The 126,543-nt window shown below is 39.5% G+C and overlaps 2 protein-coding genes across 9 annotated transcripts; one reads left to right on the forward strand and one right to left on the reverse strand.

The window, feature by feature from the left end:
• The first annotated feature begins 15,722 nt into the window (after positions 1 to 15,722).
• On the forward strand, positions 15,723 to 95,491 carry CNTRL (centriolin). Of its 7 annotated transcripts, none has more exons than XM_070250380.1 (44): positions 15,912 to 16,058; positions 25,366 to 25,613; positions 27,208 to 27,338; positions 29,888 to 30,018; positions 31,679 to 31,820; positions 33,704 to 33,890; positions 36,825 to 37,018; positions 40,842 to 40,898; positions 42,796 to 42,915; positions 43,822 to 44,050; positions 45,715 to 45,824; positions 48,348 to 48,542; positions 53,224 to 53,377; positions 54,384 to 54,604; positions 57,611 to 57,787; positions 60,032 to 60,166; positions 63,377 to 63,522; positions 64,590 to 64,797; positions 65,299 to 65,478; positions 67,357 to 67,536; positions 68,220 to 68,336; positions 68,618 to 68,762; positions 69,249 to 69,397; positions 71,093 to 71,282; positions 72,601 to 72,914; positions 74,422 to 74,627; positions 75,255 to 75,447; positions 77,907 to 78,037; positions 78,174 to 78,314; positions 78,417 to 78,543; positions 79,307 to 79,471; positions 80,226 to 80,385; positions 81,533 to 81,648; positions 81,732 to 81,949; positions 84,056 to 84,213; positions 85,300 to 85,373; positions 86,556 to 86,744; positions 87,164 to 87,389; positions 88,692 to 88,897; positions 89,887 to 90,027; positions 91,700 to 91,972; positions 92,147 to 92,209; positions 93,414 to 93,620; positions 95,156 to 95,486. In XM_070250380.1, the coding sequence occupies exons 2-44, from the start codon at positions 25,397 to 25,399 to the stop codon at positions 95,177 to 95,179; spliced, it is 7,047 nt and encodes a 2,348-aa protein (XP_070106481.1). In that variant the 5' UTR covers positions 15,912 to 16,058; positions 25,366 to 25,396; the 3' UTR covers positions 95,180 to 95,486. The 7 variants fall into 7 exon arrangements, with proteins under 7 accessions (XP_023484378.1, XP_070106481.1, XP_070106482.1 ...); XM_070250381.1 differs by having other exon boundaries at positions 72,607 to 72,914; XM_023628610.2 differs by lacking the exon at positions 40,842 to 40,898 and having other exon boundaries at positions 15,723 to 16,058; positions 72,607 to 72,914.
• A 1,742-nt stretch (positions 95,492 to 97,233) lies between these two features.
• RAB14 (RAB14, member RAS oncogene family) lies at positions 97,234 to 121,371 on the reverse strand. Of its 2 annotated transcripts, none has more exons than XM_023628785.2 (8): positions 120,925 to 121,371; positions 112,048 to 112,106; positions 110,862 to 110,915; positions 109,334 to 109,511; positions 104,643 to 104,709; positions 101,156 to 101,243; positions 100,539 to 100,569; positions 97,234 to 99,549 (listed from the first exon to the last, which is right to left on the reverse strand). In XM_023628785.2, exons 2-8 carry the CDS (start codon positions 112,097 to 112,099, stop codon positions 99,372 to 99,374), a joined length of 648 nt encoding a protein of 215 aa, XP_023484553.1. In that variant the 5' UTR covers positions 112,100 to 112,106; positions 120,925 to 121,371; the 3' UTR covers positions 97,234 to 99,371. The 2 variants fall into 2 exon arrangements, with proteins under 2 accessions (XP_023484553.1, XP_070107505.1); XM_070251404.1 differs by lacking the exon at positions 120,925 to 121,371 and adding an exon at positions 118,642 to 120,695.
• Between the last annotated feature and the right edge of the window lie 5,172 nt (positions 121,372 to 126,543).

Below are 126,543 nucleotides of genomic sequence, written 5' to 3' on the forward strand. Positions count from 1 at the left end.
GAATCTGTGTGTCTCAAGGTATAATTAAGTACTTGAGTGTGTAGAAGGGTGAGAGCTTCATAGGCACGACTGCTTTCCTTACACAGGCATCTTCTGATCAGATGTCCAAGAAGCAGTTCTGACGGTCTAAAGTACTGGCAGGGACCTTGACCTGTTGCTAAAATTATGCGGTGATCTCCATCTTATCTCAACTAATTAGCATCATCACTATCACCATCATCTTCAGTGGCCATTCATAAAGTGCTGCTGCCTTCAGTCCACCCCCATCAGCTCCACCTTCCTTCCTGCCCCTGAGATAACTTGTAAGAGGGAATTTACTGAAACAAAACTGAAATCATTTTTAAATGGAAACATGAGGAGGCAGATGTTGCTAGGTAGATTTTGCAGTTTAGCTCACAACTTTCAATGTTACTAGGAAATTGAAATATTCTTTGTAAAAGGAGATGATATTGAGAATTAAAAATGAGTTTTTCCAAGCTAAAATTCAGTCTCTGTATTAACTTGAACTTCTATAATACGTCACTTCGTTTTTTTTTAAACTCTTCTTTAAAAACTTCATTTTTTCCCCAAAAGATAAGCCACTTGACCCAATACCATTAATTGATTCATCCCACTTTCCCCCAGGGATTAAAATTCCCTCTTTATTATACCTGACTGATCTGAATTGTAAACAGATTTACCTGTCTGAATGAAGAGAAATCCATTGTCATAGCATAGTGGAATTTTTGCTGCTTTTGAAAAATGAGCAGATACAACTTCTAAATACACATGTGAAACTGCATTTTGTCCTCCAGATAAATCTTTTGGTTGTATCTGTTAAAAAAAAAAAAAAAGAGTTAATGGAGGAATATCATATATTAATCTTAAGATAATAAAAGCATTTGTCTTTTAGGTATCTATGAAAATGATTTGAATAGTTGTTTATATGCAAGAAACATGAACATTTTGTAAAATAAAACTAAACATATTTTTCTCCAGAAACAACTCTGTATTTTGGTTTCTTATCAAATTTAGTTTGAAACAGTTACTTTAAAAAAATTGATCCAGATTTAATGTCTATTAAAAATGACAATCACTGAAAGAAAATCAATTTTTAATAAACAATAAAAAGTCATTAAGAAAAGATCAAAAGCTGAAAAGCTTATCAGCAAGGGAGGGGTGGGAGAATGGGGTGACCCATATGTCAGGTAGAAAGTGGACTAAGTGACTTATCACATGGTAGTGTACAGGAACAAAATCTCTCTTATATTTATATTATATTTGGACTTATACTGAAAGTTGAAACCTGAAACCTTTCTTTTGCTGATGTTTTGCATGTCTTTTGGTCATTATACAATTGGTATGTTGTCCTCTTCAAATATATTGCCTATGGTCAATATATTTTATAGTAATAATGTTGTGGACATATCTCTAATTTTCCTCGCACATTGTTCATAAATTTATTTGGAAGAAAATTTGTTTGATTCAAGTCCAAACAGAAAGTGCAAAAAGCCTATGATAAATAGATATTTCAGGAAAAAATGATTTTTTTCTAGAAAAATATATATGTATATCGTTCAGGAAAACTAATGTTCGAAATATTCTTCATTCAGTTCTCTGAAATTTTTAGATCAACAGAGTCAAACCTATATTTATGTCTCTCTATTTTTTCCTCCTAATATATAAAATTCAAATATAAAAATTAACTCTTTCTAGTATTCATCATGTAATTTTGAAATGGGAACGTGCGTTGGTTGACTTAGTTTTCAACACATTACCAAATCTTTTCACCTTAATAACCTTTATCTGCTTCATTCAAACTTTTACATTTCCTTCCATTGCCTCCAAATCAGAAGCAGATTCTCTATTTAACATTTCCCCCTTACTTACACGTGTAATCATATGGCACTTATCTCTCAACTAGTGAACTCACATAATAGTGCGATGTATCACATTTTTACCCACCTATGTAAACAGGATCAATGTACCATCTACGTATGTATTTTACAAGGAAACTTTTGGCAGATAAAAGAAACTACAAGAAGAATACATACAGTTAAGTTTGCAGAGCTTTGGAATTTATTCTCTGGAGATAAATTAACTTGGCCAAAAGAATATGTAAAATTTTTGTCAGGATAACTTTTAATAGCGATGGTCGCAGCAAATGATTCTGTGTATCCCTGAGCTTGAATTATTACATTTTCAGGGGCTCCAACATAGACTACTTGAGATGCTGATACAATATACCTGTTGAATGAGTGAAATTATAGAATCAATCTGTTAATAAAACATCATTTTTTAATGTTCTTCACTTAGGAGAATCAATTCAAATTAGCAATGTTTTTCTTATACTTAATAATATACTTTTTATTTCTTAAAATTTTATTATCTGTGATAAAGCCAGGATAGCTTCTTGGAAGCATTCTAAGACTGAAATTTCAAGGAGGTAGATGGAAGTGATTTTGATCAGTTACAGCCAAGGAAATGTTTAATAGAGTTCTCTACAGGAAGTGCAAATAGGGATCTTGCTTCGGTCTTTTGAAGAATCCATTTTTAATCAAAATACCAATTGGTAAGTTACTCTTCCCCCAGGGCAGGAATAACAGCCTGGGAAAAATACAGAGTATTAAAATACAACCCATGCGAAGCTCACAAAGTACTCATATTAAAAAACAGAGTAATGGCATTGGACGATAAAGAAAAGAGGAAATTCACTTGGAATTTTCAGAAGTAGAAAGCTAATTTCATGTGGCATTGACTGAATTCTGCTTTCTATAAAACTACAACTAAAATACACTGAAAATGGGATCTTTCACTTACGTTTGTTTCTGTCCCCAACTTCTTCCCAAGTAGAAAAAAATACAGACTATACTTAAAATGTCGATGGCTGGGCTAGCACTAAACTGTTGACACAATCTTTCTTGAAACTGCCCTCCTTTTTGTGAACTCAGCTTGAAGAATTTGGTTAAATTAGTCTTCAGGTTAATTATTAATGTTAGATAGTGGGATCACTGAGAAGGAAGCCTAAGAATTTAAATGACAACCTTTTAGTGTCCACAAGACACTTGATTTTGATGAGTAAAGCAGAAAAGACACCCAAATGGGAACCTCTAGGAAAATGTTTCAAAGGTGGACACAGACACAAAATACTTGGAGGCTGCTCTGGTCTTGCACATTTTCCGAGTATAGCAAATGCAGTTGATGCCTGACCAGATCCCCTCTACTGGGCTCAGCACACTCATCCTACAGGTGCTGTGAGTGTTGGCTGCTAAAGTTTCCTAATTGCTCCCTTCTCCAAGTAATTCAGCTCAGCCATAGGAGACAGCTTGCCCAGAAATGTCTGGGAAGTTACATCCTCTCCTGGGATTAGTCCACAGTCAATAATTTACTGATTCTAGGGGCACAACCGACTAGTTCCCTCGCCTCAAGGTGGGACAACCTTGTGGTACCATTCATGCTACAGAGCCCCTCATGGGATCAGGCTGAGGCTAGACCTCAGTTGAAACCATGTCTTTGCTTAGCTTCTCTCTTGCCCTGTCCTGCTTCCCTGACTGCTTACAGGTTTCTCTTGAGAGGAGTTTTGCAATAAAGCACTTGCATGAGAATCTCTCCGTCTCATGCTCTGCTTCTAGGGAATCACTCTAAACTTAAGGAACATGGGAGGGGACTATCATCCTGGACTCCATGTGGAATGTCTCAGACATGGAAACGGTTCTGAATCTCCCCTGGAATGGGTCTGGTTTGAATTTGGGCCCATGAGGCCTGTACTGATCTACTTTAGAACAAGTCTGAAATCCCAAGGCAGTCTCCCAAATGCTGAGGTGTTCCCAAGAACTCTTGGACCAGAAACGACCCATCAATGACCAGGACATGGCCAGGAAGCTATGAAGCTATTGCTCTCTTAGGCTTTCTCAAGTCTTCATTCAGTTGCATGCACAGACCCATCCTGAAATACAACTCTCTAGGTATAGTCAGGCTGACTGATGGTTAGGGTGATGGGTTTTGTAATTGCCTCTTCACTTGTTTGTTTTCCCCTCTAGACTACAAGTATCATGAGGACAGGTACTGGGTCTAACACATACAAAGGGGATACACCCCAAAACTTATCATAGTGCCTAAAAGACACTTAGACGCTCAACAAATTGTCAAATGAATGAATAAATGAATGCATGATCAGGTGGGCCAAGGGAGATGATGTTGCAAGATAGGTTGAGGGCAGATTATATATGGCCTTTAAGGCCATGCTAAGGAATCTAGACTTCATTTTGTATGCAGTGGGAAATGAAGGACATTTTTACCTTGCTGCTCTGACCTGAGGATATTGTCATCTCTTTATGACCTACAAGTGTTCTTTGTTCCATAAAAAGAATATAGGTAGTACATGCTATGCAAAGTATTAGTGAAAATTGTTCTCTAAGGTAAAATACAAGCAGAAATTAATGAACGTCTGAGATGGATCAAACATTCATCCACAATGGCAACTTTTAAAAATGATCTACCATAAAAGCATTAGATTTTGATAATGTTTGTTACGCAGGAGTCTCACAACTGTAAAGCTAGACATTATAATTTTGTTGGGACTAATGGAATTGTATGAGTAGTTAATGAACGTTCTCATGGAAGTGATATTACTGACATATCTTCTGAACGGGGGCCAGTAGGCTAATATTTAAACCACCGTCTGAGTTCTGAACCATATTGAGCAGGAACAACGGTAGGAAAATTGCTAAGCAACAATAGACTGAAAAGGATGACAATGTGGTGCAACCGATAGGTTGGCTTCAATTCAGTCCAGAATATTTTCAGACCAACAATGTCAGAAACACTCTCATTGCTGACAAGAGTGGTTGCAGCTGCGTTTTAATTTTTGGCCAATTGTCTCAGTAGTTGATGTCATCTAAAGGAAAAAAACATTTTATTTCAAGGTCATATTTAACATAGGGCAACTCTTTTCACACAGGCCTCAAAATTTTGGTCCTAAGAGGACACTTTGTGTTTCTTGTTTTAGACTCAGTCTCATGCATGGACTCACATCATCACCAAGAAGAAATAAACACAGTAACAAAGATTTGGAGCCAAAAATGTTTCTGGTCAAATTTCACACTATTATCAGTACTTGCGTATGCTGAATAGGCCACAAACATTTGACATTCCCTAATACTGAAAGTTTTAGAGTTCTTCCCTCTACCTGTGACAAATCAGAGGAAAAAAATGTACAAGTGGGGTTATCTCAAGGTTTCTCCACGACAGCACTGTTGACATTTTGGGCTGAATGATTGTTATGAGCAGCTGCCCTTTGCGTTGTAGGCTGCTTAGCAGCACGCCTGGCCTCCACCCACTAGATGTCAGCAAAACCTTCCCAGTTGTGAAAACAAAATGTCCCTGACATTGCCAAATGTCCCCTGGTCAGGAGCAGAGCAAAATGGCCACTGGTTGAGAACCAGGGCATTGCTGTACGGTTTAGTATTTAAAGGGAGAAAGAGGAAAGTACTTACTTGTGTTCATATCAAAGATGGAGAATTCAGCAGGCTCTCCACTTGAGTTATTTGACTATTTTAAGCTACCATTGCAAACCATAATTCTCTCAGTTTCCTTCACAAGGAGGAAAGTCATTATTTCAAATGCCACTTCTCTATTGATGACTTCCAAATTTCTCTCTCCAGCGGGGACCTCTCCCTCTGAATATTGGAATACTCCAGAGTTCAGGCTTTTTTCTATGTACAATCACTCACTAGGCAATATTATCCAATCGCATGGATTTGAATACCGTCTATATACACTGACACACCAAAATTTCATTTGCTGGACCTCTCTCCTAAACTCCAGAGTTTTATATCTAACTGCCTTACTCAAAATCTCCACTGGGGGGGCCAGCCCGGTGGCATAGGGGTTAAGTCTGAGCGCTCTGCTTTGGTGGCCCATGGTTCACCAGTTCCGCAGGCATGGACGTATGCACGGCTTATCAAGCCATACTGTGGCAGGTGTCCCACATATAAAATAGAGAAAGACAGGCACAGATCTCAGCTCAGGGCCAATCTTCTTCAGCAAAAAGAGGAGGATTGGCAGTGGATGTTAGCTCAGGGCTAACCTTCCTCAAAAAAAAAACCCAAAACAACTCTACTTGGATATCTAATTGGCATCTCAAACTTAATACATTCAAAATGGAACTTTTAAAGATCTCCTCTCCCCACAACAGATCAAACATCAAATTATCAGACATGTGAGGAAAGCCTATAACATAAAAGACAACGACCAAAATATTCAGAAAAAAAAACTTTAAAGGAAATGTAGGTTATGCACAGTGAAGAAGACTAGAAGTGTATTCCCCTCCCCCGCCAAATCTCCATTAATATACTCATAAAGGATACCACTGAAAGGAACATTCAGAGAACAAAATGGACTCTTGTATATTAAAAACATGACAGCATAAATAAAAAGCTTTAGAAGATAAAGTTGAGTAAATCTTCACAAAAGTAAAGCAAAAAGAGAAAGGGATGGTAAATAGGAGAAAAAAGGATAAGATGATTAGAGGACCAGGACAAGAGGTCCAGCAGATGAATAATGGGAGCTCCAGAAAGAGAGAACAGAGAAGAGTGGAGGAAGCTATCATCAATGAAATAATTAAGAAAATTGTCTAGAACAGAAGGACAGGAGTTGTCAGATTGCAAGAACCTTCCAAGCGCCATGCAGAAAGATGAAAATATACTGATGCCAAGGCACACCATTTGGACCTTTTGAGACACTGAGGACAAAACACAGATCCTACTAGCTTCCAGAGAGAGAGAAAGACAGAGGTGACATATAAAGGATTAGGAGGTGAAAGGATCAGGAATTAGAATGGAGAATGGTCTGGGCTTTCTAAAAGCCACATGAGAAGCAAGAAGACAATCGAGTAATATCTTCAAAGTTTTAAAGGAAAATGATTTCTAATGTAGAATTCTATATTCAACCAAACTATCCTATAGGTGTAAAAGTAGAATAAAGACATTTTCAGAAATGCAAGATTTAAAAACAATTTTTTGCCCCCTACATGCCCTATTTCAATGTGCCACCAGAGAATGTACTCTACCAAATAAGAGAATAAACCAAGTAAATAAAGATATGGGATACAGGCAAAAGGAAGTCCAATGAAAGAGGGAGGCAAAACGGTTTCTGAGTAGGATAGTGAAGGGAAAGTCCAGGATAACAGCTGTGTACAAGATGTCCAGGGAAACCCACCCACTTGGAGCAGTTAAGACTCAAGGGACACATATGCTGAGGACCATCCAGATCCATGCTGCTCTCATGTCATCTTTTTAGCTTCAGGTCAGAATGCCCAGGTGAGCCTGACCCAGATTCTTATTTGCATTCGGCTTGTTGCAATCATGTCCTGATGAAATTATTGCTCTTCATTTCCAGTCTACACTACCCCCTACCAGATGTCCCAAAATAGCAATTTCTGTATTTACTCACTACATGCCCATATACGGTGACATCCCCAGAAATGGCTGTTGTACAAGAGATAAAACCAGGTTGCAACCCAGAAACTATTCACCTATATACTCTAAGGATCCTTCATCTAATAATGGCTGTCTTGACTTTTCCTTAAGTAGCTAGGTTTGGTTTCCTACTCAATTATTCAAAACTAAACATTATATTAATTAAGGATAAACATATACATGGAAAAACTATAAAGAAAAGCACGGACATAACTAATATAAAAGTCAGAACTATTCATATAAAAGTCATTCTCCTCTGGGGAACAGAGTGGAAAATGATATACAGAAACAGATAAATAGGGGTCACACAGAGGGCTTCTATTTCTTTTCTTTTTTTTAAGATTTTATTTTTCTTTTTTCTCCCCAAAGCCCCCCAGTACATAGTTGTGTATTTTTAGTTGTCGGTCCTTTTAGTTGTGGCATGTGGGATGCTGCCTCGGCATGGCTTGATGAGCAGTGCCATGTCCGCACCCAGGATTCGATCTGGGAAACCCTGGGCCTCAGAAGCAGAGCGCATGAACTTAACCACTCAGCCACGGGGCTGGCCCCGGGCTTCTATTTCTTAACCTGAGCAGTGAATACACAAGTATTCATTACATTATTATTATTTAAGCTATACTTATATGTTTTATAAACTCTTCTGTATTTATGATAAATGTAATAATAAATAAATGCCATGCAAAAGAAGATTAAATAATGCATTTTGAGAGTGATGAGGACTTTTGACAGAACAATCAAATTTACATGGAAAGTAAATATGACATACTCTATAAATATTTACTTGCTCTCCTTTTTTTCTCAGCTTCTTTAATAAACTTAATTATATAAGGTAATAATTACAATAAAGCATTGGTGTGCTTGTAACATATACACAGGTAATAAGTATTATAATAGTAGCACAAAAAGAGAAAAGAAGAAATGAAGCTATTTCTATGAGTAACATTTCTATATCTCACTGGAATTAGGTTAGTATAAATATGAAGCAGATTCGGATAAGACAAGATGTATACAGTAAGCCATAGAGTAACCATTAAGAAAATAACTTTTAGGGGCTGGCCTGGTGGTGTAGTGGTTAAGTTTGCACACTCTGCTTCGGCAGCCCGGGGTTCTAGTTTGGATCCTGGGCACAGACCTAGCACTGCTGGTCAAGCCATGCTCAGGTGGCATCCCACATAGAACTAGAATGACGTAAAAGTAAGATACACAACTGTGTACTGGGGCTTTGGGGAGACAAAAAAAAAGAAAAAAGAAGAAGATTGCCAACAGATGTTAGCTCAAGGCCAATCTTCCTCATCAAAAAAAAAAAAAAAGCAAAAGAAAAGAAAAGAACTTTAAAAAATAGAGTGAATAAAAATGCTAACCCTAAAAAATATTCATTTAATGTAAAAAAAAAAAAAGCTGTAAAGGAGGAATAGAGAAACAAAAAATACATGAGACACACAGAAAAGAAAAAATAAAATGGCAGATATAAATTCAGATATATCAATAATAGCATTAAATGTGAATAGGTTAAATTATACAATCAAAATATAGAGACTGTCAGACTGGATAAAAAAGCAAGATCCAACTATATGCTGTCTATAGGGTGTACTCTTTTGATTCAAAGATACAAATAGGTTGAAAGTAAAAGGATGGGAAAAGATGTATCATACAAATGGCAACCATAAGAAAACTGGAGTGGCTACGCTATATCAGACAAAACAGACTTTAAAACAAAAATGCTATGGAGATAAAGAGGGATTTTAAAATGATAGAAGGGTCAATCCATCAGGAGGATATAACAATTATAAACATATAAATACCTACCAAGAGAGTCCCAAAATATGTGAAGCAAAACCTGCAGAATTTAAGCAATAGACAATTCAACAGTAATAGTTTCAATTATGGACAGAACAACTACACAGAAGATCAACAAGGAAATAGAAGATGAACATCATACACCAACTAAACTTAGTAGACATCTATAGAGCCCTCTACCCAACAGAACATGTTTTTCTCAAGTGCACATGAAACATTCTCCAGCATAGACCATCTGCTAGGTTACAAAACAAGCCTCGATAAATTCAAAGGGATTGACATAATACAGAATATGTTCTCTGATCACAATGGAGTGAAATTAGACATTAATAACAAAGGAAATTAGAGGAATTCACAAATACGTGGAAATTAAACAACACATTCTTAAATAATCAATGGTTCAAAAAAGAAATCACAAGGGAAATTAGAAATGGACTTTGAAATGAATAAAAATGAAGACACAACACACCAAAACATATGAGATGTAGCTAAAGCAATGTTTAGAGGAAATTTTGTAGTTGCAAATGCTTACATGAGAAAAGATGAGGACTGGCCTGGTGGAATGGTAGTTAAATTTGAGAGCTCCGCTTTGGCGGCCCAGGGTTTACAGGTTCAGATCCCAGGCATGGACCTACATACTGCTCATCAAGCCATGCTGTGGCAGCAACACACATATAAAATAGAGGAAGATTGGCACAGAAGTTAGCTCAGGGACAATCTTCTTCAAGCAAAAAGAGGAAGATTGGCAGCAAATATTAGCTCAGGGTCAATCTTCCTCACCAAAAAAAAAGAAAAGATGAAAGATCTCAAATCAACAACCTAACTTTCACCTTAAGAGAGTGGGAAGAGAAGAGCAAACTAAATGCAAAGCAAAGAGAAGGGAGAAAATAATAACGATCAGAGTGGAAATTAATGAAATAGAGAATAGAAAAACAATAGAGAAAATCTAACCTAAGCAAAAGCTGGTTCTTTGAAAAGATCAACAAAATTAACAAGTCTTTAGCTAAGACCTCCAAGAAAAGAGAGAAGACTCAAATTACTAAAATCATGAATGAAAGAAGAGACATTACTTCCAATATTCCAGATATGGAAAGGATTATAAGGGAATACTAGGAACAACTGTATGCCAACAGATGAAAGTGGACAGATAAAAGGGACAAGTTCCTAGAAATATACAAACTACTAAAATTGACAAAAAGATACAGACAACGGGAAAAGAACTATAACAAGTAAAGAAATTGAATTAGCAATTTTAAAACTACCCAAAAAGAAAAGCCCAGGCCCCAGTGGTTTCACTGGCGAGTTTTTATCAAACAAAGAAGAATTAACACTAATTCTTCTCAAACTCTCCCAAAATTTAGAAGAGGAGGGAAAACTTCCCAATTCATTTTATGAGGCCAGTATTACCTTGACACTAAAACCAAAGACATCATAAGAAAACTACAGAGCAATATCACTTATGAATATAGATGCAAAAATCCTCCACATTATACTAGCAAATCAAATCTAGCAGCACATAAAAAGAATTACACACCATGATGAAGTGGAATTTATCCCAGAAATGCAAGATTGGTTTAACATCCCTAAATCAATTAATGTAAAACACCATATCAATAGAATAAAGAACAAAACCACATGATTATCTCAAAAGATGCCTTAAAAGCATTTGACAAAATGCAACACACTTTCATGAGAAAAAAACAAATCCCACTCAACAAACTAGAAACAGAAGAGAACTTCAACCTGATAAACAGCATCTAGGAAACATCCACAGTTAACATCATACTTAAATGATGAAAGACTGAGTGCTTTCCTCCTAAATCAGGAAAAAAACAAGGATGCCCACTCTTGCCACTTCTATTCAACATTATACTGGAGGTTCTAACCAGGACAATTAGTGAGAAAAATAAATAAAAGTCATCAGTATTGGAAAGTAAGACACAGACGACATGCAGATGACATGATCTTATATATAGAAAATCCTAATGAATTCACTGAAAAACCATTAGCACTAAGAAACAAGTTCAGTAAGGTTGCAGGATACAGGATCAATATACAAAAATAAGTTGTATTTCTATTTTTTTTTCTGCTTTATCTCCCCAAATCCCCCGGGTACCTAGTTGTATATCTTAGTTGCAGGTCCTTCTAGTTATGGCATGTGGGATGACGCCTCAACGTGGCCTGACGAGTGGTGCCATGTCAGCGCCCAGGATCTGAACCAGCGAAACCCTGTGCTGCTGCAGCAGAGCGTGTGAATTTAACCACTTGGCCATGGGGCCGGCCCCTAAGTTGTATTTCTATACAGCAGCAATGACTAAACTGAAATGAAATTAAGAAACCAATTCCTTTTACAATAGTATTAAAGAAAATACTTAGGAAAAAACTTAACAGAAGTACAAAACTCCTACTTGGAAAATGATCAAACGTTGACAGAAATTAAAGAAAACCTAAATAAATGGAAGGATGTCCTGTGTTTATGAGTTGGAAGACTTAACATTGTTAAGATGGCAAAATACCCCAAGCTGATCTACAGATTGAACACCTAATGTGGCTCATCCAGCCCCTTCTACTGTGGCACCTAGTTCAAAGTTTTATTGCTCCAACTCTGCTCTAGCTCTACTGATGAATTTCTGGTTTTCCAAATTTGCTTTCTCAAGTATCTTTGGTCTTTGCACAAGCTACCTAGTCCCTTTGCCTTAGATGTTCTTCCCAACTTCTTAATGTGACAAACTCCTACTGGTTGTACTCAGGTCTCAGCCTACAAACCATATTTCCTGGATACTTTCCTTGATCTGCTTTGAAGAGAATAAATGCCTCTTCCTGAGTGTGCCTTTAAAACCCTATTCTTACTGACCTTTAACGCTTCCCATAAGATTCTGTCATTTCTTTTAATATTCTACTTGTCTGGACTCGCCTACAGAAATGCAGCCGTGCCTGGTAAGCAGGGCTAAATCACATTTGCCTTATTTACTTAACAAATCGAAATGAAGAACTGACATGCTGATTTTGCCAAATGATACTTCTTTAGCTTCCACCACCAACTAGATTAGTGGTTCTCAGTCTTGGCCATACATTAGAATCATCTGGTGGGAGTTTTTTAAAATCCTGAGTCATAGGCTATACCTCGGACTGATTAAATCAAGATCCCTAGGTTTGGTGGGGTGGGCAGGCATCAGTATTGTTAAGCTCCTCACATGATTAACCATGCAGCCAAGGCTAAGAACCACTGACCTAGAAGTAGATTGTCTTCTAAGGGACCACCTCCTAAGATTCTTTCAACATACCCTTTCAGGGTACCAGCTGGAACCTGAGTGTCACCCTAAGTGAAGGCCGCCTAAGGCCTAATTACTAAAGAGGTCCTCAGAAATCATTATAAGAGAGAGTAAAGAGGATTTCAAGCTCCCGCATCACGCTACATGGAGCTGGGAAGATAATTCTGATAAAAGCACATTGTCTGCCATGCTGACTTTCCTTGAGCTCAGCTTCACTGGAAGTCGTTGGAATTTAAAGCTTAAAATATTTCAAAGCTGGACATCAGCAAATCGTATTTGGAGACTGTTTTGGTCTTAAATATTCTCTGATCATGTGGGAGGTGAAGGATAGATAACAGTTTGGACTCAGGCAGTATAGTTCAGAGACAGAGGAGTTCAAGGTTTGCCCGAGTGGGTCTGGTTTGGACCTGAGCACCTGAGGCCTATCCTAGCCCTCTTTAGAGTAGGTCAGAACTCACAAAGCAGGCCCCAGATTCCTCAAGTCACGGTGTCGCCACAAACCTTGACACTGGAAACAGCCCAAGGTTAACCTGAGTAGGGTAGTTATGAATTACTGGACATTTGTCACAGTCTTACTTTTCTATATTTATTGCAGTCTTTTTGAGGGCAGAAACCGTGTGCATCTCATTTACCATGACAGTCCCACAGACCTGGCACACAATAGGGTTTTAATATATAGACAAACAAAGAGGAGAGCAAGGAGGTCAACAACAACAACAAAAACAAAAATCAAAAAACAAACCCAGAACATTGAGGAAAGATTATTAAGGGCTTTGCAAGCCAAACCCAAGGAATTTATTTGGTACTTTGCAGATAATGGCAGGTCATCCTACATTCTTTCCAAGTCATGTTATTTTTACATATCAATATTTTAGGTATCTAATGCAGAATTTGGATTTAGACATAGCACATGATTTTTTATATTTCAAATTATAAAATAAATGTCTTACTCTGTGACATTAAAAAAATAAGCATTTATTTAAAAATATATCTGTGAGCCAGTTAATTTTTAAAGTCATACTGCAAGTCATGGGAAGAAATGGCAATAATGGAAGCTGTCATCCCTGCCTGACGAGCTAGTCTGATTCTCGTCTAAAGCAAATTTGCAAAATGATTAAACTGGGCTGCAAAACATGAGGCAAGTTAAAACAAACAGAATAGTTTTGCTATCATTGGGAAACCAGGACCGAGGGATAGCTAGGTCACTCTGCCATGGCTAGTATTTGTACTGTTAATGCAACTTGGAAGAGTGACGACTTCTTCATATTAATCGGATAAAGACAAATTAGTGTGGAATGAAAGAGCTGCTCTCACTCCTTCCCTATTCTCACTCCTGCTTTGGGGAGAGGGATTCTTTCAGCATGTTAAGAGAGGCAGTTAGTATTCAAATTAGCTACAGAAACGTTTCCCCTCTGACGTCTCTAATGCTCGAGGTCTATCCAAAGCCTTTACCCGTGCTAGACACCAACAGAGAGTACTACGTCTGAACGAAAGAGGAAAACTGGGCAAGAAGGGACTGGAAAGCACCCATCAAGGTTAACTGGGTAAGGATTGAGAGACTACCCAAGGGAAAAATAAGTGTTTTGTGCCATCCTTTGGATTTTGCATATATATATATTTATTTCCTGTTTTTGGATTTTGCATATATATATATATATATTTTTTATTTCCTGTTTTTGGATTTTGCATATATTTTTGATGGCTACCAAAATAAGATTGATAATGAACTATAGCAGCGCATGGTGATTTGATAATGGATGCCACCTGAATATCATTACAGACTTTGAGGGGCACAGCAGTGAGGTTACACAAGAAATCCAATTCTCTGGTGGAAAAGAGAAAATGAAACGAGTGTCAAAACAAACAAACAATAGTAGAACTGAAATTCAACAATATCCACGTTCCAAACTAATAAATACCATCTGAAACTCCAAGTGCTTTCTTCTGTGTCCATAAATATTTGGGGAGAGGGGAGCATCATTCAAGTAAATGTGAATGTGAATGGTGCCCCCTGTTGGAAGTCACTTGAATTTCCATCTCTGCCTTTAGGAAAAATTACCAATGCCTAACGTGCCTTATAATGGGGTCCCTCTTCCAGCTTCTTCTTTTTTAGCTTCCCTACTCCAAATTTTTGCACCAGCCATACTGATCTACTCAACATCCAGCTGACTGCCAAGCTCTTTTTTCCGCCTCCTCTTGGGATTTGCACAAGTTGTTCCCTTTGCCAGCGAATTCTTCCCCCACTCACCTACTCCTTGACTAAATTCTTTCCCTCTTTCAGGCCTAGGATGAACGTCGCTTCTCCTGGAACACCTTTGCCTAACAATAAGATAACTAAAAACAGATTGAGGACTTACCATGGGGCAGGCACTGTTCTAAGTTCTTTCACATGCATTAACTTTTATAAGTAGCAGGAAAACTTTAGGAAGTGGGTATGATTATCTCATTTCCTAGATGAGGAAACTGAGGCACGGATACAGAGAATTTCTAAAATACTGTTCCAAAGATGGACCATGAGCTCTAACATGAAGGAAGGAAGGAACTGCTTGTGAGAAATGGGTAGGAACGAGGCTCTGCACGTCACAGTGAATTTAAAAACTGTGCTGGGACGGGGTCTTTGGAGCAAGCGAGCTGTTAACGGTTCGCAGAGAGGGAGCGACAATATTGGGAGATTTCTGGAGACGGTGCCGCCTCCGATGGCGACACGGTCCAGGGTACAAGCTCGGAAATGGGAAGCTGGAGTGGAGGAAAGCGTCCTTGGTGACAACGTTTATAAAAAGATGCACTGTCCTTCCCTGGCATCCAGCACAGTATCTGCTCAATTCTCTTTAAATATCTGTGGAATGAGTGAAACGCAGCACTTTCAGGCAAGCGCCACTGGAGTCTCAGATGCTGCTCGCTTTAGCTTCCCCGTCACCCGCCAGAGGAGCCTTCTCCTCCGCAACCAGCGGGAATGTTCTCGGTCCGGATCTCCGGGCCGCTGTCGCTCCCTGCACCCCGGGCGGCAGCGGAGCCCTGGCCGCGTTCGCGCAGCGCTTCCGCCACATCTGGTCGGTTTGGTCCCTGAGAAGAGAAGTCGCCTCCGAGCGCGCTGCGGGGCCTTCAAGCTCAAGGCCGGACCGCCCGCCTCGGAAGCGCGGGGGCTCGGCGACAGCGCCGCGTGGGTCCCTCAGCCGTCCTCCGGGCCCGCCCCCAGGGAGCAGGTCCGCGCCCTGGCGGGAGGCGTCAGCACCTTCGCCTCGGGAAAGCAGATAGGCTCGCCCGGGCAGCGGCGGGAAACCTCGCCTCCCGCGGCCTCCGCACCAGGGTTCCCCGCGCCTTTGCGCGCCGGCGGCGGGAAGCCCCGCCCCCAACGGCTCCAGGGGGCGTGGCCGCCGCAGGCCCCGCCCACGTCGCGCGCGCTGCCCCCCGGGCAACCGGCACAACACAACAAAATGGCCGTCGCGCCGCCGGGCGCGTAAAGGGAACGACCGGCGAATCTCTGTCCCGCGTCGCCCCGCAGGCCCGCTCTCCTCGGCTCGGCTCCTCGGCGGTGAGTGCCAGGCCCGGTCGAGGCCGTTCTCCGACAGCCGGACGGGGCAGTGGGGGCCGGCGGCGAAGGCGGGAGGGCCTGGACCGAGCGCGGGGTGGGCCGGCTTGGGATGGATTCGGGGCGGGGGTGTGTGTCTGGGAATTGGGATTGGACGGGAAGGAGGGGAGGGCCCGGAACGGGCGTGGGGAGGAGGATGAAGGAGGAGGTTTAGATGAGAAGGGAGGAGGTCAGGGGTGGGGATGCGGGGGCGCTTAGCGGTGGAGGACCAGAGTGTGGGGGAGGTGTGGGCATTGGGGTGCGGCGCCGAGAAGGATGGGGGTCCCACCACCGAGAGGACGGGGGAGGGGCTGCGGTGTGCCAGGTGGCTGTGGGGAATGACAGCGGTAAAGGATGGTTGGGTCTCCTGACGGGTGTCATGGGATCAAACGGAATATAGTACGTGGAGAAAAATGAGAGTTAGGATATTGGGATGGAGGAGGAGAGCAAAAGGAGAAAGAGCAAATACTTTGTTGTATAATGGTTCAGGGACGAGTGAATTTTGAGGTCAAAACTTGAGTTCAAGTCTTGATTCTACCGCCTTGTGTTACTTCATCGGCTCTGTGACTGTGGGCATGTTCCTTAACCTTTCTGAGCATCTGTTTTCTCATTTGTAAAAATCATTGCTAATTACTTTTGAGTGTACGCTGTGTGTCAGGTTTAGTTCTAAGTCCTTTGCGTGTATTAACTGATTTAGAACTGAAAATAACTTATGTGAGGTTACCATCCCCATTTTAAAAGTGATGAAACTGAGGATGATAGAAGTTAGGTAATTTGCCTAATGTCACACAGAAAGTGGAAAACTAGCATTTGAATTCAGGCTGTTTAGGTCTGGAATCCAAGCTCTTAATTCTTAACGATACACTGCCACTTGTAAATGAGGTTAATAATTCTGATCTTATTCACCATCTGCGAGGATTTAAATTTGGTCATTCAACAAATATTTATTGTGCACCAAACAATAGACAGAGTCCCTGCCGTCTTGTAGCTTAAACTCTAGAAGAAGAAACAAGCAATAATCAAGTTGTTTAACAATTATCATTTAATTCTAATAGTAAAATGTTATAAAGGAGACTACTTGGTTCAGAGACCGTGTATAATAGGGAGATATAATCCTGTTGTGCATCTTGAGTATAGCAACCCCGCCTTCTCAGCTCTGTGTTCTTAGAGCTTAGTGCAGTTCTTGGCACCTAAAAGTTGCTCCATAAAACTGAATGAATAAATCCTGGAAAGGAATGGGAAGCTTGGGTTTTGGAGTACCTGAGTAGAATGAAGAGAAATGTGAGAGGAGAATTCAGGATGTTATTAGGATGGAGAAGGACACAGAGGTCAGAGTGTTAGAAGGGAAAGGCAAGTAGGTAAGTAAGTGTGTTGGTATGAGGAGGAATGGGTGGAGGTTTGAGTATTTTGTTCGAGGAGGGGAATAATTAGAAGAGTATTGGAATGAATTAGGATGTCAGAATATTTGCTGGGATGAGCAGTTTGGGAAATCAGGATGAATACAGAAGTGTTGAGGCAGGGTACTGGAAAGAACTGTAGAGAGAAACAGTGTTAGGGAATTGGGACAGAATTTGTGGGAAAACTTAGCGGTCAGAATGAGGTGAGAGATAGGAAGCAGAAGTTGACAACCACAGGATAAGAGAACTGTGGAAAGAAGAGTGGCTGGAGTCTCTGGAGGGAGGAACGGCAATCAGGCATATGAAAGGACTAGAGAAGGTTAAAGAGGAGGAGTATTTAAGTGGGTTCAGGGGTATGGGATAAAGTCGAATTGTAGGGAAGATACTGAGATGTCATTAGAGGGCCAAGGACTGTAGTGGAGAGGGATATGGAGGTCAAGAAGTGGGGGTGGATATTTGCATTTTGGAGTGGGCTGGGAAGAGAGATGGAAGGTTTGGGGTTTATCCAGATCTGTGTCATTTGGAGATCAGAGAAGACGACGGAATGTTAGGAAGGGCTGGATGTAGGTGGAGGTGTGGTGTCTACTGAGCTGTAATGGACAGGGTCATTGGATCAGAGCAAATATCTGAGTCTGGGAGTGACGACCAGTGTTGCCTGGGCACGTGATTCTGATTATCACACCCTTCCAATAGTTTTCTCTTGCTCTGCAGACCACCTTCTGGGCCTTCAAAATGTGTCTCCAGCTCTAGACTTGCTTTGCTTGTTTTATTTTCTCTTTGTCCTGCCCCTTCACACACTCTAGCCCTACCTCAGCTCTGTCTTCTCTTTTCTATGGCTTGGTCTTTGTTTATGTAATTGCAAGCTACATCCTAGGGTCAAACAACATCGGCATTGCTCCATTAAAATTGTAGTTCAAGATTTACTCCCTCTGGGTGGTAGTGTCTGAGATAATGCCAGCCATTCTTAAACGCAGTAAATCTGTAGGCCCAGTTCACTGAGTTAGCTATTCCATGAGATGGTAATACATATCTGTTCAAGGACCAGGCTTTACAGGAGCTGTAGCAACCCAGGGAGGGGATCTAGGAATGCATTGTGGCTTTGCAACCATCACTTAATCTTCCCTGTTACAATTCATAAAAGGAAGGAGTTGATCTAGATTTCTGGAATCCATTCTAGTATTTTTTTTAACCCTGTAAGTGAGTAAGGCAGAGTTTTTCTAATCAGGAGAGGTAACACAGGACGTCATGATAGTCCAATGAGGCCCAAAGGGTCTTGGTCATTAGGATGTTATGAGACGAATTCAGGATGGTTCGGTATTTCAAAAATTTAGAGAGAAGCCTAAAATGCAGGATACAAAATAATTGCATTGCATGAAAACATAGGATGTGCTTTTTTGTCAACCAAGAAACTAAAAAAATATAAAGCATATCTCTGTAACATGTAGCATGCACTATTATTCTAATTTTATAATTTTCTATCATGCTATGGCATAGAGAAAGCTACATAGAAGTAGAAACTGTGCCTTGTCCCTCCCTTCTTTTATTTTTTTAATCTCTTGCCCTGTGAAAACTACATTTAATTTGGGAATAAATAAAATTTTACCTTTAAAGCACATGCCTCTTAGCTCTTATTAAGTTTGAGTGTATTATTCTTATGGAGAAAGACAATGCCAGTACAGATTAGCACAGAATCAGTAATATTGCTAGGAGACTTTTTCCCATAGCAGAATGGTGTGATATAAGACACAAAAATTGTCAGCCACACTTGTGAAATTAGGACCAAAAGCTCTGTGGCTATGGCATAAATAGTGGTTATGTGAATTAGGGGGAAGCTTCTCTGACCTATGGCTTAACATGAAAAAAATGAGTGAAAGAAAAAGTAAAAACACATGTAAGTTTGCAGTCTAAAGTGAACTAGACTATTGGAACAAGGCAGTTTGCCATATTATACTGTATAACTGTGAAAAAGTCACTTTTTAAAAACAACTGTAGTAAGTTTTTTTTCCTTTCAAGCTAGTCACCTTAAGAAGCTGGATCATAGTCAGTGATGCTATCGTTCTATTAAATTGTCTGTTTTGTGTTCAGAAATTGGTTTCATAGTATATGACATCCATTAATCAGGGTTATTTAGTGGCATTTTTTTATGATCTGTTTTGTGCAAGGCACCATGAGAGCAAATCAAACATGGTCTGGGCTCCAGAAAACTCGGTCAGCAATACGACATCGTAATGAAGATGTGGGCTTTGGAATCAGATCAGGATTCAAGTCTTGGCTTAACCAATTAGTTATGGAACTTTGAAAAAATTGTTTAACCTCTTAATCTTTGAAATGGAAGATGAAAACACCTATTTCATAGAGTTGTTGTATTTAATCCTAATGTGATGATACATGTAAGAGCTTATCACGATATTTGGCACCTGGTAAAGTTAATGATCAAATTGGGAAAATAAAAACAAACTGCAGCTGAAGTGATGGGTCTGATTTTCTTGTGAGACTTGTAAGTTAATTCTGAAAGGACCCAAAGAGGAATTCCAGAAATGTTTCAGGCAAGATCAGCATTCCTAGAATGATTATATAGTCATTGAAAGGTGACATCTGCCAAATGTTGGTTAATTGATTGAATATACTAATGGCAGCTCTCCTCTACACATACTATATATGTTCCAACCATTTAAAAAATAAGTTTCTTCATAATCCCAGCCTGTATGATAATACTCATATACCTGTAAAAGTATATTATATATGAGGATATTCACGTATCAAACTGTAATAATAACTCTTTCTAATACCAACTTAAATGGCATAAGATTTGAGCTACCCCAAATCTTTGGATTGAAGGTAACTTTTCTAAAAAATAATTTGTGTTTTGTCTTCACTTCTTAAGCAGTGAGAATTGGGGATATTATGGATATTGAGCAAAAATAGGATCATTGTTAATGCAGCCTTGCTGAAGACCTATACATCTTATAAGTTTTTTTGTCTAAAAATTTGTCAAATTTATAATTTTTGCAATGTTTTCAGACCGAATGTACTTATAAGAGCAATTGTATATCTTGAAAAACTTTTTTGCATAAACCTAACCTTGGAATTAGGACTCTTGGTGTTGAGGACTAATATTCCTCATGAAGATATCCTTTTGTTGAGGTACTAAATAGCATTTTATCAGTTCCATGTTATTTATGCATAATTCATTCAGTAAATATTAATTATCTGCTATCTGCTAGGCTCTGTTCTAGGCCTGAAATACATCAGTGAACAATGTCCCTGCCTTCATGGAACTTACATTCTACTAGGTTAATTATGTGATTTGACTTACAAATTAGTTTGAGAGGAGAACTGATTCTCATCATTACTACAGCCAGCATTATGTCTGACCCAGTCATTTAGCATTCTGGGCCTTAATTTTCTTATAAGAAAAGTAAAGGAATTTGACTAAGGTCCCTTTCATCAATAAATGCTTTAGTTCCTCTGGAATACCTAAACTGCAATAAAATTGATTTTTGTGGACAAGCAATAGCAGACATGGGAGTTTGAAGCAATCAGATGTTTTTCGAATAACGTGAAGCAGACATGAATGAATATCAGAAGCATAGTGTTTAACAAAAGAAGGCAGATATAAAAGATAGTCTATGATTTCATTCATGTAAAGTTAAAAAATTGTTTAAAAAGAAGTCAGGGTAGAGATTACCCATGTGTGGAGGTTAATGACTGGAAGGGGGCATGAGAGAGCTTCTGAGGTTTTGGTAATATTCTGTTTCTTGATCTGGATACTAGTTACACAGCTTGTGTTCACTATATAAAAATTCATGGAGCTGTATACTTACAATTTGTGTGCTTTTTCTATATGTATAATGTACTACAACAAAAACATATACACTCATCCTCATACAGAGAGAGAGTGCACACACACTGTTGAAAGTATGGTCTCTAAACAGATTGAATTCTAGATGTAAAATGTTAGAGACATTCATAACCTACTGTTGAGGGGCTGGGAATTCAAGACAAATAAGACATCATCCCTCCACTTGCGGGTGTTACATTCTGGGCAAGCCAAAAATGTATAGTAGAATGAGTTCTCTGACAGAGGAATATTCAGTGTGATAACAAGCAGGGAGGATTAATTCTACCTGAAAGAAGTGGATTTCTGGAAAGCCTTCACAAATAAAATGACATTTTAGTTGGTAGAGAGGAAGAAGAGGATGCCATTCTAAGAAGAGGGAATTTCATGAGCAGAAACTCATGATGTGTCTAGGTAATAATAAAAAGATGACTAGAGTGAGTGCAGGGTGCATGGTGGGGAGGCGTGAGAGATTAGGCCAGAAAATTGGGCCAGATTGTGGTGCGCCTTCTGTATGGTGCTGAAATGTTTAGACTTATAGGCAGTGAGAACCATCAAATTTCTCTTGTTTTTATAAAGTAAGTGAGTGAAAGATGGAGAATGGATTGAAGGCGAAGCAAAGAAAGATTGGAAGCTGGTTATGAGAGTATCATAATAGTCTAAGCAAGAGATGATAACAGTTGGATCTAAGGTGGTAGTTGTGAAGATAGATAGAGATGAATTTAGAAATAGTTCAGAACTAGAATCAATGTCTTGATGGGTGAGGGAGAGGGACAAGTGGAAAATAACTTCATTTATTCATTCAACAAATATTTATTGAGTTCTTGCTAGATGCCAGGCACTATGCTAGACTGGGAGACAGTGGTAAACAAAACGGAAGCTCTCACGGAGCTTACAGTCCAGTGGGGACACAGATGTTGAGCAAATAATAACATAAATGTATAATTGCAAACTGTGATTATTTGAGGAAAAAAGACACATTGATTGAAAGTATATAACTGAGGACTTTCCTTAGCCTGCCCTACAGAGGAGGCTTTCCTGAGGAAGCAACTGTTGTTGAGCTGATCTCTGAAGGAAGACTAAGAATTAACATGATAAAAAGACTGGGGACGCCAAATAGCCAAAACAGTCTTAAGAAAGGACAAAGCTGAAGGACTCAACACTTCCTGATTTCACAACTTACTACACAGCTACATTAATCAAAACAGCATGGTATTGATATTAAGACAAACATAGACGAATGGAATAGAGTAGAAAGCCCAGAAACAAACCCTTGCATATGTGGTCAAATAGTTTTTGACAAAGATGCCAGGACCATTCAAGGGGGAAAGGGCAGTGTTTTCAAAAATGGTGCTGGGAAAACTGGATGTCCGCATGCAAAAGAATCAAGTTAGACCCTTCCCTGACACCATATACAAAAATGAACTCAAAATGGATCAAAGACCAAAATGTAAGACCTAAAACTATAAATCTCTTAGAAGAAAACACAGGGCAAATCCTCATGACAGTGAATTTGACAGTGATTTCTTGGATATGACACCAAAGGCACAGGCAATCAAAGAAAAAATAGACAAATTGGACTTTGTGAAAATTTTTAAATGTGCATCAAAAGACAATATCAACAGAGTAAAAAGGCAGCCCACAGAATGGGTGAAAATATTTGCAAATCATATATCTGATAAGGGATTAATATCCAGAATATATATAGAGAACTCCTAAAACTCAACAACAACAACAAAACAACCTGATTTTAAAAAGGGCAACGTGGGGCCAGCCTGGTGGCGTAGTGGTTAAGTTCACACGCTCCACCTCTACTACCTAGGGTTCGCAGGTTCGGATCCTGGGCGCAGCCCTAGCACCACGTGTCAAGCCATGCTGTGGCAGCGTCTGACATAAAATAGAGGAAGATTAACACAGATGTTAGCTCAAGGCCAATCTTGCACACAAAACAAACAAAAGAGCAAAGGACTTGAGTAGACATTTCTTCAAGGAAGATATGCAAATGGCCAATAAGCACATGAAAAGATGCTCATCATCACTAATCATTAGGGAAATGCAAATGAAAACTACAATGAGATGTCACCTCACACCCATTAGGATGGCTGCTATCAAAAACTAAACATAAATGTTGGCAAGAATAGGGTGAAATTGAACCGCAATGCGCTGTTGGTGGGAATGTAAAATGGTACAGCTGCTGAGGAAAACAGTATGGTGGTTCCTCAAAAGATTGAAAATAGAATTGGCATATTATCCAGCAGTTCAGTTCTGAGTATATACTCAGAAGAGATATTTGTACACCCATGTCTGTTGTAATATTCACAGTAGCTAAAACATGGAAGCAACCCAAGCATTCATTGACGGCTGAATGAGTAAGCAAAATATGGTATACATACAATAGAATATTATACAATCTTAAGAAGGAAGTAAATTCTGACATATGCTATAATATGGATGAACCCTGGGGACATTATGCTAAGTGAAATAAGCCAGTCATGAAAAGACAAATACTGTGATGATTCCACTTATATGAGATACTTAGAGTAGTCAAAATCGTAGAGCCAGAAAGTAGAATGGTGGTTGCCAAGGGCTGGGGAGAGAGGAATGTGTAATGGGTACATTGTTTGATGGGTGTAGAATTTCAGTTTTACGAGGTGAAAGGAGTTACGGAGGTGGAAGGTGGTGGTGATTGCACAACATTATGAATGTTTTTAATACCACTGAACTGTACACTTAAAATGGTTAAGATGGTAAATTTTATGTTGTGTGTATTTTACCACAGTAGAAAAAATTGGGAAAAAAAGATTAAAAATAAAAAGACAAAAAGACTGAAGGTAAGCATTTGCGGCAGAAGGCAGTATGTGTGGAGGTCAGTGTGGCTGGAGCCCACAAAGTTGAGGGAACGAGTGACAGAAGTGAGCTAGAGAGACAGGGCCATATCATGGGGGACCTCATAGGTCCTGGTAAGTATTTTGTGCATTACAGACCGATAGATTTACTTTTTAAATAGATCACTCAGGGTTGTCTGACTGCAGTGTAGTGATGGGGAGGAAGGCAAGACAGCTTGTAGGGAGATCAGTTAGAAACTATTATAGTAGTTTGATGAGATCTTGGATTAGAGTGGAGATGAAAAGAAGTAGACTAATTGGAGAGATCTTTAGGAGGTAAAAGTGACGAAACTCGGTGATTGATTGGGTATGGGGAAAAGAGAGAGGGAGGCATCAAGAATGACTCCCAGGTTTCCAGCTTATTCTCATGAGCATTGTTCACTGGTTAGGGAATGCTGGAGGAGGAAACAGGATGGGAGGAAAATTAGGGAGGGATGGGGGAAATGATAAATTCAGTTTGAACATGTTGAGTTTAGGATGTCAATGAGATATCAAGTAGGCAGTTGAGAATAGGAGTCTGGAACTCAGAGAAAGGTTGGATTGAACATATAAATATCAGTATACAGGTGGCATTAGGAGCCATGGGTGTGCATTAGATTGTCTAAAATGAGATTCGAGAGGGACTAGAAAAGACTTGAGGAGCTCTGACATTTAAAGACTGAATAGAGGAGTGTGAGCCAGCAAAGGAGGCCAAGGAGTGGCCAGGGAGGCAGGAGGATACCAGGAGAGTGTGGTGTCCCAGAAGCCAAAGGAAGAAACTGTTTCAGGAAGGGGAGAGTGCTCATCAGTATTAAATACTGCTGGTTGCCAAGTATTTCCAGCTTCCTACATTCAAGGACCCTTTGTGGGTAGAAGGAAGCATTGTGATTAGTTCAGTCCAGTACGTTGAGAACAGAAATGACAGGTGAGACTTCTCGCTGGAGCATGTGTCAATACAAGACCCTCTGGAGGTCTGTTTTTCCTCTGGCCAGGTGATCAGCAATGTTTGAAATAGTGTCTGCTCCCATCTGTTTGGAGGAGCGTGGGTCCTAGCATCTACAGCCTCTGAGTTTATAACTTTGTAGTCTTGAAAATTCTAGAAATAGATTAATTTAATAGTTTTGGTAGCTCTAAAAAATTAACCTTGCTAAATATACTGAAAACTGTTACAGGTTTTGATGGACACCTGGCTTTATTCTTGCAATGAAGAAAGGTTCTCAGCAAAAATTTTCCAAAGCAAGGATGCCACCATCATCTCATTCTCCTAGTCCATCATCTCTTCTGTCCAATATGAGATCTAGGTCCTTGTCACCTTTAAGCGGATCTGAGATTCTCCCTTTTCATTCTGGAGGACAGTGGAGTGATCAAGACGAGATTACACATAAAAACACTATGCTTTTGGACTACCAAGACCAGAAAGGTATTGCTTTTTAATCTGAGAATTTGACCACATACTCTTATGCAAAGATGGAAAATCTTGAACTTACATTTTTGGTCCAGATGTAACATATATCCTTGTACTAACTTGACCTATTGTTTTTATTGACAGAAGTTGTGTCAGGACAGTGGAGGATGGAAGCTTCTGGGTGAGGGTGAAGATGTCAGAAAGAGTTAGGAGAAGGGAGTTTCCAGAAAAAGGAAGCTTTATTTCCTGTGGTGGGAGAGCGCCTTAAAGCTCATATGCCAAATTTACAGTCATCCTTGGTTAGGGGGAGGGCATATCTGTTCACTTCAGAGTGGAGTGCCTTCATTCAGTATAAAAATGTTATCCACCCTGGGGCTATTCCAGTTTGCTTATTGGCAAACTGCTTATCTGTGAATGGACTGATTTCCACGTAAGGGACATGTATATGTTCCACCAAGGTTTTTATTTTTTTCTTAAAAGCCTTCTGTTAGTCTGGGAACCTATTTTCAAAAATAGATTCTTTTTTTCTAAGAATCTATTGAATGTGATTAAATGTGAAAGAAAACTGATTTCTTTGTTGAGTAATGAAATCACAGCCACCAAACTATTGACCTAAATATCTGATCAGTTTTTAGTAATAAATATTGACCACATTGAGTTTAGACCTATACCCTTGCTGCCAATTGGTACATTGTTATTTCTAATTTGATTAATATTTTAGAATATTAGTCATTTTCTTTCCTAGAACAGCCCAAATTAAAGGAAAAAATCATTTTATTTTAAAACAAAATAAATGTGATATTAACTTATTATAAATAATCAGATGGACTCTTTGGCCCACAAGCTGGATCTGAACCCAGGATTAATTTTTTCTGACTCATAAAGAAAGAGCCAAGAGGCAGTTTTCTTTTTATGGCTGCTTTTGTCAAATGTAACATGACTTTAACAAGCTTTGATAGCAGTATCCAGGAAGGTCTTAGGACAAGGTGTGCTATCCATCAAGTTAGTGCTTTCTCTCTACTAAACATGTGCTGATCTTCTCTATTTAGAAGACCAACGAGTTTGAGTTTCTCACCATAAAAAAAGGATTTTTTAAGAATTTAAGTATTTCTAAACTTTAGATTAGAATTTTAAAAAACAAACAACTAAATAGTGCCAGTTTATTTTTTAAAAAACTAACATTAAAATATTGCTAAAAACTTCAGTGCTCCGTGTGGTTAAAAGTCTAAGTTTTGGAGTCATCTGCCTGGGTTCCACTGCTGGATTTGCACATAACTAGCTGGAAGATCTTGAGCAAATTATCATAATTTTTTTATATAAATTGGAATAATAATTTCAGTCTCAAAGGTGTGTTATACAAATGAAATTTTCTAAATGTAAAGCATTGGCACACAGCTAATATTTATAGAGTATAACTATTATTGTCATTATTATGAAATGCAATATAAAGTAAAATATTATTATTAAAATATTACGTATAGAACCAGCCAACTGTTTTTACATTTGCATGACTTGAAAAAAATTTTTTGTTATATAACATCAAAACAATCTATTTTTCAGAGTATTCGTGTGTTCCTTTGCTGATAATGATCTGTTTCTCTAATTTCAGAAGCTGATTCACAAGCAGGAGTTCGATATATTACAGAGGCCCTTGTTAAGAAACTTGCTAAACAGGACAATTTGGCCTTGGTAAAGTCTCTGAACCTTTCACTTTCTAAAGATGGTGGCAAGAAATTTAGGGTAGGTTACCAACATTTCTGAATACAGACATTGTTTTTAATTTTTCTGTGCTTTAAAACAAACAAAATATTAGATTTACAGAAACATCTTATCCTAATATCACCTTATTTGCAGCAAACCTTTTATTGTTTTCAGTGGAAGTTCTACATCAGAAATATGACATCTTCAAATTCATAAGCTCCTATTACTCTCTTCGTTATTGACTCTCTCTAGAGAAGGATCGGCAGATTACAGCCTGCAGGCCAAGTTGGGCCTGCTGCCTTTTTTTGTAAATAAAATTCTGTTGGAACACAGTCACAATCATTTGTATGCATATGTCTGTGGCTGCTTTTGTTTCTCCTGTAGCAGAGGTAAGTAGTTGTCACAGAGACTATACGGCCCCCAAAGCCAAAAGTATTTGCTCTCTGGCCTTTTACAATAAAAGTTTGCTGATCCCTGCTCTAGAGCGTTTACTGCTTTATTCAAAAGCTAAACAACATGAACACACTGTAATAGTCAACTTAATTTTTAATTGGAAAAAATATACACTTGGATGCCTACTACATTAATCACACAAATTAATTCCAGAAGGTTGAAGATCTTAATGAAAACAAAACAAAAATCAACCAACAAAAATGATATAAAAGTATTAGGAAAGAATATAGGAGAGTGTATTTTAAAATCTTAGAGTTGGGATGTGTATATATGGAGGTAAATGATTGGAAAGGTCTGGATGTATATACACCAGCCTCTTAACAATGCTCATCTTTTAATGGTGGGATTTTTTACGGGGGCCTGGGGACCTGATGAAGAGGGCTTTTTGTGTTTTGTTGGAAACTTGTATTAAAATATAGTTATGTCTTGTGTAATTAAAAAGGAAAAAGGAGACATGCTGGAGTTTAAAAGTTGCAAAAATGAAATATCAAATTAGTAAATCTTTGCTGTGTGATTATTATATGCGAAGCATTATGTTAGTCTGTTGGAGTAGATAAGCTTCATAAGTAGATAAGGTAAATAAGCTTCATTTTTGATCTCTGGGAACTTAGAGCTTAGATTGAAGAATGCCTAGGATTGAGAGGAGAAATAGTGAGGGGGAATCAGAGAGAGAGACAGAGCGCGCGCATGCAGGGAAGAAGCAGACCCAATGAAGAAGTCTGAAAGGGCTACTGGAACAGGAAAAGATCCAAGAGTACGATGAATGGAGGCCAAAGGAGGGAGAACTTCAGGCAGGTAGGGATGATGTACAATGTCACAGAGTTGTCAAATAGAATGAAAACTTAGAAGAAGTCATTTGGATTTGTCAGTTAAAAAGCCCTTCTTTCTATTTCTCAAACCCACCAAGTTCATTCTTTTAGAACCTTTGCATTTTTTTTCTCTGCCTGGTATTCTCTGCTCCTAGGTGTTCACACAGCTGACTTCTTGTTCTTAACTCAGTGTACTTCCCCTGTGAGGCCTTCTCTTACCAGCCAATGGCTATTAGCCGCCTTCTCCTCAGTCACTCCCTCTCATTCTTTCAATCAACAGATATTTATTTAGCACCCAATTATGTGCCAGGCTTTAGTGCAATAGCCATGAACACAGCAGACAGATCTGCCCTCTTGGTGCCTTGCATTCTGTCACATCATGTTTTCTTTATTTTCTTGTTAGTACACTTCAGTGTGTGAAATTTTATTTATTTGTTTATTGGCTTTCCCTGTAAATGAAAACAAGAACCTTGTTTTCCTTATTCACCTCTGTATTTCCTGTACCTAGAACGGCTTCTGGCACATAATCCGTGTTTGATAAATGTTTGTGAAATGGATGAATGAATCACGATCTTGGAGAGAACTATTTGAATACAGGAAAGGGCAGACAATACTTTGCCTTACCCATAGAATAAGAGTGAATAGAAGGCCGCGTGAGCAAATGTACACAGGTCTTGTGAGAACGTGGTGGCAAATGAGGGAGATAAGGTGATAGCTTTGATAGGAAAACAAGTTCAACGTGAGGTGACTGGTTTTATATAGAGGAGATTGAGCATGTTGAACATAGGCTCCTGCAGCAGGGGATTGTCTAGTTCACTGCAATATCTCTGTTTCCTGATGCCACACTTGGTATATAGTAAGTGCATAGTGAATAACTGTTAAATAATGACTTTTTAAACTTGCGGGGAAGGTCCAGGAGAGAGAAAGACATTGAAAATGCAAGAGCATGAGGAGAGGAGATGAGTCAGGTTTACGAAGAGCCTTAAGTACCGAGTTGAACTTTGAAGAAAGGAGGAGGGGAGGGAGGGAGAGATGTAGAAAAGCTGAAGTGGAGGAAAGGATAGTGGAGGAATCCTTGGTGGGTAGACTGGCGTTTCTCTGTACGTAGGAAGTGTTGTCCACTGAGGGGCAAGGAGGGTTTGGCACCTTGAAGAGAGCTGCTACTCCTGGTCAAGGAGAGCCACACCAAGGGCTCGTCCAGGAGAGCAGTAAGGGTTTATTATTCTCTGATGACTGATTAGGACAGCCCCTAATGCACATATTTACATGTTGTGCTATGTCAACGCGTCTGTTGTATAAAATATTTATTCATTTGTTTCCAATTAGTATATCGAAAATTTGGAAAAATGTGTTAAACTTGAAGTACTGAATCTCAGCTATAATGTAATAGAGAAGATTGAGAAGGTGGACAAGCTGTTAAAATTACGTGAACTCAACTTATCCTATAACAAAATTTGGTGAGTAAATACTTCTTTAGGTAGCGTTGCAGGGTCATCGTGTTTGTTAAAGAGGTAGATTAATGCTGCCACCTTACTGCAAGAATCTTTCGAAACAGCAGGCACTTTGATCCTTAGTCGTTGATAGTCTAGCCTTCACAGGCAATTACTATCTTCATGTTTTGGCATTACTAAAGTACAGAAAAATATCTCATCTGGCATCATCAAAGAAGGAGATACATCTTTTGAGTACCAAATTTTATCTTCATTCCATTTTGACAGAAATTTTTCCCACATATAGTCTATGATTCACTGCCTTATTACATTGAGAAAGTTGACATGAAGCAGAATGTTTTAACTCTGTCATTTTGGTCCTAAAGATACTTAACTTTTTTTGATTCTGTGTTTATCCTGATGTTTTTTGCTCATTGCTATAAGAAACATACTCTCAGTCTTGTTTCCACTTCATAATATATATTACTCTGAGACATAAACATGGTAAAACTGACTGTGGCTAAAACTGCACCTAGGAAACTTGTCATAGACAAAATGATACAATTATCAAATCTTGGAAATCTTTATATCTCTGTACTTTCCCTACATTAGACTTGATATATATAATGGCCAAAAAACCCCAAAACAACTAAAAGTGGCAGAAGCTCTGATATGGCAAGAATGAAATGGGAAAAAAAACTGATTAATGAATCAAATCCTTAATATAAAGTTTGTAGAAAAAATAAATGATCCTAGGGGCCAGCCCCGTGGCCAAGTGGTTAAGTTTGCGCACTCTGCTTCAGCGGCCCAGGGTTTCGCCCGTTTGGATCCTGGGCGTGGACATGGCACCACTCATCAGGCCATCTTGAGGCGGCGTCCCATATAGCACAACCAGAGGCACTCACAAATAGAATATACAACTGTGTGCTGGGGGGCTTTGGGGAGAAGAAGAAAAAAAAGATTGGCAACAGATGTTAGCGCAGGTGCCAATCTTTAAAAAATTAAATAAATGACCCTGATGAAAATAATTTCAACAAAATAAAAATAAAAAATAAAGAAGCTTGGAAATACTTGCCCAGTATAGAAAATTGACCAAGGAATTAGATTGGAATCAACTTTGGAAAGTATTTTATCAGTGAAAATTCATCAATATGTGTGATAAATCTTTTATTAATTTGAATATTCTGATTAAAATGTTTATGTTCGTAAGTATGATATCCTTTTGAGGGGATCCACTAGCTCAAAATGGCAGCCATATCCTGCTGGCATAGCTAATGTTTTGGTAATAAGGTAATAATTAAGGGCATCTTCTCATGTACAGGGCTGTAGCACATAGCACAGTGTGTGCTGTTGAGTTTTCCAGCTCTCCCCTGGCTGTCTGCTAGTACTCTTCACAGTGGTTAGTGACAATGCCATGGACAGACTCTTCTTTTCTGTGTTGTAGATCATAAAGTCTGATAGTAAGATAGGTGGGATTCACAGGTAGAGTAATGAAGAGTTTGCCAGAGCTGTTCTGGTAAATTTATTTTTAGCCATTTGTTTTTTGGTTCCCATTTATGAAAAGGCTTGGCAAATTACAACTATGAAAAGTAACCCTGCATAAAACCAAGGCTGTTTGTTCTGAAAATGCAATTGAGGGACTCTTTAATTGTACTTACTAAGTTCGATTTTACCTTTTGGTTTCCAGCAAAATTGAAGGCATAGAAAATATGTATAATCTGCAAAAGCTAAACCTTGCAGGAAATGAAATTGAACATATTCCAGTATGGTTAGGGAAGAAGTTAAAATGTTTGCGAGTCCTCAATCTGAAAGGCAACAGGATATCGTCGGTAAGTTATTCAAAGTAGCAAGAATTTTTTCAAACTTTTGGACTTATTGAAAAAAGATTAAAATATAAGTTTTTAAAAAGTGGAATTTCTTCTTTTAAGGTCCTTGATCCTTTACCAAATATCGAATTCGTGTATAACCTAGGATTCTCTGCGGTCATTAAATATAGGCAGTCCTGGTTTTGCATGGTTCCATGGTGACTGAGGGGGACCTCTTGGCATTTGCACATCTGTCATTTCATTTGAGCTCAGAACACTGTTGTTAGGAGACAGTGCAGGGATTATTTTTATAATACTATGAGTCAGGTACCATAGTCTGATTCCAAGTAAAGTCTCCAAGAGGTTAAGTCTCTTACCCAAGGTCACACAACTTGTTTTCAAATCCAGGTCACTGAATGCCTAGAACAGAGTTCTTTTTTCAAACTTATGATTTAATCTTGATTCTAGAGTTAGGTGTTGTAGGAGGTTAATCACTAGTTTGTTATAGTAAGGCAGCTATGTTATCATGGTTCATATATCTGATAATGTATATTTTTCTCTGGAGTACAGTTTCTGAGTTTCATACGATTTATACAGTTAGATGTTCAAAAAGTATTGCTAAGTAAAAACATTAATGTATTTAAATATGTATTCAAATTTTAACGATCATGCCATAGTAATTTAAAGGACATCAGTCTTAGAATAGAAAATAAAAGATGTGACTTCTAGTATGGGTCTGGACTTGCCTTTTGTGACCTTGGAGAATCCCTTCATCTCTCCAAAATTCACTGTTTAAAGTGGAGAAAACAATCCCTCCCCACCTCCTTTACAGGTGCTGTGGGATTCAGATGAAATGATAGATGTGAAAATACTTTAAAAACTTTAAAACGCTAAATAACTCTAAGATTGTATTCCTTAAATCTTCACCGTGGAAGCTAATAATAATAATAAGCAGCATTTGTTTAATGCCGTGTGTTAACAGTGTCCCTGCTGTCTTATTTCATCTTCGTAGAGATCTGGTAAAGTGGCTCTCTAGCATTTCACGGTGACAGCCTGAGAGCCTCAGAGCCCCCACCATGCTGCACAGCGTCACCTTGGAGCTCTTGGGGTTTATGTGGTGATGGGAAGAGGGAGCCATGAATCTAAAATTTGCCACAAATATTCTTCCAAGTAGCAGTCCTTAGATATACTCAGCATCAGCTGATGTTAACAGGAAAATCAGTCAATAAATATTTATTATTATTTCTCATTTTGTGTGACTTTCTCATCCCAGTTCCTATTTGACATTGGCATCAGTAAGAGTGATGCATGTTCACCTGGGAGGGATTTATTTGTACTAGCTATTAGCAGTAGTGTTTCTCAGCCTTTTAAAATCTTTCTTTGGATAAATGTAAAAATCTCACTTCAAAACTGTAAGTAGCTCTGCATATCCTTATTTCTTTTAACTATCAATTATAACTGTTATCTGAAGATTTACTAAAATCTTTTTCTATAGCCATTTATATTTCAATTTGTTTAATCAGTATAATGAAAAGACAATAGGTTTAAAGTTACACAGACTTGAATTCAAATCCTGTTTCATTCACTTGTAAGCTCTGAGCTTTGGGGAAGTCACCTAACTTCTTTGAACCTCAGTTTCTTCATCTGTAAAATTAAGATGATACTTATATCATAGGTTGTTGTGAGGAGTCACTAATGAAATGCTATATGGAAAATGCTTAGTGCTGCCCTGATACACTACACTCCAATACTCCCTTTCTATTCCTCCCCTCACACCTACTTTTGGGTAATGGGTTTCATGAATAGGTTCCTTGCCATGTTAATAGCAATTTCCTTGAATATTACTTCCTTTAGATGTGTTTATGATTTTTAAATTATACCAATAATAACATTTCATATCATTTCAGCTCCAAGATGTAAGCAAGTTGAAACCACTTCAAGATTTGACTTCTCTGATCCTAGTTGAAAATCCAGTTGTGACCCTTCCTCATTACCTCCAGTTTACCATTTTTCACCTTCGATCACTGGAAAGTTTGGAAGGTCAGCCAGTAACCACTCAGGACAGACAGGAAGCTTTTGAGAGATTCAGTTTAGGTAAGGTGACATTTTTAAAAAACTAAATTTGAGTGGGAGAAGAATTTATTTTCAGAAGTTATTCAGAGAAATATATTCTATTATAAACTTTATAATGCTATTAAAATTAGCATGGAAAGTGGCACCATAAATCGGTTAATTCAACAAATATTCTTTGAGCATGTGCTCTGAGTTGGACACTGTATCTGGCACTAAGGATACAGTGGTGAGCAAGACATGGTACTGGCCTTTGTGTAGCTTATGTTTTAGTGGAGAAGACAGACAAAAAGCAAGTAAACCCAGAAAAAGTAACAGAGGAGAACCCCCATTTTGGTAAAGTGGTATAAAGGAATGTCTCTCTGAGGAAGTGACATTTAAGCTGAAGGCAGAGGCAAGAGAGGATTAGCCATGTGAACAAAGGCATCAGGGGGAGGGAGCAACTTGTACTTCGAAGTTGGAAAGACCCTGGTGAGAAGGAACTGAAAGAAAAACAGTATGACTAGAGGGTAACTCAAGAAGAAGTTTGGAGAGATGGGGAGGGGCAAGATGGCACAGGGCCTTGGGGTTTGGCTTTTATTCCAGGTGCAGTGGAAAGCCCTTGGCAATTTTTAAGCAAGAGTAGGACGTGATCCGGTTTATCTGTTGAGAAGATTATTTTTGATGCAGGATGGAGAATGATTTGGAACAGGGCAAAGTGGAGATAAAGGGACATGTTAGGAGGCTATTGCAGTAATCTAGGCTAGAATTGTTGGTGGCCTGTATCTGGGTGGTGGATGTAGAATAGACAGATCAGTTTTGGAGGAGAATCAGCAGCACTTTCTCATGGATAATGCCCAGGCTTCTGGCTTGTGTAAGTAGTTGGATGGTGATAGTGTTTATAAAATGAGAGAACTCAGAATGCTGAGTTTGAATGTTTGTGAGAAAACCAAGAAGAGAGTCAGAAATGTGAGTCTAGAGTTCAAAGAGACCTGTACTAGAAATATAAATTTTGGAGTCATCAGCATAAAAATGGTATTTAATTCTACCAGAATCGATTAGCTCACTTGGGCAGGCATTGGGATGAGCTAGAAGGGGAACTAGCCAAGGAAACTGAGAAAGAGGGGCCAGCAAGATAGGAGAACACCAGGAAATAATGGGTTGCAAAAACCCAGAGATGATTTCAAGAGAGGAAGTGGTCAGCTATGTTGAATGTTGCTGAGACATGAAGTAGTAAGATGAGCACAGAGAGGTGCTTTACATTGGCAGTATTTGATGATGATCTTGACAAGAGTGGCTAAGGAGTCGTTGACACAAATGCTGGATTACAGATTGAATAGTGAATAAGAGGGAGACATTTGGATGAAGATTTGAAATTTCCTCCCACAATTTCTCTCCCCTAGTACCTAATAAATGAGTTTAAAAAAAAGTTTAAAAGTGAAAAAAAAAAATTCACCAATAGCTTTCAGACCAGGAAATGGGCAGAAGAGATTGCAGTAAACCTCAGAGCTAGTAATTAAAGAAACAGGATATTGAAGAACTAAGTGGAGAGACAAATCATGGCTCAATTCTTTTGGTACTTGAGAAGACAAGTAGATGAGATCAAAGAAAGAGAGGAAAGATTGTCTCTTGATAAGAGGGGTGGGACACTTTCTCCAACAGAAGGGAGAGAAGATATGTGCAGCTGTGGGTAATTTTGTTGCTTTGGTGGTAGGAAAATGAAGAAGTTCCCACTGGTGTTTTTTCAATTAAATATGAAGTCATCAGCTGAGAAAAAATAGGAGTATGGGAGGTTTAAAGAGAAAGAGGAAGGTATGAAATAGCCATTTTTAAAGGCTTAGGAAATGAGCCTGTATGTTCAACCATTTGGAATTGATGTTGGTACATTTTGACTTATAAAAATGCAATTTCATGTGGTTTGATCCAATACTTGAGAAATATGGTGAATTTTTATTAGTTTGGGATCCACCTACCTCAACATTTGTTACCCTGAAGTTTATGTTTTGGAATCCGTAAAAATATAAATAATGCAAAGAAAAGTCATCATATAAATATACTATTGGGAGAAATGTTTAAACTGCTTATGATTCATTCATGACTTTGAATATTAATTAGGAGCCTTTAAATATGCTGAGCTCTTGGGATCCATTGGTGAGCCAGATAGAGGCAGTTTCTGCTTTCGCTAAAGTAGATAAGGCAACAGCCAAGCTATTTGATCATATTTTACAACTCTGTGTGTGATGAGGGCCACAGCAGAGGTGCAGGGTGGCGTGAGAGCATCCCCGAGAAGCATCTAACCTGGGGAAAGGGTAGAGTCAGGGCAGGCTTCTCAAAACGTTTTTTAAGACTAAGACCTGGAGGATGCAAAATAGGCCAGTGGGAGATGGAGGAAGACAGTTCCAGGCAGATGGTGTGACCAAAAGCCTGCAGATGAGAAGAGGCATCACAGATCTGAAGAAGTGGAATCATTGCAGAAAGGCTGCAGTGGGGTGTGCTTGAAAAAGGCTGGAGAGGGAGTTTGGGACCAAATCACGAAGAGCTATGTCAGTTCTTCATGTAAGCTTTTTGGATCCTATCCTAAGCATAATAGGAAGCCTTGAAAGGATTTTTAAGATAACACAGTATTTTGCAAATACGCTTGCAGCATTGTTTGAAGTGTAATTACTAATATCAAATAAAATATTGCATGTCTTTGTAGGAGACCTGGGAAAAACCTCATTTATCACACACTAATTGAACACTTGGAAGTGTTATCTTTTAAAATTGTTATCCAACAGATAATGCCTTCTTTACCTCTTACTATAAATCACTTTCTAGCTCAAGGTAGTCTTTTTTTCCAAACCTATAGTGAATAATTTTAAAAGTGGAATTGTATTTATACAATTCTAAGACTTCTTTTGCTCTTATTTGAGAAATATTCTTAGCTTTCTTCAAGTAGAAGATACAATGATCAATACACTATTAAATTTGTATCGGCAGAAGAGGTAGAAAGACTGGAAAGAGACCTGGAAAAGAAGATGATGGAAACTGAAGAGCTTAGGAGCAAACAAACCAGATTCCTCGAGGAAATTAAAAATCAAGATAGATTGAACAAATCCTTAAAAGAGGAGGCCATGTTACAAAAACAGAGCTGTGAGCAGCTAGAGAGTAACCTAAACACGAAAAATGAATTGGTAAGTCCGTATTTTACATTGCTTTGACTATATTCTCTTGAAATAGAGAATTCTTTGTCCTTGGGTCTAAGAATGCAACTTCCTAACCATAGAATGGAGAAGATGTGGTTTAACAGAAACATGTGCAATAGGTTTTACAAGTTGCAGTTGACTGTGCACTGTATGGTGTGGCTGCCCAAAAGTCGAGTGCTGCCTTGGGCTGCATTATGTGACGTAGAGGATCCAGAACAAAGGAGGAAGGTGAAGCTCCGTGCTATGAGGAGCTGGTCAGACTGCCCCTACATGTGTGTATTTTTTTAACAACAACATTGTTTTTGAGATTGTACAATGGCAAAAACTTTTAGAAGGCAATTTGGCAAAATTATTCAAATTTAAATGGACATACCCTATGTCCTGTATCTTGGAAATATTCTGTGTAATATTTATATTATATTTCCATTATTTATTATTCTATAATAGTTGTAATATATAATATTTCAAATAGTATATTCTGTAGAAATGGTAGCAAGAATGCATGAGGATATTACATATGTGTGCATACATATACATATATATAAGTACACATACATACATATGTATACAAGGACATTCACTACAATATTGTTTACATTAGTGACATATTGAGAATAACTAAGATGTCCCTCAGTGGATATCCATGTGGTAGAATAATCATGTTACTCTTAAAATGAGTTAGAGCTGTATGTGCTGATGTGGAAGGATATCTAACACATATTGCTATGTGGAAAAAAGCAAGCCGTTAAATAGGATATCAAATATGACCCTATATAGAAGGATAATATATAATAGTATAAGCATGTGTAGGGGAAGATGGTAGAATATATACCAAACTCTTAACAGTAGTTGTTTCTGAGGAGTAGAATTATAAAGCACTTTCAAGTTGCCATTTATGCGTATCCATAATGTTTAAATTTTATATAATTTGGGTTTATGGTTGAAATAGGTAGAAAAGATGTTTTAAAAGAGAAGGGTTTAGACAGACTAGATGGCATGTGATCAGAAGGTGCCTAACTCAGAGGCTCCAAAGGTCTTGAGACCATATCCTATGAGGAATGTCCAAAACAACCGGAGTGTCCAGGCTGGAGAAGAGGAGACCCAGTGAGCTGTGACGTCTGCCTTCAGATAGGCAAAGGACCATTTCATGGAAGAGGAGCTAGAGTTATTGACTAAGGTCCCATGAGATAAAATTAAGAAATGGTAAATAGTTTTATAGGAAAGCAGTTTTTCATTTAGTAATAAAGAAGAAATTTCTAATAGCTGTCCTGAGATAAAATGTGATAATTCTGGAATGTGTTTGCTTTCACGAGAACAGACATATACTCAGGGTTTGACATTAGACATTAGGCAGGGAGATGGACTAAATGACGTAAAAGGCCTTTTCAACCCAGAGAATCTGATTTCGTAAAATTATTACACTGTTTTCCCTAAAGGAAAAAATAGCTATTGGTACCTTCCTCTTTTTTTTCCTTTTAACACTTCTTTTTCTGATCAATGCATAACTTAAATAATTATATTTCTCATATAACTAAGAATCCTAGATACAGTTATCTTTTTTTTTTTGCATCCCTCTTTCAAGATTAGCATTCTGGCTTAATTACTTAATTTGTTGACAAACATTCTGCTTAAGCACTTACCTTTTTAGCAAGAAAGAAACTTCCCTCCTCTGTGTAGAAAGGAAAATTGGTACTTGAAATCTGAATACTTAACTACCTTCTTCTTGAGCTCTTCTTTGCCTGAGAAAAAAGGTAATTTATACTAAGTGGACATGATGAAAGACAGGGCTCTTCCCCAGCTCTATTAGTCAAATATTCAGAGCATTTGTGGGTTCCTTTGTATTTGAAGTTAGTTTTCAGGTATGTCAGCTGTATTCTGAAGGCGTACTATTTAGCAGTGAGCTCTGTGCCATCACTTACTATTTGTATTTTAAATACAAAAATAAAAAACAGTATTTACTATGCTATCACTTGACATTTGTGAACATTTAATAAATTGTCTTGAGTTATTGATCTTTTTTGTAATATAGAATCCATCTTTTATTACTAAGATAAAAGAACTTTATAATTTCTATATGCTGATTCCCTGGTGCATGTTAGTTAACCCATTGAAAACCTTGGAAAAATGTGTGTTTTATGATTTTGCACTATCCCCAAGTCATGGATTATTATAGTTGCCTAGTTTTCTCTTTTATTTATAATATTTTTGATATATTTGAGCTTTGAATAAATGTTTTGTAAATTGTCAGTAGTTTTTGCTGGGCTTTTTTTCTGTAACTGTTTTTGGTTAGAAGACAGATTGTGCTTTTCTTTGGTTCATTATGTTATTTTTATCATCAACTGTTTGAAAATATATTTATCTACAAAGTTAATGTATGTTTATTTTAACAAATTCAGACAACATAAATTTATACAGTAGAAAATGATCTCACTCTTCCCCTCCCCCATTCCCTGGATGTTAATACATATCCTTTTTGTTTTCTATGCTTATACAATATATATGTAATTACATAGTGTATACATACATATATACTATGTAATTACATATATATATACCTTTGAATATTTTTGTGATTATAAAAAAGAATTTTGCTACATATTTTTTAAAATTCTGCATCTTATTTTTACAAAAGTGTATCACAGACAGCTCTCCAAGTTAAAAAAAAATACGCATGCACACACTTGCGCACACACATATATACACACACATAAATCTTCCTTATCTTTTTCAAAGTCTACTTTGTGTTCCATTATATGGATCCTTCATAATTTATTTAGCCTACTGTTATTGCTGACTATTTAGGTTGCTTGCACTTTTTCGTTATTAAAAATAATACTGCAGAGAAAATCTTTGTGTGTCTATATATCTTATGCATTTATACTAGTAATTTCTTAGTATAAATCACTGCAAGTGGAATTACTGTGTAATTTGCATTTTAAATTAATGCACCCTTCCAAAAGCTTGTTAACTGCTTTACAATTCTACAGCAGTGAGTACAAGAGCCCAATTCTCCACTTCATTTTATTATTTTGAACTTGTGAATAGGATAGAAAAAAACATGGAATCTCATTGCTTTAATTTCACATTTCTTTAGTTGTTGGAGAGTTGAGTATTACATATGTATATATTAGCTATTTTGTATTTCCTCTTTAAATTTCTTCTTTTAATTCATATTGTTTTACCTGTTCTTTTATTATTCTAAAGGAGTATTCTATGTTTAAAAAAGGAATTCTGGGTTTTGTTCTCAGAGCGTACATTTGAAAAACATTTTCCATTATCTTATGCAGAGTGTATGGTGATAATATCATCTACAGTTGTATATGTTTTCCAGTTTCCTAAAGTAATTCTTCATATAGTAGGTAGATTAACCTATAAAAGAAATGTAGTAACATTGATGGCCATTTAAACTGTAGTTGTCCCCCTCTCTTCTACCAACAAATATTGACTTTACCTTTAATATTAATGTAACTCTTTGTCTTTTTGCAAGTTATTTAACTCCTCTTCTTCAGTTTCCTCATTTTTAAAATAAGAATGATTTACCTGTCCTGACAGCCTCACATAGTTGTGAGGACTTAATGAGGTAATGAATGTAAAAATAATTTGAAATGAATCAAGCTAAGTAGTGGAAGGTGGTAAGTTTGTAACTCATGGTTAGAATGATGATAAAATGTGTCCACGTAAGAATAATGCAGGTGCTAGTAGTAGTGTCTTCCTAAGGTAAGTTGTCAGCAGAGAGCCGCTCACATTGTTACAGCCTCGCTCTCTACAGTTCTCCAGGTGATGGTGTCTGTTTGCTTCTTTCCCCTTTTAGCCTTTGTCTTGGTTTCTTGCAGACCGTTTTCTGCCGATTCTTTATTCTTCCTTAAAGGTAGTTCCTTCAGGGCCGAATGGCACACTGTGTGTTTCATGGTTTGCATGATAACTTGTATTAATATGCTTATGTACATTTTAAGTTTTGAAACTGGCTTGCCTTCTCGAGAAATGTGCTTGTGTGTTTATGTACAATTTTTTTAATGGATGTGTACATAGGAGAGTGAATTTGAATGTGGGGGAGAGAATTTGTATCATTTTTCCTATTGGTAAATATGTTAACTGCAGTCAGCTCTTGATTATCCACAGCTTATACCGTAGCTGGCCTACTTTCCAGGTCCGCTGACTCCTAATTTGCTCCTTTATATATTTCCGCAATGAACATTTATTGATTGCTTACTATATGCTAAGCCTAGTGCTATAAAAGACACAAAGTGACTTTAAGATGCACAGAGTATTTATGATTATTTGCGCAGAGACCAGTCCGTGCATTCTCCATGATTCCAGTCACATTTGCCTTTGTTTGGCCCTACTGCCAATGATCTTTGGGGAGAGAAGCCCAGGATCAGTTGATATTGTTGGTGTGAGTTGCATTCTTGAGAATCGGGGACTTTTTAAGAGCACTCAGTGACTGCGTCAATATGAGTACTATGTGGATGCCCTGCAGCAGGACATTGAAGGCAGCACAGTACAGTAGACAGAGTTGGATTTGAATGCAAGAGACTTGGTATTGAACTCTGTCTCTTCTACTGCCAGCTGTGCAGTTGGGCAAGTTATTTAACCTCTCTGTGCAGCTTTTATCATCTCTTAGGGTAGTTCTGAAGATTCGCTGAGACTGCACATGTAAGGTGCTTAGCCCACTGTCTGGCATACAGTGAGCACTTGATCAAGATTACCTGTTATCCAGGTTAGCATTGCTTCCACTTTGGCGGATAATCAGGAGGTGACTGTAAGCTAAATCATGCACGACTTTGATTTCCTGGGCCTTGTAAAATGTTCATGTTAGTTTATGTTTTGTTCTCTTCAGTTTGCATTTTTATATTAATGAAGTTTTTCTGCATGTTTTTTGTCTGGTATCTACTATCAGACGCTGGCCAAAAAAAAGCCTAAAATCACTTTGTAGACCTTTGAAATGAACTCAGAGGATTGGTTTAGTAGAGATGGGGCTGCTACTGGTAGTTAATTTTAGCCTCTGCCACTAATCTAATATGTAACTTTTGACAAGTCAATTTACCAATCTAGGATTCAATTTCTTTATTTATACATTCAGAGACTTAGATTGGATGATTTCTTCTAGCTCCAAAAAGAAGTTGTAATTATAGTAGAAATACTTTATTAAAAATTTAAGGTTACTTATTTAGATCTGATTGAGCTTATTCACATCCCTTATCCTCTATTACAAAGAATAATGTTCTGAACACTTAAAACTGGGAAGGCATTAGCCACAATACTACAGCAACAACAGTACAGCAATTAACACCAACTTCTTAATTCCATCCTTCTCATTCTTCCTTCTGATTCCTTTGTAATTAATGTAAAATATCATTCTTATCCACAATTTGAAGCTATCATTAAAATCGCAGAGTAAGTTAAATAAATTAGTGCTAATTATTGGGAAATCAGGAAGCAGGTACTTAGTGTACTACTTACTTAAAAATAATTGATACAGAGTTATTTTCACTTTTGGATAAGCAAATTTAACTGGTTTTTAACATCTTTATTCATTATATCCTGAAATAGCATATAAACTTCAAAGGTCTTTTATGTGATCCCTTTGATAATTTCGTATTTCATTCTTTATAATACTTTAGAATTAAGGTAAAATGCTCTGAGTGTTGTGCTATTTGCTTTGGGGTTTAAAACAATCTACTTATTCGTTATGAGTAGAATTTGCCATTGTACTTTTATACTAACTTACTGATGCTATGTTGTTTCATATCAAATTGGGCTAATAGTTAAAACAGAAGACCATGGAACTAACACGAGCGTGTCAGAAACAGTATGAGCTGGAACAGGAATTGGCCTTTTATAAAATTGATGCTAAATTTGAGCCACTAAATTATTATCCATCAGAGGTGAGTTATTTTAATTTTTTAGTAATCCAAAGTTAAAGCCACCATAGAGTGGGGCAGGGGAGCCTGGACGATGGAGACATTCAAGGGATGTTGTCAATAACCACTCCACTTTCTTATTATGAGGGCATCAGCAGAGTAAATGTACTTTGGTTAAATCTGCAAATTATTTCTCTCAGTAAGTTAGAGCAGTGTCAAAAGAGGTTACAAGCCCCAGCAGGTTTTTGCCCACAGCCCTATCCATAATCTGAAGCAGCCTCCTAAGCCTCAGTTACCTTACTCAAGAGTGTGGTTGATCAGCTCCTTTAAATCTGAACTCCCAGAAAAAGTGTGCTGTCTGCTTTGGTGACCATGGAATAGTCATTTCCCTACGTTGTTTGTTCAGTAGTCAGTGGCTTCAGTATTAGTCACCCATTTACAAATGCCACTACAACAGAGGAATCGCTTAACTTCTAAGATCCAGTGATTCCAACCAATACCATATATTATTTAGTAAAAATTCAATTATTAATATTTATTAGACTGAGATTTTGCTTCTATATTGTCCAAGAAACCAAGATAAAACACCTAGATTTCTGACTTGAGAGATTAAGCAGTGCTAAAAATCACATAACTGTAGGCGGTTCGTTAATCAGCCAATCCAGTCAATCCAAACTCACTCGTCAAGGGTAGGAGGAGGAATCCTTTGAGATCATTTTTTATTCTAGTTCATTTTTGGTATAATAAGAATAAGATAAAAGAATGATATATATTAGAAAAAAAGAATGATATATATTTTTCAACTTCTAGGCCTGTAGGATTAACATGTAGGCAATTCTGTGATATGTTCTTCACTAATAAAGTGAATAATGTCACTTGTCTGCTGTGAAGTTGCTTATTAAACCATAAATCTGTTTATTTTGCCTTTAGTATGTTGAAATTGATAAAGCCCCAGATGAAAGCCCTTACATTGGCAAATCCAGATACAAGAGAAATATGTTCACCACAGAGAGTTACATTCTCGATAATGCCCAGCCAATAGAGATCAAGAAGATGGAGCCAGGCGAAGGGGAACAACTCAGAAGCGAACATGTGACCCTGAGAGCCCACACACCACTGGACATGCAACTGGAAGACAAAGAGAGAAAAATAAGTGCAGGTTAAAAAAAGTTACTTTAAATTCTTTAAAAATATAAAAAGATTCACTATATAGGCAAATTTTGTTTTATAATTCTTTTAATTAAACATGATGAAGGTATTTATTGTTGTTTACATGAAAAATCCAAACCAAAAGTAGTGATTCATTGAGCAGATTATTTTTTAATGATTCCTGTTACGGTTGAGAATGGGGTTTTTGACAGTAATTTGGTGGCACCTTGTCCAGGGGATCCAAGAATGCATAAATCTCGTCCTTCCAACAGGTCCTTCTCACCACTGGAGCTATACATTCAAAGGTATAATTAGTAATAAATGAAGCAAGTAAAGTACCATTTTTTGATTACTATGCATGTAGCCCAAACCTGAAGCAGTGCTTTGAATAAAGTGGATCAGTACACTCTCCTTAGGCTTGGACCTAAGGTGGCCTCTGACTCTTTCCAGCCTCTTTCATACTCCATGTCATCAACCTTCTTCCCTACCCCAAAAAACATCTAATTCAAGGGATCTTACCACCTCCTGGCAAGTCACAAAGAGGAAGAAGTCAATCCAAGAGGGCACTTAAGAGACCCTGTCAGGGACCATTCCCATGGCCACGAGGTTAAGTTTGCGTGCTCCACTTTGGCCGCCCAGGGTTTTGCTGGTTCGGATCCTGGGTGTGGACATGGCATCATTGATCAAGCCATGCTGAGGTGGTGTCCCACATAGCACAACCAGAAGGACCTACAACCAGAATATACAACTGTATACTGGCGGGCTTTGGGGAGAAGAAGAAGAAGAAAAAAAGAGAGGATTGGCAACAGATGTTAGCTCAGGTGCCAAAAAAAAAAAAAAAAGACCCTGTCAGTGACAAACTTTGAATCCACTTACCCACTCGGCTGCATTGATATGGAAGAAGGAAAAAGCACAGCTGAGTTCATGCATCCCGCTAGTAATCATGGCCCCATGGTGGGGCTCTCACCAATCAGATTAGCAGCTTATCTTCCCTTGGTTGGTAGCTAAATGGAAAACATATGGAAGACCAGTGGAGGTTGACTTGGAGAGGGGAGAAAAGAGACTCAGTGGTCCGTGTCTACATATACTGTATCCAAAGTTCTGGAGGGAAAAGCAAAAATGAATCAGATATATGTGTAGACTAGCTTCAGGGGCTCACGTTTTCTAGGAGGCAGGGAGGGAGGGAGGGACAGAGAGAAATTGAAAATTTGAGGGAGAAAGTAGTTGATCTGAGATTACCTCCAGCTGGGAGAGACTGTTCAGTAGTGAACTTCTTGATATTGAGTTCTCTCATAAAGCATTTATCTCTAGCACAGGTTTTTTTAAATAGCTTGAACTTAATTATAATTGGTAAGTGCATATTTACCAATAAAATCATTCTCTCAAGAGAGTCTCTTAGTATTAGGAATATCAAGGAAAGCCCATTTTATGTTAAGAATTTTACAAATTAAAGGGTCAATTATAGTTGTATAGCAAATCATGAAACGATTCTAGAGATTAAGAGAGAGGAAAATCATCATAAGAAATTACCTTTTTTTTTTCATCGCTGTGATCTATAATGACAGAATTTAATTGGGGAGGAGGAGGTTTTGCAAAGAAAGAAAATCTGGTAGAAATTTGAGAATTCAAGATTTTTCTTGTGTCTGTGTGTGTCCATGGTTTTTAAACTTGCAGCACAAACTCGACTGTCAAAACTGCATGATGAAATAGAAAAGGCAGAACAACAAATTGTAAGAGCTACTGAAGAATTTAAACAACTGGAAGAAGCTATACAACTTAAAAAAGTATGTAAAAGCAAAGCAGCAGTGCTAAGAGGAAGTGCAAACAATGGCATGTTTTCTTCTTTCATAACCATGTACAACAATTTGAAAATCAGTGCTGCCTCATTGTGGAGTAACGCATTTCAGAGTCAAATATCATTCTAGCATTTTCCAGTTATGTTTTCCTTCCACTCATTATGACATCCTGTTAGCATTTTATAAAGTTTGTAGAAATAAATTACTTACAATTTACGTAAAGAAACATATTCAGTCTACTCTATTATGAAAGTATATACTTTACCCAGGGAAGTTACTTTCTGATCTCTCTCGTCTAATTAAATTAAGCATTCCCCACTTTTAAGATCCTAGGACCTAGATTAAGAGCCAGAAGACATCTCTACTATACCATGAACATTATCAAACACAAGCAGCAAAAATGTAAATGATATAAATATAAAATACACTGCACAAAAAGATGGAAATGATAGACTCTCAGTAATTACCAATGTGTATCATGAAGAAGTAAGCAGTTTAAACCCATGGTATAATTGCAGAGGGAGAAAATTCAGAAAAGGAAGTATTTTGACATTTTAGTTTTTAGATATGTAAAAGGTTTAGTTATCTGCAACTTATAAAAATCGTTGTTTCAAAATTATGATGTAACTGCATTCATCACATAAGAATGTGACTTCCAAATTATAGATTCTTTTAAAAGACGCACTGTATCATTACTTTCAAATTATATAGTAACTAGAAATTGATTCAGGTTTATTGGAAGCTTGCCATATATGGCACTCGCTGACTGGGCTGGGCCCTGAGTAATGAACAAAACAGGTCTGTGTCCCCCACCTCGTGGACAGGCTTGTAAAGGAAACAGATGATAAACAAGTAAAAAAAGTAAAAAAATATATGGTTAAACATGTGTTGTTTAAAAAGATAGAAAAATAGAAAATGAGTAGAGAAAATAAAAAGGATATAATTTAGATTGTGGGGACCCACAGGAACCACTCTGAGGAGGTGACAATTAGTCTGAGACCCAAAGGATGAGAAGGATCCAGTGAGGCAGAGTTAGGTGAAAAAGTATTCCAGGCAGAGGCGACGGTGTGTGCAAGGGACGTCAGACAAAAGATTGCTCTGCAGAGTGAGGAGAGCGTAGTGAAAGATGAGGTTAAAGATCATGCCAGCTATCACAGGCCATTTGAAGGAGTTTGAATTTTATTCTGAACATAATAGGAAAACTTTGAAGGACTTTAGGTAGTAGAGTGGCTGATCCTGGTTGTATTTTTATAAGGTCATTCTAGCTACTACATGAAAGTGAAATGGGGTGAGGGAGATGCAAAGAATGGCAGTGCCTGCATCTGTTAGGCTATTGTTCAGTACAGACAAGAGATGACCGTGGTTTGGACTAGGAAGCTGGTGGTGAACATGGAGAGAAAGCAGACTGATTCCAGGTAAAATCTGGCAGTAGAACAGATAGGATGTAAAGATGAATTGAAAATGGGAGATGAGGTGGAGGGAGCTATCCAGAATGGTTTTAACAATTAAGAATGTTTTATAATAGTACTGGCCAAAGCATTGTGTACATAGATTGATAGATGTAAGTAATGTACGTAATTTTTAAATAAGTAGATGCTTACAAAGTGTGCTTGGAAAAAAATAGTTTTAAATGAGTAAGTATAAGCCTAAATTTTTTCATTACACTACTAATTTTCTTGACATGCCAATAACAAGGGTAAGTGGTATATAAAGTCAGCTACCATTAACACAGTCATGTACTGTATAATGATGTTTCAGTCGATGGACCGCATACATGATGGTGAGCCTATAAAATTAGTACAGCCTACGTGTGTAGTAAACTATACCACCTGGGTTTGTGTAACTACACTCTATGATGTTCGCACAACCACTAAATCACCTGACGATGCAAATCTCAGGGTGTATCTGGTCATTAAGCAATGCATGACTGTATTATGGTTATTATTATTACTATTAATTTACATGTTGCTTGTATTAGAATGACAACTTTATTTCTACCTTCTATTATTAGTTTTCATAAACTTTTATAAGATTTTCTACATGTAATAAACGTAAAAGTAGGGGCCAGCCCTGTGGCCAAGTGGTTAAGTTTGCACACACTGCTTCGGCAGCCCAGGGTTTCGCTGGTTCGGATCCTGGGTGCATGCGTAGCACTGCTCACAAGGCCATGATGAGGTGGCGTCCCACATGCCACAACTAGAAGGACCCGCAATTAAAATATACAACTATGTACTGGGAGGATTTGAGGAAGAAAAAAGCAAGAAAAAAAAAAGATTGGCAACAGTTGTTAGTTCAGGTGCCAATCTTTAAAAAACAAAACAAAACAAAATAAAAACAAAGAAGTATAAGATAAGAATGAAGTGCCTAGATAACTCCTACATTTTACTTTTATTTAAAAAACCTGATAGAGTGTAGAATACCCTTTTAAATTGTAGGGGTTGTCTTCTTTAAGTTTGTAAATCAGTGTTGCTGTCCTCTGTTAACTGTGTTTTGGGGTGTGGGGGGAATTAGATTTCAGAAGCAGAGAAAGACCTTCTTTTCAAGCAGTTGAGTAGTAAGATACAACTTCTAAATAAATTACGCCAAGAAGCTCTGGATCTAGAAATGCAGATGGAAAAGCAAAGGCAAGAAATTGCTGAAAAGCAGAAGGAGATCAAAGACCTGCAAATAGCCATAGATAGCCTGGATTCCCAAGACACAAAACATGTAAGTAAATGAAGAGATTTTGGCTTGTTCTGTGGGCACTAGAATGTCATTCTATCTAGATATTACATCTCATTATTTTTAGTTTCAGAGTCCTTTCTGAAAGTCTCTTTTATTTTGATACACAAATTTGAGTGATAGATATGTTTATGTGTGTGTGTATATAATATGTGTGTACTGTCTATATAAATATATGTGTATTATGTATGTGTGTGTATATATATACACATACATATATGTAAAATATATGTGTGTGTATGTTTAAAACAAAGCAACCTAGGGCTTGAAGGAGGCAGCTTTCAGTAGGATGATGGATGCATGGTACACTCTTTTTTTTAAGCAGAATTTCATTATATTTTGAATCAGGAGAAACCTGCTCCAAGGTGCTCTCCAAACCTTTTGTTCTTTCTCTCTGTTTGGTGAGATGGGAAAGCTAGAGGGGTTCAGAGTCCTTTTCCTACCCTCCCTTAATCCTTTATGCAAATATTCCACTAAAGCTATTTGTCATCTCATTGTTTTGTCCTTAAAAAGGAGACATTTCTCTTGAGTATGTCTCCCTAAAATGTGGCCAGAGCTGGTCAGGCGGTTGGCTGATAGAGTTAGGTTCTTGTTTCTTTCTGTTTCTATGCTGAGAAGTCTTACTAATGGCTTATCTTTTAGCCAATATTTGTAAAATAGAAATAAAAATATTTCCTGCATATTTTACTGCTTTACTTTGAATAATAAGATTATTTTTTTAAAAGAACTTTAAGATTTCTGTATTAAGAGAATTAGAATTTAACATGGTAAAGACAGTGTACTGTAATTGCTTTAAGTACTTGACAGGTTATTTAATTATCCCTGTGAACATTTTAGTAAAATGTCGTAGATACTTTTTTCAGGCCAGCTAATTTTGACACAGGGTAATCTTATCGTCACAGACATAAAGTCTTTTCTAACAAAAGCCTAAGACTTAGTATTAAAATTGAAACCAAAAGTGGTCTTGATTATTTTAAAGAATTTTTGTTACATGAAAAATGAGATTTAAAGTAATGTGTAATGTGGTCAGTAGCCACTCTTGGTGGTCTAGTGGCTAAAATTCCATGGCTGTCTCCACCAGGGCCCAGGTTTGTTTCCTGGTCAGAGAACCACACTACCCATCTGTTGTCTGTCATTTGTCATACTGGGCAGCTGCATGATGCTGTAATGCTGAAAGCTATGCCACAGATATTTCGAATACCAGCAGGGTCACCTATGGTGGTCACGTTTCAGCAGAGCTTCCAGACTAAGACAGACTAGGAAGAAGGACCTGGCTACCCTCTTCCGAAAAAATTGGCCATGAAAACCCTATGAATAGCAGCAGAGCATTATCTGATATAGCCCTGAAAGATAAGAGGATGGCGCAAAAAAGACCAGGAAGGGTTCCACCCTGCTGTATGCAGGGTCACTAGGAGTGGCAGTCGACTCAAGGCACTAACAACAAAAAATTTGGTCAGTAATGTCTGACTTTATTGCATTTATTTGTTCAAATATCTACCACTCCATGTAAGGCCCCTGTGGACAGGAACTGTCTCCCCAGGGGCCAGCTCTGTATGCATGAATACTTCCATCAAGGAAGGTAGGAAGGAACTGGCCTATAGGTACTACCCATGGCCTCTCTGCTGCCCCTTCCACTTCTGTGATCTGTGAGTCTGATTAGAACCTAGATTGTATGTTTGCTTTCAACAAACAACTGTAATATTCTTGACATACCAGGAGTCTAATAGCTCACTGGATTTCTGTAAAGAATTACACGTAGAAAGGAGTTAAAGGAGAAGTAGGAATGGCATACAAGTTTTGAAGGTAGTCGAAATCAATATGTGTTAGTAGAGATGAAACATATAAACCAGACTTAAGGTCCCTTTTTGGTATTGTTAAAACTAGTAAAGGTTAGTTCTTAAGGCTACAGTCTTAGTCTGGGCACCAAGGGACATCTCTTTTTAATTTGTTCATCTGGAGGGAGCATCTTTTCTAATGTGCACAAGGTCGTCTTATTGGCTAGTCTTAGGCACCCTATTTTAGCTTACAAAATGTGAACATTGTGGTAACAGAGAAATGATCAAGAGGGATCCCTGCATATTTTTCTGTAGATGTAGATAGACTTTTATTTAATTAACTTTTATTATCTAATGAGATGAAGGAACTTTCTGAATAGCAAATAGAATTTAAAAGTAAAAGCTCGAGAGATTAGAAAACAGTATATGACTCTGAGATACAATGGAAAACAAATGTATTAAGTGCCACTGATGTGTCTTGCATTGTGCTGGGTTTTTGCATATACTGGTAAGAGACTTTATTTTATCACATCCCCTATATGAGATTGGTGACCTTTTTTACAATTTGCAGGTGATGAAAATGTGATTGAGAAAGGTTAAATGATTTCCCAAAGTCACCCTTTTAGGAAGAGGCAGAGCCCATGCTTATGCTACCACAATGACCCTCTCCCCACAAAGGAATTAAAGTCTAAAGAGATTAATTATTTTTTTAAAATTAGCTCAGAATCAAGCTTAGTCAAGTTTTCAACAAACATAAGCATTTAACTAGGTTTCAAAAGGAAAAGGTACTATTTAAAAATCAGATTGCAGTTTAGTTATAACAAGTGCTCATAGCTAGAAGCACAGATATCCCAGGAGCACATATTATAAAGGCAGGTTGTATGGCTCTTCCTTATCTGGCAATGCCCCATGGAAGCAAAAGGTAGCTAACTGTGCTCTGGAGGGAATTAGCCTGTAGTAATCTGTTGCAAAGGTGGTGCGTGATTGGCCCTCGTGTGCTTCCTGTGTTGTGATTTAAAGCGTGGAAGGTGGGGCCTGCCTGCAGAGGCTACTCGTGATTGGACAGGCTGGGCTGCCGCTCACTTTTCGCCAGGAATGTGGTTTGAAGCCCTGGGAAGTTACAGAGGCTCCGAGGCACTTACAAAAATGTGGCTGTCAGAGAGGGAAGTGCGCGTGAATTTGAAGACAGCGTTAGAAAGCGTTCCGCCCACAATTTCCCTGTTCTCAACGGCTCACTTTTGACAGGATGAATTCTAAGTTAAGGTATGATCATTTTCTCTCTCTGTACAAAGGACTTAAAAGGAGGAGGAGTCAGAGATGTAAGTTCCTGTTTTTACTGTAACTCTTTTGTGAGCTCCACTGTGGTGAAAATCGCAGAATCTACTTTTGCTCCCATGTGTTTAATGCAAATCATTGTCGTATTAAGCCAGTTTTTTTTATCCTGCATGTAAAGAGGTTTCAGTGGAATTTTTAATGGTGAATTTTAAAGATTTATTGATACAGATATGAGTGCAGGAGTTTTTAAATTCTTTCTTGAGCCATAAAAAGCCTAAATTTACTTAGAATTTAAGCTGTTATCTGCAGTTACCTTTTCAGAAAGATTTCAGATGGGTATTTTGGGAGAGTAGGGAGAAGAGTTTTGAAAATCCCATCAAGTTTTACCAGTAGTAAAATGAAAACCTTCCAGTCAAGCTACTAGTCATTTGTTCTTCGGAAATGAAGAGACTTGTCTTATCTTTGGAGGCAGCAGACGTGTGAAATTGAGAAGTGTTCTTTTATAATCAGATGGGTCTTAGACTTGAGAACCTTGGAGTTCTTTGTTCAGATTGTAATGTAGTAGTTTGTCTTGATTTATTTTCTGTTCCTTTGATCCTGCGGGGGCCAACTAGAGCCATGAGTGTGCGATAGGAAGAGCGAAGGTTCTCTGGGGAATTCTTGTGTCTCCATGTGAACAGCTGCCCAAGGAGACCTGGGCAAGTCGTTTGATGGATCTGAGATTCCGTTTTCTCATGTGTAAAAGGAAGAGTTAGACTAGATCATTGGGTCTCAGCTTTTTACCCCAGCACACCTGAGAAATACAGTCCAATCCGTTCGGTTAACTGTAGCTCCCTAATGCAGTGACTGGCAGGGTGTGAGAGTGTGGGTGGGTGTGTGAAAGCTCTCTTTTCCACCAGGGGCGTGTGTAGTGGTTGAGGGGTGTGCCTCCAGAGGGCCCTCCATCTTGAGAAGCACTGGGCTAAATGGTCTTTGAGGTCTCTTTCAACTCCCAGTTTATTGAACTTACAAGCAAAATGTTTCTTTGTAATAGGAAGTGAAAATAAGCTTAAATTCTAAGTAAGTGTTTATTTCATGTCTCTGTTTTTCTCCTACAAAACCTTTTTTTAAGTACATTTAATGTCGTTTTTCTGGATTTAAAAGTATTATCTATTATAAAACTTTTTTAAATATAAAAAACTCATAGAAAAGAAAAAATCTCCTGTAATCCTTCTACCTGGGTATAATCCTTGTCAACATTTTGGAATACAGTCATTTTCTACAGATATATGTATTTATAATCAACTTTTTGGAGACCTTTTTTAAAAGACATATTTTAATACAATGCAAAAAGCACTGAACTTGGCTACATTTATACTAGATGTGCCCTTGGAGAAATCCCTTAACCTCCCTATCCTCAATTTGTTCATCTGTAAAATGGAGAGGATTCCCACATCAAGTTATCGTGAGGTTTAAATGAAAACTCATGTGAAAACACCACAGGGCCTGACACAAAATGGATGCAAATTGTTACAGTTTATTTTTCATTCTTCCTTAGAAATGGTGTCAAGGATTATTATTTTTTAAAGAGTTTAAAGAATTTAGGATTTTGTAGATTTTCTTTTTTTTCATTTCAGTGCCATATGAAGGCTCAGAAAAGGGGTAAAGAACAACAACTTGACATTATGAACAAGAAATACAAACAACTTGAAAGCCGTTTGGATGAGGTACTTTCTAGAATTGCTAAAGAAACTGAAGAGATTAAGGACCTTGAACAACAGCTTACTGAAGGTGAGAATTTAAGTATGATTTAAGGTCAATCAGTTTCAGTATCACTAAAAGACAAACGACAGCCAGTCAGGCATTAATCTAGATATTAGCTGAATATCCTTCAACTGTTAGTACAGTATTTGCTATGGAAATATTTGCAGAGTAATCAAAAATGTTTAATAAAATTAAAAAATTATTTTATTTTTGTTGATTTCCTAGTGAGTCAGGTCATCCGTTCAATAGGCAAGAATTCAATACATGAACATCATAAACTCTGGCATGTGATTGTCTTCTTTTAAGATATAAAATCCTTTCAGGAGCAAAGAGCCCGTTGACATCAGGCCCTCAGTGTCTAGTTATAACGGGAGTGTAGAAAGAATTTTAGGATCTGCTTTTGCAGTGCAAATTTAAATTGTGACATTGCCTTAGTAGTGGAAGAGAAGACAATAGGCTGTAGTGGTGAGAGCCTTGGCTTAGTGTAAAAAGATCCCAGTCCTTCTTTTGCCATTATCGACTGTGTGACCTGGGACAAGTTACTCCTATCACCATTGTTAGTTGTCAGGAAGATTAAATGAGATAGTGTTCCCAAAGTGCCTGGCACTTGGTAGATCCGCAATATGTGGTTTGGTTTTTTTAAGTCTTCAGGTTACGTGTTTACGCTGCCAGTCTTGGATTAGTCTAATCTGTTGAGTTTTATGTATCTAGCAGCAAGAACTCAGTTTTGCTGCACATATTTCGTTATTTTATTTGGAAATTACTGCTTTAAACTTTTTACAGCATAAGTTAAGCATTTTATAAGCAATGTCCCTGAATATACTATTTTTATTGTATACCTGCTTAATTCTCTTGTATGAGAATTATATTCTGAAATTATATCTTGAGAAATAAGACAGTAGAAATAATTGAAAGCTTGAAATTTCATTCTTAGTAACAAATAGCTAAGGAGACTAAATGCAGTAATTATTTCTATGTCTTGAAAGTGTTTTCTTATATGCATTATCGCCTTCTCTTTTTCCGTCTTGCTTAGGCCAGATAGCAGCAAATGAAGCCCTGAAGAAAGAGTTAGAAGGTGTCATCAGTGGGTTGCAAGAATACCTGGGGACTGTCAAAGGCCAGGCAGCTCAGGCGCAGAATGAGTGCAGAAAGCTACAGGACGAGAAAGAGACACTGTTGCAGAGATTGACTGAGGTCGAACAGGAGCGGGACCAACTCGAAATAGTTGCTTTAGATGCAGAAAATATGAGGAAGGTATGGTTTGTGTTTTCCTGCCTGCTTTCCTTGGCCTCAGAAGTAGATGATGTCCAAATTAAGTTAGTTAAGGAAGTTAGCAGTAGTATTGTGGCCATTTAGCTTTTGTTTTGTTTTTTTCCTTTAGTTGTGATATACTTGGAATCATTATTTTTCCTTTACTGTGAAAGGAAGATTGTTTTAGCTGAGTTTCTATCCCTGTGTTTCTATCACTTATCAAGTGACTCTAAGGAATATGAAATTGTAGCTATTACAAATGCTGTATTAAATGTTCATATTTTATTATTTATGCCCCCAAATTAAGCAGAACATAATTTTTCTTATTACTTCATAATTTTAACATTGTTTTACAGATAACAAGACAGATACAGTATTGTAAACTATACCCTTCACTTCCCGAGTTGTTACCATTTCTTTGGAGATTTCAGTTGCTTTGTTTTAGTTGTTTGGCAAACTTTATCATGCATGAGAACCCAGGTTCCCAAACCTTGTCCTCAGGAGGGCTGGCTCTGGAAATTTGAATTAATGTATTTTAATATTATGAAATTTCTCATGCATATAAAAATGTCGAAAATAGTATTTTACACCGTGTACTTACAACTCGGCTTAAGACATAAAACATTGCAGATATATTTGAAACGTTCTGTGTACCCCCTCCAGAGGCAACAAAATCCTGAATATGGCTATTATTTCTCTGCATCTCTCTTGTTTTGTTATGTATGTATCCATCTATAAGCATTAGGTAGTATTGTTTTACATAATTTTAAGATTTATATAAAAAGTATCATGGTGTACATATTCTTTGGTCATTTCTTTCTTCCTTCATATTTATGTTTTTGAGAATTAGTCACATTGATGCGTGTAGCTCTACTTTATTTTCGTTGATGTATGTAGCATCCCACTGTGTGTACATATCACACACTTAGTGCTTATTCGTTCTTCTCTTAGGGGCCCTCTAGGTGGTTTCCAGTCTTTTGCTATTACAATGTTGAGAGTAACATTCTTGCACACGTCTTGAGCGTGGGGACTATGTTCTGCGTGGGACTGTGAGTCAGAGAGTATGTGCCTCAGCTTCACTAGACACTGTCAAGTTACTGTCCATAGTAATTCTATCAATTTCTGCTCCCACCAGCAGTGTGAGGGCTACCATTACACCACATCCTTGCCAACACCTTAGTGCTGTCCAACTTTTATTTTTTAAGCTTTTATTTTGCAATAATTTCCAACTTACAGGAGAGTTGCAAGAATAAATCACTATACCCTTCATTCGGAGTCACCAATTAATATTTTCCCACATTTGCTTTCTCTCTATCTCTCGTATATAATTTTTATATACATTTGTATACAAATTTTTTCCTCACCATTTGAGAATTAGTTGTAGACATCTCTGCTCCTTAGCTCCTAAATATTTCAGCATGTGTTTCCCAAGAAGGACATTTTCTAACATAAACATAGAATAATTATCAAATTCAGGAAATTTAACATTTTGTCAGACTTAGTGTTTGCCAATCTGAGTTTGAAATAGTATCTTTTTATATGAAAATTTTTACACTTATAGGAAAGTTGAAAGAATAGTTCAGTGAACATTTATGTGCTTTCCTAGATGCAACAAACATTTTGCTGTATTTGGGGGTTTTTTGCTGTGTGATTTGAAAGTTGCAGACATCGTGACGTCATCCCTTCAGTACACATCTCTTAAAAATGCAGACGTTTTCCTACCTCACTACAATACCGTTATAAGACCTAGGAAAATTAACAATAATTCCCTAATGTCGTCTAATATCTGCACTGTATTCAGAGTTTCTTAGTTGTCCCAAGAACGTCTGTTATAGCTTGTCTGTGTGTGCGTGGAGTCCAGGCTGGTGGTCCTGTGGAGCGTCCCATTTCTGGATTTGTCTGATTATTTCTTCATGGCCTGTTTAACTTGTTCCTCCATGCTCCTTAGAAAGTAGTGTCTTATTTTAACTGCATTTTCCCCTGATTACTGGAGAGATTTATTTGCCATTCAGTTTTTCTCTTAATGAATTTCCTCTTCGTATTCTGTGCCCATTTTTCTATTGAATTGTCTGTCTTTTCCTTAACGATTTATAGGAATTCTTTATATGTTCTGGATATTAATCCTTTGTTAGTTATATGTGGAATCTGCATTTTGAACAAGCAACACAAATGATTCAGATGCCAGACGGTCTCTTTGGACCACCCTTTGAGAAACTCTTGTATAGAAGTTCTCGTCACAGGATCCTCCTTTTTAATCCAGAATAGTTTGATCTAATTCTTTAAGATTCCGAATAAATAGATCAAGGCTATAATGTTTAGTCATAAAAAACAGATGGGCTAAAATGAATTAGAACTGTGGTGTGCTAACCAATGTGTACTTATATTCTTATTAGCACTCATTTGAGTTGCTCTGTCATCCTTAATATTAGAGAGTGCTAGTCCCATTTTGTTCTTCCGATAAGTGAACATACTGTGGTTTAATAGAAAGAGTGTGGGCTTTGGAGTCAGAGAACTGGGTTTGTATCCTGACTGTCTTTTTTTACTACACCACCCTGTGCAATTTACTTAGATGTTCATTCTCCAGTTCCTCGTCTACAAAACGGGGATAATACCTTGTCTGACAGAGTTATTGTGACGATGCAATGAACTAATGAATGTGAAAACATTTATTCCAATGTCTGATGGAAAATAGGCCTTAAATTTTATCCGCCCCTCTATTTTTCTTCTTATATATTCAGACACATTTAAAGTATCACACACCTGGTTTCTTTGGAAAGCATGTTGGTAGCTTACTGATTTTTCTGATTACATTTGGTCAGGGTTTTGTTTTCCAACCTGGATATGTACAGCCTGTGGCTTCATCCTATTGCTAATGAACACTTTCTGTGCCAGGCCAGCAATGGCTGGCCAGCATTCGGTTTACACTGCTCAAGTTACTTATAATGACTTGCAGATGCTTAGGCAACACAGTGAAGGTTCTGTAGCTAAACATACACTCAATCCTTCCAGGAGCTTGCAGATCTAGAGAGCGCCCTCCAGGAGCAGCATGAGGTGAATGCATCCCTGCAGCAGACCCAGGGAGATCTCACTGCCTACGAGGCTGAGCTAGAGGCTCAGCTGAAAATACGGGATGCTGAAACCAACCAGCTCAGGGCAGACTTGGAAAAACTAACAAGGCTTAGCCAGGTAAGTAAGAGCACAAAGCCATAGAAACCAAGTAGCCTGTGGCCTTAACATATCAACCTTCCTTTAATTTAATATAAGATTAAACAATTTTTAATATAGTCTATGTGGAGTGATGGAAAGCACATTTTTGGAGTCAGACATTATGAGTTCAAATACTACCCCTGCGTGAACATGGGCAAATCACTTCATGGCTCTGGGCCTCTGACAGGTGCCTCTGGTCTGCAAAATGGGTTATGGTGAGGATAAAGGAGATGATGGGCATGAAAGCACCTAGCAGTTGGTATTCAATAAATTCTAGTTTTTCTTTCTCAAAACAGCTTTAAGAGATCTCTTTTAAGTTGATGTTAAATTTTATTTTGCTACTTCCTATTTTGGTCAGATAAAATATCCACTAGTTTAAATTATACTTGCAAATTAGAGAAATAGTTATTCGTCCCGTAAATACTTATTGATTAGCCATTGAAGACCAGGTACTATGGATGCTACTGGTGCTATGGATGCTACAGGGAACAGCACACACGTGGTCACTGTCCTTGTAAAGCTGATGGTCCAGTAGGTAAAACAGGTGTGGGAGAGAGGAAAGGCTAGGGTTCTGTAGCAGGGGAGGGACAGTCAGGGAAGAGGGCCCTATAGAAATGATGTTTCAGTCGAGTCTTGAAGGATGAGTCAGACTTGACCATACAGAGGGAGTGGGAGCGAAAGGGGTTGGGGTAAGGGATGAGCATTCTCTGAGAGGCAAGGAGAGAGAGCATAGTGCATGTGAAGTGCTAAAAGTATGCCTCCAGTATGCCAGGGGCAAGGAGAAGAGTAGGGAAAGAGGATGAGAAATAAAGGCAGAGAAGCAGACAAAGACCAGCTATAGTGTATTGTTTATCAGATTAAAAATATGTTTTTGTTTAGCTATTAGTCAAATGGCTGCACCTTCCTCCAGGAAGCCCACTCTCACCTTTCCTTACTGCCTGCTGAAAATCTGGATTCCGTACTGTGGTTTTCCTATAACCTGTGCTTGGTCAAAGCATTTTATCACGTGTATGATGATCATCTGTTGAGATTGTCCGTCTCCCCCGCTAGACTCAGAGCACAGTGAAGGCCCAGACTGTATGTGTCTGTTTCTGTTTTCTCAGTGCCTGGCACATGAGGAGGGTCAGTATGTTCTTATTGGATAAAAGTGAAATAAAGTAAGATAGTTTGAATCCCAGGAATTTATGTAAAATAGCATGCATATGATTAGAAAAGGAAATAACAATAGGTCTGGCATATTATAGTAATTATGTTACTTTGTATTCCTTTACTTATCAGATATCAAATGACCACTTGCCAGTTGTCAGGATTATATGTTAAGAGTACCAACTTTTACAAAACTACAGTTGACAAGATCAGAGTACAGAAAATAGGAGGTTGGGAGAAAACAATTAAAATAACAGTAAATAAGTATTTTTAAATACTAGTACATAAAATTTCTAGATGGTCTCTCCTTTCAAATGAATTTTCTTCTTTTAACAGTTTTTAAGCCAGCCCATACTAGCTTGAAATCTGTTGTCCTTTGTACTTCCATTTGCCTTTATTTTTTTTCTCACAAGTCCTGACAAAAATATTTAACAGCCTGGCCTTTTCACAAATTCACTTGGGATTGAAAGGGACACTCCCCTCCTTGGCATCAGGCCTGACAGGATTGGTCTCCAAACCACACTTCAAACCACAAACCACACACGTGAGAGTATGAAGCATGACAAACCTTCCCTCTCTGACCTGCAGATCTCTGATTGGTACACTTAGTTATGGGAAATGACTTGTGAAGCTTGTTAAATGCAGATTCCTGGGCGTCTAGCGATTCTGGCCCGTTAAGTCTGAGATGGAGCCTAGGCATCTGCATTTTTAACAGGCATACCAAGTGATTTTGGTGCAGGTATTTGAAAACCACAGTTCGAGAACGATTGGTCTGAGGGAAACGAGAGCAATAATTGCTGAATCACTCACAGAGCTTTCTGTTTACTGTGGTTTTACTGTGGTTTACTGTGCTGAGCGGCTGCTCATGCTTACTCTTCCTTAAGTATTTCTCGTTTAAGGAAGCATATGAAAAAATTACCTTGGCCTTTTAAATTTGGGAGTACAAACATAAAACTGAGTTATTATAAAAACATAACTAGCAAGGGGTTGCATGTGGATGTAAATTTATTTATGCCTTTTTAGATCATAAATTAATGCTATTTTACGTTTTCGTATCATCGCTTCCTATGGCAATAGTTAGAACAATCAGCCCTTCAAGCGGAACTTGAGAAGGAAAAGCAAGCCCTCGAGAATGCCCTCGGAAAAGCCCAGCTCTCGGAAGAAAAGGAGCAAGAAAATAGTGAGCTCCACACCCAACTTCAACAGCTGCAGGTAGAGACTTGCTGGTTCCAAATATGTTCTTACGTAGGACACCCAGTGATGTTGCTATTTTCAGGCCAACACTTAACACCCTGCTCTCACTTGTAAGCAACTTGAATTATTAGAAAAAAGGAATTCTGGGTGGGACAGTCCCATAGCCTGTGTTTCCTTGTGAGCCCATCGTTTGATGATTATTAGTATGCATATCCTTTGTGTTGTTCTGATGGTGCAAAGAGGTGGAGGCTTGTTGATGGTAAACAGAATACTATGTAAATTCATGGACGAAGACAATACCTTCCATTTCTCCTAGAAGCAGATTTGTCACCAGACTGAGCTAAAATTATCAGATTGATGCCTCCTCCTTCCACTGAAATATCTTTATAATTATCCAGGAATTTCACTCGAGTGGGTTGCAGAACTTCTTAACCGTAAGCAGTTTTCACAATCCACCTCTCAGAAAGGACGCTGTTAAAAATGCAGTCATTTTACATTGTGGGGCAGAATTTTCTTTGGCAGAATTTTCTTACAGCTATTGTCACAGTAATCTGCCCAGCAAACTGCAGGAGAAGCAGGTGGACAGGGTTTTCCAGGTAATTAAACTCTCACAGAGCACAGATGTCTGAACAAACAAGTACCTGGATCAACACTCAGGTCTCCAAATCTGTGAGGTCAGAGGCCACTTGGCTGACTGAGGTGGCAGCTGGTACACTTCACCAGAAATAAAGGGGCAGAGTTGCTATGGTTTTGGGGAAGCCTTCCAAAAAGTCATGCAGGGGGATTTGTGACAAATGAGACTAATGAACTCACCCAGATTCTCTGTCTCTCCTTCCAAGGCCTTGAATGTTTTTTTCCTCAAAGTTTAAGGACATCTAATAACCTAGAATTTAATTTTTACTATTAGTTCAACTTCTGAAGCAAATATCGTAAAAGATGTTTTCCATTCTTGTGTGAATTGTGTGCATGTTGTGTGGTGATTGGATGATTATTTTTTTTTGAGGAGGAGGATTAGCCCTGAGCTAACTGCTGCCAATCCTCCTCTTTTTGCTGAGGAAGACTGGCCCTGAGCTAACATCTGTGCCCGTCTTCCTCTACTTTATGTGTAGGACGCCTGCCACAGCATGGCTTGCCAAGCAGTGTCGTGTCCGCACCAGGGATCCGAACCAGCGAACCCTGAGCTGCCGAAGCGGAATGTGTGCACTTAACCGCTGGGCCACCGGGCCGGCCCCTTATTTTTTATTTTTATGGAAATTTTAAAATAACCACAAAAACAGAGAGAATAGTCTTGTGCCCTTTTGTTTACCTGGCTTAAACAATTAGCAACATTCTGCCATTCTTGTTTCAGTTAGTCCATATTTTTTTTGCCGGAATATTTTAAAGAAAATCTCATATATCTTTATTTCACTCATAAATACTTTAGTATACATCTCTTAAAGAAAAGGGCAAACATATATTCTTAGGAGCCTTCTCCAAGATAGAAACTGAAGTCAGCTTTCCGGAATGTTGGCCCGTGCTGTGAGACTACCTTAGTTGGAACTAGGTCCTTGGCCCACTAACCTCCTGAGACGGAGTACAAGTTGAACTCACTCTGCATTTGTCTTTGTCAGAAATCATTTCGTTGCAATGAACTGAAACCTACCAAGAAACTGAAACCTAGCTCAAGAAAGGAGGCAGCTTACTAGGAACCAGAGCTGCTCTGTGATTCTTTCAGGGCTACACAGCTCTCTCATTTCTCCTCTGTCTCTCTGGGCATTGTCTTTGGCCCAGCACGGACCCCAGCCCTGAGCTGACTTCTTTTTACCGACCCAGCTCTTATACAGACTTGCCGTACTGGATCTTGGTTCAAATTTTGGAGAGAGTGAGGACTTGTTTTCTGGCTAGTCCATGGGTTGGCTGGCCTTGGGTCAGCTCCCCTGCAGCCAGGATTAGGCAGTAGTACAAGCATGGGTGCCTTGGGGCCCTTGGCAGGACAGTTTACAGATAAGAGACTCCAGATGGGACAAGCAGTTACCATATTCGTTGCAATTCTAAATTCTCCATTTTAGTTAACAGTGTTACATTGAGTTTGAAGTAAATTAATCACTCAGGTAGGATATAGGTATTCAGGGAAATATAATCAATAGTTTAGGATGTAGAACTATTTTTCTTTACAATTTAGGATGAGTTTAGCAATTTCTTTTTACTTGAAAGAGACATTGTCTGAATTCAGTTCTGGGGTCTAGATATGTTTGTTTGTTTGTTAGTAGAGAAAATATGCTGGCATATAACAAATAGTCCCACAGAGAATTGTAAGGTGTTAGAGAAACTTTAATATTAGATGTTCTGTTTTTTAATTGCTTGGCAGATAGAGCTGAGTATTGTGGCAAAGTGTTTTTTTTTTTAACTTTAAATTATGGACATTTCAAGCATATGAAAAAATAGAATACTGAAATGAATCCTCATGTGTATATCACCCATCTTGAGCAATTATCAGCACACAGCCAGTCTTATTTCATCAGTAACGCCCTCCACACCCCACCCGTCAGACCTATTGACACACTGAATTATTTTGAAGTGAATCCTAAACATCTTATCTGTAAATACTGTACTATTGTTATGTATCTCTAAAAAACAACGGCTTTAAAACAAGGGTAAACACAGATACTATTTTATACCTCGAAATTGTAATAATTTCACAATATTATCAAATACCTTATCAGTATTCAGATTTTTCAAATTATCTCATAACTTTTTTACAAGTATTTTGTTGGAATCAAGATCCAAATAAGGTACACACATTGCATTTGGTTGACTTGATTCTTAAGTCTCTTGTAGTCTCTAGGTTTCCTTTTTTTTCCTGTCTTATGTATTAAAGAAAACCAGGTCTTTGTCCTATAGAGTTTCCCATATTCTAGATTTTATGGGTTGCGTCTCCATGGTCTTGATTAATACATTCTTATGTTACATGTGGAGACTTATTTAGGTTTGAGTTAGTTACTTTTTGGTAAGACAGTGTTCATAGGCGCTTCTCTCTGTATCACATCAGGAAACATCGTAATGCCTGGTTGTATCTTTTATGACTTTAATTGATCAGTAGATTCAGAGATTGTCAGCCTATTAAAAAATTGGTAAAGGGAGTTGAATAGAACTGTCATATGATAAGTAATATAGGCTCTGTGTGTGTATGTGGCTGTATTTTAGATTTTGTTTTGTAAATTTTACCTCCCATTTCACCACCCTCCATAGGATGACAATAACCTGTTAAAACAGCAACTTAAAGATTTCCAGAATCACCTTAACCGTGTGGTTGATGGTTTGATTCGTCCAGAAGAAGTGGCAGCTCGTGTAGATGAGCTAAGGAGAAAACTGAAATCGGGAGCTGGAGAAATGAGGTAATGGAAGATCAGGACCTGCAAGTGCAGAGTGGCTGTGTTTTGAACGTTAGCTTCAAAGATGAGCTCACCTTTCCAAGTATTGTTAATGGCTGACTTCTTCTGTAAGGTTTCCTTTATCATAATTTCATGATTGTGACACCAAGATTGCTTAGTTCAAATTGTCTTTCACTCATTTTTTTACATTCGTCAATCTACAAAAGCAGACACCAGGTTAAGAGGCAAAACATTCATTTGGGATCAAAGAATTGCAATTCAGGGAGCACAGATTCAGGTAGAAACCCAAATAGTGTCCTGATTACAGGATCGGGGCTCAAGGATTTTATGGGAAGAGGGAGGATGAGGTGAGGTGTGTTAAAGAAGAGTTCACTGGTGCCAGAGGAGGTGAGGCTAGGTTTGTACTTAAGAGCCTGGCCTGAGGTTCGATCATTAGGCGAAAAGCTAGACTTGTACTTCATTGATTGATTAGCAGTCCAGTTTCATCAGTCCTTACAGACAGGGTATTCTTGTCCTTACTGACTTCTTGGAATGTTGGCGGTTTGATCCAGTTTAGAAGATAAAGAAAACAAGATGTGCAAGGAAATCCCTCTGGAATGGCAGCTCTGGCTCTATTTTAATATGGCTCCACTCGTGTCATCTTTCATATATTTTAAATCTTGTATACTTTTTGGTATTACTTAATTTAAAAAACATAAACGTTTTAAGAGTAACTCTTTCTTGAAAGTTCATTGCACATGGTCAGGGAGAAGAGCCACATGATGCACTTTGAATAGAAAACAGATATCAAAAGAAAACTGAGGCTAATTTAAATATACACAATGGACATTTGTTCTTTGAGCAAACATTGTTAGCCTGATAGGAGCTTGTGTTTTCAAAGTGGTGACAGTCATTTGATAAAATAGTGGTTTGTGCTTAGGAAATGCTCAGTAAGTTGCTATGGACTGACACCAGTTCCATTCCACACAACCCTTTACTCCTGCACTAGTGTTACCAGTATGTCTGCAACCAGCATCCAGCATCAAAAATAAAATATCATGCTTATACCGTCTTTTTTCCCCCCTTACCAGAGTCCATAGTCCTTCTGATGTCTTAGGGAAAAGCCTTGCTGATTTGCAGAAACAATTCAGTGAAATCCTTGCACACTCCCAGTGGGAAAGAGAGGAAGCACAAGGGAGAGAGAGAAAACTCCAGAAAGAAATGGCTCTGCAACAGGAGAAACTGGCCACCGGACAAGAGGAGTTCCGACAGGCCTGTGAGAGAGCCCTTGAAGCAAGAGTAAGAAAGGGGCAGGAGGCGGCTATAGGGAAGTGTTTGGCAAATATTCATGTTTTTCAGCAAATTACAATGCTTCCTTTCTTGTATAAATACAGTATAGTTATTGTTATTTTCACTCTTAACAAGTCAAACTAGGTATGACTAAAATTCAACCCTAAATGTGGTGACTGATGTCAGAGTCAGGCTTCTTTGTGACGCTGTGTTTTCCTTGCTTTGGAAGCAAGTGAGAAATGTTTCTTAACATGCAGGTAAATAATACCACATTGCTAGAGCATAGTATAGGGCCAGAATCTGATTTTTTGATGTAATTATTTTAATGATGAGGCAAACATTAAAATGGTTCCTAGAGAACAGTTGAGATAAAAGCATCCTCAGTAATTCATTAGTACAAAATTTCATTACATTCTTTAGTAAAATGAAATATAATTTTCTAAAAAGTTTCTATGTTGCTTAAAATATATTTTGCTTAGAAGTCATCTTTGAAACTTGATTTCCTCCCAGATTAATTTTGATAAGAGGCAACATGAAGCCAGAATCCAGCAGTTGGAGAATGAAATTCGCTATTTGCAAGAAAATCTAAAAAGTATGGAGGAAATTCAAGGGCTTACGGATCTCCAACTTCAGGAAGCTGATGAAGAGAAGGAGAGAATTCTGGCCCAACTCCAAGAGTTAGAGAAAAAGGTGGGGAAGCCTAGGAAAGAGACACATGAGTCTCTGCTGCCGGGGTCCTGCTGTGGCAGTCAGGCCAGCCGAGAGGGACGTGGGCCACAGTCGCCTCTGACTGCATTGCTGGCCCGGAGGTGAACCAAACATGGGAGGGGCCTGGATGCATGTCATCAAATCAAGGGCCTGAGACAAGGGTGCCAGGAGAGGTGGAAACAAGGGAATTGGGAATGTAAGGACTGACTTAGAGTTAGTTAGGTGGTACTGAAACGCTATTGAGATGAGTTGGCCTCCTTCAAAATCCCGTGCCCAATTGGACACATGTGGGAAATTATGTTTAAACTCCTCATCTTCCTTTCTAATACCCTGGCCTCTCTTTGGACTTCTCTATCCTACCTCAACCATGTACTCTTATTGTCACGTCCTAGACTTTGTTCAGATCAGAAATTGCACCCACCACCTCTGAAATCACAAACTGAAGCATCACATTCTGATCATAACCTCATAGTCTGTTAGCACTCCCATGCTGACAGTTTTTCAACCTTGTTGCGAATTCCAGTGTATTAGCCCCATCTTTTCTGTCTGTTAAGCCTTCCTGTCTTTACTTTCCTTCACGTCCACCTTAAATTCCATGGTCTACCGCTGTAGCCATTTTTTGCAAATATCCTCAAATCCATTGCCCTTTTTTCCTGCCTTACTTCCATGACAAAACTGCAGCTGACTGCCTTCTTTGGGCTTGCCCCCATGCTCATATTCCTGGAGGAGAACATCCCCCATCCAGGCATAGTGGTATCACTATAAACTCTTGGTCACCATCTTCAAATGGACAACATTACCCTTCTCTCTGGTAAGCTTGCTCTCCCTTCCTCCACTGTCTCATACCTTCTCACTCCTCACTCCTACCCTCCCTGCTCCCAGCCTCAGTGAATGACTTGCTTCATACCGCACTGAGAACCCATCAGTCTCCAAGTCCTGTTGAGTCTGCCTCCCAAATATTTCTGGAATATATGTACTTTTTCCTTCTCTGATGCCACCACCCTCATCCAGCCGTCATCTGTTATGGACAACTGCTGTGGCTACCTGACAGATCTCCTGCTTCTGCTGATGGCCCTACCCCACAGAGCAGCCAACATGCTCTTCTGAAAACATGAATTAGCTCTTGTCAGTACCTCCATCTTCCTCCATCTCTAGTAGCTTCTGTTGTTTTTTATAGTTAAGACCAGAATTCTTAACTATGAGGCTCTGCATGATTTGCCTCTGTTTAGCTCTCTCCTTTTCTCACCATGCTGCTTTCATTTCCTCGAAAATGCCAAGTTCTGTCTTCCTTCTTGGCCTTCCCACGTGCCATTCCCTCTCCTGGACCGTGTTTCTCTACTGTTCTTCTCCCTGCCTGCCCCCTCCCCACCAACTTAGGTCTCCCCTGCTGTTCTCTCAAATAGTACCCTGTTCTGTCCCTTGATAGCACTGACCACAATTTTAGTTATATATTAGTCTGAATATTGGTTTGGTATCTGTCTCATAAGCTCCTTGATGGCAGCAGCCAAGTTGGTTTTATGTACCACCATATGCCTGGTGCCTGACTCAGTGATCACAGGGGCTGGTCTATCACTTGGCAGTGGTGCCAGGAAATGTCTTTCCAATGAATGAGTGAATCTCCTTTCACTAAGATTCTTAAATTAGAAGGCTGATTTCATTCTAGGTTTACCATAGAGTTTTGAGATGATTTTATGTATTCTTTTAGTCAGTAAATATTCCTGGAGCACCTCCCGTGTACCAGGTATTATTCTAGGCGCGGGCGTGGAGCAGTGAACAGGGTCCCTGCCCTCGTGGAGTTTACATCTTAATTCACGGCTACCAAATGATTCATCTGCTTAATTAACATTTCTTTTATTCTAGAAGAAACTTGAAAATGCCAGATCTCAGGAGCAGTTTCTGGGTTTAGATAAAGAATTGAAGAAACTGAAGAAAGCTGTGGCCGCCTCTGATAAGCTAGCCACAGCTGAGCTCACCATTGCCAAAGACCAGCTGAAGTCCCTGCATGGAACTGTTATGAAAATTAACCAGGAGCGAGCAGAGGTGGGTCCATGTGTACAGAACGAGTTTCCACCAGTGCTGTCAGGAAGACATAGCAACTTGTGTTATTAATCTCTTGTTACGGATTTTGGCTATTTTATAAACCACTATAAAGTTGTCTGTTTCCGTTCAGACCTGAAGGTGGTATTTTCCCAGCACAGCCCTGCCAGGGGTCCTGCACTCTGTTGAGTCCTAGAAAGAGCCATCAAATGAAGCATACTGTCCTTACCTCAAAGTGTGGGGCTCTGCTTAGGGAGGGAGCGGTCAACACACTTGAACAAAGGTTGTGAAGCCTCTCCATATAATCCTTCTGAACCTCAAACTTGTCAATTTGTGCAGTCAGATGATAATACGTTACCTCATAGGGCTCTTATGACTCCTAACTGAGGTAATGTCTGCTACGGTCTTTGTATGGTACAGTCCTGGAAGACTGTGGAACAGTGAAGGAAAAAGAAGGCCTTGCTCTTTCTGATGCGGCACTGCCCCCTTGGCCCCCATGGAGGGGTGGGGTGGGCGGCCGAGTGATGGGAAAGCGCAGGATAAGGGGAGACTTGGTGCCACATGTGCGTGGGAAGCCAGGCAGGCAACCTGACAAAAACAGAGGGATCGATCTGCGAGGAAGAAAGAAATGAAGAAGACAACCTGTGACGGCAGTGGTGCCTTTCTCTTTCCGTTTGTCCCGGCAGGAGCTGCAGGAAACAGAGAGGTTCAGCAAAAAGGCAGAGCAGGCGGCCAGGGATCTGACCCGAGCAGAAGCAGAGATTGAACTCCTGCAGAATCTTCTCAGGGATAAAGAGCAGCAGGTCAGTGCTGGTACCCTCAGACCTCCTCCTCATTGGGTCCTTATCAGTTCCTAAGAGACTAAATGACTGGAGGTGACGTCTCAAATAATTTTAAGTGCAGTCAATAGTCAGTCAGTACTTTACTATGTGCCAGACGAAGTGTAGTTTAAATATAAGGAGTAATGCAGTTTCCTCATTAGTGAAGTGTAAGTAAAAATTAGAGAATTACAATCAAGTTCAAGGATAAGTGCATCCGGGAAAGAATCTTCATTGGCAACTTTGTGTATGTGATGTTTTAATAGTTTGGAGTGGAGATGGAGAAAGTAGATGTCGGCACTGGAGGAGCAAACTCACAGGTGCGGGAAGTCGAGAAACTCAATGAGACGATGGAGAGACAAAGGACAGAGATTGCAAGGCTGCGGAATTTGCTAGACCTCACTGGGGCTGGTAAAGTATTGGGCTTTGATTTTGGTAGTGGGTTTGCGTTTGTTATAACATCAAGTCATTGTGTTTGTGTTTTACCTTTAGAAAGCTTATTTAACTGTTACAGATCAATTCCCTGCTTGATTTACAGAGCTGTGACAATTAGCTTAATAAATAAAATCAAAGAATTTTAAAAACATTTTATATAAATACAGTATTAAGGGACTTGATTACAAAGAAACTAGAGATTTATTTTTGTATTTTCAAAAGAAATAAGGTTTACAAATCTCTTTCTTTTCTTTCTCTGACTCACTTTATAAGTGAACAACAGAAGGATATGTTTATCCTCTTTAACTGTTAGCAAAAACTCATTACCAAAGGGCAGGCTGAAAATCTGCTTTGAGCAACTGATAACAGCCATTGGCTGTCATGGAATCACTTTTGTATTTTGAGAGAGAAAGGAAGCAGATAATTTCATACCCAACTTCACAGAATGGCTTTCCTTTACAGATAACAAAGGAAGCTTTGAAAATGTTTTGGAAGAAATTGCTGAACTCCGACGTGAAGTTTCTTATCAGAATGATTACATCAGCAGCATGGCCGATCCTTTCAAAAGACGCGGCTATTGGTACTTTATGCCACCACCACCATCATCAAAAGTAGGAAGTCTGTGGTGCTGGGAGTGAATACTGAATTTTCTTGAAGAAAGCCTGACAGTGGTCCCTTCCCCAAATTTGTGCACAAGTGTCAAGAACAACCTTTCTAGGCTAAGCCCTGCATTGAGGATCTTAAGTGTTTTTAATACTTGAGGTGAAAATAGGGCCTTCCCAGGAAGATGGCAGTTGCCCGTTCATACTCGGGTGGCATGTTGTGGGGTCCCCTGAATGAGGATGCTCTAAGGGGATAAGGTGACATGAGCCCCGAGAGCCTGTTGAAAACGGGTATAGAATTGGGCAGAGGCTCAGACAGAAGGATGGGCACCTGGATTTCATTTAATTTTAACATTCATTCATTGTTTACTGAAGTCTAGGTCAAGTTCTAGGCAGTGTAGGGGTACCATGATGAATGATCCCCCTGCTCTCAAGGAGCTCATGGACTGGTGGGGAAGACAGGCACAGCAATGTAATTATAAAACAGTGACATACATGTGACAACAGACTTGACCTGTGTGCTCCAGTTGCAGAGAAGGGTTAAGGATTCATTTTGTGGAGAAGTTCAGGAAGGAGGGCTTCACAAGCAGGGTCTCGAAGTCAGCACTTAGCAACGGTCAAGGGCGGGCTTTTAGGAGGGACAGGACAGCTTGTGTGGCAGAGGAGAGTTGGTTTAGCTGTGGCAGGGAGCCTTGTGGGGCTGGAGGGTTGGATGGGAACAGTGAAAGGTGCAGCTGGAAAAGTAGATTAGGATCATGCTTTTTTAAAAAGGGCCTCAGAATCCCTTGCTCTTCGTTATGTAGGCCTTGGGAAATTGAGCTTGTCTGTAATGTGGCCAGAGCTGTAGTTTAGGAAAAATATTCGGGCAGAGTATGGAGGCTAGACTTTCGGTGGGTGAACTCGTGTGAGGGTGTTTGAACTCATTCAGGTGCAGGATAGAAGAAGCCAGAGATAGAGCAGTGGAGCTGGAGAAGAGATGGCATTGAGGGATGTTCAGGAGACAGAATGATCAGCGCCGGGGGCCCGAATGTGGGACGTGAGGAGAGACTGTAAGCAGCACTTAGCCAAAGCAAAGGGGCTGGGTGATGTCGTGCTGGAATCAGCTGATGAGGAACAGTCAGGGAGAAGCAGCTCCGACACACTGGGATCCCGGGTCTGTGTAGACTTAATCAGAACCCCGAAGAGCAGAATCTGAGATCCTTCTCCCAGAAATCTAAAGGAAGCCAACATGCTTGGCGCAACCAGCGTTGGAGGTGGAAGCAGTGTAGGTTAGAGCCAGACACCGCAAGCCCGAGCTAGGTGAGGGTTTGGAGGATAGACCTATGACTGGGAAGGAGAGGGAGAGGAGCAGGGTAGAGCTCTAAAGCCATGCCAAGCTCCCGGGACCGCGGAAGAGTAGTACTCCCAGATTGCTTTGAAAGTTCACTGGTTTCCTTTGCCTCAGTTGCTGGGCCATCAAGCACAAGGCAAGAGAAGAGAAACCACCAGGAAAGATGAGTACAGGAGAGAGGCTGACAGCCATGTGCTTTACATGACCATGTAATGACATCTCACTTCTGCCCGTGAAAAATGGGAATTAGGATGTATGAAAAGAAGCCAGTTCTTTCTCAACTTTGCTGTATCTCAACTTTGGTCTGGACTTTGACATTTCTCCAAATTTGCCTTTTCATTTGTAATAGTGTGCTCTGCTGTTGTTTACTTTAGGTTTCCAGCCATAGTTCCCAGGCCACTAAGGACTCTGGTGTCGGCCTAAAGTACACAGCCTCAACTCCTGTTAGAAAACCACATCCTGGGTGCCAGGATGGGAAGGAAGGCACTGGGGCTCCACCTGCCTCAGGATACTGGGTTTACTCTCCCATCAGGAGTGGCTTACATAAATCATTTTCAAATAGAGGTAAGTTAAATCACATAAGGGAAGTTGCATTTCTCTTGCCTGTTTAATCACCGTTTATTGGTTCTCTGAAATCCATAAGACACAGTCCAAACTCCTTAGCTTGCTCTGTGACCTGGTCTTGGCCAATGACCTCTTCTCTCACCTTCCATCACTCCCACACATGAGCTATACCCAATTGCTTAAGATACTCACAGCAGGCCATGTTCCTCAGACCTCCATGTTTTGTTTTGTTTTGTTTTGTTTGAGGAAGATTAGCCCTGAGCTAACATCTGCTGCCAACCCTCCTCTTTTTGCTGAGGAAGACTGGCCCTGAGCTAACATCTGTGCCCATCTTCCTCTACTCTACACGTGGGACGCCTACCACAGCATGGCTTGCCAAGTGGTGCCACGTCCCCACCTGGGATCTGAACCGGCGAACCCCAGGCTGCTGAAGCAGAATGTGCACACTTAACCGCTGTGCCACTGGGCCGGCCCCCTCAGACCTCCATGTTTTAAACCCTCTGTTTAGAATGTCTTTCTTCCTTCCTCTCCCAAACCTACTCCTACTCATCCTTCAACAAGACCCGGTCCTCAAACATCACTTCTTTTCTGGAGCCTTCTTCTATCCTGCCTAACAGGCAGACTGAGTAGCTTCTTCACATGCGGTCCTGGATACATCCTTTATCATGGCATTAATTAGCTCAACTAAAATGACATTTTATAGTTCTGTCTTCCAAACCTCCAGGGGGAAGAGTCAGACCTGGGGTAAATCCTATCTCTTTCAGTAAGTAGCTATGTGATCCTAAACAAATTATTTAGTTACTCTGAGACTGTTAATATATAAAATGGGAATAGCACCTTCTGAGAATTTGCTCATTCAGGAGCTGTTTATTGAGTGCCTGCTGTGTGCTAGTCATCAGTGATAAACATAGTTCTTGCTAGTAGGGGACATAAGTAAGTAAACCAGCACTTTACAGAGTCTGTGTGTCATGAGAGTGACAAATGCTGAGAGCTCGGGGGTCTCACTGCATCTCTCTGTTGGTCTTTTATGTGGTGTGAAGCAGGCACTCAAATGGCTGCTGAAATAAATGAATGAATAAAAGAATGAAGGTGGAAAAGAACAAACCAACAGATCGGCATAGGGAAAGCTCACGTGTCAGCCACTGAAAATAATTTGAATCCCTGTTTTGATCTGCTTTTCAAAACTGCTTTTGACCTTTTTCAGAGAATTTTATTCTCACATTTCTGGCATCTTGGCCTAAATGCTGCTGTTCTCTATTAAACTTGTTTACCTAGTAAGCCATGGGAGTAAAACACTCTTCCGTTTCTTTCTTTCGAGATGCAGACAGTGGAGGAGATAGCCAGGAAGAGAGCGAGCCAGATGACCAAGAGGACCGCCCATTTGTGCCTCCTCCTGGATACATGATGTATACCGTGTTTCCCGATGGTTCTCCTGTACCCCAGGGCATGGCCCTGTATGCACCACCTCCTCCCCTGCCCAGCAGTAGCCGACCTCTCACCCCTGGCACTGTTGTTTATGGCCCGCCTCCTGCTGGTGCCCCCATCGTGTATGGGCCTCCACCCCCCAACTTCTCCATCCCCCTCATCCCTGTGGGCGTGCTGCATTGCAACGTCCCGGAGCACCATAACTTAGTAAGTGGAACGATGTAAGACTCCCCTATCCACACTGCTTCCATGGGAGACTAAATGCGGCTGTATACTTAATGAGTTGACCTGTTTGTGAATGGATGACATCCTGACAGTGTGTTTGTAAGGCTGATAGTTAGAACTGAGCAAGCATTCTCTTATTAAAATACTGTTCTAGACAGAAGTTAGTGTACCGGGCCAGTCAACAAACCTGATTTAACCATTTTATAACAAAAATGCTTTCAGTCCAGAAATTAAACATTTTTAGAAAGTTTATTATGTATTTTTCTGTTGACAAATACTATGTTAATGTGTATGTATAGGTATATTCACATACTAGTGCCTGTACTTGTATACAGACATATATGTGTGTGTGCACACATACACATATATGTGCTTCTGTATACACACGTGTATGAGCAGCGTACAGCAAGTTTTTGGTGGGGATTATCTCTGCATAGTGAGGTTAATGATGATTTTTTCTTTCTTTTCATGTTCTTGTTTTATTGTAGAGACAATTTTGTATTCTGTTTTTCTCACTTAATGTTACCAGCGTTTCCGCATGGTTTTACAAATGTTTTTAAGCAGTATTTTAATGACTGCGTAACCTTTCTTTAGGCACTATAGTTGACTTAACTGTGTGTAAATTTTTACTGTAGTTGATATTCTGTTCTTAGGCTAGATTCCAAGAAATGATCACTTCCTAATCACTAGCTTACTTTATAAGGGTTTTGGTTCTAAAGAAATAAAATGCATTATAAGCTCCTTCAAACTCAAAACACCTGGAGCGCTGTATTGTTCCCTTTTCCTCTCGGCAGATTGAGAGGAAGATGAAGGACCAGGACACTGGGTGCCGAGCCGTCAGCCTCATTTTAATAGGTCAGACTAGTTTCAGAGGGACTGTTGATATCTACATGGTTGAAAGTGGTAGTCATGCACACGATCCTTCAGGTTTTCACTTGTATTTATAGCAATTCTGTGGGTTCCGCATTTGATCGTCTCTTGAGTTGGCTCTTTGACACTGCGTCAATGCCCAGCTGGTTCTGTAGTCCCCGGGTGCACTTCTGCGTCTCCCTACAGTTGCACGTGTTATTTCTTCAGCTTAGGTCTTTCCCATTTCATTGATTCTCCAAAACCCAGGCAAAACGTCTCGTCCTTGGGGCACCCTTCTCAGACAGCTCCCCTCGCACGTGCCTGGAGCAGGGAGAGACCTCTGTGTCTGTCTCTTCTGCTAGATGCTGAGCTCCGGAGGCAGAGGTCATCCACAGGGGGTGCTTGGTGAATGTTATCAACCATAGTTGGACTGATGGAAGCATTAAAAGCTCTACTAGTCTGTCAGTTTCATCATGGCGTGTGAAAAAATTGACTTAACTTTTCTTTTCATACTGAAGTCTTAGAAGCCACCACCATTTTCATGTCATAGATACCACTTTAACCACAGTTAATTTCAGCTTTTCGCAGGAAAGAAGGGAAACATCTTATGTGTCAGTATTGCATTTTTCCCTTTGTTTAGGAGAATGAAGTTTCTAGATTAGAAGACATAATGCAGCATTTAAAATCAAAGAAACAGGAACGGTGGCTGAGAGCTTCCCAGCGGCAGTCTGAGAAAGAAAGAGAAGAATTGCGTCATAACATTGATGGTCTTTTGCAAGAGAAGAAGGACTTAGAGCGTGAAGTAGAAGAATTACGTAGAACCATCCAGAAACATCAACAGCGAAAGTAATTATTATTAGCCAGTTTGTTTTCATCATTGATGAATACGATGTTAGTTTGTTAAGCTAACCTAAATCAGTCCAATAGAACATGCTTTCATCTTGGAAACATTCTAGATCTCTAGTGTCCGGAACAGTAGCCTCTAGCCACATGTGGCTGTTGAGCGCTTGAAATGTGGCTAATGGAACTGAGGGACAGAATTTAATTTAAATCAATTTAATAGCCACATGGTGTTTACCATATTGGACAGTGCAAGTTCTCTTGGCTGCTAGTTGAAATCAGCTCTTCTTTTAGGTGGATGATTGTTGTGGGATGAGTTTATTTTTATACCACAGGAGAATAGAAGTCTCAACGTCCTCTTGACCAAGTGCTGACTAAAAAAAATCATCTTTATATTAAGAAGGACAAAACAATTGCATCATACATTATACATCCTATGCAGTGAGTGGCCCCAGTAGGCCGTGTTGAATAAAAGGTAAACATAGACCTTGAACATCATCCACGGAGCTGTCTCTCCCAGCCCTTCGCATAGAAAACCAGAAAATCATTGTGCATCTTTTTATCAGTTAGGCTACAAATGTCTGTATTGTCTACATTTAAAATCTCCTAATGTGTGTGTACGTGATTTTTTAGAGACTTCATTGATGGAAATGTTGAGAGTCTTATGCATGAACTAGAATTAGAAAAATCACTCAAACACCATGAAGACATTGTAGATGAAGTTGAGTGCATCGAGAAGACCCTTCTGAAACGTCGAGCAGAGCTCCGGGAAGCCGACCGACTGCTGGCGGAGGCTGAGAGTGAACTTTCATGCACAAAAGAGAAAGTATGTTCTGTTGTGGCTTGGGGTGAGCCAGTGTGCTGTCACCAGCAAGGAGGAGTAGAAAGAAAATGTGATAAGAGCACAGTCATCCGCGTCAGGCGGCCGGGTCCAGGCTGGAGTCTGCTAGTTGAGGAGCTGGGAGAATTGGGGCAAGTCACTTAAGTCCCCAAGCTTTGCTTTCCTCAGCTGTAAAGTCAGGCTCAGGACACCAAGGCTGTTCAATATGAATTAAGTGGAGCAGCATATTTAAAGCTCCTGAGGTCGTTTAGTTCCTAAAACATCCCACTTCCTTCTCCTGAGTGTGTCTTTTTTTAATTATTTGGACTCTGATATCTGTTTGTTGAATAAGTCAGTCTTATATTCTTACAAAGCAACGATGGACCTCACAAGACTCCTACTGTTACTTTGTTCTCCAAGTTGATAAGGATATAAAACCAAATATTTTGGGGTCTGAGATAGTGTTCTTGAGACTGCAACACAGAAGGGAGCCTGGGAGGAGAAGGAGCTGCCTTGTATTGAGCCCCTACTATAGCCACACATTGGCTATTTTATAAATACCACTTCATTTAACCTTCCTGGCAACCCTGTAAGATGGTTGTTAGCCCAGTTCACGGATGTAGCTCGGAGAGGCTGGTAACTGGCCCAGGGTCCCACAGCTAAAGTTCTGCCTAACTAAGAGAGCTTTTTAGTTAGATGAGAATTCCAGAATAAAAAAGGCCCGTCCCCACACGGAGCACCTCAGAAACTACTCTTTTTTTATGTTGTTGTTATTTCAACATGGATCGATTTAAATGAATAGAAATCTCTTACCCAGGAACTGAAATGAAGGGTTTATTAAAGGAATTTGGTGAGTGATGGCTTTAATGAGTATGTAAAAACATCCTCATGTCTTTTTAGATGATCAATTCCTTCTTCTGTCACGTTAGATTACTGTGAGAGAAAATAGGTGTGAGCAGGACTAGCGAAAAATTTACCACTGATATGTAAAAGAAAATTAATGATACGGGCAGTAGGAAGAGATAGTAAGTGGACCGAGGCTAATAAGCTCTTCCCCCTGCATCCTCCCAAAATGACTCGGGGAGGCAGCTTGCTAAGGAGGAAGAGGGAGGAAGTGCTGTGTTTTTGTAAGGAATGTGCCAGACGTGTTAAAACCTGATATAGAAGGAGACGAAAACTACTTAGAAACATGGCTTTCTGGGGTACATACTGAGTTTTGTCCAGTGCTTTCCTGATGAAACGGACAGAAACCAGCTACCTGAAGTGGAAGGAAGGGTGGGGAAATACCTATCTCTTGGGAGCTTGCCAGCCCTTTTGCATCCACACAGAATAGTTAATAGACTAGTTTAACACACTGATGCCTCTGCCTTGAGTGCAACTGCAAAGCTTGAGTTTTTTGGCTGCAAGTGAGTCATTGCTCAACCAAGTGCAAACTGAACTCTATTTTTGGACCTTTGTTGACGTTGTTTTCAGCCTCTTATTTTAGAGAGAAAAAGAAACCAAGTTGATAAAAAACAAATACTGTTTTTGCCAAATCTAGGAAGGTTTTTGAAATACTTCAGAAGTATTTAATATTTGTATTTCTCAGCCATAATTAAATACTCTTCAGATTAATGATGTTTTACTTAACATAACAATATGTAGAGTACAGCAAGAATCTCTAAGTGAAGGGAATATTGGTAAAATCACTTCATTGCCACTTAATTGGGTAGATAATTTTAATTGAAAAATATGATATATAATATTACAGATTATTTTTAAATAAAAAGATCATCCACAGTCTTGCCACCCTCAAATGACTATTTTTCTTTTTGTAACAAGCCTTTCTATCCCTGTTGACACAGATTTAGTTTACATAGTTTCTCTTACAGTGCCTGTACCATTTTAAATTTATTTTTTCAGCCAACATAGTATCATTAACATTCTAACCTGTTTTAAGGCTGCACAGTATTCCATTGTGTTGATGCATTGTCGCTTATTGACTCTATTATTTGTCAAGTCTTGTATTATTTCAGTAATACCATAAGCGTTTTTATGTAATAGTTCTTCTGAATTCTTTTCTGGGAATTGGAGAGTCAAAATGAATGAACATTTCTATCAGTCTTTCTGTATTGCCTTGTTGTTTACCAAAAGAGCTCTACCAATTTACACTATCAATAGCTATGAGAGGGTATGATAACTGAATTGCTTTTTTTTTTGAGCAAGATTAGCCCTGCGCTAACTACTGCCAATCCTCCTCTATTTTGCTGAGGAAGACTGGCCCTGAGCTAACATCCATGCCCATCTTCCTCTACTTTATACATGGGACGCCTACCACAGCATGGCTTGCCAAGTGGTGCCATGTCCGCACCCGGGATCTGAACCGGTGCACCCCGGGCCGCTGAGAAATGGAACGTGTGAACTTAACTGCTGCGCCACCGGGCCGGCCCCAACTGAATTGCTTTTAATGACAGTTTCTTTTCTAGACAAAAAATGCTGTTGAAAAGTTCTCTGATGCCAAGAGAAATTTACTACAAACCGAGAAAGATGCTGAAGAGCTAGAAAGGAGAGCTCAGGAAACTGCTGTTAACCTTGTCAAAGCTGACCAGCAGCTCAGGTGAGTGGAGCCCTTGGCCACTGAGGTATTCAGTGAGATGAATGAAAAGTTTGGTTTTAAGAGGATAATAATTGCTTTATGCTCAATAATGCATTCAGTCTAAGGGGCCTGGGAGGAATAAAGCGATGTGTTTTAGATTGCTCCAGGCTGACGCAGAGGATTTGGAGCAGCAGAAAATCGAGCAAGAAGAAATCTTGAAAGAAATAAACAAAATTGTTGCAGCAAAAGACTCAGACTTCCAAAGTCTAAACAAGAAGAAGGAAAAATTGACAGAAGAGTAAGTACGGCCTCTGTCGGGCTTCAAGGGGCTTGTGCGTTAAGACGGCTCTTGGGGTCAGTCTCCCTTCGGACCTGCCCTAGTCCTGCTGGTGCTTTGCAGGCTGCAGAAACTGCAGAATGACATTGAGACTGCAGAACGCAATGAGGATCACCACCTGCGGGTCCTTAAAGAGTCAGAGACCCTCCTGCAGGCCAAGAGAGCAGAGCTGGACAAGCTGAAAAGCCAGGTACAGCAGCAGACGCCGGAAACCAGTGCATGCTGCCTTGAAAGCTGCATTCGTGTTATGATTATAAGAGTAATACATGTGTGATTGTAGGAAAGACTGTATACCGTATAAAGCACAAGTAAGGCTGTATGTCCTAGTGGTTGAGACTAGAGTCCAACCCAAACTTGAATCCCAGCTCGATACAGTATATTATTGAGTAAAAAATTGTCTCAAAACAGGATCCACTCTGAGATCATTTGTGTTAAACGTGTTTTTGAACACTTATATTTCTAGTCTATACCAGAGTACAAAAGCAGTCATCTGAGAAGAAGGGATTATGACTATTTTCTATATTCTTCCTTTTTGCATATCTGTATTTTCTGCTTTTTCTATAAAGAAATATGTGTTGCCCTTAAAACTGTAAGTAATTTTTAAATTTACAAAATGAATGAATTTTAAAAATCCTAACTTCCATTGCAAGGTAGTTGTCAAATGGAGTAAGGTATAGATATGAAAGTTCTTTGAAAACCGTAACCTGAGGGATAATCATTATCATACTGTTTTAGCTGTGATTTGAGTGATTTTGCGTATATGAGCTCAAGGGTGTTCTTTAGGCATTTACGTCTGCTCCCCCAGCCTGGCCCGCCTAGCTTGCAGCTAGGATAATTAGAAGTAGGCCAGCTCCTAATTGCCCCCACCACCTTTAGCGGGACTGAATCGTCTCCATCTCAGCACTGCATCTGAGCTTTTGTGCAGCTTTGCATTCTTCCCTTTTTCAATGCAGGTGACAGGTCAGCAGCAGGAGATGGCCATCTTGGACAGGCAGTTAGGGCATAAGAAAGAGGAGCTGCATCTTCTCCAGGGAAGCATGGTCCAGGCCAAAGCTGACCTCCAGGAAGCGCTGAGACTGGGGGAAACGGAAGTGACTGAGAAGTGCAATCACATCAGGGTATGTTTCTCAGCAGGTTTTCTTCAGAGTCCTAGGACAGTGCTGTAGATTTATTTTGAGATATTTTCATTGGTTCCTCCCCAAATGCAAATATAAATTCCCGAATCTTGACTCCTCTGCAGCATCAGTGTGGTGTTACGGTATGTATCCGTGCTGTGGCTGCTGTATATAGCTCCCCACGTAATGTTTTCTGGGCATGTCCAAGGTTTTCTGTCTCTGTGCCTTTCTCATACCCTTTCTTCTCCAGGAATTCTCTTCCTGGGAATGTCCAGATCCTACCCACTTTTCATGGTCCAGCTTCATGCCACTAAGAAGTCTTCCATGACCCTTCTTTTACCCCAGAAAGGGTTTCTCTTCTTCTGAGTTTGCTCGCACTCTGTGCATTTCCTCGGGCACCTTAGGCTTTCGTGATCATGTTTATGTTCCTGCCTTGCTTCCCCACGAGGTGCTAACCCCTTGAGGACAGGAGATGTATGGGACTCAGCCTTTTGTCTCTACAACACATTATCCTGTACATAGTAAATATTGCCTATACATTTTACATGAAGATAATATGTTACTTTCTTACTTCTGTTATACAGAAATGTTAGTGTAAAATGTAGTGCTCTTCTTGACATAAAAGGCAAAAATAAGCTTGTTTCCAAATTTGAGTGTCTATGAAATGAGACAGTTAATAACAGAATTGATGTTAAGGTAATTTCCATGCATAATTTTGTGCAGGAGGGGTTGACTTTTTTTCTTTTTTTGTGCTCAGGAAGTAAAATCTCTTCTAGAAGAACTGAGTTTTCAGAAAGGAGAACTTAATGTCCAGATTAGTGAAAAAAAAACTCAACTTACATTTATAAAGCAGGAAATTGAAAAAGAGGAAGAAAATCTTCAGGTGGTTTTAGGGCAGATGTCTAAACATAAGACTGGTAAGTGTAAAGGAAAACAGTCAGCGTTTCAGGTTGGAAATGTCTGTATTCCAGGTCACAGAAACAATACAAAAGGTCAAATCAACTTCTTTTAAAGTTTAACCTTGTTACTAATAAGCAAAGAAAAGCAGATTATGAAAGGAATTTGACATTTTATGCCATTCAAACTGAGAAAGTTGATTTAAAAGCAAAATAATTATATTCATTGCTGACCAAGATGTGGTGAAAGGAGAGCGCTCATAGGCTGTTGATTGAAGTATAAATTGGAACGATCGCCTGATGTTTTAAAGCACTTAAAATTCACACCTGTGCCACCACTTAGCCCGTTTCTGGTTATCTAGGGAGGGGGATGTATGCATATCATAGCAATATTTTGTTTATCAATACATATATTTTAAGAAAAGTAAGCCTTTATTTCCTTGTTTCGTAAATTAAGCTGGCTGACTTGGCTACTTGCAGCAAAGTTTATAATGACCAAATTTGGAAACAAATGACCAATTGAAAAGCTGTATTTTTATCATTTAATGACATGTAAAAGTGCTGATGAGCAAAGTAAAGAAATAGATGAAAATTGAATATAGAGTATGGTCCCAATTTATTTAAAAATAACTGTGTGTGTGTATGTACATATGTGTCCTCCTGAAAGGAAATACGTCAAAATGCTGTTACAATAATGCTCGTCTTTGGACAGTGGGATAATGGTGGGTTTTTGGGTTTTTTATTCTTTCTTTTTCAAATTTTCTATAGTGAGTAAATATTTTTATAATCATTAAAAGGTTAGTATTTAAAAATCTGTTCAAAGGGCAGAAAAATTGTTACATAAATCTCGGTTTATATTTTAAAGTTTTTCCTACTTATTTTGATTAAAATTCTTTTAGGTCGGGGTAAATGCTTTTAGAACTAGATCTTTGTTAAATGTTTTTGTTAAAATATTTTTAACAAATTAAAATTTAACAAATGTTTAGCAATACTTTTAAAGGATCTTTTCATTAAGAGTACAATTAATTGGCTCCATTAATTCAGCACAACAAAGATGTTTTTGATTATCTATTGTTTTTTGTGTCACTCAATGGCATTATTTTCTGTTTCATTTTGTAAATATTTCCAAGTTTACTTACTAGCTTGGACCATGCTTTGTTTCCGTTAGAACTAAAGAACATTCTGGACATGTTGCAACTTGAAAACAATGAGCTCCAAGGTTTGAAGCTACAACATGACCAAAAGTTGTCCGAGTTAGAGAAGACTCAGGTGGAAGTGCTAGAGGTAATAAGCCAGGCTGTTCGCCCTGGGCAGACCCCAGCCTTTCTCTGTGTTCGCGTGTTTGAGTTCTCTTTTGTCTGATCTAGGAGAAGCTGGAGTTGGAGAATTTGCAGCAGGCAGCCCTTCGACAGAGAGGGGAGATAGAGTGGCAGAAGCAGCTCCTTGAGAGGGACAAACGGGAAATAGAGCGAATAACTGCCGAGACCCGCGCCTTACAATCGTGTGTTGAGTCTTTGTGCAGAAAAAAGGATGATCTTGAAGAGAAATGTGACAGCTTGGAACAGAAGTTGGCACAAACCAAACGGTGAGAGCAGGAGCAAATAAGCTTGCAAGATCACTTCTTGAAGGCTAAAGCATTATAAACACACTATAAAAAAATTGGAAAATAGAGCAAAGGAAAAAAGTACTCCACAAACTGAGTATCACGATATAATTCACCAGGAGCATTTTTGGGTGAATTTCGTTTTAGAGTTTTTTTCCCTGATGCATTTTTTTAAATAGCCTGTTGTGGGTTTTTGTAAGTAAAATAATACATTCTGGAAGATATAAACAAATGGAGACATACACCTTAGTTGTGGGCAGAAGACAGTATGTTAAGATTGAGTTCTCGTCACATTGCTCTATAGATTCAAAACAATCACAATCAAAATCCCAGTAGGCTTTTTACATAGAAGTTGATAATCTGGTTCTAAAATCCATTTGGAGATGCAAAGGACCTAGAATAGAGTCTAAAACTCTTTTGATGTGACGCCAGAACACCTTTGAAACAGAATGAAAGTTTAGGGCTGACACTACCTGATGTCAAGACTTAGTATATAGCTGTGGGAATCAAAACACTGGGATTGGTATAAAGACAGAGAAATAGACGAATGGAACAAATACACAGACCACGAGTAAACTCACAAATACCTGCACAACTGAATTGACAAAGGTGCAGAGGCTTTTCAGTAGAGAAAAGAGAGTCTTTTCAAAAAAGGTTGCTAAACTATTGCGTATCCAAAAGTCACACACACAAAAAGGAACCTTGATCCATATCTCATATTATATATAAAAATTAACTCAAAAGGGGCCATAAACATACATGTAAAACCTATATATAAAACTTCTAGGAGAAAATATAGAAGAAAACCTCTGTGACCCTGAGTCAGGCAAAAATTTCTTAGATATGACACCATAGCATGATTCATAAAAGAATAAATTGATAAAATTGGACTTCATCAAAATTTAAAGCTTCTGCTCCTCAAAAAACACTGTTAAAATAATGAAGAGATGTGTCACAGGTGGGGAGAAAAATCTTGAGAACCATTTATCTGATAAAGGATTTGTACTTAGAATATATATATAAAGAACTCTCAAAACTCAATAATTAGAAAACGAACAACCAAACTTTTCAAATGGGCAAAAGATTTGAACAGACATTTCACTTAAGAAGATACATGGATGACAAATAAGTACATGAGAAGATGCTCAGCATCATTAACCATTAGGGAAATGTGAATTAAAACCACAATGAGATGCCATTACACACCTATTAGAATGGTTAAAATGAATAATAATAATATAATAAATATATAAATATTATAATATAATAAAATAAATAAACTGACCATACCAAACGTTAGCAAGAAGCTTTCCTAGATGATTGGTGGGAGTGTAAAGTGTTAGTAAGAACACTTTGGAAAATAGCTTGGCAGTTACTTAAAAATTCAAATGTATGCTTACCAGAAGGTCTGGCTATTCTACTCCTAGATGTTACTCATGAGACATGAAAGCGTGTGTTCACACAAAAACTGTACACTAAAGTCCAGAGCAGCTATGTTTGCAGTAGTCAAAAACTGGACACAGTCTAAGTGTCCATCTCCTGGTGAGTGGATGGACAAATTATAGTAGATCCATACCATGGACTACCAGTCAGCAATCAAAAGAAAGTGGAGTATTGATCCACGCAGCATGGATAAGTAATTGTGCTCAATGAAAGAAACTAGACAAACACGAGTCCATACTGTATGATATGATTTATGTAAAAAAGTGCATGCTCACGCGTGTCTGTTCTTTGGACAAATCCTATTACACATACAATTGTGTTTCCTGCTTCTTCACTTATTAGAAGCTAGTGATCCATTTTAATCACTCAGAATTTTGGGATTCTGAGTGCTATCTATGTTTTTAGCCCTGATTTTTTATAAAACTTCAATTTAGTACATGATTTTTTGAAAAATCTCCTACTTAGAAAGCTGAAAATAAGGTTTCTTTTGAAAGTGAATTGAAGAGCCTTAAATTTTGTTCCCATTTATAATCATCCAGACTCCATAGCTGCGTTATGAGAGCATAACACTGTTGCTCTTTTGTCTCGTGTGTGCTTGAGCATTTTACATCTGACAGTTGGACTTATTCTCTGCTTGCATGGTAGGGCTTTAGCAGCTACAGAAGAGGATAGCAAAAGGGAGCAATCCAACTTAGAAAAGTTGGAGTCGGATGTCAGAAGACTGCAGCAGGAACTAGACCAGCTAAACAGAGACAAACTGTCCCTGCACAGAGACATCGCAGCAATGCAGCAGCAGCTCCAAGGTGGGGGCCGCACAGCGGGAGGGGCGTGACCGTCTTCCTTTTGTTAGATTCTTCTTTTAATTGTTCAGTTTCTTATTACAGAAATAATTCATGCTAATGGGCATGGGGTTACTTTTAGAAGTGACAAAAATGTTCTAAATTAGACTACGGCGATGGTTGCACAGCTCTGTGAATGTACTAAAAGCCATTGAATTGTATACTTTACATGGTGAAATACATGGTATGTGAATTATATCTCAATAAACCTGTTACAAAACAACTAATTCATGTTCTTTAGAGAACAATTTAAAAACAGCAAAAAGATGAAATAAGAATTACTATTGACTTCACCCCTCAGAGAGAACTTCTGTTATCAGTTTAGTGAATATCCCTCCAGATTTCTCCTTGGGGTGTGTTGTGTGTGTATAGTTTTAAAAACAAAAAGATTCAGATAACATCTTTATTACCAAATCTTTGTAAATACTCATGATTGTTTATTTAGGAAAAGTTACTAAGTAATTCTAGCTAATGATATACTCGTTGAGTGTTTACTATGTCTAGGCATGATGCAAGTGTTTTACATGCAGTTTATCATTTAATCCTTGTAACATTCTTATGAGATAGAAACTATTATTTCACCCAGTTACAGATGAGGCAGTTTAATAAGCTTAGTCTCCGTGTGACTTGCTTAAGAGAGAAGTGACTTGCTCAAGCTCGCACAGCTAGTAAGTGACAAAACCAGTATAGATATAAAATTTATTCTCAAATTGTCTTCCTGAAAAGTTATACCAAATGTATATTTCCACCAGCAATTAGAAGGTACCTGTTTTTAAGCCGTGCACCTCATCAACACGAGGTATTATCTGTAAATTTTTGTCTTGTGAGATTTTGAACATGTAAGTCTTTAAAAACCTGGGCTCCAAGCCCAGATCTGGGTTGTGCATGTAACTCTCTCATTTGGTCTTTAAGAAGATAGTGTAGCCTAGTCATGCATTTACCAGGAAGAAGTTTAAATTCACTTCCACTCTACTCTTTTGGGGGGCTGATGGGAAACTGGAAAATGCATACATATGTACTTCTTATTTTATGTAAATGTTTTTTCTGTAGAAAAACGAGAAGGATTGAACTCACTACAGGAGGAGATAGCTGATGTTCAGGACCATTTGAACCTAGCCAAACAAGTAAGCTTAACAAATGTCATCTTCTAGTAGTATCCCGAAGGCATGCAGACAGTCGGTTGAAATAACAGATCAGGTAGGCTGGTTCCTTTTCACACCAGCAGATCCCAGAAAGGCCGTTTATTTAACACAAACATCATACACACAAGTGTTGGGCCAGTTTATTGTTGCAGAGCAGTGATTTTCTAATTTATTTTAGTCCTAGAACTCTTGATTCAGACAATGTTTTACTCAAAGCTAATAAGTAAGGTGATGGCAGGCCCAGAGCCCAACCCCTCCCCACCCACTCAGCAGCCCCTCTCGGGGTTCAGGGACCAGAGGGCCCATCTCTCATCCACAGTAAGGCTGAGGCCTCCAAAGGCTAGGCTTAGATTTGATCCCTCATTGACCTGCAGAACATCTGCCAGCCCTGGGCCTCCATCTTGACAGATGTTGACTAGAGCAGATTCTTGACCTTGTACTTCTGATGATCTTCTTAAAGGCGATCCAGTGCTGTTCTGTGAGAACAGTGCTATAATTTGAGTTTGAGAGACTCTCAATCAATTCTGGACCTCGTTTCCACTATGGAAAAGAAGGCTTAGATTAGACATCTAAATTCTCTTCCTTCTACCTTCAGGATCCTGTGTTTCTGAGATGTATAAAACTTAAAATCAAAGTATTCTATTAAAAAGTCTTACACGGGTTCTTCTAAATATTTTCTGTGTTGTTAGAAATATGGTAACTTTTTCAAAATGCTTATTTTGAGTTCCTTGAAGAAAGAATATTTATTGTTTTCTGAGTTTTTTAACCTATATAAGTATATCAAGCAGTAACCAAACCATGACTTTAGGTTCATTTTCAGTAAGAACTAAGCCTCATTCACAGCTTTTCTTCGTCTTCTTAGCAATCCTGTGCGGTGAGTGTTGTTTATTCCCACCTCAGTGACAAGGGAACGAAAGCCCAGAGGAACTGAGTCTCTTCCTGAGGTTCTAACATCTTCTGTCATCCTACTTCTTAGGCACTAAAAGAGGAAAGCCGATGATTAAATTGAGCCCTGGTACCTTTGGTCAAGTTTGTTGGGATAACAAAGGATGTGGGATTTTTGCGCTTCTCATTTTATCAGACTGAGTAGATTCTGGAGTGGCGCCAGCCGCCTCAGGGAAAGATGGCTCCATTAGTAGTTTCAGTTTGTTCTTTCACTTGCAGGACCTGCTCCACATCACCAAGCATAAGGAGGCGCTGCTCAGCGAGCAGGCCAGGCTCCAGAGGGACGTCAGTGAATGGGTACAGAAGTCTGAAGACTGCCAGAGAGAAGGGGAGATGAAACGGCAGCAGCTTCAAGCTCTTCAGAATGAGGTGGAAGAGAACACGGCCAAACTAGCCCAGCAAGAAATGGTACTACACGTTTCTGACCATATCTAAAGAAGACACTTGGTCACCGTGTGAGCTTTTTCCCTGGCGGAAAGCTGCTGAGACTCCCCTTGGGACTAGCTTCCCTTGACTGCCCTGGGTAACCGGGGGGGATTTCACACCAACCCTTACTCCCTTGATGTTAATATTTATGGACCACTAAGACCGTAGAGCATGGGTCCCATAAAGAACCTGGAGGGCCACGTGCCATTTGCTCCTGGAATCCCCTCCTCACATGCTGGCCCTGTTTGGTCATCTTTGTAAAGGGAGCTCACCCTCTGTCACCGTGGGCTGTTTTCTGCTTTCTGTTGAACTGGACCCTGTCTAGGGCCCATGAAGTTTCCTTCATCTGGGACACTCAGTGTTGGTTATTTTATGAGTAACTAAGGTTGTTCTCTATTAAGCTGTTTCAGAGACTCCAGAAAGAGAGAGAAAGTGAAGAAAAAAAATTCGAAGCCAGTAAAGTGACCCTGAAGGAGCAGCATGAGCAGCTGGGAAAGGAAGTAACAGACCGGAAGGGCCGCCTGGACGAGGTGTGCGCAGAGCTGTCGGCGGCCGAAGAGCGCGTCAGGGCCCTGCGGCAAGAGGAGCGGTGGGGTGAGAGCCTGGAGAAGACGCTCTCCCAAACCAGTATGTATTCTGGAACATCGCGCTGAGGGAGGGGGCGATGCTCGTTGTCCTGGAAGTGTGTAAAGGAGATCCTGGCCCCAGCCAGAGCTCGAGAGAAGCCCAGCGGGCAGTATGACTCCCCATTCGAGGCTCCCGGCCCCGTGAGAGATGAGGAGGCGCTCAGGGAGACACAGGCAAGTGTCTCTGTGGAGACGGCATTGGATCCTGAGCCTGACCGTCAGGTCTTTGTGCTTTACTCTGTTGCCTTCTTCGGGAGTGCCTTCTCAGGAACGTGGGACATTGAGGCAAAGAAGTGCCAGAAGGTGCTCTAAAGGCTTTCTGTGAAGTATGTTAGTTACGAGCTTTGGGAACAATGATCCATTTCGTTTCAACCAGTCAAAAAAACAATGTAACAGTCCGCTTCTGCCCAAACGCGACCTAGTGAATGGAGGCAGAGTACGGGTTTGCCTTTGGGCCTGCTTGCCCTCTCGTGAGCCGCGTAAGCAGACACAGGAATCCAGGGTAAATGATTGTTCTAACATCAGTCAGCGATTTTTCTCCTCCTTAGCTGCAGGCTTTACTGATGCTCAGACAATGTCCCTTCAGCTGTACTCAGTGGACTTGGGGATCTGAAAGGATTGTTAGTCCTTTTTCCCTGGGAACTCTTGATACATCTGGACCCAGCCATGTCATTATGAAAATGAAACTTAACAAATATGCTGAGTGTGACCGTGCCAGAGGTGTGAAAAGTGAAATCTGGGCAAGGTGTTCCTCTGCAGAGGCTGAGTAGAAAAATCTGTTTTAAATGTCACTCTTCTTTATAAGCCTTATTTATTGAGTGCTCACTATGCACCAGGTGTTGGCGTATATGGTTCCCATTGAACGCCAGGAGGTGGGTTTTCCCTGTATAGAATAGGACTCCTGCAGCTCCAAATCCTGCGTTCTCTCCACCGCACCATCTCTGTGAAGGGAGAAGTGGTGGTGTGGCTCCCTGTATTAAAATCAGGGTTTGTAGAAAACATTTCAGCAGTCTGTTCCATGTTTCCTGCACCTCAGGATTGGTGCTCTTTACTCTGGCTGGTCTCAGAGACTCCAAGGGGAAGACAAGAGCTGTCTGTCACTTTGGAATCAATTGTGTCATGAGGCGCCCTGATCTGGGCCTTTTTCTGGGCGTCTGCTGTGGGTTCTGGAGGATCTGGAGGACTCTGGGGTGGGGGAATGCGTGGCATGTCATCATGTATTTGCCCATGAGGGAGGGTTGTGTGGCTCTGCGCACAGCCAGCCCAGAGCCTCTGGCTAAACTACTAAAACTGCTCATTCCAGAACGACAGCTTGCAGAACGGGAGCAGCAATTAATGGAAAAGTCGAGTGAGCTGCTGGCTCTCCAGAAAGAGATGGACTCTATGAGGGCAGACTTCAGCCTCTTGCGGAACCAGTTCTTGACAGAGAGGAACAAAGCTGAGAGGCAGGTTGCCGGCCTGAAGGAAGCACTTAAGACCCAGAGGAGCCAGCTGGAGAAAACCCTCCTTGTGAGTACCTACTGCCCTGGCAGTTGATGAGGAAAGGATGCATTTAAAATCAAACTAAAACACTCCTTTGCTGTAGAGAAAATAAGTTGCCTGTCAACCCAGTCCCTAAGCCAACTGTTATTTTTGGTGTATTTGTGCATAATGTGTTCTTGAAGCCGATGGTAAATTTTGCCTGAGTCCAGGCTGCAGCCCTCGTGGAGCCCTCGCTGCCTGGGAAGACGGTCACGCGGACAGACAACGTCCGCACAAAGCAGAGAGCACTCCGAGCTAGCGGCCTCTGCTCATGCCTCCCCTGGGGGCGGGGAAGGCTTCCAAAGACGTTTTACACACCTGCAGTCGGGGCTCGCAGACTTTTCTCATCCTGCCCTTTTCGGCCAACATGAGCTTTAGTTAATCATTATCCTAAAGCCAGGAAGCTCCCTCTACCATGCTTTTATTTCTGAAATACATTTTCAGAGGTGATACTCAGATGAGTTGAAACAGTTTATGGTGGGTGGAGGCAGGTGGGCAGCAATAGGGACTGTCGCAGGAATGGATTTTTCTAACACCCTCTAGAGGAATTCATGGAGCCCGGTTGTGTGAATGGAACTTTCAAACCACATGTGTTTCCCAAAGGGCAACATGCTTACAACCAGCGATAGGCAACGTGAGTGTAAAGACAGTATGTGGATGTCTAGATTTTAATCCTCCCAGTAACCCTTTGAGGATGTGTATTATTATTCCCATTTTACAATTAATGGAGGCTCAGAAAGGGGACGTAACTGATTATCAAAAGTAATGTTGTAGATCTAGGAGGCCCTGGGCTAACAGACTCTGACCACGTGTGTACTCCCAGCTCTACCACAGCTGCTAGAGAATTAGCCCCATTTTACAGCCAGAGAAGCTGAGGCCCAGATGGGAAAAGAAGTTAGAGAGCTAGTGAGTGTGTCAGCTAGCCACGCACACGTCCATGTGCTGGACCCAGAGTTATTTTCCTCCTCCTCTGCTAGGAGCAAAAGCAGGAGAACAGCTGCATGCAGAAGGAGATGGCAACAATCGAACAGGTGGCCCAGGACAACCACGAGCGGGCCAGGCGCCTGATGAAGGAGCTTAACCAGATGCAGCACGAGTACACGGAGCTCAAGCAACAGGTGTGCACCTGGGCCCGGCTGGCCACCCGGGACGGGGGGCTCAGGCATGCTCACGCCCCACTGGGCGCAGACAGATTCTGTTTCTTAAATAGCTCTTTGAAAAGGACCATTTCTTTGGGGAAATTGTGAAAGCTAATTATAAGAATATCCTTTAAGTCAAATCTGTTTTTCTAGTCTTAAAATTTAGAAACGTACCTCCCCAAGAAAAAAGTATTTATTCAAAATATACTTTTAAAATTCCCGTAAGTTCAGGGGCCGGCCCGGTGGCGCAGCAGTTAAGTGTTCACATTCCGCTTCAGCGGCCCGCGGTTCACTGGTTCACATCCCGGGTGCAGACATGGCACTGCTTGTCAAGCTATGCTGTGGCAGGCATCCCACATATAAAGTAGAGGAAGATAGGCATGGCTGTTAGCTCAGGGCCAGTCTTCCTCAGCAAAGAGAGAATTGTCAGCAGTTAGCTCAGGGCTAATCTTCCTCAAAAAAATTCCCTTAAGTTCAAGCTTTTTATGTTAGTTTTTGAAAGAAAAATGGCAATTTTTCAGCATAAAATTTTATCAGGTCCCAAAGAACTGTGTTGGAATGTTAGAATTTATGCCAGAAACAAGTCTGTAAGAGCCAAACCCACGGGCAAGAAAAAATGACTCGGGGGAACCTTTGACATCCTGTGTGTAACCAGGCTGAGGATGTGAGAGCAGTTCACACTTAGACTGGGAGAGTCTATTCCTAGATGGCCCTGTTGTCCCTTAGCCGGTGTCAGCGTCTGGGCCACTCCTGAACTCTCTAGTAGGGCTACTGTGGCCACTCTGTTGACCCTGCCAGACTTTGTCCTTTGGACGACCCCGTATGGCCATTCACTTTCATCTGTGCCTTCAACCTCCCCCCCCCCCCCCCCCCGGCCCCTGCACACATACCCTTTGGTTCAAGAAAAAAATAGCTGTTTTATTTAAAGGCCCCAAGCCTCTGCAGACTTGAAAGGGCCATTGGCAGTGGGTGTGACTCTATTGTCTTCACTAAGCTCTTTATGGGGAGAGCCACACAGAGTCGTCTCAGGTATTAAACAGTCTGTAACACCTGAGGAAGCCTCTAGACTGCCCCAAACGTGAGATTTTTCACTTATAAAGTGAGCATTTGACCAGATCATTTCTGAGGCCCCTTCCAGGACTAACATTTATAATCTAGATTCTTTCAGTAAATGGCCCTTTTCTCATCTGGGGTTTAATTACTGTGGTTGCCATTTATTGGGTACCACTAAGGTGCTTCATACCGATTCTCAGTTCTCACATTGCTGAACGCAGGGCGTCATCTCCATGGAGAAATGAGGTAGCAGCGGTTCGGAAGTTAGCTGACTCGCCCCCGTCTTCCGGGTAATGCTGACTGGAAATGAGATTGGCATCCCGCTCCATCGAGCTGCCTTCCAGGGAGCAGCACGCCTTCCGGGACACTGTGCCCCGCTTCTCTAAAGGGGAGGTCGCTGCGGTCCAGTTGTCAGTGAAATTGTTTATTTGGTAGTTTATAGGTACTTGAGTAGTTGAAAAATCACAAGTTTTTACAGTTCTAATGATCGCAGTAGTTGACATTTGTAGATCTTTAAATACATGACGTGTTAAACATTTCAATTCTAAGTCAGTCCCAAACTTTACCCCACGGTCAGTGACTCTCACTCACTCTTTAGATGGCAAACCAAAAAGATTTGGAGAGAAGACAAGTGGAAATCAGTGAAGCAATGAGGACACTTAAATCTGAGGTGAAAGATGAAATTAGGAGCAGCCTGAAGAATCTCAACCAGTTTCTTCCAGAACTACCAGCAGATCTGGAAGCTATTTTGGAAAGAAACGAAAACCTAGAAGGAGGGTTGGAAAGCTTGAAAGAGAACTTTCCATTCCCCATGAGTGAGAGACCATCACCTTTTGAAGAAAAACTGAATTTTTCCCAGGTTCACATAATGGTAAGGGTTCATCTTGCTATTCTTGGACTTGCCAGAAGGACAGTCTGGTTCCCAGCTCCTCCAGATAAGCTAAAAACAGACTTGGGGGTCAGGAGTGGTGGGAGGGAAAGGCTGGCCGGTTACTGAGAGTGGCGGTTGGTGACTCTGTGATGTTTCCGTTTCCCTCTGGAAAAGGATGAACACTGGCGTGGAGAAGCACTCCGAGAGAAACTGCGTCATCGGGAAGATCGACTCAAGGTTGCCCTTTACGAAAAACAACTATGAGATACTTGGCACATTGAGGGAGTGGGGGGAATTGCGTACCCTTACGTACCTCCGTCACATTCGCTCCACTGCCGCTCACAGCAGTGGTGTAGATCATGGGGTCGAGGCTCAGAGCAGCTGGCATCACACAGTCAATGGCAGGGCCAGCATTCACAACCATGAATTCTGGTGTTAAGCCCAGTGTTCTTTAACCTGAGTAATGCTGCTTTGCCTCAACTAAAACTGACAGAACCTAAGTATTTGGGACCGGAAATAGAGATACAGTGATAAACGACGGGGAGCTCACAGGCCAGTGGTTGGGGAGAGACTAGGAACACTGGAAAAGTAGGCTTGGGGTTAGATGAGTTGTTTAGCTCAGATCCCGTTGAGTCTGGAGGCCTTGTGAGACGGCCAGGGGAGGATGGCTATCTCTAGGCAGCCGGAAATGGGAGTCTAGGATTTATTGGTCAGTGTTGGCCTCAAGGTTTGGGGGTGAAGAGTACAGGTGGGAGTTCCAAACTAAGAGTGAGGCAGAACGAGAGAGGACAGAATGCGCCTGTGGAGAGCGGCACACACGCAGCATGGGCTGAGCGAGTGGAGGCCCTTGACGTCCCATAGCCTCCAGCCACTATTTAAATGTAAATTCATGACAATTAAATCAGGTTAAAAATTCACTTCTTCGGTTGCCACATTTCAAGTGCTCACTAGCCATGTACTGGACAGCACAGATACACAGGGTTCCCATCATCACGGAAAGTTCTGTCAGACAGTGTGGCTGTAGACTTTGGGAGAACCATTTCAAAGGTATGGCATGGGGGAAAGCCAGGAAGCAGCCTAGAGTTGAGAGGTAAATCCATTGTGAGACGCTGAAGATATCGAGTGTAAACCAGTCTTCTTTTGAGTCTGGGCAGAGACTGAGAAGTCTGGTCTCTGAGAGAAGGCAGTGTTACTGGGGAGGCCGGGGATGCAGAAATCCTAAGCACTGTTACAGCGGAGAGGCCAGGCTGAGTAGAAGGCCCGGTTAATGACACCACGGAGTGGTAACAGTTTACGCACACGGAGTAGCCATCTGGCAGTGCCTACGGTTTTTTTTTAGGACGAGCATTTGCAGCAGCCATTCCTACTTCATGATAGTTGAGTAATAGTTCTGGTGCATTTCTTCTATGTAAAACCCTAAACTTTACCCTAACACTTTCAGGCCCAACTGCGACACTGTATGTCTAAGCAAGCCGAGGTGTTGATTAAAGGGAAGCGGCAGACAGAGGGCACTTTGCACAGCTTGAGGAGACAAGTCGACGCGTTAGGGGAACTGGTCACCAGCACCTCTGTGGAGTCCGCGTCGTCAGCCAGCCTGTCTCAGCTGGAGTCTTCCCTGGCAGAGGACTCTCACCTCGGACCGAGCCAGGTGAGAGGAAGCTCTTCACGTGGGTCTGAGCAGTGGCTGGCGGGAACCTGAAAGCTTCAGAGTGCCTAATCTGGAGGAGACTGAGAAGGACGGAAATGCCCCCTTCAAATCTCTGCCAAACGTGTAGGGAAGACTGTTTTCCCTGGTCTGGGAAAGCTGGAATCAACTGACAGTAGATGGAGAAAGACGACAGGCTGATGGCTTAGGAAACAGACTAGACTGGAGACGGCGTGACCTGTCAGGGACGGGGTCATTCCACTATGACTGTCCTCCACTTCCGGAGCTCCGTATTCTCCACTCGGTCAATAGCGAGTTCAGACCTGGGAGGCCGATCTGAGTCCTCATTTAGTCCGTCTCCCTGTATCTTGGGGAAAGATGACTGACTGTGCCTACTGTTATTCCTCAGGAAAAGTCTGAACACAGACCTCTTCACCCAGGGTCTCCAAAGACTCCTGAGTTTCACACAGCTTTTGTGTGAGACGAGGATAAGTTAATAGTCATTTAGGAGGAACATGAGATACAGTCATGGAACTGGTAAATAGTAATTCTGTCAGAGACAGATAATAGCTATCATTTTTGAGTGCCTACTGTGTGTGTATACCAAACACTTTACATATATTATCTCATTTAGTCTTTACATCTTGGGAGGTAGGAATTATCCCTTTATATACATAAGGAAATTGTATAACATGAAAAATGATGTCAAGATCACAGGAAAAGACAAAACCAGGACTATGGGCTAATCTGTCTTTACCACAGAGCAGTATATGGGATGGCTGAGCCACAAGTAACATTCAAGGACAACTGCCTCTTTAATAGGCACACAGCTCATTAGCGGCAAAACCAAGATTTGAATATAATTACCTTAAAACTTTCTGTGGTAGGACCCAAGGCCAGAACCATCATGGGCCTCAGGGCAGGCCTTAGGGAAGAAAGTGTCAGAGGCGTGAGAGTAGTGGGAGATGAGTGCACAGGGGCTTGGGGGCCGGGTTCAATAATCAGCTCAGGGTGGCGGCCACAGGAGTTCAGGTGCTCTAAACTGAAGAGAGTAACAGAGGTGTTAGAGGCACAGTGGGTAGGGCTGAGATTGCCAGAATTATTTTGGAGTCTGGAGTCATAATCCAGGTCTTTGTGGGACAAGGCCTGAACTAGGGTGGAGTTAGGGGGCTGGCTTCTGAGCCTAATGTTTTTCTCTCCCTTTTTAGAGCTCCTTCTAGCCAGTTCTGCAAGGTTCCTCACAATCACTAGACAGTTACTGACACTGATGCCTTTTCCAGCTTCCTGCTCACAGGGTACATATGTTACAGAGTTCTTTTAACTAGCACTTTCAGTTGGAAGATTTTGAATTCTAACTAACCTAGAAAAAGCTTTTCTCTCAGATAATTCTGTACAGCATTGCCTCTTAAAATATTTTTCCAAAGAGGTACTCAAACACATATTTTACGTATTAGCTATCATGCTATCAATTGTGAATTTACTTAAGACCTGCTTTTTACTGTTGCAAGAATTCATCCTTCCTTGCTGTCTTACTGTAGGAAAAGAATGGCTCTGCTGGATGAGGAAATCTGAGGAAATACCTTCCCCACTACCTCACTAACTTCGTAATTGGAACGCCACTTCGTAATTTTATCAAGAGCCAGTGAATTCAGATGCTGAAACTCCACTGTAGTTTATTTCACTTGTACCATTAATGCCAGGGACTTTGTAAGTCACTTGTGTTGTTATAAAACCAATGCTGACTGTAACTGCAATCTATAGTTACAAAGGAAAAAATGTACTTAAGCCCCTCTTCATTTATAGTGTCAAGAGTTATTTTTGGATTTTGCTTAAAATCTATTTTCATATAAAAATAAAAGATAAAATAAATTTGAGTTTGTCATCTGACTTTACATTTCAAAGATCTAAAGTAAAGCCCTCAAATTTTTACCTTAATTCCAAGAAAATTACCATCTTTCAAATGGTTTTCCACCTTTTGCCTGGAGGTTGCGGTAGTTGTGCCTATCGATGAATGTGTGTCATCATTTGGAAATATCCGTTATAAAACTCTTATACTTCAGGTGATTTTCCTCAACCAAAAGTATTCTTTGGTAGAAAATTAAGAGCTTTGTACTTTGGAGAATCTGACCCAGTGGTAAATTTGTGTTCAGACTAAAATTCTTGAACTATTCTAATTAATGGTTCAACTCCATGAGCTATAAATACATTATTTCTTTAAAAACAAGAATAGCAATTACTGTCACAATAGAATGTGTGGCAACAGAATGGCTCCCCTGGGCTAAGTGAAGTATGAAACTGCACGGAAGAGATCAGGTTCCTAAACATTCCCAAGGACTCTTCTCTGAGCCCCTAGATGGCTTCGCAGCCATGGCAGGTATTCTGCCGTGTTCCTACAAAACAGAGCCGCACGGTGCAGCGATCCCTCACCACCTACTGAGGCTTTTATTTCTGAAAAGTTGTTTGGCTAGAAATGAACCATTAAGATACGGTATAAATATAATTATGATAAAGACAATGAAACTGGCATAAAATTTATTAACAGTAAATTTAGAAGGCATCCACTTCCAAAACTTGATTCGGTAGTGTCTTTTGTACTTACATTCTCCTTTGTTTCATTTTCACAAGTCTTAGCAAAATGCCTAAAAGCCTTGCCTAGTCACAACCATTGAAATTCTTCAGGGACAGTTTCCTGTCCTGTCTGAAAAATACCTTCTTAAACTGCCACATGAATGCTATATTCCCACAGAAAAAGGAATGGAAGGTAATCATTTGGTCTTCTGTTTAAGGAGAGTGAACTGAATCACACATCTATTAAAAAAAAAAAATCACACTTAAAACAACGGATGTGTGAACAAAAAGTTCTCAAAACTATAGGCTTCTGGAATTAATTACAGAGGTGAGGTAATTAATGTGTGAAGCCAAACACCTGGTTCCAAGACATCTTTCCAGAGAAACTAGACTACTACCTCTTACTAGCATTACATGAACATTACCAACCAAAGAAAAAAATCAAGATTACTGCATCAAACACTTTATTATCCATGAAAAATACTTGAACACTGCACCGAAACGTCTAACATATAAAAAATACTGAGCACCAATTACTCATCAGGAGGGCCTGCTCACAGGAGCGAGCACATCGAGTAACCCAGAGAGGGAGGTGACCACGTAAGTAGTAAGCTCTCACGGATTAAAAATTAACAGAATTTCCACATTCTCTCCGAAGTGTATTTGCCCAGTGCCTGGCGCATGAATGTTACAATATGACAAATTGCTCCTCTATTTTTGAGCACCCAGGTTTATTATAGGGGATTACACATGCAAATAACAAAATGTGGCCCCAAGTACAGTCAAGGGAGAACACTATCAGGCACAAAATGTGCTGATCTCACACTGAAAAAGGCTGACTGAGAACACTGCAAGAGTGATCCTAACACAAGGGTACACTTGTAGTTCAATTACTGATGTGGATTGCTACGCTATATCCGTAGACTTCTCTCTTTATACAACAAATAAGGACAGTTCTGCAATAAAAACTGACAACTTATGCCAAGTAACTGCCTGAAGAAAATATGAAATCCTAGTATGGTTCAGAAAATAATGCAAACAATCTTAATTTAATCTAGATACAGGTACTTTATTTACAAATATTTAGATTAATAGCATTTTGTTACATCAAATGAAGAGTACAGCAGTCTGAATAAATCCTGTCACAAAAACAATAAGACCCACTGTAAGTAACTTTGGGAATCAGGGTATTGCACCTAAACAAGCCGCAGTCTTCAGTCTGTGATTGCTACCTTAGATCCCAATGGGTGGGCTGTTTGTTTTGTTTTTGTAAATATATACACACACCAGCAGGTCATGGTCCCTGGGCGAGTCCCTTGTGATGCAAGTGTAAGCAAAATGGATCACTCTAAGTCTTTAACAGAATATACCAACCTACTCCAGGAATCTTGTTTTTAAAAAAAGTTAAAGACAAAAACAAAGATGAGTCCACAAATTAACCAAATCCTATTCTCTGCACATTCCAGTTTTGGCTTTTATTTAACAATGACTATACAATACTCTGGTACTACCACGTTTACAACCCAGAAAGCTCTATTTTTCACTTTAGTGTCTGTAAAGAGGGATTTAAAATGTGTATTTTAAACACAACAGTAGAGTTGAGTGCATTTTACAGAATATACTGAGGTTTACCTATCCTACTTCAAATAACTTCTCAATTCCCAGCCTGAACCATAAACTCAATCAGAAATCAATTAACAGAAGTAAAGAACTTGATAAAACCTAAGTTTGTTGTCTACAGAACTAAGATTGTTTCCCTTGCAATACAGTATTCTTTCAGTGGCCAAACCACCGGGGACGAAGTAAGAACTTACTCTGCATTAGCACAAACACTGGAACACCGTTAGAAACATTTTCCCTTTTACAAAACAATTTATGCCAACATGACATAAAATAGACCCTCATACTAAGAACACAAGGGATAGCTTAAATTATCTCACTGTAGTGTTAAAAATGCACAATTTAAAATCCCTTAACAGCAGACCTGTGGTTCTGGCTGTCTGGTTCAGAATCTCACCATTCCAAGAAGATAAAGGTATAAAAGCTTAAAATGTGCAATAATAAACCCAGCCTTTTTTCTTTTTCTATACAGTAAGGCAAGAAATGCAGCCTGTAATGCAAAACGTTTACAAAAAGAGAAAAGCAGGTTAGCACATTGTCGATTGCACAAGAACAGTTAAGAAAATCAGCAGGTAAGCCACAGTGCAAAGATGGAACAGAATCTGCTAGTGTTAATCCTCTCACGCTAGGAGCTCTTTCCAGCATAATGTCCCCAAACACTGCCAGCACCAAAGGGTGGAGCCAGTATTACTTGTGAACTGCAGTTGTGTCTATTTCCTTGTGTGAAATGGAAGCGAGTAACATGGTCACATATAGGTCATACTGTACAAACTGGTATTTTATACTGTTCCAATGCCAGTAATCAATTTATTTTCTTCATTAAAATAATATACACAGAATGTATTGTTAGTTCGGTTCCTTCAAATTTTATACATATTTACTTTCTGCTAAAGAGAAAAGGATAAAATGGTATAAAAAAAAGATAAAGCTATTAAGCACAAGAGAAAAGATAAATGGATATTTTCCCTGTGCAAGGCTAAGACAGAAGCAATAAAAACGCTTCTCTAAAGAGAAGCATTTCTTTCTCCTCAAGAAAAATGCCACCCACACAACAGGGAATTTATCCGACAAAAACAAACAAAAGCAGTTATAGAACCCCCTCTCTGTCATCAGAAGTCGCTTCACAGCAATAAACTTAATGGTTACAACAGACATACTTAACAGTTAAAGATGGGAGAAAGGCTTAAGATACCATCAAAGTAAACCGTACAGTGAGACAAAGCCTTGCCAAAAAGAGGGAGGGGTAAAAATCATGAAGTCCAGCATCAGTGCTCAGTTTAAATCATGTGTTGGTGACATACCTATCACGAGGACAATCAAGGGGAAAAAAAAAAGTCTAGATTTACCATGCAGGAGAGATTACTCTACTTGCCTTTGATAACCTGATTACATCTAGTTGTTTAGCAGTTTAGTATTGTGTTAAACTGTTTTTACAACAGAGTTGTTTTTTTCCTTTTTTTTTTAATTAAACCCAGTAAGATGTACAGAAGACAATGAAGCAGTAAAAAGTACTGCTTCCAACAGACAGAGGTGAAAGGTCAAATGAGAGCCACGGCAAAGAGGTCACTAGCAGCCACAGCCTTCTCTCTGGGGTTGGGGTTCACTGGTTAGCCGGCCTCCCTGTGGGGCTGAAGGTTTGTGTTGTACACCAGACTCAGCAGCATTCAGATCCAGGCTTCCGTCCTGAATGTTCTGATAGATTTTCTTGGCAGCCTCAAGGAAAGCATCTTCTACGTTTTCTCCCCTAAGAGGCAATTAACAACTTGATTCGAGAACCATAGCTTTCTAAAAAGATAAGACGTTATACACTGACCTTTTGCTAACCTTTAGTCAACTGCCATGATGTCTTCAACTTAGCCACTGTCATCTAATAAGAGATTACCAGAGGACTGAGCTAACAGAACAACATGGGAAAATATTTTCTGTGGAAAGCATATAAACATGGTACTAAGAGCTGTTTCTACAAACCCTATTTAGATAACTGTATGTGTTCTAATCATTAAAATGATATATGTCAATATATAACAATTTCTGTAATAAGAGATGGTATTCCAAACAGAAATGAAATATCTCCAAATATGCAGAAGAGGATTCAGGATTTATATGGTCTGACTCGCCAAGCATGGACGTGTACTGTTTTTATCAGGCGATAGTGACATATTCCTGCTTAGCCATGTTCAAACTTCAGCTCCCTTAGGACTAACAGTGCAGATGAGGCTAACTAAAAAGGGGCTAGCTTTTCACCACTGCAAGGAATTTCTGGCTTAATGAAAAACTACGATGGGAGTCCTGGGGTTCAATTTTGGACACAGAATAACAATTAGAAAATGTTGATTATGCTTCTGATTATTTTTAGACATTGAGTATTTCCTTAAGTCATGCTTTTTACTGTGATCAGAAGTATTAAATGAACAGGGTGACCAAGCTTGGGTCCAAAATGTCAAACTCAACCTCAGTTGTGAAAGTCAAACACTTTGAAATGTTAACACAATTTCATTTATTAACCTGGATTACCAGTGGGCATAATCAAAGTACAATCTTTTAGGTAGAATAACAAAAAACATTATTTTTAAATGTGAAACAGGAAGCAAAGAGATGTTTTACTGTTCTTCCTGCCATAAACATTATATATTATAGATTATATGAATATATACATTATATATTTTTCATATATATGATTCTGAGAAATTTTAATGTAATTGAAAATGATCTACTAATTCTAGCCATACTTACGTTTTTGCACTTGCTTCAAGGAACAATAAGCCTAAAAATAAAATGCAGACTATGATTAGGACATTTGAAATTAGCTCACAAGGGCATTCTCTTCAGTAACATTGGAATAAGTTTCCCATGAGATTTCAGTACTCCTTCCTACCACAGTATTTTACGCAAGGGTATCTGTCTAAGATGGAGGGAATCTTCTATTTGCCATTAAATAATTATACTAACCCCAACATGAATCGCAAATAAAAAAACACATTTTGGGGGGCCAGCCCCATGGCCGAGTGGTTAAGTACGCACGCTCCACTTCAGCAGCCCAGGGTTTCGCAGGTTCAGATCCTGGGCGCAGATCTAGCACCACTCATCGAGCCACGCTGAGGTAGCGTCCCACATGCCACAACCAGAAGGACCCACAACTGAAAATATATACAACTATGTACTGGGGGCTCTGGGGAGAAGAAGGAAAAATAAAATCTTTAAAAAAACCAAAAACACATTTTGGTATTTCCTCATTCTTGAGATGTCAACAGTTAGCATTAAAAAAAAAAGTTGTCAATCTGCACTATCAAAATCCCACTTTCCTTAGAAATTCTCCAAAAAAGCCATTAAAAGTCTTAAAAGAAACCCACCGTTTTCTTCAGCAAACTGTTTGGCTTCTTCATATGTAACATCTCTCTGTGCCTCCAAATCTGCTTTATTTCCTATGAGAATTATTACCTAATTTGTGACCAAAAGAAAACAAAAGCAACCATTTAAATCAACCATGAAAATTCTGAAATCCAAAAATCTTGATAGAAAAAAAGAAGTGGGCCAGAAAAGGAAACTAAGTACTAGCAATTATCCACCAGACAGGACAAAAGAATCATGAACTCACTAGTATTAAGAAGGACCTCAGCAACCATCTAGGCCAGAAGTTGACAAACTCTCTGTAAAGGGCAGGGAGCATGTATTTCAGGTTTGTGGGCCACATATGGTCTCTTTACACATACTTCTTTGCTTTTTGTTTTATTTAATAACTCTTTAAAAATGTAAAAGACATTCTTAGTTCACAAGCCATTCAAAAACAAAACAGCCCATGAAGCAGACCTGGTGTGGCCAAAGATTCTGATTTTTCTGAGTAAGATTACTAAGGATCCACAGACAAGCTCCAAGGGATCTGCGAATGCACTGAAATTAAGCACAAAATGCTATAAACAACGACATTCCCTGGAAGTCTGTGGCTTTCATCAGATTTTCAGAAGTTTCGGAAACCCTCAAAAAGTTTAAAAACTACTAGAGTTCTACTCCTTCAGGCTACAGTTAAGGAAATTAATGCTCAAATAAGGCAAAGAGACTTGTCAAAGGTCACTTAGTGAGTCAGTGGTAGGAGGGCATTAGAACCCAGGTAGAAAACTCAAACTGTGACCTTCAGACAAATACTAACCTACCCCACACTGTCCCTAGGCTAGCAACTGATGATAAATGTCTGTGTATCCATGGGGACACTGGAGGTGGGAGGAGGGGGTGAATATGAACACATATTCAGTGAGTTCAAATCCAAGGCAAAATATCATACACCTATATGACTTTGGAATCATTTATACAAGTGAAGTTAGGCCGAAGTTAAAGGCAGTCTGAAAAGTTCTAAGAGTGTGCAGCCTTGAGAAATAGGGCTTTGGTTTTCATTGGGGGGTCAGAGGAGAGATTTGTGGATAAACTGTCTCTGTCTATATATAAGCTTATTTGACACCAAATGGTAAACCTGCCCTCCTTCCAAACAGATGTGGCAATCCAGATACAGATACTTTAAGAATGGATGGTTTCAACTAAAAGGAATTTCCAACATTAAGTTTTCTTCATATAAAATTATGGCCTCTGGCTCTCCCGTGTCCAATAAACTAAATACCTATTTTGACTTGAACGTGAACTTTGAGCAAAGACAGCTGGGTAGTACAACAGAAGTGAGCATTCTTCAATCAGTGTGGACAAGTGCCCACTGAGGAGGGAAAGAAGTTTTCACATATAATCCACTAGTCTTTTAAAGAATAAAGTAAAGACACAAAAAAGGAAATCAACTTTTTAAAAATTCAAGTAGCACAGGGCCAATATAAGACAGGTACTCAAAACAAGAAACATTTGCTCAGTAGAAACACTGCCGCCTCTCCCAATTCCTTAAGAATTTCCAAACCATGCTTCCTACCATCCTGAAAGGAAAGACATAAAGTGGCATGCTAAAAAGACAGAGGTACAAAATACACCACCAATATGAGAAGGTATGTAACTACTATGTAAAATCAAAGGCAACTTTATAGAAAATGTCACATTTGAGCTGGACCTTAAAGAAGAGATTTTCTTTCCTCTGAAGATCTGGTAAGATTTCAAGAGGTATAAATGGGGCAGGAAGGACATGACTAATTTTTTATTATACTCCTCTAAGGACCCTCTACAATGAGTTTTTTGTTTATTTTATTTTAACGTTTTACTTGAAGTAACTATAGAATCACAGAAGCTCGTAAAAAGCAGTAGAGAGGTCCTAGCAACTCTTCGCCAAGCTTCCCCAATAGCAGCATCTTACAGACTTACAGTACACTCTCAAAACCGGGAAACTGGCACTGGTACAATCTGGAGCCCTGACTCAAGAGTTCACCAGTTTTACACCTGTGTGCATAGTTCTAAGCAGTTTTATTGCGGGTATAGATTTGTGTCATCACAGTCAGGATACAGAACTGTTCCATCACTACAAACGAGCTGCTTTGTGCTGCCCTCATTTTCGTCAACTCACACCACTCACACTCTCCACCCTCATGGCTAACCCCTGGCAACCACGAATCTCTTCTCCATCTCTACAATTTTGTCTTTTTCAGGATGTTTTATAAGCAGAACCATCCAGTACGTAATGCTTTGAGACGGACTTTTTTCACTCAACATAATGCCTCTGAGATCCATCTAAGTTGCTGCATGCATCAATAGTTCACTCCTTTGTATGGCTGAGGAGTATTCCACAGTGTGGATGCACCAGACTGCTTAACCATTCACTTACTGACGGCCATTTAGGTTGTTTGCAGTTTTCGGCTGTTGCAAATAAAGCTGCTATGAACGTTCACCTATAGATTAGTATAGCTACCTAGAGTGGGTTTAATGTGATAATGGATGTGAAAGTTCCAGGCACACTCCCTGACATAACAGGCAGACCATGTTAACTGACCCTCAATGTGATTAAACTGCTGTTCCCTGGTAAAAGCCACCCTTACCATGAGTACTTATTTACTGAACCAGGCCTCTGCCAGGTGCTGGAATGCAAGGCTTAGTGAGACACAGGCCTCGTTCTCAAGAAGTTCGGAGTCGGTCAGAGCTCAGTGCCTTTCCTCTCATGTTCCCCCAAGAGCATCTACTGAAACCATACTCATCCCTAAAACCCCAGCTCCAACACCACCTGCTCTGTAAAGCTTGTTTCTCCAGATGGCGCCACTCAGCCCAGGCGCCCCCACCACAGCACCAGTCACTCTAACTTAGATTTCACTCCCTTTTCAGCATAGTTATTTGTATACCCGCAGGTCATCTCCCTGCTCGATTATAATCTTTTGTGGGCCAAAGATCCACATCTGTCTCTGTATACTGCAGAGTCTAGCGTGGTGGTTGGCCTTTAAAATCTCAGTATCTTCTCAGTCTGGCTACAAAGCTAATTTTTTTAAGCATGCAGAATTCTTTTTATTTTTAATGGAAATTTTACTGAGATAGTTGTAGATTCACATATACTTGTAAGAAACAATACAGAGACAACCCTTGTACACTTTACCCAGTTTCCTCCAACGTGACATCTTATGAAACTGCCATAGATCCTTCCCTTTTAAAGTGATAGTTTCAGATTTCACAGTCGCCGCTTGACATGAGATCATCACCCCATTCAGAGCTTTCTCTTTTCTTTAACCACAAACATGAACAAAAACTATAAGATGCGAAACTTGGGGTAATTAGTACCAAAAAAAATGTTAAGTTTTCTTCAATTAATTTAAGAATAAAATAAAGATTTTTCTCATTCTTGGTATCCAAATACAATAATCCCACTAGCAAATGGCTTTCTTTTTCGAGTTAGCTTAGATCTTAAATTTTACACACAGGAGACGTCATTTAACTTACAGTATTCGGATTGGTGAGATTCCGTGCATCTGTCAACCAGCTGCTTAAGTGGTTATACGTACTTCTTCTGCAAAAATCAAAGTTTACATTTGTGACTGCCACATACAACTGCCATTTCAATAGAAAAAAAGGCAACCAATATTTAAGATACACACTTTAATCAACAGATTCTAAGAAAGTATTTGCTTTGACTAGATTGTTACTCTAAAGAATAACAGTTGTGGATGCAAACACATACTTTTACTAGCCAAACCTCTTATTTTTAAATTAATAATTCAATATCCAACAATTCTCCTAAATGTCAGGAATAAAATGTTTACATTTAAAAGCAGATCCATAAACAGACCAATAAGCAAGCAAAGAACAATAGAGAAAACTGACGAAAAACAATTCTGAACTCAGGATTTCCAATCTGAAAAAAAACTAAAATTACTCTGAAATCATCCAGATTTTCAATCACAAAATGGAGAAAAAGTTGTACCAAAATGTCTAACCAATAACACATTGAATGGGAAACATTTTTGCATCTGTCTTTAAATTTTTCAAATTAGAAACCAAGATAGTCACACTACTGTAGGCTGATATAAAATTCACCTTTCCAGGGCCGGCCCAGTGGTGCAGCGGTTAAGTGTACACGTTCCGCTTTGGCGGCCCAGGGTTCGCCAGTTCGGATCCCGGGTGCAGACATGGCACCACCTGGCAAGCCATGCTGTGGTAGGCATCCCACATATAAAGTAGAGGAAGATGGGCACGGATGTTAGCTCAGGGCCAGTCTTCCCCAGCAAAAAGAGGAGGATTGGCAGCAGTTAGCTCAGGGCCAATCTTCCTCAAAAAAAAAAAAAAAATTCACCTTTCCTTAAAAGGTAAGTTAACTACAACAAAATAAAAAGTAGGTTTAAAAAAAGCATTTTATACATTTGACTGGAAATTCAAGTCCCCAGATATCAGAGAGTGAATTTATCCTAACTGTACTCTTATTTACCAGCAGCTAAATCATTTTGGGATTCAGACTGCCCTTTTTCTCCACTTTCTCCAATCAGGAGTTTAAAAACTCATAGGCTCATTTGCACTAGCCAAGTAGGCCCTAAGATAGCAAACAAATCCAAATAGTTTACAATATTATACACAGTGTAACATTAATCAGATTTTACTAAAGGGGTCAAAATAATTAAAAAAAAAATTTTTTTTTTTTGAGGAAGATTAGCCCTGAGCTAACATCTGCCACAAACCCTCCTCTTTTTGCTGAGGAAGACTGGCCCTGAACTAACATCCGTACCCATCTTCCTCTACTTTATATGTGGGATGCCCACCACAGAATGGCTTGACAAGCAGTGCATAGGTCTGCACCTGGGATCTGAACCCACAAACTCCAGGCTGCTGAAGCAGAATGTGCGAACTTAACTGCTGAGCCACTGGGCTGGCTCCCAAAATAATAAAATTTTTGAAGGTTAAAAATGTTTCTGAATTATATAGACTCAAGAGAACATTAATCCATCTTATTCATTTAACAGATGAGGAAACAGAAGCCAACAAAGATTTAAATGATTTCAGAGCCAGGCCTAGAACCCTTTATATGCATGGTGTCCTCAAAGTATTTTGAGTTTAGCCTTGTGAATATATTCCATGATCTCCAGCTGCCAATGCTCATATAAACTTTGATATCCCAAACATTTAATCCTTTCCCAGCAGGAACTGAAAAAACTCCTTACTCAGACTCTCTTTTCACTGTGCTATATCAAATTATATACAAATCACCAATGAAATGGCAAAAAAGAGGTCACACAAATCAAAACAACTTTTCCCCAATGTCTCAAAATTTTCTAAGTAAACACTGGTCAGACATCATTTTAAAAGAGCACAAGCATTATCACTGTTCAATATTTGTAGAACTGGCACACCTTGTTTTTACAAAACAGATATCTCTTGCTTCGTGCACAAAACCTTAAATAATACAAGTCCACAAATATTTATACCAATTATGATGAATTTTAAAATGTCAAAGCTGACAGCAACAGTGAATTACATACTGCCACCACTTTGTTAAACAAAAAATCTACACAACCTTCGCAAGTAGCATCAAAATCATGTAAACCATATGATATACATGTACCATAACTTCTGTAATGATTCTGGTAATTGTTTCGTTATTACTTTAAAATTCACCATCATAATTTCAAATCTATAAATATAGTACCATCCAAATATTTACTAATTGGTGGTACTAGTGCTAAAAAAAAAAAAAGTGCTAAAATATCCCTAACTTTGGCATAGATGTTAGATCTAACATATCAAAACTGATATAGTCAAACCACCACGAAAAGCTGTGATGCCAATTTAGGAAAGCACTCAGTAACAATTACAGTTCATGCCAAGAATAAAAAACATTCTTAAAGCAGGGACTTAAGTTAGCAAAATGTCAAGGATAAATAATAGAAAAAAGTGGAAAAAGAAATCAGTGTCATGGCTGTAACACTAACGTCAATATGAAGTATCACTGAGTCAAGACAGCACCTGTCTAAAGCCTGAAGGACTTTTTCTCAGTAAGTTTTATTGGGATACAACAAACAGACTATAAAGCTCATCCTTTTTTAGTATATTCACAAAGATGTGCAATAATCACCACTATCTGATTATACAATATTTTCCTCACCCCCAAGAGAAATCCCACATCCAGTAGCACTCACTCCCCACGTCATGGCAATCCACTTTCTGTCTCTATGAACTGGCCTATTCTGGATATTTCATATAAATGGAATCCTACAACATGTGACCTTTGTAAAAGTCTAGCTTCTTTCACTTAGCAAAATGTTTTCAAGGTTCAGCATGTATCAGTGTTTCCCTCTTTTTAACGGTTGAATTATATTCTATTGTATAGATATACCATACTTGTTTATCCATTTATCAGTTGCTGGACATTTGGCTTGTTTCCAGCATAAGTACTTTTTGACGACTTGAACAGACACAAATTTTACCAAAAGTATTCACTGTGCTTAAAAGGTATGTTTAAAAGCAAAACATATACATGTATCAAACCATCACATCGCACACCTTAAACTTACACAATGCTGTATGTCAATTATATCTCAATAAAGCTGGAAAACAAAACACACAAAATTGGCAAAAAGTGCTACAACACTACTACAGACTGATATACTCTAAGCACACATCACCATATTTAAATTTTATTAATAATGCTTGGAGTTTTTAATTATGTGAAGTCTCTAGAAGGCACCTCTCATAAAAGGATGTCCTGTACAGATGGCCAGGTTTTCAAATAGTCTTCCCACAGAACTATTTACTGATCACGTTACCCATTGCCTGGCTATAGTGAAGAGCATTAACGCTGTTTCAGCCTGTTTTGCCCTGAGACCACCCAATTCTAGAATTTAGTGAAACTTCAAGCACTATAATTACAATCAACCACTATCTTTTTTTTTTTTTTGAGGAAGATTAGCCCTGAGCTAATATCTGCTGCCAATCCTCCTCTTTCTGCTGAGGAAGACTGGCCCTGAGCTAACATCCGTGCCCATCTTCTACTTTATATGTAGGACGCCTACCACAGCATGGCTTGACAAGCAGTGCCATGTCCGCACCTGGGATGCGAACCGCTAAACCCCGGGCCACTGAAGCGGAACGTGCGCACTTAACCAGTGTGCCACAGGGCCAGCTCCTCAACCACTATCTTTACTCTAAGGCAACATTTCCCAAAGTGTGTTCCTCAATAAAATAAGCTTAGGAAACATCAAATTAAACGAAGTTAAACAATTTCTTTACTGCAGAACTTCTCAGGGTCCCAATATACTAATGTGCACTGTGACTCTTCAAGAGGAAACGGTATAAAGCATTTCCCAAAGGAAATACGCTTGAAAGTCTAATTATCAGTTGGTCCCACCCACCCATGCCTACTCCCACAAACAGTGAGACAAGAGTCACACCGCTTTAGACTATCACTTTGCATTAATATGAAAGGTGACCCAGTTCATTTTCTAGCTTACAGTAGACAGACAGCACAGGGTTTAATGAAGTGACACAAGTTTCCATGTTTTACAAAGTCAAACATTTATGGTCCAGTTTTGTTACTTTATATCAAGTGCTCTGAGTTTCCAGAAATAGTCAAACTGAAATAAATTTAATCTTGCTACTTGAAGTATTGTAAACCACTTCAATCCTTTTTAGGACAAAGAAGAAATTAAGTAAATAAACAAATACTCAAAACACCTTCAGATGCAAGCATAAGAACTTTTTATAATCTACCAATTTGGATTAGCAACACTACTTAATTCCTTGCGTGGCCTTATTTTGCAAAGGGGCAAACTTCGACAATAGAGACTGAATAGACTAACTCCTGAAGACTTGCTCGCTTTCTACTGAAGTGAAAAGAACAAAGTTTGGTATAAAATATTATTTCACCTCAAATAATTCAACTGATGCTTCTTTTCAGAATAGTATTCTTCTATTAGCTTCACCAGCATCTCCTAAAGTTTTTCTTCAGCATATCCACACTCAGAAAAGGAAATCAACATGTTATATCAAGTCTTACACAGCAATTTAGAGAAGAAATCGTCAAAACCCAAATAAGTTCATTTACAGTCACATAACTACAAAGAATGCCTAAATCAATAAGAAACCACGCTGCCTAAAGTAGATTTCTTTTTTCAGGTATAAAGGTTAAAAAATTACCCGTCGCTTACCTAGTGATATCATAGACCATAAGCGCTCCCGCAGCTCCTCTGTAGTAGCTTCGTGTAACAGCCCTAAACCTCTCCTGTCCTGCTGTATCCCAAATCTGCAGTTTGATTTTTTGGCCACTAACTTCAATTATTCTTGTACCAAATTCAACACCAATTGTGTGAGGACAATCAGCCATAACTGTTAAGGAGGAAAAGAAATATAATATAATATTCCAACTTCCAAAAAGCTTCAAATTAAGACTAGTGGGAAAAAAAATCCACTGGATAATCAAATGACTTATTAATGCTTGTAGGCTATAAACAGGCCAAAGCTAGGACTAAAAAATAGAAAAAATTCAGCAAAAACCCAGAAGTCACAGAAATGTGACTGGACTAGAACAGGGGTCAGCAAATTTCTATCAAGGACCAAATAATAAATATTTTAAGGTTTGTAGGCCAAAAGGTTTTTATCACAACTACTCAACTCTGCTGTTGAGACACAAAAGCAGCCACAGAGAATACATAAAATGGACACAGCTGTGTTTCAATAAAACTTTATTTACAAAAACAGGCCACTACTGGATTTGGCCCACAGTCCAAAAGACAGTTTGCTGTCCCCTGGAATAAAAGAATCTGCAAGTTAAAAATAAAGATTTTAATAAATTCTTCATAATACCAACATTATATTATACTATTTAGCCCTCTGACAATCATTACATATAACAAACCAATCAATGGTTTTAGGACTTCTAGGAGCTGTTACTCAAACAAATTTTTATCCCGGAAAACATTATCAAGATCTCAAAGAAAATCAAGCTTAATAAATAATTATAATTATATATTGGCAAGTTATATATGTCTAATCCAATATGACAAGTTTGTTCGTCCTTTCCTTGTAATTAGGACACTGAAAACCTAAATCCACTACTCTCTGGTCCAAGTACACACAGACCACTGGACTCTGCATCAAAACGTTACAATAAGGAAAAAAATACCACAGAAAAAATTTCAACTCTATGGAAACAATTTCAACGATATTTAGCCTATCAGTTTCATAAAACAAAATGGCCCCTTCTGCTACCACCCAAAACAGAGTTGTACTTTGAATCTTAATCAACTGGTCGTAAACGTAGAAAGAATTCGATTTTAAATATTTCCAATCTATTATTATTTAGTTGACAAATGATATACACAGCAAATTTCCCCTAATAAGATAATTTCTGTAATGGAAAGTCACATAATAAAAAAAATCAGATTATTTAAATTTGACACTATAGTATACATTTTTTAAAATTAAGTTTTACCATGAAAAATTTAAACAAGTGAATCAAACTATATATAGCATATAAAAATCAACACTACATACAACATGCGAGTATATTTCATTTAATCTGCATCTAATAAAAAAAATCACCTCCTAAAGACAGAAGAGCACATGCAGGAAAAGATTATGTTCAAATGCATAATAGTACACTGAAGATGACACTTTTCAAAAGGTGGGAAAGTGACAATAAAGAATTTACTGTTTCACCTTACATACTGAACTTACATTTTTTTTCTGTAAATTGGTGAAGTAAGCAAGATTTTCCAACTCCCATGTCCCCTGTTTAAAAAAAAGTTTCAAGTTGCAATTACATTCCTCGATTTAACACTCTTACAATTGTATGCAATGATTGCTATACCTCTTACCATACATATCACAGCGCAAATTTCTGGGACACAGAAAAGATGTATTTCCCTAATTCATAATGAATTCAAAAGATCATACAGGTCAGTTTTCATTGTGATGTACAAATTGACTATGCCTAATATTTGGCAGTGACAGAATTTGGTTATAAATTATATTAATAAATAGCCACTAGTGGGGAAGTGCTTTTAAACAGAGAAACTGTTGTAACAGTATTTTTCACTTTGAGCTATTTCAAGGTTTTATACTGTTTTTTCCCCTTAAACCCATGCATAAAAGCAGAAGACTCCTAGGAGTAACAAATATGGCAGCATAAAAGAAGCAGAAATAAGTTTTGGAAGTTTGACTCACTACATCCCAACCTACCTCATAGTTCTTATACTTCTTATAGAATTCCACAAAAGAAAAGAATGTACATTACATGAAAACCACAACAGAACAGATGTTATCCCTGACTGTACTACAGCAATTTAACCCTTGGTGAAGGAAGCATTATAATAGCTGCATAAGCTCAACATTAAACCAAACTGTTCTAACGTAAAGAATTAACTGAACTGAATTCAACTGTGCTCCTACAACTATACTTGGATAAACAGTACTGGTCTTTTAATTTAAGCAAAATCTTCTTGAAACTTAAGGGGAAAACCACCAATACTATATTGTATATACATTACTGCAATTATTCTAAATCAATGTTCTCTATCAATTTTTGGAATCCAGGGGGCTCTAAGGGCTTTCACGTTATTTTTGGAATGTATCAGCACTCCTAGGAAATTAATCTCATTCCTAGTGTTAACAAGCTTTCAAGTGGCCCTCAAGAACAACCAGCATCACTTCAAAAGGTACCCAGCATTGTACTAGAAGTACCAGGGCCACAATGCAAAAGGTACATTGCTAATGCAAAAAATAAATCTTATCAAAGGAGCTTTAATTTTGCAGGGAGAGAATCATTCACTTCTTCCAGAATAGTACGTTAAATATTATTATTTAAATAGTTTGTAATATTAACCCTCTTTGGAGAACAAGAGCGTAAGTTAAATAAACTTACCGATAATAATATATTTAAAGATGTAAGAGTAGTTGTACGGTGCAGTTGCCATGGTGGCACTAAAAACAAAGAAAACTGTTACTTTAGAAGTAAAGTATATACAAGTTATCCAAGCTGATCATTACTATCCCTTTAAAGATCTACAAAACAAAGCACATTTATTAGAAACAAAATATTGGTTACAGTAAGTCAGAATAAAACTGCATTTCCCAAATTGATCAAATGCACAAATTCTCTTGGATGAACACTGCTTTAACATTCTCATGTATTAGCCACAGAAATATAAGAAATCATTTATATCAAAACAGTCCCAATATTTCACTTTAGGAAATATCCAATAAGAAACGCTACTCTGGAAAATCTCAAACAAGGAAATCTTTATAAATTTAAGATAAACATCATCACAAATAGTCCTCCTTCCCATTTAAGGTCCCCATCCCTGTTAACTGATCAAGTGAATCAGTTATGGCCTACTCAGTCAGAACTCTGATTTTACAACCGAATGTCACAAAAAGTTAATTTATAAATGCAAAATATTTTTACTCTACTTTAAATCAATGGTTAGCATACCATCCAAAGAAAGAGCAATCATATTATTCCCCCAAAAAATTAATGTCAAAATTAGACAAAACCACATGAAACTGTTGTTCTTATAAATTTTTTAAAAAATCAATTACTGGCAATTTCATATGGCTCAACCTAACAGAGGATTTGAAGATTAACAATGTATCAAATGTCTGCTATTCTAGGAGCTGAGAGAAACAACGGCATAAAATATTACTTGCCGTGGTAAAATCTGAGTGTATGCATTAGAAGATATTTCAAAAGATCACAGTCCATTCCTTTCCCTTAGACAGACTTAACCTAAAGAATTCTAATTTCTCTCCTACTTTTAATAACTTAAAAAAAACCACACCAATTTATTCAAATGAATGCCTTAAATGTGTCAGACACTGTGCTAGGTGTTAGAGAAACAAGAGGTGAATTCTAAACTAGTAATAAAGTCAAAAAAAGTTTATTCTCAAGTCAGTTTTCAGCTCAAGGAAAGACAAAAATTCTTCATATATATGAACATTTAACCCCATTTTTAAAATTTTGATTTCCAGTATTTTTTTTAATCCAGTTTTTAATGTTTTGGCCAAGTGTCACATTACACAAGCCAGATATTTGATATGATTGGAGATATTCATTTGCTGAAATTAATAGCTTACTGTATATCATATTTCAAATAAAATTTCTATATAACAAAATTTAACTGTAGAAGAAGTATACACTTAAGTGAATTACTGTTCTCAAAGAAGAGGAAGTTGTTAATTATGGTAAATTATGAGACAATCACTTCACACAAGATAGTCTTTTCACTTAGCTGTATAAATTACATTCAACAAAAGTGGATGCCCTGCTACCCAGTCCACCCTGACATGTTGTAACACATTTATAATCAGTCTTTGACATCACAAAAAACTCCCTTAACCAGTTCTTTCAGGAAAGGGAGTTTTTCTAGTTAGATTAACTCCTGATTCTGAACATCATAATAACTTCATTCCCTTTTTCCAGACACAGGGGACTCAAAACTTTTATGAATGAACTTGGTCCTCAGGCTAACAACGGTCTGGTTTATTTACCAGATCTCTGAACCAGATCCCAAACACAAGGAAAAAAATAATCTCTCACAATAAAAACGATATTTATGGGTTATTAACTTCTTAACCTGCATTCCTCCCAGACTCTTCTTCTAAATTAATTTTTAACTCCATTCAAACTTGGGGAGAAATAATGAGTTACCTTTAAATTACTGTTTCTCTCATACTCTTCCCCTTCTGATTTCCCTATTTCCTTTCCCTCTTCTTACTGAATGTGTAGCTGTGCATACTTTGCTTCCATCCATTTTATTATGTTAAAACTGTGGCCTTGGGGACAGCCCCATGGCCGAGTGGTTGGGTTTCACGTGCTCTGCTTTGGCGGCCCAGGGTTTCGCCGGTTCGAATCCTGGGCACGGACACAGCACAGCTCATCTAGGCCATGCTGAGGCAGCATCCCACATGCCACAACTAGAAATACACAACTATGTACGAGGGGGCTTTGGGAGAAAAAGGAAAAACAAACAAAAAAATCTTAAAAAACAACAACTGTGGCCTCTAACAATCCAATGTCCACTTGAAATGCCTAATGGCTAATCAAGAAATTATATCCAAGTACTAATTTTGTACTTGCTAATTTATCACAGAGCATTCATTAATTACATATCTACTGAGATGACTAATTTTGACAATGTTTTTTAAAATTACCAAGCATTAATTAGTATAAAACACTTCCAAATAAAAGAATGATCACTATTTCAGATTGAATACCAGTACCTGTCTCCACCTCACCACACAATTTTCTGTTTCAGGTTTCTTAAAAATTACAAATAAAAACCCTAAAAGTATAGTTAAAGGAAAGCTAGTCAAACTTACTAATTTCAGTAGACAAGCAGAAAATATCTAGCACTGCAGCCACTAACACTCACAACAGGACCCCCTTTCTTATTCTAAGGTAAGATATTAGCTAGGTTTAACTATACTCCCATAGTTTCTTGGTAACATTCATGCAAAATTATGTATTTTCAGGAGAGCTATATGAATATATATGCGGCCCCTTTTACATATTAACTATGCTTAACATTGCTTGAACAAAGAATTTCTCAATCTCATTTCTTGAACATGAAACATATCACTGTCAAGGTAAGGAATGTATTTTTAACTAGCTTTGGAAGGGGAAAACAAAGTTTTTCCTCTATTACTTAAGGGTGCTTTTGCTTTACTTTGAGAACTCAAAAGTCAAAAAAAAGGGAGGGTTAGCAAGAAATGTTGGTCTAGTTCAAACACTCTGAAAACATGAGGCCACTCAACACTACAATCTCCACTAATTAAAAATCTTGATAATATTCTGTAACTTGTGCACAGTTACTGGTGTGGTTAACATGTACTTTCTTCCATTTTTTTTTTTTGTAAAGATTTTTTTATTTTTTCCTTTTTCTCCCCGGTACGTAGTTGTATATTCTTCGTTGTGGGTCCTTCTAGTTGTGGCATGTGGGACGCTGCCTCAGCGTGGTCTGATGAGCAGTGCCATGTCTGCGCCCAGGATTCAAACTAACGAAACACTGGGCCGCCTGCAGCGGAGCGCATGAACTTAACCACTCAGCCATGGGGCCAGCCCCTCTTCCATGTTTCACTAAAGCATCTGAATAAAGTTCACATGCAGATAAGATCTCTTTTAATGCCTTTGACTCCTTTCAGAAAAGAGTACGTATTACATTCAGACAACAGGCATCATTAAATACATGATGAACAACTTGCAAACTAATAACACACACAATTGTATAGTTACCATTTACTGGGAACTTAATATATGCCAGGCATGTGCTAACCACTTCACATGCAATCTCATTTAATTCTTACTGCTACCCTTACAAAAGAGTGACTACTACCCTTACTTTACAGAAGAGGAAAGACTCAACAGGTAAGTAACATGCCCAGAGCACACAGCTAAGCAGTCAAGTCTCTACTGAACCTAGGACTGTTTTGACTGCCAAGAACCCCCTCTTAACCACTACACCATCCTGCCTCCTCCAGTTATGAGATATACTATGAAACCCTAGAGTGGTACTTTGGGCCACAAATCTTTCTCAGTTCACTCACTTGGTTCTAATTTAATATTCTGAATAAGCAGTATTAAATAATTACATTCAGAGGATACACTGTGACCAGGATTTGTAGATATGGATAAATAATAATAGTAATAATAATTCATTTCTATCTACTTAGAAAAAAGTTTCAGAAGGGAACTAACATTTGTTGAGAGCAAACCGTGTGATGCTCTGCACTACTTTTCCCTGTATTGTCTTACATAATTCTTCCTTAATTCTCACAGCTCTGCAGAATCATTATCACTATGTCCACGTAAAAACTGAGGAAATGGAGGTTCAGAGAAATTCACTAATTTGGCCAGTGTTAAAAAGTCAGTAAATGTCAGAGCTGGAACTCAAACCCAGGCCTGATTCCAGAGAACAGGATTGTCTCCAACTAAGGTAGCCTTTAAAGGTATATATATGTAGATTGATAAAATAAAAGCAAAAACTCAAAATCAGATGAAGATGGAGGATAATTATACTAAAATTTAGGGTAACAGTTTTACTATTGGTGCATGTAAAATTTAGCTCTACACTTCCTGGCTGTCAAGAGAACTGTTTACTAAATCCATATTAAATACTACTAATTGTTGTGTGGCCTCTTTCAAATATTAACTATGCTTAATATTACTTTAACAAAGGATTTCTCAATCTCATTTCTTGAACATGAAACATACCACTGCTAAGGTAGAAATATATTCAAAATGGGTTATGTTATTGCATAAAACTCTGTAACATGCTTTTTTAAAATTTTGCCTTATTTTTTTACTTTATTGAGATTGCACTGGTTTATAACATTACATAAATTTCAGGTGTACATCATTATATTTTGACTGCAACATGCTTTTTTTCACTTAACAAAATCATGGATCTATTTCCAGGCCAATACTTACAGATCTAAATGTTTAATAAATGCATATTAACCACTAATCATTGTTGTGCCAAAAATAGAATCACATGGTCTCCATATACTGAGTCAGACACCTTTCAAAATGAAATTATACAGACATATAAATGACTAGTTTTGAAATGTGCAGATACAGATGAGAAAGTAGGCACTTCCATACATTCTGCTTGTGGGAGTCTGAATGGCCACAACATTTTGGGGAAGAAATTGGTATATTTTAAAATCTTAAAAATAATCCAAATCGCCCTTTGGCCAAGGAACCCACTTAGAAGTAGCCTACAGAAACAAAAGCTTCAGTCCACAGGGTTAAAGGTGGAAGTTCATCTAATGCAGCATTTTGACAGCAAAAAAACTAGAAACTACACTGCCATCAACAGGGAAATGACTGAATAAAGTAATCTGTACTATGAAACAACAAACATCTGGCTTCAAAACTATTTAGGTATATATGTACTAACCTGGAAATATATCAACGATTTTGGTAAGTGAAAAAAAGCATGTTGTAGAGTTTTAAGCAATAGCATATCCCAGTTTTAAATACACACACATACACTCAATCCTATATGTATCTAATATGGACGAATATACACCAAATTGTGAAAAAAGAATACATGTGCTGAGAGTAGAAAAAAGGAAAAGGCAAATTATTAACTTTCTTTATATATCCCTGCACTGACAGTATGAGCAAGTACTACATTCACTGGTAATATTCTAAAACAGTAAAGAAAATAAAGGACTGTTAAATATTTTAAAAGCATTTTTATATACAATTCTAATACAAAACAAGTTAAAGAATAAACAAAGGAAAAAAACTCCTATTCATATCTCCAAACATTACTTCCACATTTACCAATAATATGGGGAACATCATATGAAGCTAATCATACAATCGGCCTCAAAAAACAAACAAAAAACATCCTAATAATTGAAGGTATTTTTTCCTTTTTTTTAATAGTTTGGCTCCTTACTGTGTTAACTTATGCACTATGCCTGACTAATCCTTTCACGACTGTTATATATCTACTTTACTCTATTCCTTAGAACATATGATGTTACTGTGTAACTTTTACATAACTGATTCAAGACAACCGAGGAAAAAAGCAGCCCACTAAATATTCCAGGTGATTTAAATTCTGATCTTCATTATTAAAGTTAGTAAGCTTTCTTTTTCTTTTTACATGCAAGACACTTTGTTAAGAACACCAAAGCCAAGATAGACTCCTTTTGTGATTCCAATATAAAAATATTTGTTGAGGGGCCAGCCTGTGGCCGGAGTGGTTAGCTTCCTGCGCTATACTTCGGCGGCCCAGCGTTTAGCCGGTTCGAATCCTGGGCACCAACATGGCACTGCTTATTGGGCCATGCTGGGGCGGCATCCCTCATGCCACAGCTGGAAGGACCCACAACTGGGAATACACAGCTGTGTACTGGGGGGCTTTGGGGAGAAAAGAAATATAAAATCTTTTCAAAAAAAATATTTGTTGAGCATCTACTACTAAACACAAAGCCTTGTGCTAGGCTTTGACAATATAATAATGATAAAATCAAGAACATTGTCCCTGCCTTCGCGGAACTCAAGAACAAGCATCTTGATTTGCTTATAGATCCTCTAAGGTGGAATGCTACTTGATCCGTCAGTCAAGTGGACACAAAACTTTGGTATTTAATCTAATCTAAATGAGTGATCAATTTCCTTTCCTCAACAGTATGCATTCTCTGAAAATAACTCACCCATTTCTGAGACTCACTTAAAAAAACCTTCACTTCTGACAAGCTATTTAATGTCACACTTTTATATAAATTAATGTAAATAATAAAAAAGATTGGATTCCTTAATGTGTTAAGAGAAAGACAAAATTTTCCAGCTAATTATGATGGTATGCTAAGAATAGGAAATAAAGTACTCCAATACTGCACCTCTATTCATAGACGGAAAGTACTTAAGAGTAAAAAAAAAAAAAACCCCAAACCCTGCACTTACTAAAGTTAAAAGGATTAGTAATACTGAAAAATTTACCGATGAGATGATATGATGTCTGAGATTTGCTTCAAAATAATTTGGTGGAGAGGGTACAGGTGTATATAGATGAAACGAGATGGACCATTGTCGACACTGGCTGATGGGTACATGAAGCTCAATATACTACTCTATTTTGTATATGTTTAAAACTGTCTAGAATAAAAAGTTTTTAAAAAGTAAAATATAGTATCTTTGATATCTCTATCTGTACATTGCTGTCTCCAGACATACCTGGCATTTTTAACCACATGAAAATGCTTCAAGCTTTTTTAAAAAATGAAACATCTTCCAATAGCTCTACTTTTAACATATTCTATTTGCCTTAATCCAAAATTTCCTCTAATAGTACAATACCCTGCACAGTTGAAGTAGGCAACAAATATAAAGTCTTAAACGTGAAATATAAAAAGCAAAAACTTTTAAAACTATAGCTTTAATTCCAAGGAATTTTTTAGGTTATTAGAATGTAAACGTTTTACATCTTTACAATAACTGCCATTTATTGAGTGTCTAATATATCCCACCTACTTTATAAACAATCTTTAATCCTAAAAGCTCATTTTACAGATAAGGAAACCGGCTCAGAGAGATGATACATCCATGGCCAGACACTGCTAAAGGGAAAGCTAAGACTAAGGCCCAGGTCTAACTCCACAGCTCTCCAAAGCCACGCTCCTCTCACTGATTCAACAAATATCGAACACCCACTACAGGCCTGGCGCTGTTACAGGCAACGGGGCACTCACTATATGCTAAGCAACGTGCTAAAGGTTTTCAATGCCATTTAATCCTCACAACAACTCTAAAACGCAGGTACAATTATCCCCTGTGTAAATAAGGACACTGAGTCCGAGAGGCTAAGTAACTCGCTTAAGGACACTCAAGTAAGGAAGTGGCAGTACTGGACTGGGAACCCTCGAAAACTGTTAACCACTACATGCCTCAAGGCACCACCAAGTAAAAGAGCCTAAGCAGAACTCTGAAGACAAACTGTGGAAAGTCTTGGAGGAAGAGGAAGCGGGAGCTGGATTACTGCAAGGCCAAGTTTATCCTCGATAAGCACATCTAAATAAAAGGCAGCGTGACAATTAATAAAGAAACGAGCGGTCACCTCCGCAAGGGCTCAAATCTGCGCTCTGACACTTGCTGTGGGACCACCAGGAAAGCACCTGCCCTCTGGGAATCCCAGTTTCTTCTTCCAGCAGAAAATGGAAATCTCGCCCTCTCTCCCCCGGGGGTGCGAGAATGAGGAGGGGCAGCGTAGTGGCTGACACCACAGACTGAGTTATAAACGAGCAATCCGATGTCACCCAATGCAAACACAGGAAAAAAGGAATTAAACCGCAGCTCCACTTTAAAAAGCCACGTCTGTACCCCTGGCCTAACCTGAACGTGGTTAACCCCAGCCACCGTGCAGGGAGAGGCCAGTTTCCACGTCCCACCATCAACCAGCCACATCACAACTTCGAGCCTCAGTTTCCTCGCTTGTAAAATGGAGACAACTCTACTCATCACCGAGGGCTACGCGAAGCGACCCAAACCCACGTGAAGACACCTAAATCCGTGCCCGGCGCACAGCAAAGTGCAAACCATCGAAACACGCTCGTTCCTTCTTTTCTTAGATTCTAGAAACGCCAAAACTTTTGTCTTCTTCGTTACTGCTCGATGCTGCCCGGCCTCTGGGCCTTAGAGGGACTCACTCAAAACAGCACCCCGCACGCACAGACCCCCAGACCCCTTCCCCAGCCCGGGCCCAGGGACGTTCGACCACACCGACAAGGACACCGGAGCGGCTCCAAGATGCCGGCGGGGCTGCGAGGCGCTGCCTTTTGTACTCGGGGCCCGATGCGGCCCAGGAGCCGGGAAGGCGGCGCCGGGGGTGGGGGGCGGCGCGGCCCGCGGGGGTCCACAAGGCCGGGGAGGTCTGCGGCCGCCGGGACCCGCGGCGGGGCGACGGGCCCAGGCCGGCCGGGGAGGCGGGCAGGGAGGCCGCGCACACCCTTCCCGCACGCCGCGAAGCCCTCCGCGGGCCGCCGAGGAGCGGCGCGGGCGGGCGGGCGCCGCGCGGGGACCCCTCGCCCCCGCACCGAGTCCTGTCAGGCCCGGCGCCGCGCCGCCCACCGCCGACCCCGGGCGCGCCGCCGCCTGACAGGCCCGCCCCGCGGCGCCGCCCGCCCGCCCGCGGCCCCGGCTCGCCGTCGTCCTCCCCCCGCCCCGCGGCCCCGGAAAGCCGGACACAGAGGCCTCGGCCCGACGGACACTGCGGAAGGCCCCGGTTACCTGGGGGGTTGCTGGTGGCTGGGCAGCTTTCCGGGCGGGAGGGGGGCGTCAGGACGAGGAAGAGGAGTGCGGGCGCAGCGGGAGAAAGGCCCGGGCGGTCGGCCGAGGCCCCGGCAGGGAGCGGGCGGGCCGAGGAGGTGCGGACGCGCCGGCGGCAGTAGCGGTGGCGGTGGCGGCGGCGGCGGCGGCGCCTGCTCCGGCGGCTCCCTCAGGATCTTCCTCGGGCAGGTCCAAGATGGCGGCGCTCCCTGCACAGGGTTTCCTGTCACCCTCGCAATGGGCCGGACCACAAAAGAAGGGGGAGGAGGATGCGCGCGCAGCTGGCGGAGCCCGGAAGAGAGTGGCCGGGGCCCGGCCCGCTAGCCACGCCCCTTCCTCAGCCCGCCCCTCTGGACTCGTCGCGCCGCCGTCGAGGCCCGCCCCACCGGCCCTGACGCCTGAAGAGGCGGAGGACAGAGCTTATGCGCAAGCGCAGTCGCTTGACCTCGCTGCCTGGGGAAGTTACTGCGCGGGCTTGCGTCGAGCGAGCCGAGGTGTCTGTGGGTCTTACAGGACTGGGGTTGTCGCTGTGGTGTCTTTTTACCATTTTTAATGCCAGCAACTACCACTTGCTGGACGCTTACCATACACAGCCACTGTGCTAAGCACACATTTCTTGCATTCATTCAACATGTCTTACTGAGCGCTCCGTACATAGCGGGGAGCAAGGCGCAGTGGGTCCCTATCCAACAACCCCAGGGGGTGCATATCCCCATTTTATCGATGGCGAAACTGAGGCTCAGATTGATCGAGTCACTTGTTCAAGATCATGTAGCTAGGAAGTGGGGCTTTCTGCCCTGTGTTTCACCTCTGTCCCTTTTAACCTCCCTTTGGGGTGCCTTTGATGGGAGGAGAGAAATTGTGGCATTTTTCACAATTTGTCCACCACCTCCCATCTTCTAACTTGGTCTGCTATTATCATCTTCCCAGAAAGTTTAGCGCATCTTCGTGCAAGGCTACGTTGTAACTTTCGTGGGCCCTGGGCACCTTTGCCTGTGCTTGTGGCTATATACATATTACTCCTTGTGGATATATATATAGGTTATGTATATATATAAAACTACATATAAAACCTATAGAGCTATGCCTCTATTCCTATATTCTTTAATTCTAACAGATACAGTGCGTTTGTGGTCACGCTTTAACATCTCTAAAATCAAGAAATTTGCCTGTGCCAAATAAAGGAGAAAGCTGTGAACCAATTGCCATTACTTGCCCAGCTATGAACTTAGGCCTGGCTAGAAAGTTTCTGAATATCCAGTTGTCACCTGAATTGAAATCTTTATGCATATCTAATGCTTATTGAACACGTTAGGTGTCAGGAACTGTCCTAAGGATCATCCATATTTTCTTGTTTAATCCTTACAACATCCCCATTCTATATTGGTTACCATATTCAGCCCATTCATTTTATGAATTGGAAAACTGTGTTCTACAGGTCTATAGTCATAAAGGTAAAAATTGGCTGTACTGGGACTTGAACTCAAGCACATGCGACTTCAGAACTCCCGTTCCTAAGCACCACTCTATGCTTCATCCCTTATTTGCACTTGTAGCAGGTTAAATGTAGATCCTTAATTGTTTCTTAAGTCTATGTCAAAGACGTTACACTTTGATGCAGCATTGAAGAGAAACATTGTTGTGCATGCAGTGTACCTGTCACATGCTAAGCAATGCAATTAAAGGCAGTAGAAATTGTCACTTCTTGTAATAAAGTCACAGAATTTTCAAAATTAGGAGAGACTGCGTGTGACCAATTGCAGCATAAAAAGGAAGGACTGTCCTTTGGATGCCAAACACCTGTCAGGGTTTCTAGCGAACTTTTTAAAGAGGTTGTTTATATAAAAAGAGGTATATACACAAAATATTCATTGCAGCACTATTTGTAATAGCAAAAGACTAGAGACTATCACTAGAGAGCTGTTATAATAAATTTTAGTACATCCATATTGTGGAATATATGCAGCAATTAAAAAGAATGAGGCACACGTCCTGATATTGAACAATGTCCAAGAAATACTTGAAGTGAAAAAAACAAGATTCAGAAAACTAAATAGCATGCCAACGTTTGTGAAACTATAAAGGGAGGGGGAAACGGACATGTATGCTCATGTAACTGGACATTGAGAGGGATTTTTCCTATTGTCCTGAAACTGCTGATGAGGCCCAAATATGAACCAAAAGTCCATAAGGAGCCCACATTCTACATTTAAAGAACCCGTGCTTGGAATCCACTTTGTTCCAGCAGGGCGTCTGAGGAGCCATTATGTTTCTTCTACCAGCCCTTCCACCAACCCCTAAGTCCACTCCGCTACTCCCCACCCCTTCCTCAGTCCCACCCCTCTCCCCACCGACAAACCACGACCAGTAATCAGTGGAAAGAAAGAAGGGAGAGATGGGAGGGAAGTTAGCCTTTAGGAAAATGCAGTGTTCTGGAAAGAGACCCATCCCTTCCTCTCCCTCTGTGGGGGGCTGTATCCTCTCCTAGAGGCAAGGGAGGAGGGCTCCAAGAGAATCGCTAGTGAAGATTGGGTGCGCCTGCAGGAAGAGGAGACTAGTAACACCTGATACCTGTTTGAGCAGCAGACTTACTGATCTAAGCAAAAGAAAACACAAGTGGAGAGAGGCCACGTGGCACGTGGCTTTGGTGGCATGGTGGAGGGCTCTAGAGGGAGAGGGACTGAAACTGCTGCCACCACATCCACACACCTTGACTTCCCAGTCCTAGTCTGGAGCACAGCAAAGAGATGTTCATCACGGAGGTGTGGCGTGAATGACAGAAGCTGGCAGCCAGCGGGAAGATGCAGCCTATGTCACCCACTCCTAGGGGAGATGCGTGGGGTCACTCCAGGTACTGATTCTTTGTCTTCTCCACCTGTTCTTGTTTCACTTCTCCCTGTTTATGTTTTTATAATTTCTTTTGTAAAAATAGATGTTACTCTATTTTTATCTTTTTCCAGAGTCTAAACATTTAGAGTCATTTTCAGATGTGTCTATTGTATTTATTTAAATCAAATTAATTCATCTCTATTGGTTTTATAGGCTTATTTTTATTTGTTAATTTCCCTCATATATTTTAGAATTTTGGTTCATGGGCTTATCTTGGACTGTAGATTATTTTTCTTTATCTCTCTCTACACTCACCCCATTTTGTGTACTGCCTTTGGAGTTGCCACCAATCCAGAACTACATATTAAAATATTGGTGTCCCAATTCCTGAGTTAATATTGAAAATAGAGCAGAATCAATAAAATTTATATTCTAAATTTTATTCTATGTTCATGTGCTACCTAACTTAAAAAACTAATACATTTGTGGGGCCAGCCCAGTGGCACGGTGGTTAAGTTTGCACGTTCCGCTTTGGTGGCCCAGGGTTCTCCGGTTCAGGTCCCAGGTGCAGACCTGTGCACCACTTGTCAGGCCATGCTGTGGCAGACATCCCATATATAAAGTAGAGGAAGATGGGCACGGATATTAGCTGAAGGCCAGTCTTCCTCAGCAAAAAGAGGAGGATTGGTGACAGATGTTAGCTCAGGGCTAATCTGCCAAAAAAAAAAAAACTAATATATTTTTAAGTGTCATTGATTAACCTCGAGTAAGACATGGTTCACTTATGTAAAAATCATCAAAAAATCAAAAAATACTAGTTTAACCAAAAAAGAAAGAGCGATTGATATACTTCAGAATTTAGCAGGTTGACAAAGAAGTCAAAATCAAGTCCATGAGACTCCTTAGTCTCTGGATATGAAAAAGGATTAGATGCAAATTTATGATATGAGAGGAGAAAATGATGCATAAATGTAAGGATCAATACATGCTATATTCAATTGTATAAGAAATTTGTGACCATTAAAATAGTCACCCCTCCAACAGATCCATACACCTCGTACCAACCCCACCAAAACAGAATCCTCTGAAGTCACACCATATGAGGGCCTGACTTCTGAAGTTGACCCATAACAGCAACAACAACAAAATCATGTAAAGTGAAAAGTGTACTTGAAAATTTCTCAGGAAAGCTCTGGCCTGGAGTCTGATTTGTAGTCTCTTAGTTTTCCTCTGATCTGGATCTGATAGCCACCTCTTCGGCTGACCACCAGAAGAAGCAGGTGGTTTAGATTTAGAAGCCATGTTCCGTGAAAACAATATGCATCTTTGAACTTTAGAATCAAACTCAGTGTGGCAAAATGACCACACCATGAGATCCACTTGAAAACTGAGATCTACTAGGAAAATAGCAAAGTTGACTCTTTCTTTCTTTTTTTTTAAAGACTGGCCCTGAGCTAACATCCGTTGCCAATCTTCCTCTTTTTTTTTCTTCTCCCCAAAGTCCCCTAGTACATAGTTGTAGATTCTAGTTGTAAGTCCTTCTGGTTCTGCTATGTGGGATGCCACCTCAGCATGGCTTGATGAGTGGTGCTAGGTCCACACCCAGGATCTAAACTGGTGAAACCCTGGGCCACCAAAGTGGAGGGCACAAACTTAAACTCTCGGCCATGGGACTGGCCCCTAGATTTGACTCTTTCAACACAAGCTTACTCCAAAGCATGTACTTATTTTTTTAAAGGGAGGGCAGAGTAGTATTTAAATTTTCTTTATTGTTTTGTTTGACCTTGTACATTTAGTTGAAATAATATAAGTTAAAAGCATGTGTGATGTGACACATGTATTAAGCAGATGGTAACTCTCCCCATGACACCAATACGGCAGGTACTGTCAAGAACTGAGATTTTACCCTATTTGCAAGCCAACAGCTTAGCCTAATACAGTTTCATGGATACAAGCAGAAGACAGGAGACTTCTACGTCAGAGACAAAGGACTTTATCATTCACAGCACTGCATGCAGCGTGAGCATCAGCATATTCGCATCATTTCCTGGATGTCTGAACACTCTGTATGTTATAGGAAAGGAACCCTGAGCTTAGAAAAACAAAATCTTTTATAGTGGGGAGTAAACATTTCTATCCTTTGCTGTGGAGGGAAACACTATCTCTATCTTTGAAGGCTGGTTGCTCTACAAATATCCTTGAAAAAATAGTCTGGGGCAAACGACACTCAGTGCCTCTGTTGACAAGATGTGCAGAAACACAAGAGACCCATGCAGGGTTGTCTCCCAACAGGGGCAAGATTTTGTTGTGTTGCTTTATATTAAATTTGGCAGAAGGGGACAATGAGTGAATGATAGGCTATAGAGGAAAGAATATGGTTTTGAGAATCACACTGACCTTAACTTCTTAACTTAAAGTTAATAATAGCTTTTTATTAGCTATGTGACCTTAGTCAAATAGCTTAACTTCTCTGATCCTCAACTACATAATGAGATAACAGATCTACAACCACAGAATTGTTGTTTAGATCAACTGAGAAAGTGTAACTGAGAGTATCGGGCACAGTATCTGGAATATTCTAAGCATTGAACAAAAGCCCAATCCTTCTATCCTTCCCTCATTCACTGATTCCCTCATACATGTGAATCAGGTGCACAGTTAAGCCTCTACCAGAGCCCCACATCCCTCCCCCAACTTGAGAAGCAACTTCTTGGGTCCCTACTTGTGTTAGATAGGATACATGGTTTCAGG

This window comes from Equus caballus, chromosome 25 (genome assembly GCF_041296265.1).
Source record: "Equus caballus isolate H_3958 breed thoroughbred chromosome 25, TB-T2T, whole genome shotgun sequence".
In the NCBI taxonomy this organism is placed as follows: domain Eukaryota; kingdom Metazoa; phylum Chordata; class Mammalia; order Perissodactyla; family Equidae; genus Equus; species Equus caballus.

What these genes read in the sequence shown, in the direction of transcription:
- CNTRL (XM_070250380.1), top strand. Translation starts at nt 25,397, where the DNA reads ATGAAGAAAGGTTCTCAGCAAAAATTTTCCAAAGCAAGGATGCCACCA. An exon ending in AAGGCAACAGGATATCGTCG is followed by an intron (nt 31,821 to 33,703) that starts GTAAGTTATTCA and finishes ATATCATTTCAG; the next exon opens with CTCCAAGATGTAAGCAAGTT. An exon ending in CCCAACTTCAACAGCTGCAG is followed by an intron (nt 60,167 to 63,376) that starts GTAGAGACTTGC and finishes CACCCTCCATAG; the next exon opens with GATGACAATAACCTGTTAAA.
- RAB14 (XM_070251404.1), bottom strand. Translation starts at nt 118,754, where the DNA reads ATGTACCCATCAGCCAGTGTCGACAATGGTCCATCTCGTTTCATCTAT. An exon ending in ATGGTCTATGATATCACTAG is followed by an intron (nt 104,710 to 109,333) that starts GTAAGCGACGGG and finishes TGATTTTTGCAG; the next exon opens with AAGAAGTACGTATAACCACT. An exon ending in ACAGTTTGCTGAAGAAAACG is followed by an intron (nt 100,570 to 101,155) that starts GTGGGTTTCTTT and finishes TTTTATTTTTAG; the next exon opens with GCTTATTGTTCCTTGAAGCA.